Below are 102691 nucleotides of genomic sequence, written 5' to 3' on the forward strand. Positions count from 1 at the left end.
CAATTGGCAAGCTGGTGGTTTGCCAATTGGGTATGGCTGGTGGTTTTCAAAGTGCGGTCCGGGGAGCTAATATTGTATCCATTCCAGTCAGGGGTGTCACACCAAATTCTGGGCCCTGGGTACTTTAACTATTGAAAAATAGCAGATATACAAGCTCACTTGTAGATCTGCTATTTTTGAAAAATCTTTGAAAATTTGTGCAAGTCTTTCAATATTTAAAATCCGTTCTTTTGAAAAACCCATGTTTCTATGTGTCAGTGGTGCTCAAACCTTTTCATGTGAAGGACCTCCAAAATGATATGTATTTGGCCACAGACCTCCATCTCAAAATATTTAGTTCCAGGGAGTCAGGGACCCCCCAGATGCAAAGTTTGAGTCACAAATGTTTGCTTAAAAAATAGGCCTATATTCAAAGATTTGCAAAAATTTTCACGACTTTTCAAAATTAACAGATCTACAAGCTCGCTGTGAGCTTGCTATTTTTCAATAGCTAAAGTAATTAAGGCCCCCTCCACCTTGGGCCCTAGTAACTCAGTCCCCCTCCCTCCCTCCCCCCTTGTGACGCCCAGACGGGTCAGAGGTGGGCAAATCTGATGATGGAGAGGGCATAGGCCACTTGCGAGGTAAAGAGGGCCACATTGCATAATACTCTCAGGCACAAACCTCTTATCTCCGTATTTTATATTTTTCTTCCTTCCAGGGAGGGTGTTTTTTGTGCGTCTTGCCGCATCACCCTTTCTTGTTTATTTTTATTTTCTTTTGCTAGTTGTTTTTATCGCTCTGACCTTTGGACACTGCACTATTAGGTTGTGTTAGTAGTTTATTTTTTTTTGTATTTCTGCTTGTGTTTGACATGATATAGGATGTAGAGATACTTGTTGCACTAACTAGCATTGACTGTTATGGTCACTTTGATTTGGGCACTGTATTATATTGATAGTCGTGCTTTAAGACACTTTATTATTATTCGTTCCCTTTCCTGTTGTACCTTGCTCTTACTGTAGGGCTAACCCTAACCCTCTCTGGAACTCCGATATACCCTCTCACTTTGAGAACTAAAGAAATATGAGTTACGACTATACTATATGGGGCGGAGAGAGTCGCAGCCCCAGCCTGAAGCCTCAAAAGTCTAGTATCTGCCCTTGTTCCATAAGGATATCCCTTTGGAGTAATGGTTAAGATATTGGATTTTCACGCGGGAGACAGACCCGGGTTCGAAGCCGGGTGGGGAGGTTCGGATCACCTCCGTTACATTGGTGCCGTGACTCGGATCCGGCTTCCCCGTGGGAGGAGGTCAAAGGGGGGTGAGTGTGGCGGAGAGAGTCGCAGCCCCAACCTGAAGCCTCAAAAGTCTAGTATCTGCCCTCGTGCCATAGGGATATCCCTTTGGAGTAAAGTAATGGTTAAGATATTGGACTTACACCCGGGAGACCCGGGTTCGAAGCCGGGTGGGGAGGTTCGGATCACCTCCGTTACATATAGTAGACTAATAATGTTTAAAATTCACCACGATTAATGGATATGGTTAAAGTGGTGCAACTGATTGTTATGCTATATTAACACATATAGCTGGGGACCCCCTGGAACCCACTGGACGAGCCCTGAGGGACCCCGGACCACTTTGAGAACCACTGACCTACTACACTGTGAATATACCACATGGCTTCTGTTCTGACAACATGGTTTCATTACAAAGCATACAATAGAATGGATACTTGATGGGGACATACATGCAGTACATACAGCCTATACAGTACGTTATTTGAGTAGCAGCTTATGATGCTAATCAGTAATAAGTTAACAGAGACAGTCGAAGCAGGAATTAAAGGGCAATGCCAAGGGGAAAAGTGGGTCAGTTTACAAGCAGTCTAATCCCAGAGAGCAAAGATACTTATCCTGACTGTTAATGGGATTAGTTATCCACTTTTCTGAAACTCATCTCTTCTCATATCATGCTGTTGGGGAGAAACCTCTTTCTCAACATTCAAACTTTTTGTGTTATTTCGTAAATTAATGCCCAACTTGATCATGCTACAGTGTCACACAAAAGTATCAAAAGCAGCTGATCCGCAAGCTCGAGGTGCAGTGTAAAGATACGCGCTTGGAACTTGTAGATCTGCTACTTTTGCTATTTTTTTATTTGAATCATGACAAGTAACAGTTTTGGACATGATATGAGGTTTCCAACCAACGATATAGCCTACTCGTCTTGAAAGAGGGCCAACTTTGAAAGTAAGATATTTCCTGAGAACCGGGACAGCGAAATTTGATATAACTAAACCAGAGCATCTCAAACCTCAACAAGGAAGGACCCCTATAATTCTGAGAGTCCAATTTGGACACTCTCAGAGTTACATGCCTGTAAGGGTCCCTGGACCCCACCTTGATAACCACTACACTAAACTAAATGTGAATACTACAAACCTCTGTAATAATGGTCTATATTTTCAGCATGCAACCAAGTGTAAAATCAGGCATTGCAATGCCATCAAGGCCCACCAAAATATATATGTTTTGTTGACAAAATAAACCGTAGATTTAGTTGTCTAAAATCTTATGTCGACTAAAACTAAAACATTTCAGATGACTAAAATATGTAGTAATATATGTAAACTACGTGAAATTGTATTCAAAATGACTATGACTAAAATAAATCAACATTTGCTGTCAACATGAACACTGATTGAAACAAATGTAGTGTTTGCATGAGTGTGAGATAACAGTGCAAGTGAAGGCAGCGGCTTGCAAAGCAGATGCGTCTGACTAGTTAAGCCTGCTTAGTTTAATAAGCTACTCCCTGAATGAGAGTGGAAAGGGGGCTCAGGTTAAAGCAGGTTAACAGAGAACAGGTGGCTGTGTGAATGCTTACATGTCATGCCTTGATTCCATGAATCAGAGGTTTTAAAAGGCCTGTAATGCACAATCATAAAATAAGCTTAATCATACTACAGATGGCATCATCAACTCAGTTTCATTATCATATGTAGGCCTACATTTCGAAATAGTTCTGGAGGAGCAGATTCAGGTTGGGGTCAGGGTTAGGATAAGGCCTTTAGAGGTTAGGTTTAGTTAAGGTTAATGCCTCATTTATACTTAATCGTGCGTCATGCACCGACAACAGCAGATCTACAAGCTCACAATGTGCCACGCTGCGACTAAAAATGGCAAATAAATGTGAAAATGGTATTCATAAAATTGGACATCAAAAGATGTCGATGTCCTCACAAGTAATACAAATGTGTATGCAAGCGTGCGCGTTCTTCCATAGTTTCCCAAAGACCAAGTAATGGGGGAGGATTAGCCTACTTCTCTCTCTCCCTCTCGTCTCACCTTCGACCCGTCTCTCCTTCGACACGTCAGTCTCACCCTCTCAGTTTGCTCGACGCCATCTGTTGCTGATGCACTCTGACCCCAGGGGACGACGCTTCACACCTGAGGTCAAAGACTGCCAGGGCCAGGACACCTGCAACCCTAACACAGACATTATGGGACTCTAGTGTAGTCAGGTGAAGAGCAAAGCCCTTCTCCAGAACTACTGTACAGTTAGGCTATATACAGTATAGTATTTCTGGATTGACCTGAAACAATGTGCGTTATGTTCGTGCGTGCGTGCGTGCAAGCTTTCGTGCGTGTGTATCTGTTTGGACACCTTTACAGTACTGACATGGCTTAGAGAGGCACGGTATTTGATGACATATCAAGGTCATAAACAAAATCTCATTACAAGGATGCCTCCTGGGCATGTCCCCTAGGGAGGCTTTCCAGGCATCGCCCAGCTGGGAGGAGACCACAGTTCAGACCAAGCACCAGAGGGGAGGATCATATCTCCATGCTGGCCTTGGAACGCCTCAGGATCCCCCAGTTATAGAGTTAGTTAATGTGGCCTAGGAAAGAGAAATGTGGGATTCTCTGCCTGAACGGTTTCCTCAGTGAGATGATTCCGGATAAGTGGAAGAAGATGGATGGATGGATGGATAGATATTTGGAAACCGAACTACATGTTCTATTGGGGAACATTTTCATTTTAAAACATTACAATATTGGAGAATAAAAACACAACAAATCAACCTTTGAGTGTCCAGATGCTGTGTACCCGTGTCTTAAAAAAGATCTTAAGTTCATTTTCAATGACTTTAAAGAGACAGTCTGTGCCAACCTTTCCTTTCACACATACGCATGCACGCTCTCACACACGCACACGCACATGTGTGTGTGTGTGTGTGTGTGTGTGTGTGTGTGTGTGTGTGTGTGTGTGTGTGTGTGTGTGTGTGTGTGTGTGTGTGTGTGTGTGTTGATTATTTGACCAATGCTGTCGTAGAAAAGAATCATAACTATTGATTTATTGATTGAAACTTTATTAGAAGTTTGCATAGGAAATGGTACATGACGTGACAGTATTGGTAGAAGGTCAACTAAAAGGATAAACACCACAAGAAAGCTTTGGGGCTAGTTTCATCTGGGGTCCCATGTCCCTGTGGTTGGCTGACACCCTGCCATCAGACACCCTGTGTCCTGTTGACAGGGCTCCCTGAACCCAAAGACCAGACAAATTGCCAATTCATATCCGCACAGAGACTTATGCCATATTACTGACTCCCTACTGCCTAATGCAGCCTTATAACATGCCTCCCTATTACCTTATGCAGCATTATTACTAACTCAATTCCACCTTATGCATGCCTTATTACTGACTACTGCCTAATGCAGCCTTATAGTTATAACTGACTCCCTATTGCATTATGCAGCATTATTACTGACTCAATACTGCCTTATGCAGCCTTATTAGTGTGGTTGCCCGACAGGGCAACACACTGTAGTCCTGGGGAAACTTTATTTTCTCCACTAGATAAACTATTTTTTGTGAATCAGATGCCATTGGAAATTGATAGAAATCAGATGCATTTGGAAATTGAAGGAAAAACTTTTGAGGAGTGGTGCTAGCTCGAGTATTGGGGTATTGGAGTTTGAGGTTCAACGGATTCATAGGATTAAAATGAATATCAAATATCTACATATTAAATATAGCAACTTAAAAACTATCTGGGATGGACACAAAAGCCTGAGTAGATGTTTAGATGACCACAGAAATATGTGAAAAGTGAAATATCTCCTTTTGAATGATTACAAAAAGAATAATATCAATAACATAGGCTACTATTAGGCCTACTCTCTATTTTTTATTGTGTTTTACTTGTTTTATATATGCTTTATATGGTATGATATATGTTCTACATTATTGCAATATAACTTTACTATTAGGAGGAAATACAAAAATATGTGATTTAGGATCCTATTATGAGCTTGCAGTAAGAGGTTGAGCGGCAGGACTTTGTCAATATTCCTGGAACGATGACACTAAAATTAGCAACCCAGGTGTGGGACCCTCTGCCATGGTAACGTGGGCTTCGCTGGGCCCTAATTAGCAGAGTGCAAGGACACGAGGGGACCCTCCAACCGCCTAGAGGGGACAGCGAGAGAGAGCTCTGTGGGACATGAGGGAGGCAGGGGAGAGACAGGAGACGAGACTAAATCTGCACAGTAATGGTTCATTAATATCCCGCCATATGTTGTCACTTGTCGAAAACAGGCAATCTACAAGCTAACGACGCTTTGCGTCTTCAGCTTGTAAATCGCCTGTTTTTGGCGCCCGGCACCATCGTACAGCAAAGTATGAACGAGGTCTAATGCCTATTGGTCGCTGATCCAATGTGTAACAAATATCCTCAGTGCTTTTTCCCCACAGGCTGAGAAACAATGACAATTATGAAGGGTGGGGTTCACCACTGTGTTCTGGTTCATTCTAGTTCTGCTTCCCAGGGGTTTGCGGCTGTATAATGTAGACAATTGCTTTACACGCGACATGCAGTTTCAGATTGGATGCAATGACTTGCATTTGTGCATTAAAGGTGCTGTGTGTAAGTGATATTTTGTAAAATAAGTGTAGCCTATATCCCTATATTCCCATAACTATATTGCTATAGCATGTTTGTTCAGTCTCTCCGTCACTCCAGTGATACAAATTTTGTACAATCAGGTGAAAGATATACAAGTGAAACTGTGGCGAAACAAAGAAATGAGCAGACAAAAATTGGAACACAAGCCGAGAAATCATCTTTGTGGGGTACTCTCTCCAGATTGGATGATATTTGTAACCCATCGGCAATGCCTGTTATTTTTTGTTTGCATTGGCTTTGAATGTAATTGTTGGGTTCGTGCTGTTTCCAGAGAACCGTGGATCCAACCAACTTCACATCTGACACTACACTCCCTTCATGGGATGTCAGTGATACAGACACACCAAATGTGAAGGCCACTGGTCGGACGGTTTTGCAGATATGCGAAGGACAGACATACTCCCTCACAACGTTTTGTGGAATTCATAGATAAGATGTGGTTTCTTTCTTCACACTCAAGGTTTCTTCCTGTTAGGGGGGAGCTCTTGGGGACATATTGTGGTCCAAAGTTCCATCAAAACATTCATCAGTCTGAGCAAGTTTACACTCCAACCCCTTGAGTGGTACATCAGCAACTACTGAGCAACATCTAACGTGTACACTGGGTACACAGCGGCCACAGTGTACCTGTATAACCCTTAAATAATGACAAGTTTTATGGTTTAAGAATCTAATTACAGAAGTAGACTAATATCAGTTGGATTACATTGAATCCAACTGGGCGCAACATTGGCTTGCGTCACCCTGGGAAGGCATTTATGGAGGAAGGTGCATGAATGCCAGTGTTTTGTGTTGTCTCAGTCACATAACATGTACTGTATGTAGGTTATTTCTGAAGAAGTGTGTAGTTGAAGTGGCACAAACACCTCCAAAGCCAAATCGCTCACTTTGCACTCGGTCATCCAGCTTGACCCGGAAATCGTTCGCATCCCAATTGCGTTGGCCTTCAGTCCTACCTGCTCAATTCCTCTGGACTCAACTAATCCTCGCCTCCTCGCTTAGAGGTGGGATTACGAGTGACTGTGGAAGTTAGAGTTTTGGAATTTGGCTCATGGTGTCCTAGTAATGTACGAAACACCCATCATCCTATAGCATGCCCCAGTTTGTGATCTCTCCCTGTAACACATTAACCCACTTTTATGCTGGCCTCTACAATGTGAGCCGCATCTAATTGTTACAAGCTTTGTGTGGTGCAACTATATTGTTCCAAGCTTTGCGTTGTTGTGAGTATGACACACACCCAGTGAAACACAGCACTGCGTTGCATAACATTACAGGTTGTTCCCATAGGAGCATCCATAAAGGTTATGAGAGCTCTTTGGATAATGTGGACGGAAGGAAGCACAATGCGACGCACATATCTTCAGATCCTTACAACGTGATGGCATGCCATGGCAGGAGTCTAGACATCTATAACAGAGGTTCTTATACCATGGGCCGGGACCCCCAAATGGGGTCACAGGAAGGTGATGGAGGGGACCAACATTGGCAACTGAAAAAATAAAAAATGGATCCTTCCCATTAAGTCGTTTGATTGGTTTTCGAGATAAAAAAGCATAGCCTGTGACTTCGTTTTAGTTAGTTGGACTCGGGAGCTCGAACCGGTGATCTTCTGGTTACCAGGCGGGACAAAGGGTCTTTTTTTCCCCCATTTCCTGAAAGGTCACGGCTTTGGGTTTCAGCAACCATGCATACGCACTTATAATAACTTAGGACAGCTTTAGTTTTTAAAAGTGTCTGGAGCAGAAGTGGTCAGAAGTGTCAGGATTAGCAGGTGGTGATAATTGCACTGGGAGACACAAATAGCTTCATGGAAGAAGGACATGCTCATTGAAAACAGCTGTGTGTGTGTGTGTGTGTGTGTGTGTATGTGTGTGTGTGTGTGTGTGTGTGTGTGTGTGTGTGTGTGTGTGTGTGTGTGTGTGTGTGTGTGTGTGTGTGTGTGTGTGTGTGTGTGTGTGGTGCAGAGCAGACAGGCCTTGGTTTGCTTCTGTCGCCAGCAGCCCAATAAACACTGTCCACAGGCTGTTAGACACGCTGGTAAAATCTTCACTCTTCATAGTGGAAGAAGTGCAATGACAAGGCCGATGTGGTTTAGCCCTTTGAGTGCCCTGTAACTTTTATTTCATGTATTCCCTTGTACATTCATGTGGCTAATGGCCTCGATCTATACACAGCAGCCATATTGGCCAGAACTTGGGCTTTTCTTACTTCCTTTTTTTTTTTTTTTACAATCATGATACAAGCATCGTTTCTTTGGTTGTTATGTCAATTAGAAGCACTGCATGTGAAAAAGAATATTCTGATGAAATGCTTTAAGGCATATAAACGAGGATTAACTTCATTCAGAGTCTGTGAACAGTTAAAGACGGACTCCACACGAATCATGTTCTTTTTTAGTTTTTAATATGTTTTTGAAGCTTATCTAATCCTGGTGGTTTTAACACTGCTTATCTCTAACTTTAGCATCTAATGGATTTTTACCCCCAAAACAGGCCTTAAGAGCGCCCTTTCTGTGAAAGCAGGTGTGGTCACATGACAAATGACTCAAGTATTTGTTGCATCATCAGGGACAACCAAGGACAGGCCAATCGCGTCCTCTTCAAAGGCTTGAATATACATAGCGTGCCGATAGCGTAAAAGTGGAAGATAGTGGCATTCAGGCAAACGCCGCCCTGCCTGCGTTCTCATTGGCTAAATGCAGGACTGAGAAAACAAGGAAACCGCCATCACTTTTCCAACAACCACGACGGAGGTGCTGAGTAGGCTCAAGCGACCTTCACAGCGTTCGGCACGACAACTCGCTCGCTCGCTTGTGCCTCTCGTGGCTCAAGGTCATGTGAGCCTACTCAGCGCTGTTCGAGTTACGTCCCGATAGGCACAGAAAATCATGTTTTGGGATGAGTGTTTGCCCCAACTGACACTCAAAGTGCCTCAAAGTTTACTACTGCCTGAATGCCGCTATCTTCACTATCACCCGTGTCGATCTGGCTATTCCGCCTCTGATTGGACAACAGACCCAACCACATGACAGGAAGCAAAGCTACTAGTAGGAAGTAAACCATGAAGCAAACAAGCATGTGAAAGAATGTAGAAGTTAGGAAGCGAAGCTACTACTTGGAAGTAAACCATGAAAAGACGTCAAAGAATGTAGTTGGCAGAATGTAGTTGGTATGGTAACTAGATTCTGCCAACCCATCTAGTTGTGTAACAATGTGATGCAAACTCGCTCGCTCACAAGATTTCTGCATATTGGATAGGGGCTGTTAAGTATGACATCATTTTGTAGGCAGAGGAGAATTTCTGCCCCCAGTTTCCGTGAATCTTTTGACTATTTTGACTATTTACACATTTTCTTCTCTTTGTTGTTGAAAGGAAAGTGTTAGAATTATACTTTAGTCGTTATTTTTTAGTCGTTTTTTTAAATAGCGAGGGACAGAAAATGCTCTGGGGGCAGATTCTCCTCTGCCTACAAAATGATGTCACGGCTTAAAAGCCCCAGGTGTGGCATATTTACATATTAATATATCCTGGAATTCTAAATGAGGGTACAGATAGAGCAACTTTTTGAAATGTCGTAATGTTCATTTAGGGGGGGGGGGGACATGATTTTGTGTGATGTGGGACTTTAAATTGAACTCTCTGACCAGATATTATTATTATTAAACCCAGAGTCAGGGTGCTGCACTGGAAATACATAAAATGGAACAGAGTATCATTGGTAACACCTGTGAAGGAACAAGGAAGTAAGAAAGGCCCACTTTCTTGCCAATAAGGATGCTGTGCAGAGCCTGTTGGAAAGGTAAGATGTTGGTTTATTATGGTTTGGCATGTTTTAAAGCAGTGGTCCTCAACCAGTTACATGACAAATACCCTTCTTGAAAATAGTCTAATAGGGTTAAAGTGGTTAAACCGATTTTGAAGCTATTCATTAATTGTGCTGAGACCCACTGGAACATCCCCAAGGACCCCTTGAATTCTGGGCAGTTGGGTAGGCATGCAAACACAGTATTCAGATTTTAAAGGCATTTTGTGGGTCAAAAAAGCACCTGCAGAGACCTAACAGGACTTACAGTTTAAAAGGGACCTATGTTGCAGCCATATGATAATGACCCAGACCACACTTGACCCAGACCCACACTGAGAACCATTGTTTTTAAGAGAGAGTTTTCCAGGATGGAGAATTTGAGTTTCTGTTTGAGAAGTGCATGTCATTCTATAGCAGGGGTGGGCAACTTTGATGATGGAGAGAGCCACTATTTTTTCACACTCACTCCAGAGGGCCACAATGCATATCAAAAATAGCACAAATAGACGATCTACAAGCTCAGGTTTGAGCTTGTAGATCGGCTATTTTTGCTATCTTTGAATTGGAATCCTGAAAAGTAAAAATTGTATTTAATTTCAAATGCATTTATATGTTCTTAACTTTATGAACTAAATACAAACACATTGGACATAAAAAAAAGACCGTAGAATATAGACATGTTTGCATGTTTGGAATTTTACCAGCTGAACAATAATATCTCAACATTCAGATATTAACCTGCTTTAAGTGAAGGTGAGGGCCTTATGTGGCCCCCTGGCCGCCAGTTGCGTTGTGGTTGTTCAGTAACATGGGTCTCCCCAGCTCTCTGGTGTGTTGGGATACCAGTTCGGATCCAATCAGGAGAGAGAACTATTAAAGGATAAAGAATAAACACATGTAATATGTTATTATTATATTATTATTATATTATTTCTTCTCTTACTTAATATTATGTCTTGGATGTTGCACAATCTTTTATCAGTCCCAACAATATTTAGTTGGTTGTACTTATAAGTTAGCGACAAATATAATCTTCCTGAAATAATAATGATAATCTGTTAATAAACAAGGGAGCAAAATGAGACAAACATGTCTTGATCAGCAGAGATCTCTGGTGCCCCCCTGAGGTCGACTGGAGTCACACCTACTTTGAGAGGAGGAGGCTCCGTTGTCATGACGACTCTATAAACAACGCTGTTGTTAACTTCCCCAAGCAAGTCAGGTAATGTTGTTCAAAACCTTATTTGTTCATTCCTTAGTAGGCTATTTAGCTCAACAATAGCGGGGATAATTGTTAGATTTTTCCAGATTAATTACGATTGCTTACAATTAATTAGGTAGGCCTACAATTATCTTTTTTTCACTCAGCTTTCTGTTCTGTTTACTGATGCAGTATAACTAACTACCTACCACAACATTATATAGCGAAAGATGAACATAAAGTCAACATAAATAAATTGATATTTAAAGGACCATACTGGTGTTATTGGATGCTTAGCGCCCATTGAATACTATTTGCAGTGGTCACTATATACAGTAGGCTAAAACTCTGAAATGAATGGGAACCAATGGCTTCTAGGAATGTAAAGAAAACTGTTAATTGTCATAAAGACAAAGGATTAGGCCACTATGACTTCTAGACAGTGAGCTAGTGTAGCCTAGGCCTACATTTAAGGGGAAATTAAGATTGTACTGTAGCCTACTGTAGGGTTCATGGTCTACTTTGAACCCCCATCGCTCTAATACGACCACGTGATCAATACTTGCACATCTCTTCACTGATCAGGCCATCTACGACCTGATAAAAATGTTGATTTGATTTGATTTTATTCAGCACATTTTAAAATACAAAAAATATTCCTCAGAAATAGAAAACAATTAAAGTGCTAGGTGCTTACTCTAGTAGCCTAAAATCGCAGGGCTGATTTAATTGTTTTGGAAAACAGTTCTTATACTATAGGCTACTATTTACTATAAATGTTTTAGTCTGACTATTATCAAAAATATCAAAAGAAATGTATATACAAGCTTGTGGATCAGCTAATGTAAAAAAAATCTAAAAGATAATTATTTAAATTAATGAGTTCCATTAACTGTTTGCACCCATAACGATTGTTATCTCAGTCATGTCCGTTCATGGTCGGGGTGAGGATGATGATGATGATGATGAAGGAAGCTACCTTATGGATCCTGATCAGCTCAGAGATAGGCTGCCCCAGCCATACCGCATGATCAATAAGGTAAACATATACCACATATAACAGATCTATTAGCTCAAAACATGCCGCAATGCGTTTTGAGCTGGTAGATCTGCTATTCTTGCCAAGTTTGAAGTGAGCGGTGTTGTGTGTGAGCTTGTATGTGTGTGTGCGTGCGTGTGTGTGTGCGTGCGTGTGTGTGTGTGTGTGACGCATCAGTGCCACTTTGGTCACCAGCAGCATTGCAGGCTACATGTGCTCATACACACACACATAGTGACTTAGTTACACACATGGACATGCTAAGGAGACGGTGTACCACCGCAAAAAAAAAGTTCCTGAAAATAAACAGTTTTGGTTTTCCATCCGACTGCAACAATATTTAGATGAATATAAGGTAGGTATAAGGTAATGCAAACATACATTAACCAATGAATAGTGACTTTTAAGGTTGTGGACAGACTGCTGGACAGGACCTGGGAGGTCCTCTCCCAGAGGGAAACCAGCCGGAATGCAGAGACGTGCAAGCATACGCCACCTACCATGACGCTGTCTGCTGTCACACAGGTAGGCCTACTTTATAACTACTTCTTTCCTTTTGTGTGAAAATGTTCTTGTTCAATGTTTATATATATTGATCCAGCTGCAACTCGCTCCGCTGAGCGAGCTAGCTCTTTTGGCGTTGCGGGTTGCTTGCCTGGTCTGCTGAGTTGGGGGCCCGGGTTCGTCTCCCGTTTGGAGGGGAACTTCCCCACTCAGTCTGCTAAAAGTTACAATAGGGATTCAAACCTGGGTCTCCCTCATGAAAGTCAAACATCTTAACCATCGGACCAAGGGGCTATCTTTATGGACTGGGGGAGATACTAGACTTTATCAGGCCATCAAGCGGAGGCAGTGAGTTATTGACTCATCCCCCTTTTGACCTCCTCTCATGGGGAAACCCGATTCGGGTCACGTCACCAATGTAACACCCGCGATTCTAACCCAGGTCTCCCTCGTGAAAGTCCAACATCTTAACCATCAGACCAAAGGGATGCGGAAGCAGTGAGTCACTGACTCACTGTGCAACATATACTTTTTTCCAAGCATGTCCTGCTAGAGGCGGAGTTGCAATAATGTATTTCTAAAGTACCGTAGTTCAATGTTCCCCATTGAAAACTGATTATCTGGCGCCATCATCGGCAGCACTGAGAACAAGGAGAGAATGATTCAAAAACAAATATTTCTGGTCTGATGCTTCTGATGATGAAGGTGCTAATGTTGCATCTTAACCACTTAAACTCCAGCATCTGAAGTGTGTTGAAAGCTTTTGCTGGAAAGAACAGATTGACAAGTTCCTTGTGAGTTTGTCGGGGCCTAATACAAACTAGGCTACAGCAGCCTTTCTCTTCCTGGAAAGTCAGCATGCTGAAATAGAAGGCATTGTTCTTGTATTAATAAAAAATATACATGAAATGACCAAACCTGCCTACCAACCAGTAAGACTCCCTAAATCGGGAGATAAGCGACCGTCAGGTCGCATACACAAACTTTAGGAGGGAATATGGGAAATGGGACAGATCCATGTTGTTGACATGACTTTAGAGATATTGTGTACTGCTTTGCGTTATCTTAGGGCAAAATCTGTAGGAGCAGTGTCCAAATATTTGTTTTGCAAAACTCAGCCTGATGGTGGCGCTAGATGGGACAGATGCATGTTGATGACATGACTATAGAGATACCACTTTGCGTGATTTTAGGGCAAAATCTGTAGGAGCAGTGTACAAAAATGTGTTTTGCAAGAACTGGCCTCATGGTGGCACTAGAAGAGGGCCAATGAGGGAACGATGTGGGGTGGAGATTGTGGTTTGGCAGCCAAGGAGTGTTTGTGCAAAGTTTTGCATGGATAGGGCCAACGGTGGCGGAGATATGAGTAGGTCACTGTGTGGAGAGCAAATCAACCATTTGTTTAAGTTGTGTTGTCTCTTCCTGTTCAGCTGCCTGGGAGCACCAGCTGCATGGCGTGTTCGCCGGACGGCGGGTTCATCTTCATGGGTCACGCTCAGGGCCTGTCTGTCACCTCTGTCACCTCCTTCAGCCGTGTGACAGCATGGCTGCAGGACGGCACGGATGTCACCCACATCCACGTCACTTGCATGGGTGACAACACCTATCTGCTGGCCACCATCGATGACATGGGTAGGTGACAGGCTCCTTATTAGGCTACAGCATTCTGCTTTTCATGTTACAGTATGCTGTATGCGCGCAGAGGTGGAGGGTAGCTAGTTATATTTACTCCAAGTGGGGCGCCCGCTGGCCTACTATACTGGTCCAGGCGCATACCACTTAGGCATTGCCACATAGGCATGGATGCCTGCCGGTGTCGCCGGTTGGATTCCCGATCCGGAGGACCCCATCTATCCCCCCATTTCCTGTCAGTCTACTGTCATATCAATAAAGGCAAAAAAGCCCAAAAACTAATCTTTAATAAAAGATTTACTCCTGTTAAGTACTGTTTTGAGGGGTGTTTAGATTTTTCGATACTTCTACTGCATTAGATTTCAGTGGCTAGTATTGAGCATTAATCCACTTCAATTATTTTAAAAGTTTAGGTACAACTGTACAAGTTACTTTGTAGACTTAGATTATTATTACAAAACACACATTAACGCATGGTTATTTGTTGTGATTCCAGATTGTAGCTATACTGTAACAAATAGTGTATAGTGTTTTAACTTTTAACATTATGGCGTCACTCTGAAGCCACACAGCATAATCCTTAGTGTTAATTGAACTCTTTACCATTGCAGGTGTTGCCAGGGTGTTTGCATATCATGCTGAAACCATCCACCTAATCAGAGTTATTAATGAGCTGGTGCGTATCGTTATATTGTTATTGAAAAGTTGTTTGTTCACGATCATAATCATCATATGCAGTAAAGGCTGTAATTTATTCACTTGTAGAGTGTTTAACTGGAACTAAATTAAACTTTATGGGTCTGCGATGGCTGGGATGAATAATCACAGTTTTTGTGCAAATGTGTGCCATGTCATTGTACTGTATTTATTTATGTGTTGTTATATTTCAATATTTAATCAACACGAAAGACTGAAGCAATGATAAAACACTGTCCCTTTTAATTACCAGGAGGATGTTAATAAAAGGAGTATTTGCAGAACGTTTGAACTCTCTAAAGGAGGAGAGTTTGGAGTTGCATCTATGAGCTGTAAGACATGTAATTTATTTCCACTTATCTGCACAAGAGATAGTAGATCGGCTATCTTCACTGGCCTATTATGATATATGCATTTTATCCATGCGGTCAGGTAACGGAGCGGTTTGGCTGCAGGTTTATCAGTTCCCATTAGAAGCATGGATGAAAGATTTACAGCTGATTTCATCGCCAAAACAGGTATGATCATTCAGTCGGTCCGGTGGGTTTGAACCTGAGCTTAAATTAGATACTTCATCGAATTACTATTTTACTTAGGACATTTGAGATCATCTTTCATTAATGGTGCATTTTATATACAGTATATACCTTATATATGTGTGTGTATGGGGTGGTAGTGGCTCAGGGGGTAGAGAGTCCGCTTGGTTTTGATCCCGGGCTCCCCCAGAGTTAGTGTCAAAGTGTCCTTGAGCAAGACACTGAACCCTAAATTGCTCCGATGAGCAGGTTGGTGCCTTGCATGGTTTCCTGAACTTTCCTCTGCCATCGGTGTATGAATGTGAGTGAGTGGGTGAAGGTAATGCACAATCATTGTAAAGTGCCTTGGGTTAAGGCGTTACAGTATATAAATGCACCATTTTGTGTGTGTTAACTAAAACGTGTTGTCTTCAGGCAAATAATCCATCTGGAGGTACAGATGTCAGATGGTCTCCTGTTACTGTCCTAATGAAAATCAAACCTCCAAAAACCCTGGACCCTGGACACCCCCACAGCACCAGCACAGGACAGGATGCTGCGTTCAGGTTTATATTTGTGTACAAACTTGTTGAGGTTCAGCACTCAGCATTACCTCTCTCTTTCTCTCAATTCAATTTTTCAATTCAAAGGGCTTTATTGGCATGAGAAAACATACGTTTACATTGCCAAAGCAGAAGTGTACACAGTACAATACAATCAATCAATATAATACAATCAAAATAAAATAACCTCTCTCTCTCTCACACACACACACACACACACACACACACACACACACACACACACACACACACACACACACACACACACACACACACACACACACACACACACACACACACACACACACACACACACACACACACACATACCTTCAACTTCATTATAGAAGACGTAACCTTTACTTTAATTCCAAGGCCAGTTATGGTGTTTGGACTTTAGGTATTAAAATCACTGTGAGGTCATGTTGGTGCCATATGGTCCAGGTTACAGGTTTCAAGTGTGTTTCTTCCAGAAGCGGCACCATGCACTTCCTGATGCCCTGTGCTGCATTTCCTGGACTTAATGGATCAAAGACTCTTTCAGGTTAATTAGATCTGGCGCGCGTGTGTGTGTGTGTGTGTGTGTGTGTGTGTGTGTGTGTGTGTGTGTGTGTGTGTTTTAGAAGGTTGACTGGTAAACAGGTCAAACTTTGCATTTTGCTAGCCAGATGATCAGAGCTCTCCCACAAAGCTTCCATTGTACCTGGAACAATAGTATACCATCTGAAATATGGTCTTCCCTCAGTTTAGCTGATGTTTTTCTATAGAATTTCTTGCTGGGATATTCAGTTTGCACTAACATTCAGCCCTGTTGATTGAATCTGAATCATATAAATATTAACCACGTAAGGGATAGTTAATACTTAATAGTCAGTTGTTCACCCTTGAAGGTGATTAAACCCCAATGAAATGTGGAGGGGTCTAATAATCACCCTGAAGGGTGAAGCTCACATTATTTATCAACTCAATTATCAGGGCCTTCATATCTAGTCTTACAGGCTATTCTGTATTGCACTGACAAGAGTAGAACAAGGCTCACTGAGTTATGCCATTCGAAGTATTAAACACTGCAATAACACTGCTCTAGCGCCCCATATGTCTTTCGTAGCTCTATTCTTGTGGAAGACCCCTGAAGAGTGTTTGTCCCAGGTTTGGTGCAGATCGTGTGTTCTGCCGTTAGCGTCGGATGTTACGTTTTTCTTTCTTTGTTACGTTTTGCTTTCTTTTTTGTTTTTGTTTTTTGATGACCACCCTGTAGGCATTTTTAATATAGGCTAATGACCAGTTTACCATTCATTGTCACACTTATTACGGGGTTACTACTAAAGAATGAATACATGTCCATATATTGATATGAAACATAACAACAATTATTATTTATTTTAAAGGGATTTCATTGTTTTCATTGCAGGGTCTTCTGTGTCTTTGTGCTTGTGGTGGAGCAGCACTCAGGATCTTCTTCATTACTGGCTCTGCAGATCACCTAAGGACAAACTGGGTAGACCATTTATTTTTCAAAGGATGATATGCAAATTCTCATGGAATATACAATATCAATCTATATAATCTATACCACTGGTTCTCAAAGCGGGTATGGAGACCCCCATGTGTAGCCTACTGGAAGTGGATCCATGTGGTCCCCAGCAAAATGAGGAACAATTGAACCACTTTAACCCTGATTTATACCGCGGCTATTCAGAAATAGCCAATCTACAAGATCACAAGCTATTTTCGACATTCTAAATGAGAAAAGCCTGTACATTGACTATTTTCACAAAAACAAACATTTGTTGAGATTCGTTTTTGCTTTAATCCCTGTTTTCATGTATGTGTGTGTGTGCATGCGTGCGTGCGTGCGTGCGTGTGTGTGTGTGTCAGAGGTGGAACGCGAGGCAGATGTGTTGTGGCAGAACACCCATCAGATCGTGTGTTCTGCCGTTAGCGACTGTAGCCGATATGTGGCTGTGGGCCTGGACAACGCTCTGCTCACTGTCTGGGACAGGCTGTTAGGTATGATGAACACTAGAACACTCCTAACAGTGGTGTAAAGCAGAGGTCTTCAATGTTTTCAGGCCAAGGACCCCTTAGTTGAGAGAGAGATGAAGCAGGGACCCCCAACCTTTTCATAAATTCCATATCGTTTCATTGTTTGACAGCACAATCATCAATCACCACTTGAACCGTCAATACTTAATAAACTTGACCTTTCACTATGTACTTAGTCTGTTCTTTTTCCCATCTACAGCAAAGCTCTTTGCTGAAAATAGCCGATCTACAAATAGATTGTCTATTTTTCAGAATTTGGACACTAGGGTTCAAGTGGTTATTAATATAAAAAAGGAGAAAAAAAGTTTCTATCACACAAACATTTGGAGGCCCCCCTGTAGCGGTCCCGGACCCCCTGTTGAAGACCCTTGGTGTAAAGTGACTTAGTTAGTACATTTGCTTAAGTACAATTTTGAGGTATATGCACTTAACTTGAGTAATTACAATTTCCAATACTTTTACTTCTACTCCACTACATCTTGGATCCAAATATTGTACTTTTACTCCACTACAACTATTTGAAAACTTAAGTTACAATTATTTGAAAACTTTAGTAACTAGTTACTCTGTAGATTTTGATTATTATTACAAGCATACATTAACAACTTCAGCCCTACTTTATAGCCTACATTTCGCCCATTTGAAAATAGCCGATCTACAAGCTCACAATGCGTTGCGATGGGACGCATTGTGAGCTTGTAGATCTGCTATTTTCTAAAGATTTGTATACATTTGAAAACTTGAAATGAGACATTCTGCATAATGAGTACTTTTATTTTTGGTATAGCCTACTTTAAGTACATTTATTACCAAAACCTTTGTACTTTTACTCAAGTACATTTTGAATTCCGGAATTTTACAATAAGTAAAACATGTACTTTTTCCACCACTGGTTCCTAAACTTTGTAGCTCGAGACCCAAAAGAGTAATCTGATGTCTAGTTTTTTGTTTTATTTTCGTTACATATTTTCTTAATGTAGGAATCAAAAGAAAAAAGGGGATATTTACTGGAAACCCATAAAAATGGATCCTCCAAATGGGTCCAAAACCAAACCAGTGTTTGGGAAACACTGCTCTAAAGCAGCAGGTTTTTTGCTTGGGTTGACTGTTGGGGACAGTCAAATACTGCACCTGTGGCTGTACAATGCTGTTTTGGGTGAATTGACAGCTATTTTCACCAAATATTTGCCTATTATGACATGCCCAGCATATGGATGGTAGGGTTCATGTGCTTAATGTTTGGGTTGTTGAATTATTATTTATTATTCTTGTTCTTATTCTTATTAAATATCATGTTTCCTCTTTGTTTCAGGCGCTCCGCTATCTGTTATCTTGGTCTCTGCTGCAGAACAAGATGTGTTCACCAGAATGCTGTTTATGAATTACAACTCAAGGTTATTATAGTTTGTATTCTATTTTTATTTTGACTTTTTGTTTTTAATACTGTAGGTAAAAGTTGATTGTTTAGTTATCTGATGATGCCATGAAATATCGACACAATGGTCATTCAAAACGCAGGCCATCAATCTTCTCTATTTTCAAAAGGGGGTCCGTGGCAAAATACATATTTAGTTTGTGGGTAATTGATATGAAACTGTTTGAGAGAACCACTGGTGTAAATCATATTGTACCGGTATGTAACATTAACTCTTATGGTGTTGCTACAGGCCTGCATCTTGTGAGGATTCCCCGTGCTCCCCCTGGGGGCTGGCGGACACTAAAATGCACCTTCTGGTGGTTTGTAAGAGCGGAGCGACCCATGTCATCACTGTGGGACGAGGGACACAGTCCTGGGATGTTCCTCTCCCTGAAAGGTTATCTGAGTTTGACCCTAGTAGGGCTGGGCAATTCATCAATTCAATCTTTTTTTTCATCTTGATTATTAGTAGCCTATGGTTGCTATAGGCAACACACTATTGTTCTCAGACATAAAGTACCTTTAAATTAATTTGTCAATTTACTGTTATCTCATCTACCAGAATGATTTTGTTGCATTTAGCATTTAGCTACAGGGACACCCGAGAACTCAATTTTGACAGATTATCAATAGTTTTTACCTATAGTACAGTATATACATTCGCTACTTCTACTTCTCCTATACCATTTAGGCCTAAAGACCCTGCAGCTGTGCCGTCTCTCATAGCATCAGTACCATTTCTCCAAGGCCTGGTAAGACTCACTCACTGATGTCATTATCTATATGGCGTCCTTCCTTCCTATTTGTTTATTTGGGTTCTTCCACTTTTTCTTCAGTGACTCGTTGCATCATAAGAGTTTATTTGAAAAAGATTAGCTGATGCCGTAGCATTCAGCTATAGTCTTACTGGTGTCCACACCAGTAAGCGTCAAAACAGACAGAACATACCGTCGTACAGTTTAAAAAAAACTCAAAACAAAAACACAACTAACATAGGTTTATCAACAGCTGCTCTTGGTGCAGAAAAATGGAAGAATTCTCCTTCAAGATGTCATCAACAAAACCTCGGTGTGCTGTTTGATTCCTCCAAAGAGTCATGTGATCGCAAACCTATGGAACCCTGTCATCGCTCTAGATGTCAAACACCAAACTATCTTCATAAGAGGTGCAGTATCCATACTAGGGCTGCACAATATATTGAAAATGTCATCGCAATATCTACATGCGCAATAATACACATACCGCAAAACACTTTTACATATCTCAAAAGAAATGTGTTTTCTGGTACATTTATTCATTTCAACAATCCAGGGATAAAGTATTTGTTTAGTTTAGAAGAGAATGTTTTAAGGGCAGAAGTTAGAATCTGTATTGCTAAATTGGTTCCATATATTTATTGTCAATAGCAGCTGTAGGTGCAATGTTTCAGTTGTTGGAATGGAAATATACGGTTATCCATTGTATCTGGTTGCCCTTGCAGGGATTTTATTCCTTCCATCTTTCTAGATAAACTTTATTTTGCTGCGCTATACTGCTCCCACAGTTTTGGTGGCATGCAGTTGGGCCATATGTGAAGTCAACTGACTTCATCGGGACACGTAGGGGTACATTTTGCTAAGAGATACATTCACTGAAAAATAAACTTTTCACAATTATGGAGATGACTAACATCATAGATGTTTGACATCATAGACCCCATGAGACTGACACAGTATGTCCATATATGGGCTTTCCAAGATATGGGTTTAATATTGATGGCATCAGGGATCTCCATGTATGGGCATTAATTAATTAGTGAATACATTTTCCCCATTGACTTGAGAGGGTAAAATTCAAATAGTAAGACGGAAGCAAGTGTGACTCATGTCACGGCAAACACACTTGCAATTTCCAATTGCATCTTTCTAGTTTCTTAGTGTTTTTTTTTCAGTGTGTGTATATTCATTGTGCGGGTTCTTTGTTAGCAGCAAACCTAAGGAAGAAAAACTACATTGTTTACTTATCACAGGTTATATTTCCATATTCTATACCACATTTTGCCTGATTTCCTAATACCGTGCAGCCCTGGCCCCTAGTCCATACTTCATTCACATTCCACATTCCATTGCTTCTACTAATCAACCTTTCATTTGTCATTTAGGTGAGCAACTTTGCAGCCAAGGTGAGGCTGTCACAGACGACAGCCTCGGCCATCTCCTGGCGTTTCATGTTGGAGAGACAGCCATCTTTGATCCATATAAACTCACACTGCCAAGTTCCCTGAAGGTACAGACTGAGAGCAGCTTTGTTTCCTTGGAGGAAGAATGCAATCTGCACTTTCAGCAAAGGTTGGTGTTCTTAGCCTTCTGGTTTCTGTTTTAACACCAAGAAATGTGATGCGAGAGTGCTGACTAGCCAGCACCAGATCGGTCTAGCATCAGGGTGTGGAACTCTGCAGTGTTGTTAGCTCTGCTGTCATGTCACAATGTGTGGTACACCTCTTTCCGCTCCTAGCTGCACCTTGGGTTGGCTCCCACCGTGCGTGTCCTTTTGCTCTCCACCAGTTAGGGTCCGCTCATAAGTCCTGCTTTGATGAAATGAACTGCTCAAATGCACTGCTCCACTCCATTTTCTCTTTCTTTTCGTGTCTTGTCTTGAAGGTTGCTGTCCAGAGATGAGAGAAATGAAGTTATGACTCGTACATGGAGGCACATGCACGAGCACGTGCATGCCAATGTGCACGTACACGCCATTACACTTCAGGACAGGAGACACACCTAATCGTGGCATGGTTTTGAACAGGATCTAATAGCGGTGTAACCTGACTTTCGCCAGATGGTTTGCAGCATTGCGTATGCCTGCATAACGCTCTGCTTCTACCATCTGGACTCGGTCCAGCACAACCGATGTAAGGGGCGGGCCATTTTTTAAAATTCTAAAGCAGGTGATTGGATATGGCCGTGCCAACTCCAACGACTCATATTGGCCTGTCTGCATGACGTTGCACCCAGAATCCGCCTCCTGGGTTTCCACGTGGTCTGCAATCAGACTCTATTGGCTCAGAGCCGCTCAGAGCCCGCCCATAGCTGCCGCTGATTGGTCCGGCCAGGGACATTCCGAAGGGAACCCCTCCTCCGCAAGTGAACCCAGATGGTAAAGCAATGCATAAGCAATGCTGCCACCATCTGGCGAAAGTCAGGTAAATAGCGGTGTGGATTCCATGTGGATCTTGGATTTCATGTGTCCAGTCTATGATATCAGTCGTCTATAATGTCAATCATGACTCATTTACAGTATGACATACAGTATCTATGATGTATGACTATCCATATTTGTTTGACTTCCATCATACAAATAAAGTTTGTATAAAACATAAAAAACATGAGACACGCATATCTCCTTGTATGGGCCATTCTGTCCGTGCCATCAGCTGTGGTGATGTCGGTCTCTGCGTACTTTCTATGACGTTAGTCTGGTGTGATGTTAGTCTTGTGCTCATATACGGACATAGGGACCTGTTAGCAGTTATATTTTGATTCTGATACTTTTGTACTTCTATTCAAATTACATTTTTAATACAGGACTTTAACTACACCAGGGGCCATCCCTTCATTAAAAGTTAGATTTTTATATTGTATTTTACTTATTTACTTACATCTCAAAATAAATCAAGTCAGACAGAATTGGTTTAAAACCGAGAATTTAGCTGTCCTGCTTGATGGGCAGGTGGCGGGTAACTGGGGGGCGTGGGGGCTGAGGGGTAACTGTGATAGAGGGATCGCACTCAGAAACACTGGTGACGTCACAGCATGCAACAAAATATCTGCATATAAGCGCTCTCCGATGTCAGAGCTGTTTAAATAACAGAAGACGTGAGACGAAGAAAAAAAAAAGTGCAAATGAGAAGAGACTCACTTGACACCAGGATTATGTCTCGTAGGAGTGCTCGTCTGCAAGAACATGGATACTACGACTCCAAGGCCAGCGATGTGACTAACTACAGAGAGACCTCTTCTCCCCCGAAAAGGGCCTCTTCTCCCCCGAAAAGGGCCACTTCTCCCCCCAAAAGGACCGCTTCTCCACCAAGAAGGGGAAGACCAAAAAAGGCCCCTACCTCCAGTGTAACCAACAGCAGTGCCAGTTCAGCCAGCAGTTATGAGGCACTGGCCCCAGCAGAGCAACACCATGGCAGGATAATGCGGACCATGGTAGAAAGAGCGACAGACATAACCACCCAGTGCACTGACCTAAAGGGCCTGCTAAAGGACGGACTCTCTGCAGGTATAGGGCTGTATATGAGCAACAGGCAACGGAGTGGCCAGGAACAGCCGGTAAAGACGGAGATGAGTGAGAACAGCATATTCGGTTCAGGGCGTTCCTCCGTTGAGAGTCACTACCGTACTTCCCCCTTTGCTAAGAGCGAGGATACCAGTGACCCCGGATACAACTATGGTACCAGTAGCCCTGGACACAGCTATGGTACCTATGACACTGGCCACAGCTATGGTACTAGTGACCCTGGATACAGCTACGGTAGCAGTGACATTGGACCCAGCTACGGTAGCAGTGACATTGGACACAGCTACGGTAGCAGTGACATTGGACACACCTATGGTAGCAGTGACATTGGACACACCTATGGTAGCAGTGACATTGGACACACCTATGGTAGCAGCGACATTGGACACACCTATGGTAGCAGTGACATGATTGGACACACCTACGGTAGCAGTGACATTGGACCCAGCTATGGTAGCAGTGACATGATTGGACACAGCTATGGTAGCAGTGACATTGGACCCAGCTATGGTAGCAGTGACATTGGACCCAGCCACGACAACAGTAACAACAACAGCAATACTGGATATCTCAGACGGATTATCTCATCACTGGTTGCTGCAGTATGGATACGAGTTGTGTTACTTATTTCCTTTGTTTCATCACTTGCAAATGTAGCTATTTCGACATTCAAGGCTGCTAATGGTCCACTGAAGCAGGAGACGGATCATAGCGGACTATATCCCTCTGAGGGCTACTTCCAAAAGCGAAGTGAAGCTATTGATAGCGGCAGTGGATACCTCGGTCAGACAGGCTCTGTCTTTTCGTCGCTAAAAATGCGGATTCGCTCTTTGTTACAAAGAGTAAGGTTCCTTTGGGATATAGCTATAGCCTCGTTCAACGCCGGTGCTGCAGGTCTCAGCAGGCCGTTAACGCAAGAGATGATGAGCCATACCAGCCTAGACACTTCTGGGAATCCCTTGAACTGTCTAGGCTGTACTGGTGCAGAGGGCCACTACCGGTTTCCCACCCCCACTAGTAGCCATGGTACCAGAAGCCCTCGACACAGCCATACTGGATCCCCCAGTCAGTCAACAAGCTCCATTAAGGCTGCAGTGCAGACAGGATTACGGTCAGTTGCAGCTGCATTACAGACAGGAGTAAAGTTACTTCTTCATTCCTATCTCCTGCTTGTTGTTGCAGTTCTAAGTATTTGCATCCTCTTCTTTCTCTTCCCCAGCAAACAAACGCAGGTCTCTTTAATTACTTTCAGCCCAAAAAGGCCTCAAATACCTACGGTGGATCCACGAATCGTATCGGCTGTCGTGAAGAAAAAGATGCAGGGCCTCCTGGGGGAGGAGGCGGCTGTGTTGGCGTCGCTTATAGTGACGGAAGCCTTGGAAGCGGAGAATCTGAAGCTGTCGGACATCCGGATGTGGCCTCCGCCTCCGGTCACCCATCCAGACCCCAGCAGGGTCCAAAGCCAGCTCAAGACCCTGGTCATCCACCTCTATCACCCGGTCAGAATCACACACGTCACCCTGGACAGTCGCTCCAGCTGCTACTCAGCACCCAAGGACTTTGAGGTTTACGGGATGATGAACGACTGGGAAGAAGGTGTACTACTTGGGAAGTTTGTTTATAATCGGAATGGCGAGTCGACGCAGACGTTTAAGCTCCCCGACCCGATTAATGTGGTGTATCCATTTGTGAAGTTACATATCCTCAGCAGCTGGGGTCACACGGAGTATACTTGTTTATACCACTTCCGTGTTCATGGAAAGATCGCTGCTATGTAAAAAAGGTATTCCCACGAATAGGCGATCGAGGAACAAGACATTCTAATAACACTGTGCCTCACATGTGGATCTTGGACTTAGTGTGGCAGTCAAGACGGCAGTCATTTCTAACGCTGGTCCTCAACATCGGATCTGGGGACCAACAGCGGTCCGAATGGACCCTTACAGATCTGTATCCCCAATCTACACTCCGCAGTGTTACTGACCTGACCGGTTTGATATGCATCAGGCCACGTACCATCTTAGTTTTTGTTTAGTTTTTTTTAGCTAGTTTTGATTTTAGTTTCACTTAACAAAATACTTTTTCCCCTTTCAGTTTTATTCTTAGTTTTAGTTACTATAATAACCAGAACAACGGTAGAAAGAGGCAGGTGGCCAGTGATACTCAACCTTTTTAAATTCAAGGACCCCGAGTGGGATATGCATTAGGCCACGCACCCCAATGTGAAGCTATTATTCATCTCTGGAACGCTAATCTACAATCTACTGTACGGTAAAATCCTCTGTTCATTTAACTCAGCGAGTGTACAAAACATTTGTGCCCTCTTGAGTTACTATCAGAGTTACTGTTAGGTATTTTGTTGTGGTTTATATCATCTTTTTATCAATTCATATTGATGACCACCTGACCCTTAGGCACAGCTTGTGACTGTGCCATGCTTTAATGTCATGTACCATACCCACAAGGTCTCTGTCTGATAGAAATGAGGCCTTATCTACTGCCATGGAGCCTGTACCTAAAACAATGAGAATTGTTTTGGTTTATAAGGCTCAGCCTGGTGTCATACAGACACCAGCGAAGGACATCTCTTCCCCCAGGAACCTACTGTATATGGACTCCTTGTCTTGTCATTTGTGGACAAGAAACATCCTATGAACTGTTGAAACGTCATCCATTGACTGTCCATATTATACTCATGTCAAAACATCATTTGTCAGAGAGAGCACGAACCATTGAACCATTATTTCTGTACTGTACCTGTCTTGAATTCTCTCTCTCCATAGTAAACATTCCATTCTCACTCTGAACCACTCTCCTGTCTTATTTCTTTGTGATGGATTATTGTATCTCATAGGGGAATAAGAAGGTGTTGTTGTTTACAAATAATATATTTATCAGTTACTATAATTATGCATTTAACTGGGGACCACCTGGAACACTCTGGAACCCCCTCAAGGAGCAGAGCCAGTGATCTAAGCTTTAGACATTTGAACAGTTTGGTCATGAGGGTCCCAGGGATGGCAGAGACAGGCTGGGAACAAGAAGTGGCCATGGATTGTTTGACTGGACTGGGGCACGGATACTTCACCCCATAAAGTCCCCAGGCTTTAACCAGGCTAAATGCCCCCAGCATTCCTATTCTGGCGGCACATTCACCAATAATAGCGACCTTTTGTGAGCTTGCAGATTGGCTATTTTTGGTGAAGAGATTTGATGCACATCAAAAGAAGAGCACATTAAGTATCACTGCAACTCATTCAGGTACATTTTGACTAAGTACAGAGGTTGGTATGTTTTGAAGCCTTGAGTAAAATAGATGTTTGATAGTAAGATGCTTGGATGGATAGTAAGCCTATAGTAAGAATAGTCTATAAGTTTAATCTAGCTCTGAGGAAGGCTGAGTGCCTTGAGAAATTGCATCTGAGACGCTTTTTCCCCACTTTGGTGGTATTTGATTTAAGTTGTATTTATAGCTGAGCAGTGAGCACCCACTGCCTAAACTAAGGGCAGCATCCAGGGCAAGCGCATCTGCTTTTCTTTCTTACCTATAGTAAGTACTCAAGTCTTTAGCTAGAGTCCAAGACAAGTCTTGCAGTTGTAATAAGCGTAATATCATCTGATGCATGCAAACCAGTCTACAGAACACTGCATACAGTAGCTATATAACTATGGCATTGAAAACATTAACTTTTAGCATACAGTATCAACATTGATTAGTTGTTTGGTGTGTGATAACTTTAAACAGGCTATTGCAATGCGATATCCCGCAACACACAAGGAAACCATAGCGTTGCTGTCAGACAGAAACCATGTATCTCCATATTTCAACTTTTTTTAATTCCATTCCCCACTTCATTAAAGAGTGTCGTACTAGAATAGTGAAAATAGATTGCCTTTTTTCACTATTTCATTCCTAAAGGAGGTATTTTGTTTTTGGAAAGAAGCCCATCACAACCATGCCTTTGTCTAATTAAGAATGTTGCCATCAGCAACTAACAACAACTAAACGAATTTATACACATGCTGTTTTCCTTCAAATTATATAATTTTAATATTAATGTCAATTATCAGTAATTTACCTATTGGCTTGGCACTGGACATTTTTTTGATTTGTTGTAGATCAGTAAACCAGTATGAACATGGAAGATTAGATTAGGTTGCTAACATATGTAGCAAACCCCATCTCTAACCACAAGGTTATGAGACGAACTGGTTCCAAGCTATAATATTGCAGGCTATATCACTATTATTTTCTGAGTCTGATGGATGGATACCTCTAACTAGTTGGAAAACGTCTGTCGGGGTACCGCCAGAATCGTTCAAATTCTCTCTCTTGTATGGCTTAAAATATCAAACAGTTTCACCGTACAAGACATTTTGTACCTTTTGTACTTGGGTACAATGATGACATTACCAGGGAACTCCATATTTGGGCATCTTCATACTTGGGCAAGGCTGACATGTAACTCCATTTTTGGGCATGCCATTGGTCTAATCATGGATCGCCTAGGAAATGCATTGCATAATATTAGATAACAGTGCATATATGGGCATGGCTGGTGATGTAGATGTGCATATATGGGCATGGCTGGTGATGTCATGACATGAACGGTATTATAAACTCAGTATTTAAACTCTACCCCCAACCTCAAAGCCTGCAGACGAAAACAGACATTCAACGTAAGACCAGTCAGAATATCATTCTGTAAAGGATTTCAACAGAGCAAAGCGGCATCCCAGGGTTTACAAACTGTGAAACAGCTTGCTGAAACTCACACCTGAATTTAACCTTCCACTTAATAATACATTAATCAGAAGCCAGTCTGTGTTCGCCATGCTGAAGCCATCACCTTCTTTTGATGCCTTAGATTCAACTAAGGATTGTGACTGTGAAACCCCCATGACCCCCTTTGGTGATACTAAAACCAAGGATTATTCATGTGGGACAGAGCACAACACCCCCCAATACACCTCCCTTCACTCCACAATGACCTCCACCCTGGGTGACGCTGGGACAGGGGACAGCAACATCTACATGACCCAACATCAGAACGGAAGGGGCACCTCTAAGCTATTTCCACCTCAAGCAGTAGGGGACTCCACCACTACTACTGCTGCTCGGACATTTCACCCCCAGGCAGTAGGGGGCTCCCCAGCTGGGATGGAGGATAATATCTATCTGACTCAGCAGAAGAATGACAGGAACACTCCCCAACTGCTATTTCCCCCTTATGCAGTAGGGGGCTCCATCCCTAATGCTCAGCTATTTCACTCTCAGACAGTAGGGGGCTCCACCACCACTACTACCGCCGCCGCATTGCCAGGGAACAATACCCATAGGGGTATGAGCTACACTGTGACCCCCATCACACCCGCCACGGCAGTTTCGAAGGGCATCTCTGGATCTGGAATCCGACCAACAGTACAGAACATCGTAGCTACAGTGAACCTAGGCTGCAAGCTGGATCTGAAGCTCATCGTCCAGAAAGCCAGGAACGCCGAGTACAATCCCAAACGATTCGGCGCCGTCATCATGAGAATACGAGAGCCCAGGACCACCGCGCTGATCTTCAGCTCTGGGAAGATGGTGTGCACTGGAGCCACAAGTGAGGAGCAGTCCAGGCTGGCGTCGAGGAAGTTCGCCCGCACTGTGCAAAAGCTGGGGTTCCCCGCCGCTAAGTTCCTGGACTTTAAGATCCAGAACATGGTTGCAAGCTGCGACGTGAGGTTCCCAGTGAGGCTGGAGACACTGTACATCAAGCACCAGCGGTTCAGCCAATACGATCCTGAGTCTTTTCCGGGGCTGGTCTATAAAATGATAAATCCCAGAATTAACCTCCTCATATTTGTGTCTGGAAAGGTTGTGTTGACGGGCGCCAAGGCCAGAGAAGACATCAACCAGGCGTTTGAGAACATCTACCCTATCCTGAAGTCCTTCGAGAAAACCTTGAAGAGAGAGAGTTCAACAGGGTGTGAAACCGGTAAGAAGTAAACCAGTCGGGTCCGTGCTAGTCTAGACAACTATTCCACAATCTCTGAATGCTATAGAGTCTGGAACTTCACCTAAATCCGAGGCGGGAAGCTGGCATCTGTTCGTCATTTCAGCTTATGAAATTTGCACGACTGTAAAGACGAAATGGAAGTGGGGAGGAGGCTTCACATCCGCTTCATCATTTTCAGAGCTTCTGTGCTCCAGACTGTCTGGAAGAATTTGAAAATTGTGGCGGGCAACAGTCTGGCCATGCGAGAGTATGTCTGTGCAGAGGATCCAACCCCAGTCAGCCTGTTTTGTGCTTCAAGTCAACTACAGTATACTGTAGAGGTTGAACCTCAGAGAACACAGCATCCGAGCCTGAGAAGACCGCAGAACACATAATCACCACCTGTATATACATACAGAAATCACTTGTCATACTAAAACGTATCACCTCTTGCCCATACATGGAGATCACCATTTGTTCTTGCCCCTTTTATGCTAATCCACACACCCCCAAAGCTGATTGGTTGAAACAAAATACCCATATATGGAGATCCTAAACCTTCCCAGGTAGGTCGTCATAGTGCATATACTACCTGTTGACAGCAGTGACTGCACGGCTTTGCTGAACACCTTTTGCATACAGTAGTACTGTATGGCAACGCCTGAAGTTGATCCAGGAACCAAAAAAGGTCCAAATAGATCTTTACAAATTCTCAGTATTCTGAACTGGTCCTCACTAATAATGGGCTCTTCTGAAATATGAGACCAGTATGTTTTACCAGAACTGTATAGGTCAAGTTTATTCTTCTAGGCCCTGCCTTTGTACTGACAGTCAATGAGGAGCAGCGTTCTTGGTGACATCACCACCTACAAGTGCGACCTGATATAAATAACAAGATGTTATATGAGACCAGTATGTCATACCAAAACGTTATAGGAAGGTTATTATTCTCCTCAAAGACATTACCAACAGTAAAAGGCAGGGCCTTTAGCCAATGAGGGAGCAGCGTCCTTGATCACCACCACTACGCTGACCAGTATGTTATGCCGAAACTTAATAGGTCAAGTTTATTCTCCTCAAAACAATGACCGACAAAGGCAGGGCCCTTAGCCAATGAGGAGCAGCCAAAGGGTAGATCTTTGTGCCCATACATGGCGTTCCATGCGAGCCCACACTGTTTTGTAGTAGGAACAGTATTTCTAGTGCTCATTATAAGATTGACAGTTCACACATTATGTGTGTTCTGAACTGGTCCTCACTATAACCTTACTCTAATGATATCATTGTTATATCATTTCACATCGGTAAATTGTCTTCCATTTTAGCAGAACTAACCCTAACCTCTGATGAGAATTAGCAGGAAAAAAAAAGATGATAAATGATATCCACTGCACAGATAATGCAGTTTACCAAAGCCCTGTTAGTCAGCATGAGCTGCTACCACCTCTCACGACGAGGACGTAGGGTTGGACTTTGAGAGGCAACATTTTATTTGTATTTTATCTTTGTTTTAGTTTTTGTTGCTAACCCACTGTTAAGTCAACAGATATGGGACTAACAGTTCACATGGAGCTCAAATCTCCTGCCCAGTTGGCTAGCTGCTTTTATTGATTATTTAGCCAATTTATTGTACCAAATGCACGTTCTCATTTATTTTCAATCCTTTCAGTAGTCATTGTACAGGATTTTTCAAGTTGGTCCTCCTGGCATCTTAGCCACCTAGCAAAAAATAATGTGCCTAATGGCACCAGCAACAACAAGCAACAAAAATAACACAAAAATAAAAAATCGCACCTGTGCAAAGCAAGCGGTGCAAACAGGACATATATCCCTTGGATGGGCCGTTTTGTCCGTGACATCAGTTACTTTATGTGTATGAGCATGGATCTCCATATATGGAGATAAATAAAAATAAGTAAGCGGTGAAAACACAACACACGTGGTGCATATCTCCCTGTATGGGCCGTTCTGTCCGTGACTTCAGTTACTTTATGTGTATGAGCATGGATCCGTACTAAAACATGGAAATGTATGAGCGGTTTTCACCTCTCAAAAAGGTCCATTTTCAAATGGCTTTTAAACGTAAACCTGTACACTCATTTAATTAACTCTGAGGAAGGAAGTTTACTGCATAGATTGGGGTCTGTGGGTTGATGCACTTGATGTCCAAAGGGACCTGTAACATTTGGTTCCATTTGAAATTTGGGGACATAGGGGAGGGACTGAGTAGTGTACATTTGAGTCCCAAAGATATTTGTTCACTTTCTTAGTTACAAATTGTACCCGTTGTGAGAGAAAGGTGACATGGAAGCAGTGAGACGTCTCACATGACAGGATAGCACTGACAGTACCACTTACAACACCTAAATAATGTAAACTTTCTCTTTCTCTTCAAAGAGTGCATAATAACACATTGCCAGGTGTGTTTGTAATTACCCTGCACCACACCTGCAACCCACAACTTCATGTCAGTAGCATGGTGGTGTGTGTTTATTATCCTTGGGTTGAGGGGGAAAAAAAAAAGTTTGGTGAGGATTGAGGAAGTTTGCTTACTTGGGACTGTCCTGAGTAGGACTCCTTCTGAATATTGTAGTCCTTCGTTGTTGTAGTCATAGAGGGTGCGGCTTATCTTCCAGATGTGTTGCGGCAAAGATGCTGGTCAGGGGTTATAACCGTCTGTAGATCTTTTTCATTTCTGGGACCACAATCTACACTACAGTGAGTGATCATTTTTTTTAGTGCTAACCGCTCCTACAACTGGCTTTGTCTGTATGTACGTACAGTATGTACCTCCCGCCCCATCGCACATGGCCAAGCTTCACGGGACGCTTAATGAACTTAACCCATAAATAGTACAGCTCACTTCACACTGGGTGTGATTTCTTTTACCCACAAGGCAATTTCAATATTTTCAAGCTGCTTTGTGGCCTGAAAATCTCAATTTATGGGCATGTTACAGTTATGAACTCCAATGCACACCCACAAGCCAATTTTAATCTTCTTTCGTGTATCATCGTCCTTGATGTTTGGTTGGCGACGTTTTATTTCACAAGATTTCTTGTTACTTAGGGGAGGCCATGGGGCTGGCTGTCGTCTTCTCACCCTTGCTGTCGGCCAATTCTTTAAAAAAAGATAGGAAGAAATTACTTGCCAATGGTGGGTAACATCTTAGAAGAGGTCATTATCCTCTTCGTCTGGGAGCGCCGTTTCTGATGCAAGTTTGAGTTCCTGCTCGCACCGCGCCATGTCGTTGGGATCCATTTCGAACTCTGGGGGGGCCAGGGCAGGCATCTCCACAAACTCCAGGTTTGGGTCACCCGCCAACTTCCTCACCAGCCACAGGAACGGCTTCTCAAAGTTGTAGTTGCTCTTGGCCGAGATGTCGTAGTACTGCAGGTTCTTCTTGCGGTGGAAGATGATGCTCTTAGCTTTGACCTTCCTGTCTTTGATGTCCACTTTGTTGCCACAGAGGACGATGGGAATGTTCTCACAAACGCGCACCAGATCACGGTGCCAATTGGGAACATTCTTGTAGGTGACTCGAGATGTGACATCGAACATGATGATGGCACACTGGGCTTGAATGTAGTAGCCATCCCTGAGGCCTCCATACTTCTCCTGACCAGCAGTGTCCCAACAGTTGAACGTGATGACTCCTCTGTTGGTGTGGAATTTCAGTGGATGCACCTCCACTCCGAGCGTGGCTATGTACTTCTTCTCAAACTCTCCGGTCAAGTGCCTCTTTACAAAAGTGGTCTTTCCCGTACCACCATCTCCCACCAACACAAGCTTGAACTGGACTGTAGCCATTGCCGTCTTTGTCACTGATAACTGGTCGTTGCACACAATTGCTAAATGCACCAATACTCAAAGATTTTTATATTAGAGCTTAGCGGTGATGTCGCAGTTGGTTCAGACCTTGACTTGTGATTGGCTGAGAGGCGCTGTCATTGTCTCCAAATATAGAAATGCAGAATTCAGAGTGCAGAAAAAACGTGCATCAGCCAATCACAAGTCCACAATCTACACTGTGAAATTCAGTCTTCATTTTTTGAGCGCTCTGGCTTTGTCCCACCCCATTCCACATGGCCAAGCATTGCAGGATGCTTAATGAAATTAGCTCATAAATAGCACCGCTGACTTCACACTAGGTGTGATTTTTTTTACCCATAAGGCAATTTCAATATGTTCAGGCTGCTTTACGGCCTGAGAATCTTCATATATGGGCATGTTACTCTTGTTGTGGGCTCGCCTGAAAGGCGAGAACACTGTTATCTTCATTATTTATATAGTGAGTTCCATCGCAGACAGAACAAAGGCAGGGCCCTTAGCCAATGAGGTGCAATTGAGTTGCGGAAAAAGAAAATCTGGGGGTGGGGCCTCTGTCAGTTGGAGTATTGGTTGAGCTTCACATGACAGTAAGCACGCTGCAGAATATAGTCACAAGCGAGCCCACACTGTTTCGTATTTCTAGTTTTAATTAGGCTATAAATATTTCTTTTGCCCACAAGGCAATTTCAATATTTTCAGGCTGCTTCGCGGCCTGAAAATCTCCATTTATGGGCTAGTTACGCTTAAGAATTCCAATGTCCACCCATAAGCCAGTTCTAATGAAGAAATGGGGGGGAAACTTCAACACAGAAGGCACATTGGGTAACAACTCAGAGGTCATTGTCCTCTTCTTCGTCTGGGAGCGCTGTTTCAGCTGCAAGTTTGAGTTCCTGCTCGTTCCGCGCTGCGTCGTTGGGATCCATTTTGATCTCTGGGGGGGCCAGGGCAGGCATCTCCACAAAGTCCAGGTTTGGATCACCCGCCAACTTCCTTACCAGGCACAGGAACGGCTTCTCAAAGTTGTAGTTGCTCTTGGCCGAGATGTCGTAGTACGGCAGGTTCTTCTTGCGGTGGAAGGTGATGGTCTTAGCTTTGACCTTCCTGTCTTTGATGTCCACTTTGTTGCCACAGAGGACGATGGGAATGTTCTCACAAACGCGCACCAGATCACGGTGCCAGTTGGGAACATTTTTGTAGGTGACTCGAGATGTGACATCGAACATAATGATGGCACACTGGGCTTGAATGTAGTAGCCATCCCTGAGGCCTCCATACTTCTCCTGACCAGCCGTGTCCCAAACGTTGAACGTGATGACTCCTCTGTTGGTGTGGAATTTCAGTGGATGCACCTCCACTCCAATTGTGGCTAAGTACTTCTTCTCAAACTCTCCGGTCAAGTGCCTCTTTACAAAAGTGGTCTTTCCCGTACCACCATCTCCCACCAACACAAGCTTGAACTGGGCTGCTGGTTCACCGTACATTGTAGCCATTGCTGTCTTTATCGTTGTCGCACACAAACGCTAAATGCGTCAATACTCAATGCCTTTTATATTAGAGCTTAGCGGTGATGTCAGACCTTGACTAGGGATAGGCTGAGAGGCATTGGCATTGTCTCCTAATATAGAAATGCAGAATTCAGAGTGCAGAAAAACGTGCATTAGCCAATTCCAAGTCAAGGTCTGAACTAAATGTGACATCACTGCTAAGCTCTAATGATGTCGCAGTTACTTCAGACCTTGACTTGGGATTGGCTGAGAGGCGTTGTCATTTTCTCAAAATATAGAAATGCAGAATTCAGGGTGTGGAAAAACATGCACCAGTAAAAACTTGGTGAAAGCTACAATGAGCAGCCTGCCCGAAACTCATAAACGAGCCTTTTCTGGTATAGAACAAACCAGGACTCAACTGTGTGAAGAGTTTGCTACTGTAACAGGTTCTGACGGCGCTGTGGCTCAATGCTATCTGGCTGAAAATGATTGGGAGATGGAGAGAGCATTGAACTCGTTCTATGAGGCTGACCTGGAGACAGTATTTGCCATAGAAGAGTCCCCAGAGAGAAGAGACCCCGGCCACCAAAACAAAAGGAGGAAAACTGACACCAGTGCTAAGGCGAACTTAGTTGATCCAACGGAGGAACCAACTTGCTCCAGCAAAACAGAAGCTAACCAGCAGTCCCCAGAGAAAGATGACAAACTGTCCCTAATCTCCTGGAATGTGGATGGACTTGACACAGATCTACACGACCGCGCCAGAGGCTTGTGTTCATATTTAGTTTTGTACACCCCAGATGTGGTGTTTTTGCAAGAGCTCGTTCCACCCTACGTCCAGTACCTGAAGAAACGAGCCGTCGGCTACTTGCTCATCGAAGGCGGTGAGGAGGGTTACTTCACTGGGATGATGCTGAAGAAATCCCGCGTCAAACTGCTGCAGAGCACTGTCGTCCCTTACCCGACCACCCAGATGATGAGGAACCTGCTGGTGGCTCGGGTGACGTTCAGAGGGCTGGACCTGTGTCTGATGACATCCCACTTTGAGAGCTGCAAGGCCCATGCGGAGGAGAGGATGAAACAGTTGCAGCTGGTTCTGCGGAGGATGGCCGAGGTGCCCGATAACATCACAGTGCTGTTCGGCGGGGACACCAACCTGAGAGACACAGAGGTGCGCAAGGTGGGACTGCCACACGGCGTGTGCGACATATGGGAGCAGTTAGGCAGGCAGGAGCACTGCCGTTACACCTGGGACACCCAGGCCAACAGCAACCTGGCCGCACCGTACAGCTGTCGCTGCCGATTTGACCGTGTATACCTGAGGGCGGCTACTGGGGGGGACGTGGCCCCCTTCAACATGGCTTTGATTGGCCTAGAGAAGCTGGACTGTGGTCGTTACACTAGTGATCATTGGGGAATATACGTTCAGTTCACCATTAGCATTGGTGGACAGTAACAAAACATTTACTTGAGTAATGTATTTAATGCAATTTTGTTGAGTATCTGTACTTTACTCCCCAGAGGACCCCATTGCACAGAAATAATGAATGAAAACTTGAGCTATATTTCAAAAATAGTGAAAATAGCTGATCTATCGCATTGCGACTGGTTGTGATTGGTTTGTGCTCTGTATACTGTAGGTGGAACATAGACAAAAAAAATCACACCTAGTGTGATGTGAGCGGTGCTATTTATGATTTGATTTCATTAAGTGTCCAGCAAAGCTTGGCCAATGTGACCCTGGCAAGGTGTATAACAAACTTTGAGCACTTTGTGCCAAGATGTAGATCAGATGTAGGACACGCTTCAGAGCCCGGACAACAAACTTTGAGAGCTTTGTGCCAAGATGTAGGCCAGATGTAGGCGATGCTTCAGAGCCAGACAAAGCCAGATGTTGGAGCTTAACTCCTTCCAGGAGGACCGCTAGAAAATATGGAATAAGGGAACGTCACGTGACCCATTGGTTTCTACAGACCCGTTTTGAAGCCACATTTTTGATAGCCTCGGAAACCCAGGCTTATTTATTTGGCGATCGGAAGAAAAATAAGCCTGGGGGATCGCGTTAAAATCACTGTTGGAGGAAGTGTAGAATTTCCCTAAACAAAGAATGCAGAGGGGCGTCGCACCGAATTCGTTGACGTCATGACGCAGCAGGGTTCTCTGCGCTGGTGCACCGATGATAAACTTAAGTGAAACATTGTTTTCTCACCCAACAGTATACAAACCAACATAACGTTTATATATCTGCACATTTCTAAAGTGACAATTTAAGAACTTTTTAATACATCTAAAATACCTCTTTTAATACCCGACAAATTAAACATTGGACAAATTGTCAAATATTAGAGGCAGACATTTTTAAAATAGCCGATCTGCTATTTTCACAATAGAACTGTTATACAAAATGTAACGCCTCAACTCTTAGTGCTCGTCAGGGTGGGGGTCCCCAGTTAAAATATGATTATTTTGGGGGTTGCAGTCTGAAAAGGTTGAGAACCACTGGGTTACAAAGGAAGTAAACGGAGCAGGAAGTGGTCACAGAGAAATGGGTTGTTCCAGCCAAAAAAAATGCTGATCCGGGATCCCGGTTCCTAGGCTCTAGGTAGGAAAACAGTCTCCACTGCCGGGTCTCTTGGAACTATAAATAGACGATTCATAAAGAAAAAAAGTAACTTTGGAGCGGACGAAATAAGCACTTTTGGGAGACTAGCACAAGCCCCATTTTAGCTGTGAGGGGGGGTCGGGCGGGAGATCTCAGAAAAAAGGCAACAATGACAGAAATCCACCAAACCAGGTAGGAAGATACAGTATATGAAAAAAGGCACATTTAGGGGGGGAAATGTTTTGGTCTGAACGCCTCCTTTAATGCCGCCGACCATATGACTGGATTTGATAACATTTACGTATTTGTTTTTTTCACCTCCTCCAGGCCGGAGGTTATGTTTTTTTGTCTGTTGTGATGAACAATGTGAAGTGTTTCGAATTTGTAGATCTGCACTTTTTCCTATTGGTTGTATGACAAAGTATAATAGGTAATAATACTAGTAAGACGCCTGAGGGCGACATGCGACCTCGCCGCACCAATTCTTGGCTATCTGGCCAGTGATGTATATCAGACCAGTTACCCAATCTCAACAGTGCCTGTTGAGATTGGCAGAACATGCCCATATATGGGCATTACCAAATATGGGCATTCCCAGATATGCCCTTAATATTGATGACATAGGGACAGGGATCTCCATATATGGGCATAGAACGGACAAGGACGTAATTAATTTGCAAGTGGGATCTGGGAATGGCCATATATGGGCATGTCAGAACATGCCCATATATGGGCACTCCCAGATATGCCCTTAATATTGATGACACCGGGACAGGGATCTACATATGGGCATAAAATGGACAAGGATGTAATTAATTTGCAAGCGTGATCTGGGAATGCCGCTATATGGGCATGTTTTGACATCACATTGTCGACTATATATGGGCATAACATATATGGGCATAAAAGGGACATGAAGCCAGAGTGTGATGTCAGAGCAGCAAACCCATTCTGTTAAGAGTGGTACCCCTACATCAGTGACATCAGAGCATGATGTCAGAGTGATGTCACAGTGACAAGGGAACCAATAGACTCAAAATGTGTACTGACTGAAGGAAGGACTGACACAGACGGAGACAAACTGCGACATTTCTCATGGTATACTGCGACATTTCTCATGGTATACTGCGACATTTCTCATGGTATACTGCGACATTTCTCATGGTATACTGCGACATTTCTCATGGTATTAACAAGAACAGAAATAGCTTTACACTTGGGCAGGCCTTGAGAACACCAACAGATCTTTTCATTTTGAAAGCATTTTATTAGTTTAAAATGATATAGTACAAAATGTATACACCAATACCCTTACGTTTCTCAGTTCCCCTGCATAAAATATTTCGATCTGTTCAGCTCGTGCCACATATTAGTATCTATAAGATACATTAGATTGTAATTTGCTCATACACACTAGTTGATGACAAAGATATGGCAATAGTACCTTTGTAACATTAAAAACTTATCAGCAATTTTTGGGTGGACACATTTCAAGACTTCAATACAATAAAATTATACATTGTACTGTAAAAGTTGCATTGCAATCTGCCCATATTTTACAATATTTTCAAATTCATGTATATCTTTTCATTGAGTATCAACAAAAAAAAAAAAGGTAATGATACATGTTTTTTTTTATACATTTATAAAAATGATGTGTGAATGTCAGCAGGCTTTTCCCTTTTTAGTACCTGCTGTAACAGCGTTGACATACAAACACCGGTTCCCAACGCCTGGTCCGGGGTCCCACTAGGGGTCTAACCGTGTACAAATGGAAATCGTTTTAAATCTTTGGGACCCCAAACTACACAATAAACATTCTCAGTGTTTATTTAACTCTGAGAGTGTACAAATCCACTTGTACACTCTCAAGAGTTACAGACCCCGTAAGGTTCTATTTGGACCCCCTGCTGGTCTGCGGATCCAAGGCTGAAAACCAGTGACACATAGGTTTTTTTTTTTTACTTATTGTATTTTTTTTTACAAGGCAACTTTTCATAAATCAATCCTAATAAATACCAGACCCCTCTCCATAGTGATAGTGTACCTGTTTATAAACATTTCATAGATATATATATTTATATATATAATATACTCATAACATATAAACTTGTAAAAAATATCTTTTAAAACTTCTTTTCCTTCCTAATATGACATATAAAGTGGTGAGGGTAGTTGTGATTTGTGTGATTGACAGCATCTGACCGGACCAATAGCCGATCTACATGCTCACAACGCCTCGCAACGCGAGGCGTTGTGAGCATGTAGATCTGCTATTTTCACAAGAAAAACAAAAGAAAAAAAACAAAAGTAACAATAGGCATGCATCATCCGTTTCCAAGGAAACACAGGGTGTGTGGCTCTTCCAGTTGATTGGCTGTGGCATTTCGCACTTTAGCTACCTCGTCCAATGGGGGCTTTGTGACCAAAACGGTGTCGTGAATAATTAACCTCTTCCCGTCAAGCCCCAACCAATCACAGCATGAGTCTCATTGACTGGCGGGACTCCTTGACCCCGCCCCCAGGGTCATGGGGGGGGTCGTCTTGGGGGAAGGTCACCTTGTCCGGCGTGTATTCGTTCCGCTTCAGATCTAGAACAGCACAGAGGAAGATTGGATGTAGTTAAGATGTAAGGGCTTTGCAAAACTGACGATTCCACTTTTTTTAAAGAAACCAATGATTCTCTATGATGCTCCGAATTTGCTGTGCGGCAAACCCATTGCACACCAAATCCAATGCGTTTTAATCATGCAGCAAACGAATACAAAATTAAAAATAAACACAACAAGCCTGTGTGCAAATCTCTTTAGCTCTCGTTAACACTTTTCAAATGGTTCAATATGTATAAAACCCACTGACAAAGCCAATCTACAAGCTCACAACAGGTGTTGTGAGCTTGCCCTGTGAGCTTGTAGATTGGCTGCGGAAGTTTGGATGCTGTTTTTGCATCCTTACTTGCAATATAGTACTATACTAGAGTGTTTTTTTTTTTTTTTTTTGGCCAGGCGTTTGGCGCCCCCCAGAGCTTGGTGCCCTGGGCTGCAGCCTCTAAAGCAGGGGTTGGCAAACTTTTTGACATGAAGTGCCATGCTTTCATTTTCTTGATAGTCAGTGTGCCATGTCAACGTGAAGTTTCATTTTGACACATATGCTATAGAAATATTATCTTTCACATCAGGATGTAATGATCATTAAGACTCCGAGCAATAACCCACCTATCTCCCAGTTTGAATGAATGTAGAATTATGTGCAGGATGTAATTTGTATATAGATATAAGGATACTAAGCTTTTTTAGAATAATAATAAATAAATAAAAACTCACACTTATGCCAGTGATCACCCTCCCCTGTGCCAATGTTGGCACCCGTGCCAAAGGTTGCCTACCCCTGCTCTAAAGCCTGTGCATTACGCCTGGCCACATTACCACGGGAAGTAGGGGTGCTGGGGGGGTGGGGGGTGCCGTTTTCGGCAAGCGACGCAATCATAATCAAAGTACCGAGTCATGCTTCAGTGTCAGAGTGTAACACGTTACACATGTTTAGAAATCAACATTTCAAACCACCTAGGACAGACGGACACATGGACTTGGATCATGACTCAACTTTAGGCCCTGTTTGTGCTTGGTTACATTTTCTGCCATGTTGTGTTAAAACACACTTTTTGCTACTACTCCTCGAGGTTCTGTCCAAAACTCACAATTGGTCACATATTATCTCGGGGGTCATGTGATCAAGCTGTATGAGTTAAGATATGACCCAACGTTTGAGGGCCCTGGGTAAGCACCCCGGCTGGCGGAGACCTGAACTCCGAGGAGCAGGCTTTTCTAGTTCCATGTTTCTTTTTTTTTTTACTGCTCACACTGAAAAGATTTTGTGACAAGGAATCCATACAATATTTGTAGCCTGGCGTTGCTCAAACTAATTCCTCACTGCGCGTCGGATATTAGTCTGGACTCGCGAGCAGAATTTTCATTTCCAAGGGGTGGGTTAAAAAAATGGCTCTGGACACGATTGGTTAGACCAGACCAATGCTGGGCCCTGATTGGTCCCCCAAATCTTTGTGGGACGGAAATGGATTCACAATTGATTGGTCTCGTTCCAGGCTACAATATTTGTGCTGTTAAAAATGTTTTTTTTTTTTTTTAAGTCCCCGGACCGCACACTGAGAACCCTTGCATTAGACCACGGACCACATCTGAAGGGCTTTGTACACAGGACTGTTGCGTTTCTTTCCGTTTGCTGCATGATTAAAACATTATTTTGGATTTGGTGTGCAAGTCTGTGTGGAATCCACACTGCGGATCCAAAGAGGAGTCATAAAAGGAGTCAATGAGTTTTTACTGCATGCGACAAGACGCACAAATCGAACTGGGTTCAATCGGGAAAAAAATGCACAGCCGCAGCCACCTGCCGCATGGCAAATTCGGAGCCGGTGTGCATGAGGTCATAGAGAATCATTGTTTTCTTTAAAAAAATGGAATCGTCCGTTTTTTCCGTGCGAGTGTGCACTCTCAGAGTTACAGCCCCATAAGCTCACAACACGCCGCTTCGCGCCGCGTTGTGAGACATCGGCTATTTTCACTACTTCTTAAACTAATTTTGTTGTCCAATTTATGGAATTTCTTGGATTATTTATTTATTTATTAATGAAATTACTTAGAACAATCATTGTATTTTTTCTTATTTTGGGGAATGTTTTTTGAAAATGTTTTGAAATAATAATTAAAAGCACAGGTCCTGTAAGAGCCTTAATGGGATAATGTCACGATGACCTTATTTGCCCTTGATCTTAGTCAACTTGACCTGACTTTTCTTTGAAGTTAATTGTATCCAATTATTATGCAGCAGTGTGTAATTTTTTGATGATCATGTGCAGCAGTGTACTGTAATGATTGTTCTGTGTGGATTGGCCTGTCTTTAAGTGAGTGCTTGTGATTGGTGCTCTTTTATTGATGTGTTTGGTGTATGTTCTTTTCTCTGTTAAGTTTGGTCAGAACAGTGAAGCTAAGAGAGAGAGAGAGAGAGCACATATTTCTTTTACCACGTCCACGTGTCCAAGAGACACATGTAAACTGTACTACTTTTCTTGCCTTTATTTCAGTAAAGAGTCTACGTTTACAAAGTGCGTCATTATTTTTGTGCTCAAGAGTTTTGGAAACTTTAGACATTACAGGTCCCATAAAAATGTGTCTGCGACCCACAAATGGGTCCCGACCAAGTGTTCATCTGTTGGGCTTTCAACACTGGAATTAGCTCAGAAGCACATGGAATGCCCCTCACCTGGAAGTTTGAGCTTCCTGCAGCAGGAGTTGCAGTGGTGTTTCGCACGGAAGTTCCTGATGGCGTCGTCTCCCAGATTGGCAGGCCCAAAGATCATGTCATATGACCTGCACAGCATCAATCAACACAACACTACTTTAATAGTAGCAAAACAATCATCGTTAAATAAATTAAATTATACAACAGTTAGTTCTGACGAAGCAATCTGATTGGTTCAAATAGCCATCTACCCGTGGTAATATTGAGCATCATGTGTAGACCCTCCAGAAAAACGCGGGCAAAAATCCTTGATTTTGCGGGCAAAAATCCTTGATTATGCGGTGAATTATGCGGGTTTTTTATGTGAATTTATGCGGTGAAAATGCGGAACTATGCGACATATGCGGGAACTTGTGAACGTTGCGAGAAAATGGGAAATTATGCGAAATATGCAGGAACTTTTTTTAATGTACAGTTTGTTACAGTATTTTATACAGTGTATATATATAGCCTATATCAGACTTCGCGCTAGGATTTTAAACTGCCGGTCACCGTGACCGCCATGATTAAAATTTACCGGACATCTGAAGAAAATACCAGGCATAATCATTTTAATGCATAAATTACAAGCAGGTGCACAAACAGCCAATAGCAACAGTTAAAGTATTAGGCCTACTGCATTGAATGGGACTGAAAACGAATTGAATGAAAAAGTAGGCTAAAAAGAAAAGAAAAAAAAAACACTTCAATCTTGCATAAGGGAATTAATTATATTGGACTAATCGCGCAGGCTGTCTGCATGTGGCACACTGCTTTCACAACAAGGTCTTTCTGTTTCATCAAGTTTCATGCCAACAATACAATACCATGTCTTGACTTCAGAATAATGAAAAATAGCAATTGCTTCATGAGGTTGATAGATTCATCTGGCCAGCAATGAATCCAATACTCACTGTCGAGTGGTGACACAGACAGCGCCTCCATGCGCATGTTATGCAACTTTGGGAGAGTTGAGAAGGCTTTGTTCTTCCTACTGTCTCCACTCCATCTCATAAAGAACTTCAATCAAGTGTATAATGTTTGTTTATATGGCTTGATTGCTGACCGTGCGGGCATGGCTTTACATGCAGTGCGTGCGTCGCAAACTGACACTGAAATGAGCGAGCGACAGAGAGAGAGAGAGAGACAGAGAGAGCGGGGGAGCACCTGAGCGGGCAAGTGAGAGGCAGAGAGAGAGAGAGAGAGAGTGCACCACTGTCTGTTTTGCCTCTGTTCTGTGTCCGAACGGGTGAATCGATGACTTTATAATTTTATGTGAAAAAGTCCGCATATTTCGCATATTTTCCGCGGAAATATGTGATTATTGCGGGGGAATATGCAGGGACTATGAAATCATGCAACCCCCGCATAATCAGCGGCATTTATTGATTATTGCGGGAATTTCTGCGATCGCATAATCACGTTTTTCTGGAGGTTCTAATTATGGAACGGGTCTCATCAAACAAAGAAATCAGCTGTCCGGGTTGCAAAAAAGCTGCTGGCTCGCTATCATTGTTTTCGTAGGCGATGCCTTGTAAGCGGCTACGCTAGCAGTTTCATGTGAAGTTCAGGGACATACAGTAGTAGCTAAATGTGGCATTAAAGAATTACAAATGCCTTTTATTTTAAGCTTAACTGTTGTATAATCGCAATATTACACTTGAGGATTTCTCTTGTGTAATATCGCAATATTACACTTGAGGATTCCTCTTGTGTAATATTGCTAAATTAAATCAGGTGAAAAGGGTTTAATAAGCAGAAATGCTGCAAAGGGTCTGTAAAAGGTAAGTTTGGGAATTTAATCACAATAATACTTGTAAAAAAATAAAAATAAACATTTGTACCTTTTAACAGTGAACGTATTTGTGGGGGAAATACATATAAAATCAATACTAGGTCATATGTTTTGGTTAAAAGCAGGTCAAAAACCAGGCCACGCCCACTGCGTAAAAGCCACACCCCCCCTTAAATGCCATGCGCCCTAAAACAGCATGACATGCCCACACCAAAACCAAACAAGGTTGTTGCACTTTGTAAGTTGCTCTGCTAAAAGCCTAAACAGATGCAACACATTGTAATTGGGCTACTTTCAGTATTTCTATTTTATTTTTTTCAATTTGGGTTTTTGATAAGGTCAACGTTACACCAACATCAGCCGCTTCCAAGTGCAACTGGTCCCTGTTTGGGAGCACTCACACCAAGGTACACAACAGGCTGACCAATGCGAGGGTTCAGAAAGCAGTGGCTGTTGAGGTACACTTGCGGCTTTTTGAGCCTGACTCAGAGCCGTCCTGAATAAGCTGGGATTCTGAAGATGGGGCACAAGCGTCAGACATCCACCGAGTCCGTGGAGGGGAAATGGAGCCCTGAGAGTAGGGGTGCAATAGTTAATCCAACTAGCCATTATGAAGAAATAAGACTAGACCGGTCTAGTCTTGGGACTGGGCCCCACACAAGTCGGGATTACTGTACACGTGCAATACTCAACATGTTGTTTGACATGTTGGGATAATAAAGGTATCTATCTATCTATCTATCTATCTATCTATCTATCTATCTATATATCTATCTATCTGACATGTTAGAGTCTCAGGCTTACTTCATATCTTCTCAGAAGCGGCTATTGGCGAAGCGGCACAAATGTGAAGTGAAGCTCAGCCAATCATTGAAGCCGACGTGTCGGGTTAGCCAATCAGGCAGAGATATGCGCTCCAATGACAACACCTCTGTCATTTTCTCGTAAATTCCCGCTCATTCCACCCTGAATATTGATGTTAAGTTTGCAACCCTAGAGACATCATGCTTATATGTAATGACAGACAACTCACCCCTTCTCACCACTCTTTATGACGGATGGATCAGTGAGAATCTCCCCAACACCTATGAGAACACACACATACACACACACACACACACACACACACACACACACACACACACACACACACACACACACACTATAACCAAGTACTCAGACTCATTGTGAGGTTGTAGATCAGGTATTATCAAGAGAGAGTACCCATTTGTGTATGCGACCTAACGGTCGCTTATCTCCTGATTAGGGAGTCTTAATGGTAGTTCCAGTTCCAATTTTGTCTGCTCATTTCTTTGTGGCATCACTTCACTAATTTCACTTGTTTATCCTTTCTGCCCGTCCGTCTGTCTGTCACGTCACATCACACTTTTGGCCCTATCTCTGCCACTGTTGGCCCTATCGATGCCAAACTTTGCACACATGGCCCTCTTCTAGCGACACCATCAGGCCGACTTTTGCAAAACACATTTTTACTTTAGTTAATCTTTGCTTCCGGGGGGTCCTTCGAACAAAGTATATATACAGTTTGAGCACCACTGATCATAGAAACATAAGTTTTTCAGAAAACCGTTAGGATTTAGAAGACATTTTTAGGTATTTCTCAGGCCTAAATGGGTTGAATGAAAGACAGCTGTCACAATTGTTACATAATCGTCTAATCTAAATTATTTGACATAATCTCAATTATTTTGTGATAATCGTCATAATCGTTTACATGTTGAAATATGTTTATATGTTCAAACATTAAAAAATAGTGGAAATAGCAGATCTACAAGCTCACAGAGCTTGTAGATCGGCTATTTCCACTATCAATGTTTTTTTTTAAGAGTAAAGTTGTCAAATATGTCCTTAATTTCTTTGTATATTTAGATGTGTCATATCTGCCATGTGCAACTTCAAAGCCTACAAGCCAAACAGAAATGTAATTGTCAACGACAAAAACACAATTAAAGGGATATTCCACTTTCAACAGGGAGCAGTGGAAGGGCCTCTCTCCACACACACACCCATTGTAACTGGTGACTCATACTACTCCTAATACGTGAGCAGGCTGTGTTTTTTCCACAACTTTTTTCATTTATTTTTAATAATTATTTGGGAAAATGGAAAAAATGAAATACAAAAAAATAATTATTAAAAATAAATGAAAAAAGTTATCGAAAAAACACGGCCTGCTCACGTATTAGGGGGGTAGTATGAGTCACCAGAAAAGATAATGGGTGTTTTTAATGAATCTATCATGGTTTAAATGAAGTTTGAAGTTACAATGGGTGTGTGTGGGGAGAGGCCCTGGGCCTGGAGGGCCTGATAACATTTACATCAAATATCTAAATATTGAATGAAGCAAATTAAAAACTGTTCAGGGTGTTCATAAAAGCCTGATTAGACGATAAAATGACCAAAATATTTTTGAAAGTGGAATATCCCTTTAAATCGTTAATCGCAATTATTTGAGTGACAATTAATGGTCATGTAAAATGTCATAATGGTGACAGCCCTGTGTGGGGGGTGGTGTCACCTTGCAGGTCCAGCACCAGCAGCTCTCCTCTGGTGTACTCGTAGGTCCAGTGGCTGAAGGCCAGCATGGTCTCCTCCAGGAGGTTGGTGGGGACGATCTCATCACCGTTGTTATTGTTGAACTTCCTGAACTCTCCGGTGATGCACTCCTCGATGGCGAACCACTGGCCGGCCGAGTGACAGTACAACAGAAACACCTCCAGGAACCTGTGTGTGTGTGTGTGTGTGGACGCAAGAACAACATCGGCCTTCAAAAGAGGAAACAAACTCACCAAAAGCTGAAGATGTTAAATTGGCCATTATTCTTTTTTAGAAACATTTTAGATACCACTTCCCGTGCCTGGACTTTTATGATTTTGGTATAAAACTTCTGCTTCTGTCTAAGGCAGATCATTCGATCGAGCCTCGGTTCTTAATAGTTGCTAGGAGACTAAATAACCCGGAAACAAAACATCGATTCCCCATCCGGTTCCATTTAACTGCAGAAGAAGAAATGCGCTTTCTGCGGGTTCTAAGATTCCACAGCCTCAAATGGCCCTGCCAGCATGAATCTGAGAGCAGCCCAAGCCGAGCAGAATCAACACGGAAGCCATTTCACTGCTCGTTCACACACAGTGCAGAATGCTCCGCAACGAATCTGAGCACACGCACGGCAGTCCTCCAAAAACACTAAAACGCTGGCACAGAAGTGGATAACTCACTGGATGCTGTCGACGCATTTGGCGAGTGACTCTTTGATGTCCCTTGTGCCGTCGGTGCGTTTGACGAGTGTGATAGGTTTTTATATTAAACCGTAGCTTTCGGTCTGTAGCTGGCGCGGCTGAAGAGAAAAACTCAAATTCCCACAATGCAACGGGAGATAACTCAATCAGGAAATCTGGTTTTCCATACAGGCCAATGTTATGAGATTCACAAAAGTGGATTTATCTCGTAATCTAACTCCAGATCACGTTCATGTTTAATACAAGCTCTTCTCTACCGACCGTTACCAAAGCATGCGATTGTAATTTTTCTGGGTGAAAGAAAATACAATCATGACGAAAAATCAGAAATACTCGGATTACGTTTACTCGGATTATGTTTACGCAGAGCCTCCGAAAAAAGGAAAAAACATTAAAAGACACTGGCACTTTTGTTTTGGTGCTCACTCCACCACTGACAGCTCCATGTACCTGGGAGAGTAAGGGATGGTCTTGGGTCTGACTTGGTTGAAGGCAAAGGTCAGCTTCTGAGCAGCGCGCTGCTGTTGAATTTCCTGTAATGACAAGGTCACATCAAATTAAGTGTGTGTGTATGTGTGTACTCTTAGGAGTACGATTAGATATTTAGAGGATATGTTTAGGAGTTAGGATTGGAGTCACGCCTGATGTATACTTCGCTGTGGGTCGGCACAGATCTGCCATTTTTGGCTTTATGGTGTGTGTGTGTGTGTGTGTGTGTGTGTGTGTGTGTGTGTGTGTGTGTGTGTGTGTGTGTGGGGCCCCCCCTGAGACCCCCCCATGAAGTTAATACAAGTTCTAATCTACACAGGCCCTCACCCTGAGACAAAGGTGCAGCACGGTGTCATCCTTGTAGATGCTCTGCCAGGTCTGGACCACCTCCGGCAGGAAGGACTTGACGATGTAGAGGTGTCCGGGCTTCAGGATGTCGTACTCGGACCAGGTGCAGAGCACCTTGAGGGCCCGCCGCAGCCCGCCGCCCATCTCCTCCTTGCTGAGGAACTCGATCTTGGCACAGAGGCCCCGCTGGGCCCAGGAGGACATGCTGTTGTTGATGGTGTTGGGAGAGCTCTCCTCCAGGCGGTACACGGTCACTGGCTCACCTGGAGGGACGCAAAGCAGCCACAGGGTTGGTTACAGCCGTGGTTCTCAACCTGTGGTTCTGGTCCCCAGATGATTAGCTTAACACATGGGAAGCCAAGGTTTCTAACATTTCTAGCTGTTGCTGCTGCCGTCGTTCACTTACGCTTTAATTTTGAAGAGCCTCGGAAGCTTCGTGCGTGTGCACGTGAGTGTCCACTGACGATTGAGGAGGATAATCCATTTGTTTACAAACGCTCGCGAAACTAAAATCCAAACCGGGGCCGACCATCGCGGTAAAGTGTCGCCATGAAAACAGGCAGATCTCTGCTTTTCCGTTCTTTGCACCTTATTCATAGATAAAGCTGTTTTTATGTTTCAGCCTAGAATGGAAGTCAATGCAGCCTAGACCATCCATGTTGTTTCTCTGCGAGCCACGGTATGAAGTATGGACCAGGGTCTTTCACAGACAACACAACATGCGCGCAGCTGCACGCTGCACAGTTAACTCGTTTCTCAACGAGACAAGGAGTTTTGGCACAGAGACCTCCAGTGGCCTTATCTCGTTACTGAACGAGTTTGGCCCCTTGTGTTATAGTGCAACATTGTTTTCTCACTCAACAGTAAACAAACCAACATAACGTTTAAGTGTATAGAGGGTATATGCACATTTCCAAAGTAACAATTTAAGGACTTTTTAATACCTCTAAAATGATAAAACAAACATTGGCCAAAATGTCAAATATTAGAGGCAGAAATTGTGAAAATTTGCGAGGCGTTGTGAGCATGTAGACCTGCTATTTTCACAATATAACCGTGTTATACAAAATGTAATTCATCAACTCTTAGTGCTCGTCAGGGTGGGGGGGGTCCCCAGTTAAAATATGATTATTTTTTTATGATTCTTCAAAGCCAGGACAACATTATACTGCAAGGGTCTTCAACAGGGGGTCCGGGACCCCTAGGGGGTCCTCAGAGTTACTACAAGGGGTCCTCCAAATCTTTGTGTGATAGAAACTTTTTTCCGCTTTCTAATCACTTGAACCCTAGCGTCCACTTTTAGCCAAAAATAGCCGATCTACAAGCTCACAGCGCCTCGCAGCTGTAGATCGGCTATTTTTGGCAAAGAGGTTTTGGTGTAGAGGGGAAAAAGAGCAGACTAAGTACAGAGTGAAAGGTCAAGTTTATTAAGTATTGATGGCTCAAGTGGTTAAATATCTGAAAACACACATTGACATGAATCCAGAATACACTGATTAGTGTGCTCTCAAACAATGAAACTATATGGAATCATGAAAAGGTTGTGGGGGTCCCTGCTTCATCTCTCTCTCACCTAAGGGCTCCTTGGCCTGAACATGTTGAAGACCCCTGTTATACTGCATGTCGACTGAAGCAGGAGGTTGCTCCACAATTACCATCATAATAACTTGCTAAATTCAAGCCGTTTGGTTTGTTACAAAAGTCTCACGTTTAACATATAGCAGGGTCTTACCTCTAGGGGGCACCGGAGTAAAGGGGATGCTCTGAGAAAGCCTCATGAGGTTATTACGCTCCACGGCTGGAATAATAAAACACACAACACGCATATCAGGAGAAGAACACACACACACACACACACAAACATTATTTATATGGAGAGTGCATTACAGTAAGGAGATGGCTGCTAAGTGGCCAAAGGTGGCCAGTAAGGTAAATAAACTAGCCATCGATTGTTGAAATACACCAGCATGTGCATATGTGTTACTGTAATTTCCAACCTTCAATTTACACATAATCACGTATAAATATATTTTTAAGTGATTAAACCCTACATACTTCAATAAATCAAGAGATTACGGTATACTCTGACTCACCTGAGTACTGGTAACTCTCCATGGGCTTAAAGGGGGAGCCGATAGCTGCAGTGGAAAAAAGAGATTACATACAGTACATTAAATGGATGTTCAAGCAATAAGCCACAAGAGGCCACGGTTTACCACATCTACAGTAAGAGGAGTCGGAAGCCTGAGGTGGAGTGCTACTTACTGTAGCAGTTATAAACTCAAGGTAAACCACAGAATCGTGTGGTTTATTGCTTCTCTAAAACATCCAATACCCAGAGTTGGTCAGGTGCAGGGCAAAGAACAATAAATATGTCTATAATACAATTAAAAATCGCTTGCACACTGATGGGCTCCATTGCAGTGCAATAAAACCTGTCTGAATTGGAGCCCAGCAGTGTGTGTAATGCAAAACTCATAGACATACTGTAGACATGATCTTTTCCAGCTGATTTGTAATAAGAAAAGTCAAGTCAGGATGTGCTCAGATGAGCACATCCTCAACATTACAACCAACCCAGGGCTTCTTAGGCTGCTTTATATTTCACACAATTCTTTGCAATGAATGAGCATGTCAACCAACGTTAGTCGGTGATCAGTAGCATCAAATGCCTCAGTCCACTTGAGGGACCAACCCCTGAGCCGTTACAGCACCTGCCAGTAGATGGCACTATTCCACTCCTTTACAACTAGACCAGCACAACACTTTGCAAGTGTGCCAGTGTTATGCACCGGAAATAGCCAATCTAGGAGCTCACAACGTGCCGCGCTCTCTGCCCAGTCAGCTATGGCCGCCCAAAAAAAACAGACTGTGGCTGACTGCTAGGTGACAGCTGGGCCTGATTTATACTCTGTCATTCGATGGTCAATTATAATAGTGTGAGGCGTTGTGAGCTTGTAGGCGGGTATTTTGGGGCGAGCAGCTCTTTTATATATTTATAGCGACAGCTGAGAGAGACAGGAAATGCAGAGAGAAAAGGGGAATGACGTTCACAATGGCTGGTTGGGATGGGAATGGAACTTGGTGCATTATGTGCCCATGTAGTATCTAGTATGCACCCTAACCACTTGTCTATCAGGACAACCAGACCTTCTTTTAATAGAACACAAATATCATTTCAGACTACAGAGCTTAACAACATAAGGTTCTTAAATGAAGGATTACTCACAGTCCTTCCTGGATCCCAAGTGGCCATGTCGGGACGTGTAGAGACACACTGCAGCTGGAAGCACACACAAACATTAACATTATCATGATTGTAGATCAGCTATTTTCGGCTTCATGGTTAAGAGTTAAAAATGACAATAAAACGCTGTCCTAAAATGCCGATGTCCTCATAAGTATACGATAGTAATACAAATGTGTGTGTGTTTGCAGTGACAGTGTTTCTCTTACCATTCAGGGCTTCTTCCCCAGGGGCTCTTCTGAGACACACAGGGACACAGAACAAAAACAAACATGCACTTTAAGAACCAACTAAACACAGGATTCATAATAAACCACTCTATTTTCTGTTTCTTCTTTAGAGCTTGAACAAAGTTTTACGACATGCGTGTTGTATATTTTAACTGTGTGTGTGTGTGTGTGTGTGTGTGTGTGTGTGTGTGTGTGTGTGTGTGTGTATGTGTGTGTGTGAGAGAGAAGTTTGGCTGCCGTGTTACAGTAACAGATGGGTGGTCCGTGTGCATTTTAAGAGCATGTTTATTTCAATGATCAATCAATACTGTGTTCCAGCTTGAATGAATGGAACTAATGTAGTAATAATGTGTATAAGCTTTTCAAGGTTTTAAATTAAAGTAGTGGTCCACAGGTTGGGAATGTGTATGTTGTATAAGAGTCAGTTCCAGTTCAAACTTGCAGCTGAGCCAATTAAAAGGAAGCTATGGTGAAATTAATAGGAACATAAAATGGGTACTAGTCTGGGACTACAGTTATGCACTGAGCCTGATATGTGGGGCGTGGTTTGTTGATATGCGCGCATGTGTAGGTGCGTGTCATGTTCGTGTGTGAATAGCAGAACACTCACAAGCTGCTGGCTTGGGCCGACTTCACCTGAACTCTTTCCTGCTGTAGAATAAGAGAATACACACGTGTACACAGTGGGGTAAAGTAACTTAGTACATTTACTTAAGTAATGTACTTAAGTACAATTTTGAGGTATTTGTACTTTACTTGAGTATTTCCGATTTCCAATACTTTTACTTCTACTCCACTACATCTAGGATCCAAATATTGTACTTTTACTCCACTACAATTATTTGAAAACTATAGTTACTAGTTACTTTGCAGATATAAAGTATAATATTATAAAACATACATACTGTAAACCACTTTAGCCCTATTTTATACATGCAAGGTCAAGATATGCAACTTTGCCCCCTAGTTCTCCGGGTCGGGGGGTCCCCGACCACCGGCCACGATCCCCGTGGACTCCCGGGGGGAACCATTTCTGGCCGTAAGCGAGAACCATGTGTAGGCTACCCGCAGTACCCGGTGTTTCCCCTCTCCTCCCGGGGTTGACAGACATCGAAAATAGCCGATCTACTGTACAAGCTCACAACGCGTTGCGTGAGCTTGCAGATCTGCTATTTTCTGTCACCACACATACGCTCACCCACACACACAAACTGTGTTTGTATATGAGCGGGGGGAGAAGTCAACATTAGCCTACTACCAGCACTCTGGTGCTTCCAGTCGATTACATAACAGCTAAAGCACGGGGGGAGATAGTTAAACACCTGGATTCTAATCTCTGGCAGCTTTTTTTAAAACGTGTACATTTTTAGAGGTAAATATGGCATGAAGTTGCGGAATATTTACAATGTTTATGCCTGCAACTTCTAGTTTTATTTTTTATTATATTTTTATTTATTATATTACATTTCCACTCCGGCCAGCTTTCTGTGTCGTAGTGTCGCAGGTACATAATGAAATGCACGCCAAACTCCGCCCCCTCGCATAGCCATGGCTTACTCATCTATCTGCCCCTCGCCCCCCAACAACAGATGACCATTAGTACAGTAAGTACAGTAAATTAATTTGATTGGCTTATTGTCTTCCCACAATGACATCATAACAATATTAGCAAATAAAATACAATTTTTTCCCCTTTTTTTTTAAAATGTCAATGGCCGTTTAAGTAAAAGTAGCAATACCACAATGAAGAAATACTCTAAGCAAAAAGGCCTTTATGGAAAATCAGTATTCTGACCAGGACTGCAGCTCTGGGGTCGTCATGAACAAGGATGTCCTCAGCCGAAACTCGGCTCCTCTCTCTTTTTTTCAGAGCTACAGAGAAAGAAAATAATAATCACATTCACAATCACAAGATATTAAAGCTGAAATCCATAATCTTTTGTGTGTAAATAAAACCATATTTTCTATTGTAGGATCTACTGCTTGCAGAGCTTGTAGATTGTCAATTTCACAATGTTTGCCTCTTTCTTATATTATTTGACAATTCATCTTAATGCATATAAACTCAGGGACCTTGAAATTAAAACGTTGAGAACCACTGCCCTATAGGCTCAGTGGGGGATTTCCCCCAACCAAAAAAGTAGAAAGATTACCAGATGACAGTTGCAGGCCCCTTATTGAGTGTTTACTTACAAGAGTCGGGGTGGAGGAGGGCAGGACTTCTGTCAAACTCAGTGAAGCCAGCATACGAGTTGACCACCCTGATATGACCCTGACCTTCAGAATTACCCTGAGAAAGACACATGCACGTTAAGGGGAATAGGATGTTCTTCCAACTGTTGTGTGCGACACATTTCTTGTAGCAGTTATAATGTTAATGAAATATAAACCAATTTCACAGGTGAAATGAGGGAAAAGGTGTGGATTACTCACTTGAAATTCAGTGTACCAAGAAAATATATACATGTGTGTCTTTAAGACTTACTGTACATGTGATATTTCACAAATGTAATATTTTCATCCAAGACCTGCAGGTCCTGTTAAATGGCAAATAACTGCAGGACTCAAGGAAAAAGGCCTTGATGACAGAGCACACAGTGGTATAGGCACAAAGTCTGAATAGATTCATGCACGCACACAAACAGTACCTGTTGTCTGGGGCGTATGACTGGGCTGTGTTGTCTGCTGGAGGTGGACACGTCTTTAGGAGATGAATGCTGGAGCTCCATACTGTCTCTATGTCCTGAAGAAAATTCAAAGAATACTGAGCTCCATATTGTCTCTATGGCAGGAATACATATCATTGTGTGCACCTCAGTGGTAAATTGGCATCCATGAAATTTGGAAAATGGTCTCGCGTCTTGTAAAGCAGTGGTTCCCAAACCTTTTAGCTTGTGACCCAAAAGAGAGATTTAGACGTTTGCACGGGACCCAAACTAGTGAAAACAGCAGATCTACAAGCTCACAACGTGGCGCAAAGCAACGCGTTGTGGGCTTGTGGGCCACAAATGGGTCCCGACTCCCGACCTAGTGTTTGGTAAGCAGTGGTGTGAAGTATTCAGGATTTGAACATGCTTTAACATTTTACATTTAAGACAAGTGAAGTCTTTAGGAGATGCATGCTGGAGCTCCATACTGTCTCTATGTCTTGAAGAAAAATGTAATAACACGGAGGAGATAAAGTATACACGATTTGAACAAGCGTGAACATTTTACAATTAAGGCCTTATATTTCTTCAATTGATACAAATTACTGCAAAACCTGTGGCCAATCTTTATGGGCATAAACAAGAAGTTGAAGAGTCTGATAATTATGTACCGTGTTCAAATCATGTATATTTTACATTATTTCAGACCTTTTTCTTTTTATACAATGTTTAGGTGGCCACTCTCTCTGTATCCGCTATGTATTATCTGGTTAAACATTTACTGCTTTCAATTAAATGTCAGACAATGTGTGGTTTGATGTTTGCCACCATGCTTATAGCTAGAATTCACAAATACAAAGATATACATTTCCAAAAGTTTGTTTTAGTCTATTTAGAGTACTGCAGTTGTACCACATTAACCCTGGCATACTCTGTGTGTGTGTGTGTGTGTGTGTGTGTAGAAACTTTATTATTTTCAGAAAATAGATGAAATATCTGATCTACAACGCATTGTGATGTGATGTGATGCATGTGACGTGATGCATTGTGAACTATAATGTCATATGACAAAGTATATATGGATTTGTGGTTAAGTTGCATAGAAAAACAAAATACAACTACATGAGTTTTCTTTTCCTTTTTTCAAATCGATTTCTATAAGGCAAAATGCCACCCATGTGGTACAATCGGTACTCCAAGTAGATAAAAGAACACACTCATCATGAAGAACTCATCTCTACATCTTCACACATATCAAGACAAATCCACTGATCACATTTATAGGGTAACAAATGTACAAACAAACGATCACTCATGCTCCGGTCAGATCACAGCCCTTCAGAAACACCCGACAGAGGAACAGAACACACAATGCCCAGACAAAGACAGACAGAAGCCTGAGAAAAGTTAAAAGGAAAAGGTCCCCTGGGACCCTGATGATCTAGGGGTCCCATGAGGCCCCAGCACCCAGCATACGCAGACCCAGCGCTTCATCGTCTCAAACCTCTGGTCCTGTTTGGCTCTCTGGCCATCGGCATCTTGGTAAGCAGGTCATCTGACCTGCTCTGCCACTGTCGGGAGGCCGTTGGTGCTTCGGACGCACAGCCCTGTTTGTTCTGCCGCCGTCCGCGGGGTCTCCTGGGCACCGCAGCAGGGGCTAGGGCACAAGCCTGGGCCGATGACGAGCTCATTGGACAGACGGCCCCGGGAGCCAATGGGGCGTCAGCGACTGATCTGCCCTCGTCGTCACAGAACGCTTCGTTTACAAACCCCCCTCCCCCCTTCCTCACCAGGGTTTCTGCAAGTTACATTTAAGACCTTTTAAGACTTCTCAATGCCACTCAGACTTAACTTGCAGGAATTCGGGCATTCGCTGTTCTACAAACACACAACTTGTTGTGAGCTTGTGCATCATCCATTTTCAGGGAACAGATTTAGTGTAGAAATTATAAATTCATAAAAAATAACATAGCTGTCGTTCATGGATTTGAACTAATATAAAATGGTTAGATCTATAACCAAAAAAGTACAAAATACAATAAATACAAAATCTTATTTTACCTGTCTGTGGCATTTAAAGCATCTATTTACCTTATTTTTACATGGATTCATTTTAACTTCACTTTTTAGTGGGTCTGCAGAAACCCTGCTCGCTCCCCTGTCTGTCCTGGCAAGGTTGTCAGTGCAGCAAGCAAGCAGAGAGGTAGCAGACACAATGACAACAGTAGAACAGTGGCTCCCAGCCTCACGCACTCTTGTTATCTTTGACCCAAGGGGGGCCCAGACCCCAGGTTGGGAACCACTGCAGTAGATGCACGCACGCACACACACAGTGTTAATCCTTCCACCGCTTCTCTCCACTTCCACATCATGCTCAGCTTCACTTGCATACTCACCGACAAAAGCCCCGAATTCTACCGTGGTGCTGTCTGGCTGGATGGGATGCTGGTACAGCCCAGCGAGGGCCAGTTCTGGGTGGCTGGAGCCGCTGGGCTGGGATGGGGTGCTGCTGACATAAAAATGAGCCCCGGGGGAGGAGGGCACGTTGGGCAGGCTGGAGGGGGAGTCGGAGAGGCCCGGCTCCTGTGGACGGGTCAACTGCCTCTGGGTGAACGAGTGGCCTCTGAGACGCAGCTCTGGAGGGGTCAAACCAGCCACTGTGGCACTGTGGGCAAAGGCACTGGCACTGGCGCTGCCCGAGGAGCCAGCCTCTGCAGCCGTGTACCCCGGCCCCTGCCCGGCCAGGCCCCTCCTCTCTGGGCTAAGCGTGGGGTTCAGGTTGAGGTCCAGCCCCAGTCCTGCTCTCCGGCTACTGCTCCCCACAACCATCCCTCTCACTGCGTTCCCACTCCCGAACAGAGACTCTGCAATGCTGCCTCCTGCCTGCGGGAAGGAGGAGGCAAAGGAAGAGCCAAAGTAGGCCCCTACGCTACGTTTGCCCCCTAGCAGAGAGGTCTTATTGAGAGGCCCAGCATCTGTGCTGGCAGCCTGGACCAGGCTGGGGCCCACATTCTTGGAGAGACTGAGTTCCCTGGTGATCTGGTTATGGACGTGGCTGGCCTCAGAGGCTCTCTGTGCTGTTAGGGCCTTCAGAGTGTCCACAGTAAGAGCGGACAGGTCCTGGAGGTGTCCGATCTGAGAGTCCAGTGTTTGCAAAGAGCGTTTGATGAAGTTAACTCTGTTTCCAACCTCTTTTAGCTGGATGCACATTGTCTCAACCCTGAGAGGAGAGAAAGGACGTGGATCAGATTTCCACACCACAGAACACAGAGGAACAAAAGAAAATTTGAAATAAGTCATGACAGAATGATTTAGCAGATTTCATGTTTTAATCTCATGTTTTATTTATGTGACATCAATGTCATGGACTCACTGAAGAGTCCAGGCTCACAAGTTAATCTTGGTGTAGTACCTCTTTGATCGTGTTTGTTTAAAAATAATGTAAACTCTCCAATGTGTTTGTTTAAAAATAATGTAAACTCTCAAAGTGGGGTCTGGGGACCCCCCAGGGTCCTTGAGCAGCAAAATGAGTCAATATAGCATCAAACATATACATCGGCTAATAGCAAATGCTGATCTATAAAGCTCACACCGTGTTGTAGATCTGGTATAAGAAATGATTTAACAACAAATCTTGTATGAGGGTCTCTGGCACCAAATAGCGGCCAGTTACAAATGTTTGGAGGTCCTTGACATTAAACTGTTTGAGAAGCACTGCTGTAACGTGTTCTTGTGGGAAAGGGCAGCAGGGAAGGTGGCACCTGTCTGAAGTGAGGCGTATGCGCTCGTCGCTCCCCGAGTGGAACTGATCATCTTTCTCGTGGAAGTAGGTCTCCACACACTGCTCCTCAAAGTCATGCAACTTCTTCTGGTCCTCCTCTGTCAGAAACAGCTCTGTAGGGCAGAGGAACACACCCTTTTACTATTATTTTACTTTGTGTGAGAGCAAACAAGTGGCATGAGCCTGCAGAGAACAAGGGCATACAAACAGCCGATTTGAATCTGAATGTGAAACCTCTGTGTCAAGTCCAATCTTATCACAGAAAGATATTTCTGGTTACAACTCAACTAAAAGTGATAGTTGCTCTGTCAGATTTGTACTGGAGCAAGTACTGGAGTACTTGCTTTTAAGAATGCCTAAGTACAAATGACTTAAGTATATTTTATTTTTAACGTCATCAATGTATTGCTGTATGGAAATGTAGGATTTCACCAAAACATTAATACATATATACCGTATATATATATATTTTTTTTAATTTCCCCAAAATAATAATACTGAAATTAGCAGACCTACAAGCTCACCACACGGTGCAATGCGTTGTGAGCTTGTAGATCTGTTAACTTCCCTATGTTTGAAGCTACCTTACGTACGTACCCACCAAACTCACGTGTCATTTGGCTTGGATGAGAGGGGGAAAAAGCTTTCTGATGGTTTGTTATTTGTACAAGACATGCTAGTTATTAGTATCATAACCAGTAAGACACCTAAGGGCGAAAAGTGCCATCTGTCTGTCTTGGCCATATATGGATTCTGTTAGTGTGGTTCTCCTAACAGGGCATCATCTGGGATACAATCCCTTTTATGCCCATATATGGAGATCCCTGCTCTGAGTATCTGACATCACTAATCCCTTTTATGGCCATATATGGAGATCTTTAACAGAATCCATTTTATGCCCATATATAGAGATCCCTGCTCTGAGTATCTGACATCACTGTGATGTCACTGTTTATGCCTATATATGGAGATCCCTGCTCTGAGTATCTGACATCACTGCGATGTCACCTGTGATGTCACAGTGACACATCACCACAGTATCAGGCGTTACACGTATACATATATACATACGGACAAGCTGTGCCGGTTCTGACAGTAAACTGCGACCTACGGTCGCAATAAACCCATCCAGGAGAGTTATAGCGGTATTGAGAAATCACCAGACTGTGGTGGACCGCTTATAACACAGTGACAGACTACTAGGGATTCAACCTAAAAATGCAAGATACATAGAAAAAACGAAAAAAGAAATGACGAAAATCTGTAGGACACAACCATTCATTTCCCATTCACATGTCATAATAATGTGTAGCTCTGAGTAGTCGGACCTTCTTAGGTTAATAAGATGCATTCTGCTTATTGGAGGCTCTGTGTCACTCAATCTCTTGGTTCAGAGTTCATAGCACTGATGACTAAAACATGTCTGAAATTCAGTGTTTGTTTTCTGTGAAAGATCGCTACATGGTAATGGTGGACTTTAAACTTGTGACAAGTTGTGCTATGTTCAGTTTAATATTGAATAGACATGCATAGAGGCTGGAGTTAGCCTACCCTAGAAGCAAGTGTGATCCAGGTAATCCAAAAACTTAGCATCAGTCTAAACAATAATACTAATCAAAATAACAACCTACACCTAAGCTGTTGTTCGTAGGAATAAACACAGGAGCACCTGGATGTTGAAAAGGGGAGCAGTGGCAGCAGCCTAACCCGAGTTCCTATTTAACATTTAAACTTTTTTTTACTTTCTTTTACAGAATGCTTCCCAGATTGACCAACCGCTAGCATCAATAATGTCAGCAGGTTGCAGGAAAGGGTACGGGGAGAGTGAAGCGCTACCAAACTGGGGGTCCTTGAAATAAAAAAGAATCACTGTACATACTTGGTCCGTAGGTCCTCTCCTTCTTCCTCTTCCGACACATGCAGTAGAAGAGAGAGTAGACGTGGCACAGCAGGATGAAGGGGGGAGGGAGGACAGGCTTCTCATGGTAGGCCATGATGAAATGGTAGCGCTGGTACTTCCACACCAGGTTAGAGATGGACTTCACTTGCAGATACACATTACTGGAACCAACAAACAGAGGATAACATCATGACCACAACACAGGAGAGAACACACTTCATTCAATCAGCACGGGACAGAACAAATAGTCAGAACTAGAAAGTCAGTCAGTAGTAGGGTGATTGCATTGCCATTATTAATTCAGAAATAGACAGTCATCGTTGACCGATATGAAATATATTCAGGAATCGAGGTCCATGGCCTGCGGGCAGCATGCACAAGAAATATGATGCTGATGATCGCCTACAGTAGTAGTAAAAGTATTTAATAGTCTTCCTAGGCGATCAGGGGAAACTAGGCCCTAGTGGTTTGGAAGATGATCTGCAGACACACAGACAGGAGGACAGACAGGACTGAATGCAATTATTATGCCTGGTCTAGATATTTAAGCACTTTTAAATGTTAGCGATTCGTAAATTTACAAACTACAGTACAAGCTCGTGATCAGGCATGTGGTCATTGTTAGCTTACTGGTCCATTTGGTTGCATTATTACACTCTCTGAGTTATGGGGTCCGTGGTATCTAAGGCACAGCAAACTTAGTGCTCATGAAAATAAACACACTTGAGAACCAATGTCTGTCAGTCGAGTGGTCTTTGCGTACACGCCAGGGTCTTACTTGAAGAAGGCGATGAGCAGGTTGACCATTAGAATATACTGTACAAAGAGGTAGACTGCTTGTAGCAGAGGGGTCAGCCACACTCCTGCCGTGCACAGAGGCTTGACATATTGCTCACTGTTATTGGCACACACTGTGGAGAGAGGGCACATTATATACATTCAGAAAGATACACACAATCATTGATTTGGAGGTGTGAGCACACACTGATTTCAAAACAGAAGCTCCATCAGGAGCGGTGCACAGGCAAACAATCGCATGGCTTGACAAAACAAGTTTCTGCCATTTGGTTTTGAGAATAAGGGCCGGTGATACGGTCAAAAATTAAATATTTAGTTTTTTCTTTTTTTTTTTACAAATACCCTGACATACGTAGATAATATGGCGATATTGTGGGTTTGATCATTGGTGCTTTCACACAATTTTTTTTATAATCATCAGTAATGGCTCTATGATAACTAAAATGGGTCAAGGGATAAAGTTCAGAAAACTATATAACTTTACTATAATACAGCCTTTAATAATCAGGAAAATAAAACACACATCATAAGTCTGTCTGCTAATCTCTAGTCTAGTCACGATCAGGGTTTCCGCTATAGGCAATGTTTTGGCTGGCCACCGTGACAGGCAAGATTCAAGATTTTTCCGGGCAAAGGATAAACGAATCGTCCGTAAGTAATATAATAAACGCAAATATGGGCATGTGCAGTGAACCACCCAAATGAACACCTTGTTGCACCTTAGCGCAGCGCTTCTTTCCACTTTATCACAGATGCAATTGGTCTTGTATTTATAGTGTCTAAAGCATATCTACTCCATCATGTAGAGCAGGGGTTCCCAAACCTTTTTGTCTCAGGGCACCCCATAAATATTGTTTTAATCCGAGGCACCCCTACATTATAATGTTCACTCACTTTACTACATCTAGTAAATATTTAATATTGCAAACAGACAGTGACTTGTCTACTGCCCGAATGTTACTTGGTTTCATGCTGTGTCTTGTACAGAAAATAGCAGTTTTACAAGCTGACGAATGGTAGCTTCTTCATTTCTGAACTAAGCTTATAATGCCTGCGGTGCTGTGCTGAGTGTGAGTGTGTGTGTGTGTGTGTGTGTGTGTGTGTGTGTGTGTGTGTGTGTGTGTGTGAGTGTGTGTGTGTGTGTGTAACCTCAGGTTGCCAACTCGGGTCATGGAGCAAAGCCAGGTGTTTTGTTCTAGCCTTAGCTTCAAACGCTCCAGATTCAACTGGTGATCACTTAATCGCAGCCTTTTATCCAGATCACTTAACAGTTGAGTCAAGTCCGTTGAATGCTGCGGTGAAGCAACAGGCCCTCTGATGGCCCCCTCCCACCATACCCGAGAGACCAGAGTTGCTCTCTCTTCACTGTGCAAACCTTGCTTTGTGAGACAGAAAGAGACCAATGTTGTCTTGTCTCTCTCTGTGTGTGTGAACCTTCTGAGAGAGAGAGAGAGAGAGAGGTTCTCTCTGTGTGAACCTTGTTCTGTGAGACAGAGACCAGAGGTGACCGCCACTCTCTCTGTGCAAACCTTGTTTTGTGAGACAGAGACAGAGGCAGAAGGAGTAGTGCGGGGGACGCGATGATGATTAGGTCGTCGTGGGTTTGATTTGATAGTGGGGGTATTTTCAGTGACAATCAGCTGCCATGCTGTGGTGAGAGTCTTTAAATAAAAGCGTCCTTACCATCATAATCTCCCCTACCATCCTCATCCTCCTTACCATCGATTTCATAGGCATACACTTCCCCGTACATCATCCAGTACGGTTGGAAGACCACGTCTTTGGCCAGTGTCCAGCTGGGCTCCTCGTTTGGGTACAGAATGGCTTTCCTTGGCACGCCATAGCTCAGCAGGACTATGGCCATTATTACTACAATATAAAACATGTTGGCCACCTGTAACACATGTTGTCTGTTATTTCCAGTATGTCAAAGTGTTAGTGTAAAGTGTTTGAAGTGTTAGTGTAAAGCGTTATCACTTGAGTAGAACATTTCTGTTTTCAATATAGTTCACATACCTCATATAGGACTTCAACTGTTACCACAAATATGGCTGAGCTAGGGACCCATAATCAGGACTGAATTCTTAAGATTTGTTTAGAAAACCTCCGGAAAGAAAAAACATATTGTGTAACCAACACACGGATGGTGTATGGTTGATTCTGGGGAAATATTAGACTCAGATATTGTTTCATTGTTGTTTCGTCTTAGGTGCTAGTATTTTGAGTTGTTTCTCATTTTTTATTTGATCTGTTACCTTATTATCAATATTAAGGAGCTTTACTTTTCTTTTCTTTATTGCCAGTAATGACCCTGGATCCCAGCCTTCTAATCATTAGAATCTAATGGAATGAAACCTCACCAAATGAAAAAGAAAATGGAGCCTAAATCAGAATCCACAAGTCAATGATCTGTTCATTAACATTTCAACCAGTGGCACTGAACATGGATGTGTGAATTCTGTCTTGGTTCAACTGAAGCTTATGATGATGTCTGTACAAAACCCACAAGACGGAGGGGATTAGAAACCTGAGAATTAGTGGTCAGTGACTGATAGCGGCTCGACTGGTGGTTAAGTCTGGTAGTCCGGGTTAGGAAAACACAATGCTTACAGTACCTGGTCACAGAATGTGCACGAACAATGCTGTCTGAGTGCAAACGGCCAGATTAAGATGATCAACCATTTTGTGAACGCACAAACATAGCGACAACGACAGTAAAAGTAATTCTCTATTTTGTCAGATAAGCTTAGAACATTCAATGGCATTTTGAAGAATTACACTGAAAGTGGGGCTGGGCAATTAACCGAAAATATATCGACAATGATATTTAGAACTGTTAATCGAGAAGCAGTTTTTTTCCATTTTTTTTGTCCTTCTTATCCTTAAAAAGCAGAATGAAAAGCTTTTTTACAATCAAATAATTTGATGAGTCTGATTAGCCACTTAACCTTATATTATCATGTTGTACAATGTAGTAAAAATGATTGTGACATTGAATTTAAGTCATATCGCCCAGCCCTATAAGAAATTCTACACATGTACATGTATTGTACATGGCTGATGTAACTCACCATTTTGGCAATCATCATAACGTATGGTCCTGCTTGCTGGTTGACAGCCAGGATGTCAAGGAGACGCACGTACCAGAAGATGATATTAAGACAATAAACGGTCCTCCCCCCGACAAAAGTGTCCTCTCCACCCAACCTCAGGCCAAAGCCCAAGAAGAATGTCACAATGGCCAGAAAGTCAGAAATGTTGAAATAGTCACTGAACCACACTTTGATCTTCTGACTTATCTTTCCCGCTTCTGACATGAACATCTGGAAACAAAAGAGAAGAGAAAATAAGAATCAGTTTATTGGCTTTCTGTTTAATCTGTTGATCTTCCTCGGTATGAGGAAGAGCTACTACAGTAGGTTCGAAACATCACCGGTGCAGTGGTAACCAAAAATAATGACCCACCTCTCTGATCTTCTCCACGGCAGAGCTGAAGATGTAGAGGATAACGACCCACTCCTGAGCAGAAGGCCACTCTGGTGGCATCCTCACCAGAATCACATAGGAGTAGAACATCAGGAAACCCAGGTAGAAGAGCTGCTCAGAGGAGACACGACCAGAAGGAGAAAAAACAAGAAGAATTAGTCAGATTATATACAATTGGGGTGGTTGTAAATGGTCTCCCTGCTCTTCTATTGAGACATTTACATCCTGTGTCTGGTTTGACAAGGCTGGTTTGACAAGGCTGGTAGACACGTGGTACTGCCTGAAGGTCAAGATTCAACACCCCTGAGCAAGCAGTCAGGCATCATTATGTCAGCGGTTAAAATGTCAGCACTTGCGCAGGCGAATGGCAAATGGTGCATTTATATAGCTCCTTTATCCAAGGCATTTTACAATGATTGTGCATTACATTCACCCATTCACACACATTCATAGCAATTAGGGGTTCAACGTCTTGCTCAAGGACACTTCGACTTTAGACCCGGGTTTGATTCCAGGAAAGTTACAGACATTTTTACTTTAGTCAAAGTTTTTTTCTTTCTTCTTTATTGATCATGAAAAACACACATGCCATGTGTTTTGCCTATTATTTGGGGCCCACTTGCAATATCCTCACGGCCCACCAGTGGGCCCCAGCCTACAGGTTGGGGAATTGCTGTGCTAAACAAGCCAGAGAGAGAGAGCGAGATGGTCCTTTAACACACTACCAGACCTCATGGAAATAAAAAAAACATACAGACTTGTTGTTGAGAAGTGTATCATCATAAGCTAGTCCAAAATGTTGACACATTGGGCTCAAATAAATCAACAAACACTGTTGCTCTCGGGTGGAAAACTTGAGTGCCTATTCTGCCCAATACAGTTACTTTTCAGGAAGGAAAAAAAAAAAAGAAAACAAATAAAAACAACCTTTATTCCAATGAATCCGAGGTAGTTATTATTTAGCCACAAGCCCTTGTTAATGATTTTCATTGGTTAAATATTTATAAAACCCAGACAGATTTCTTTTAACCATGTTTAACTGGTGTCCCTATTTTGGCAATGTCAAAATCCACTTAATCCTCCACTTAATGTGGATTTAGTCTAGAACAGGGGGGAAATGCCTGTTGCTGTGATGATATAAAACAAAACTGAGTTTGACGCAATCCCAGAGAGGGGGCCTCCCTCTCTGGGATATTTATAGAAGAGGTCAACAGAGCCGGTCTCCAAAGGGATGGGATCCCATCAAGGCACTGTGAGGCCAGTGTGTGTGTGTGTGTGTGTGTGTGTGTGTGTGTGTGTGTGTGTGTGTGTGTGTGTGTGTGTGTGTGTGTGTGTGTGTGTGTGTGTGTGTGTGTGTGTGTGTGTGTGTGTGTGTGTGTGTGTGTGTGTGTGCGTGCGTGCGTGCGTGCGTGCGTGCGTGCGTGTAATGTGGTTGTGTGAACAGAGCTGTGTGGGAGAGACATTTTTCTCTGCTTTCTTCCAAGCCAGATTCACATTTCTCTACTAAACATATTTTATCAGTGGAGAGAGGAGGAACACTCACCTTGTTGTTTTATTTTATTTTCCAAAATTGTGAACTTAACAATTAGTTATACATCTGCGTATCTATTGATTTGTTTGATTGATTTTGCAGGCTGCCATGTCAGTCCGTCAGTCCTCGTCTCCAAGTGTATAGTGTTTATACTGATATGCTGTATGCTGTATGCTGATTTTGTCAGTGACAGAATGCACGTTAACTTTGCTTCTATATGCACCTACTGTATACACTATGCACACCTGAGCAGCCCATGAGCAGAACGCCAGATATTAAGAGATTGGATATTAAAGGTAGGGTAATTGATTTCATTGAATTCAAATAATATCCAAATGGGTCTATGTTCTGATAGTACTAGTTACTATAGAGTGTTTGGTCCATATTTGGACTTCAGCCTTATCCCCTGTGAGGAGAAAATAGCAGTTTTAGTTTTGGTGGAGGAGAGTGGTTTTCCTCTAATCAGGATAGAGTGGGGCCTTCCTCCAATCTCCTCCTCCTTATGCACACCAAGGCCCGCCCTCACTTGATCATGATTGGAGGAAGGCCCCCACCTGTCATCTACATGAAAACTGAAACAGAAACTTAAAGCTATACTGTGTAAGTTGCTAAACTAGTGGTCAGTAGCGGTATTGCTTTTTTCGTCCGTTTTTCACCCGGTGTCGCTGCGGACCACCGGAGCGGGGCCGCAAACCACCGCGACCGATACGAATCCATAGAGGGGTAGAACGTAATTTTCTGACCAGCATTTGGGGAGTAAGAGGCAAGAATCCATCACCATCGTAAACACTGTTGCTGAGGGAGGCTACTTCCTGAAGAGACGGCAAGACACGCTGTGATTGGCCGGTAGTGTATCATGTGTGTATGATCCGCGATGTGATTGGCCAACGTATACACAACGTATACAGATGATGCAGATGACGTAATTTTGACGCGAAATCCGGACCCCGGCCAGGATCATAGAAAACATATTTACAGAAGGCTTTAGGGGCTGAAATTAACGGAGTGGGTGTTCTAAAACTTTAGCGATTTAATAGTTAGGATAACTTTAAGATTTGTTTGATAAAAAAAGTTACATAGTATAACTTTAAGTGAAATCACTTACCCTACCTTTACTCATATTTATATGATACCAGTGGTGGAAAAAGTACTCAAATGTTTTACTTAATAGCAATACTGCAATCTAGAAATACTCTGTTACATGTAAAAGGCCTGTGTTCAAAATGGTACTTGAGTAAAAGTACAAAAGTATTGGCATCAACATGTACTTAACTCATCCAGTGCCAGGAATCTCCACTAGAGGGCGCCCAATGGCCAGAGAATCCACCATAGACATACGCTGTATATGCACAAGCCGTGCGCAGCCATGACGCGCCTGAACACTTTCCTTTGTGTCATGAACAGGACCAGGATGAAGTTAGCTTGAAGTTAGCTATTGGCTACCAAGCATTTTAGAAGCCCTATTTTCGGCGATTTAGCCGTGATTAAACCTTGCGCACCTCATGGATATGCATGGAACAGAGAAAATGAGCTCTAAAGATCCTGGATTGCATTAGAGTGGACGGCAAATATCGGCGGCGCGACGCTCTCGCGGGCCGATGTAAACAGATCGCGGCCGGCGGCCGGCTTGAAAATTTAGCCTGGTGCTTCGGTAAGGCCTCTGGATGTTTTTTTTTTTTTAAATAAAAAGCCGAACTAGTTCGGGATAGGCACCCCGGACGATAAAAAGGCCGAAATAAAGCCGAACTAGTTCGGGATAGGCACAGTAAGAGTTAAAGTACAACAGTAAAGGTACAAAAATGATTGAAAATAGCAGATCTATAAGCTCACAAAGCATCACAATGTATCTTTGTTTCCTCTCTCTCTCTCTCTCTCTCTCTGTGTGCATGGACACCAACTTGACAAGTCCAGTTCCTTGGCGCTAAAGTCATAAGGTCAAACTACAGGGGAAAATTGCCGAAGCTTGACGTGCGAGCTCTGAGATATAGGGGGAAACAGATTCAGGCACTGACGCTATCTCTATACATGGTAAGTCATTGATTGAGCGCTGCCTGGAGGACCGGCTCATCAGCACTGAGATCAGGGCTGAGGCAGGCATAGTGCGTGGAGATAAGCCCTGAGCGGGGCTTCATTATGTGGATGAGTGCTTTTCACAGATGCTATCGATACAGCCACAACATTGAACGGTGCAGCAAAAACAACCGTGTCTGCCCGTTATTTCTAAACTATGATCCCTGGGTCCCTGGGAACCGGCCTCAGGCCTACATACAGGTGTGAGAGAGAGAGAGAGAGAGAGAGAGAGAGAGAGAGAGAGAGCGAGAGAGAGACTAAAGCCCCTATCCCAACAGCAAAGCGGCCAAATACACAAATACAGCATTTCGTGAAAATGTCGAGGACCGACTCCACACGTTGCTATGCAATCTACCGCCTCGTACATTATGCTGTACATAATATCCTGTGTCGTCTACTCCAAGGGTTCCCACACTTTTCAGCGGTGCGATCCCCCAAAATAATCATATCTGAACTGGGGACCCCCCACCCTGACAAGCACTTGGAATTTTAGGTATTACATTTAGTTTGACTCTGTTCCGCAGATAAACATTGTGAAAATAGACGATCTGCAAGCTCTACAACGACGAGGCGTTGTGAGCTTGTAGATTGGCTATTCTCACAATGTTTTTCTCTTTCTTACGGAATATTTTTGAATTGTAACTTAACCCATTTAGTGCTCCAGACATGAACAGGTTAAAATGTCCATGCTGCCGTTCGCTTGCTCTGTCCACGGCCAGTCTCTTATTTTGAAGGCCGGAAGTAGATTGCGCAAACAATTCCTACTTGACGACATTTACTTGACGACCCGGAAGTGATCGTCGTCCCATGCGGGAGCAGTAATGGCAGATCGATGCCTTTCAGCTTGTACTATTTTAGCGAGAATCCAATGCCATCCTTGGCATCAAAAGTGTTTTTTGGAGAAAATGGACATCAAAGATGAGAATGACCGTTGGCTTCCATGTTAAGGGATCACTATTTTGTGCACGTGGATGCGCGATGATGAATCGGCGAGTACATCCGTGCCAGCACTTTCCAACGGACGGTACGGTAAGATTGCCAGCTTTACTGTATATACAGTATATAGTGCGAGTATACTCGGGATCGGCACTCTAAATACTCAAGTATTTTTCACGAGTATACTCGGGATCGGCTACAAATGAGTTAAGAAATGTGCAGATACCCTGTATACACTTATACCGTATGTTTGTTTGTTTTCTGTTCAGTGAGAAAACAATTTTGCACCTTTCGCAACCACCAAAATAATTGGGGAACCCCCTGGGGGGGAACCACCAACAGATACCCCTCACGTGACGTAAGCAGTATGCACTAATTTATATACGTAGTCATCTAATGTGGGATGCATGATTATAGTCATCTCACTATAGACAATATCGTTCTTAAAAATGCAATATCGGTATCGAACCGATATCAATATAAAATCCAGAGTCAGACAGAGAGCGAGGTGCGATTTACGTACCGTGTTGGACCAGAACTTGACGATGGGGGCGTGGTAGAAGGCATAGATCTTTCGGGTCAACGGTAGCTTCCTGGAGCGAACGTGGGTCTCCGTTTCATGCTTGAGCTCAACGTGGTCGTGGTCCCTGGTTTCCTTAAATACATCCTGCAACAACACATCAACACAACATGAGGAACCTATGCAGAGAGAGGGAGCGACACGGAAAGAATGCGAGAGTTACGGATAAAGAGGGAAACTACTATCACTAAAACAACAGAGTGAACTAGCCACCTAACATATTTCACAGGTTCTGGATTTGTTTATATCCGCTACGGCTGTGTTTCACATAGGGTTCTCAGAACCTAATTTGGACCATGCTCAGGAGGTGGTACTAATCCCAGGTTCTGTGAACCCAGAACTTTCCAAAATGTTCTAAAACAGCCAATAGCTCAAGAAAAGGTAAGAGGGGGGAGGAGAGAGAGAGATCAAAAGGGAGAGATTGAGAAACAGAGATGATAGAGTGTGTAGGCAGGGAGAGAGGGGAAAAAAAGCAGAGAAATTTGAAAGCAAGTCTGTGTGAATAACACAAGAGAGCGAAATAACAGGAATAATATAGAACAAGAAAATGAAAAGAAAAAGTGAATTGACTTAGTTACTTTACACCACTGAGAGGAAGCATGTTGTTTCAATACCAGTAAGACTCCGTAATCGGGAGATAAGTGACCGTCAGGTCGCATACACAAACTTTAGAAGGCAATCGTAGCCAATCAGGAGGGAATATGGGAAATGGGACAGATCCATGTTGATGACATGACTTGACTAGAGATACTGTATGTAGATAGATATAATGTGTAGGAGTAGTGTCCAAAAATGTGTTTTGCTCAAATCGGCCTGATGGTAGCACTAGAAGAGGGCCATGTGAGAAATCAGGGGCGGAGGTTGTGATTTGCCAGCCAAGGAGTGTGTGTGCAAAAGAGATAAGAGTAGGGCAAAAGTGTGGCGTGACAGACAGACAACCACTGGAGCTTTTCATAGTAACTTGCGATGGTAGCAATCATGGCATAGGACCAACCAGTCTCAACACCAACCAGCAGGGGTCAGCAAGTGTGGGAAATTCAGGAATTGGTATCATAACAACTACATTGGCAAAAGTGGGGAAATTGCTAACCCTAACCCAAAAATCTAATAAAATATAGATAATCATAAAGCGTAGCCGGACCATTTGTATGTCGTCCGGGACATGGTGGAAGTTGTGCTCGCTGTCCTCCATGGTCATCTGGTGGTCATCCTGGTTCTGAGGGATGTGAGCCATCTCTGCTTTGGTCTTATACTCCAACAGGAGGATGGCAGGAGGCACCAAGATGCTGAGGATCACCTGCACACAGACACATGCGCTCTAATGATTCTAATAATAGAACATCAAAATAAATTTGTTAAAAAAATAGGAACTTAAAACGTTGGTTCCATTCATCCAAGCAGGAACACAATTCACCCTTTGTCAAGTCCCGCCCGTTGTCCCGCCCCTATTTGCACCCATTGGTTGCTGTGTCTTGGTGGGACAAAAGTGCTTTCTCTCCATCCACTACCATTGAAATTCAGTTGCTTCTTATTGTTATTTTGTGTATTCAATTCTCATTTTAAACTTGGTTTCTCCAAAAAATTCAACATAAAAAAGGCGGAACCAGGGCGGGACAAGGCAGAAAGAGCATGCTGGTTGGTCGGTCAGGGACCAATCAGAAGAAATTGATTGATCATTAAAATAAACATGCTCTGAAAATGCACGTGGCCCACCCATCTGAACACTGGCACACATATCTGGCTTCTGTGTTAAGTGGTCAGCCGGGTGGGCCTTGAACGCTTTATTCGAGATTTTCAAGTGGGCCCTGAAAACAAAAAAACTAAAAAAAGTTGGGAACCCAGTGCTCTACATCAGTGGTTCTCAACCTTTTCAGGCCTCGACCCCCCAAATTATCATATTTTAACCGGGGACGCCCCTCACCCTGGCGAGAACTAAGAGTCGAGGAATTACATAACATGGTTCTTTTTTTCCACTTACATGGTTCTATTGTGAAAATAGCAGATCTACATGCTCACAACGCCTCGCAACAGCTATTTTCAAAATGTTCTGCATATTTGACAATTTGGCCCATGTTTGTCATTTTAGAAGTATTAAAAAAGTCATTAAATTGTCACTTTAGAAATGTGCAGATACCGTCTATACACTTAAAACTTTATGCTTGTTTGTTTACTTTGTTTAGGAAACAATGTTTCACATTAAGTTAATCATCTGGGGACCCCCCAAAATAATTTGTAGACCCCCTCCCTGGGGGTCCAGACCCTCAGGTTGAGAACCAGTGCGCTACATAAGCTTCCACTTTGACGTCACGCAGACTGCACCTTGTACCAGGAGTTCTTGCGCATGTTGAGGCGTCCCATCCACATGTCAGAGAGCAGCAGCTGGGTGCAGGTGTGAGCCACGAAGGGCCTGAGGTGTGACGACACGGCCAGCTTCAGACACGTGCTGTTGCTCCAGTTCTTCAGCTCGTAGGTCAGCAGCTTCATGGCCATGGTCTCGTCCTGTCTGAAAGACTGCTCCAGCAGGTCCACCGCCAACGTCCCAAACTCACTGCAGTGGAGAGAGGAGGAACAAACAACAAACCAGGTGTCAGGCGCAAACTTTGTACGAAATGTCCAAAAACCTGTTATTTAACCTGTGTTACAATGGATGGAGCCAATGTACTTATTTAGTCACAATATCTTGTTAAAGGTAGGGTGAGTGAAATCAGTTTCAGTTTTCATGTAGGTGACAGGCAGGAGCCTTCCTCCAGTCATGATCAAGTGGGGGCGGGCCTTGCTGCACATAAGGCCCGCCCCCACTCGACCATGATTGGAGGAAGGCCCCACGCTATCCTGATTGGAGGAAAACCAGTCTCCTCCACCAAAACTGAAACTTGCTTTTTTCCCCCTCATAGGGGATAAGGCTGAAGTCCAAATATGGACCAAACACACTATACAGTAACTAGTAATATCAGAACATAGACCCATTGTTATTATTTGAATTAAAATAAATCACTTACCCTACCTTTAATGCTTTTCATTAGACCAATATTTATAAAACCCACATACAGAATTTATTTTAAATAGTGGAAACAGCAGATGTATAAGCTCATGTGTAGATCTGCTATTGACGATATACCTTGGCACGTCAATCTTGTATGACCAAGTGTGGCATTCATTTCATTTATGAAAAAAATAAACATGAAATATGTAGATACAAGGTTTCTGGCTGACAGCAACTTTATAAAACTTTAATCCCTATTTAGTTCATTTTACAGACTTTAGAACGCTTGCGTTACCTTAGTGCACACAGTGTGCTTGTTCGAAGACATTCAATGTGAGTGAAAAGGTTTGGAGGCTACAGGAAGTTGTCTCCAATTACCAAGCTACACTGATACTCTAAAATCATTCGCAACATGCTTCATATTTCAAATCAATACTGTGTCCCTGTCTTCTGTTTGTATGTGAATATCATTTTGTCTTGAGAGCATTATGAACCAACTGTGTGCTATGTTCATTGTCACATCAAGCAGGTAACCAACAAACAAAATACTCCCGTATTAAAGCGCAAGGACACTTTTGTGTCGCCACAATTGTACAATGAAATAATATTACATGGTTAAGTGGTTAAACTAATCGATTTAGTAAAGTAAAAAACTATCCAAAATATTTTCAAGCTCGATTAGTTCAGTGGTTCTCAACCTATGGGTCGGGACTCCCAGGTGGGTCCCCAAATTATTTTGGGGGGTCCCCAGATGATTGGCTTAATGTGCAACATTGTTTTCTCACAAACCAACATAACGTTTAAGTGTAGAGAGAGTATCTAACATTTCTAAAGTGACAATTTAAGGACTTAAATGACTAATTAAACATTGGCCAAATAGAACCGTGTTATACAAAATGTAATGCCTCAACTCTTGCTCGTCAGGATTAAATATGATTATTTTGGGGGGTTGCGGCCTGATAAGGTTGAGAACCAGTGGATTAGTTGATATACAAGACATATATTGATTATTCGATTAACCAAGATGAAGTAGGTTTTGGATTATTGCCCAGTACTTTGAGTACTCCTTCAGCTCCTCAGAGGTGTCGTCTACAACGTCGCTCTTCTTGGCCTCGTAGCCCATGGATCGGCACAGCTTGCAGGCCACCAGGGCCTTGGCCATGTTCTCCTCTCCATGCTGCCAGAAGAACAGCGACATCTTCTGCCTCTTCATCAGCACGGCCCACACCAGCAGCTCGTTGAACGGGTAGGGGAACCGCCGCGTCTCTGGGTCGTCGATGTCCACGATCTCCTCCTTGCTCCTCTTCTTGTTCTGCTCCACGTGAGATTCCAACTGAGAGATAGGGAGGGAGCGAAGGAGTTGAAAGGGGTAGGGGTAGAATTTGAACTTCAGTAAAAGTAGCAATACCAGTAAGACTCCTTAATCGGGAGATAAGCGACCGTCACGTCGCATACACAAACTTTAGAAGGCAATTGTAGCCAATCAGGAGGGAGTAAGGGAAATGTGAGAGATACTGTGTACTGCTTTGCGTGATTTTAGGCCAAAATCTGTAGGAACAGTGTCCAAAAATGTGTTTTGCAAGAATCGGCCTCATGGTGTCACCAGAAGAGGGCCATGTGAGAAATGAGGGGTGGAGGTTGTGGTTTGCCAGCCAAGGAGTGCGTTTGCAAAGTCTGACATGGATAGGGGCAACGGTGGCGGAGATACGAGTAGGGGAAAGGTGTGATGTGACGGACAGACAGACTGACTGACAGACTGACAGACAGACATACAGCCGGTGGAGGTTTTGAAAGTAACTGCGACCTGACGGTCGCAACGACAGTGTACATTTTTTTGACAGTTTTTAAGTTATAGTCCCACATTCAAAATTCAAAGTACAAAAGTATTATCATCAAAATAGCAACGATATGGCGAGCCTATTGTCCAGCTTGTTCCAGAATGAGATTACCTTGGGTTTGTAAGGCTGTGCGGTCTTGATGAAGTGATTGTGTCTGGTCTTCTCTTTCTTATCGGCCTGGATGCTGAAAGACTCGTGACTTTTCCTCAGATGAGAGCCTGGACTAATATGACGACCTGATCTCTGTGAACGACACATAAAACGGTGTTCATTTGCACATTTAAAACCAAATAGGGTGTGTTTGGTTACACTTAACACTGAGGATATTTGCTCTGCACACTAACTTCAACTAATTAATTTACTTCCATCAGGATTATTTGGATTGTTTGCAAAGATGAGTATTAAGAAACATAAAAAGTATTTATTAATAATGTTCTTAAAGGGCCTACACCATGCTTTTAAAACTATATTTTTTGTATAAATATATGCTCAAAGTTTAGTCTTAGACAGGTTTTAACCCTCAACAAACACTCTGACCATTCTTTTTGTTTGTTCTAGCTCTACTATAATGAGGCTCTCCAGCTGCAATACCAAAACGGCCTCTGTTTGCTCAGGGGCACATCTAGTGGGGTTTTTCCACCCCTCCCCCCTCCCCTCCTCTTCACTCCTCCCCGGACCCCACGTTGACAACAAATAATGTTAATATTGGGCCAATACAAAAATAGGATAATGTTGCAGCTCTGATTATAGCCTACTGTAGGCCTATGTTGTATGTTATAGGCCTACTGTCAAATGACACAGGGCGACCGTTGCTAGACCAGACATTACAGAAAGTTAATCTACATTAGACAATCAACCCCACCTGCATTGTATTTATGTATTAAAAAAAAAGTTAAAAAAAAAAAAAAATGTTTTGAAAAAAAATGTTTGAGAAAAAAAAAGAAAAGTTTTTTGAAAAAAAAAGTTTTTTGAAAAAAAGTTTTTTGGAAAAAAGTTTTTGAAAAAAAAAAGTTTTTTGAAAAAAAAAAATGTTTTTGGAAAAAAAATGTCTTGAAAAAAAAAAGATTTTTGAAAAAAAAAAGAATTTTTTGAAAGAAAAAAAATTTGAAAAAAAAAATTTTTGAAAACAAATTTTGTTTTGACTCTGAAAAAAAAAATCCGTCACACGGATCAACTCTCAGAACAGCACTGTTCTGAGAACCCGTGGAAAGCTTTTCATCTCTGTCTTCCCAAAACCAGAGAAAGACACAATGTTCAGAAATAGGACTTTGTGAGGATAGAAGGTGCCAGTGGGACCCCAAAAAAAGGTTTTAAAATAGAAAAAGTGAAAATTCATGGTGTAGGTCCTTTAAAATATAAAGATAGGCATGAAGATAGCAGCTGTGCATATGTAGGCAACACGGGTAGAAAGAATTAAACATTATCTCCTGGTGCTTCTGTTAAGCTCTTGTATCTCATTATATCAATAAAGAAGCAATATGTGTCCAGACAGGAGTTATCATGTAAAGATTAGATTGTCAGGAATTACACGCTAAGGATCATTCCTTTGAACAGTTTTCTCCTCTAGCAGGCTTTAAGTACCTGGTAAAATGGCTAGAAGCAAACCCAGCAGTACTCTGGCTTAGCAGTGCAGTACATTATGTAAAACTCATTGGCTTAGCAGTGCAGTACATTATGTAACTCATTGTCTAGCACTTAGACTAGGATATGGGTTTAAAACCACAATGGTACACGCATGCAATTCTCTTCATTATATGCTGAGTCACTGAAGCTGAAAGGGTCTTTCACGTGACAAGAATTGAGCGCTGTGTTCAGTGCCAAGTGAAGCAGTGACTACATGACAATAACTGAGTGCTGCCAGCCACTGAAAAGGTGTTGCAACATTAGTTGGTTTTGCAGTTAATACAGAACAGCGTTTCCTGCAGGAAAACCGTAATCTAGATGCTAGTGGAAGCTACTGGAAGGGGGTGCACGTGCCTGTGCACACTGGGGCTGCACAATATGGACACAATTTCATACCTCAATAGTTGTCAAATATGTCAATAGCGATACAATATCCAATATGACTACCGGTACTGTATGTGTGTTGTGTCGCAACAATACAACAACAAATAATTTAGACATGTTTATGAAACTCACCCTGCTGTTGCCATGGAGATTGTTGTAAATGATGCGGAAGCGTTTCCTGGTGTAGTTACACCTGTAAGTCCCGCCCATCAGATACTCGATGACAAGGCCCACATCAATCAAGGTGATCTTGTAGTTTGGAGGAAGGTTACCCTACAGAAACAATGGAAGAACAATGATTGTGGTTAACACCAGGGTTATTGTAGATAACTAAACTAACAAAATAAAACTGTATAGTGTGTTTACAAAACTATTTAAAACTAACTAAGCTCATAGAGTAAATGTCCTTATTTAAACAAGTAGGTCGGGAGTGGCTTGTTGTCGGTATCAGCCGGTAACACGCGGGAGTCTGTCCCCGTTACAATGCGCTAGACCCCTGGGAGATGGACTGCTGAGGTGGAGCGCCACACCTACCATCAGCTCCCAGTACTTGCCGCATGACTTGCCAAGCCGTGCTACTCATACGCTGAGTTGGCGGTGCCCGGAATCGAACCCATGACCTTGCGGTACAAAGGCGAGAGCTCTACCGACTACACAATGTGTAGTGAGATTGAGATCTGCTATGTTACAATGTTTCTGACCCTGTTGAATCTTGCCCCTGACTAAAACGAGACCCCTGGGGGTCCCCGTACCCTACTTTGAGAACTGCACAATGAAATTAATTCCAAATCAACTATAAGTTGGTTGTTAATACATGATTGAATAGTGAATATTAATTACATGTTAATGATTTTACAACAGAACTCAATGGGAGTGTTGTCATCTCTTTCAAAAGCTCTGGTTAACACCTGAAATCAACCAATGCAACGTTGACTCTCTGCTGAACTTCTCCTCAAACCAGCCGATAATGTTTGATTAACAGTTTGTTTCGGGCTGTGTCCTGCACCAAAAACCACAATCTACAAGGCAAGCTCACAAAGCGTCACAGTGTGACAGGTTGTGAGCTTGTAAATCTGTTATCTTTCGGAGTGCAACACCAACGCACAACTAAGTATAGCTCTACGTTAAACTTGAGAGCTGATATCTTACCTGTTTAACATCCCTGACCAGATGAAGAAGAGTTGGATTGTTGGGAGTTTGTTTCTGTAAGAGAAGACATGCAAACAAACAGGAAGAAAGAGCTACAGTATGATAAACTGATTGTGTATCCTTGTTCATCATGTATTTTAGTGTTTTGAACTTCAATAAAATACCTTGAAAAATATAGATATTCTATGCCACTGGGGGAAAACACAGTGAACATGCCATTTCAAGGCATAAAGATGTTTTATTAATGTTTTATAGCAAAATAACTATCTCAAAAGCATTCATTTGTTAATTTGTGTTAACTCTCTACCTAATACTGTACATCTGCCATGTTAACTCATTTTTCCTACTGCCTATGACTAGTATGACGAGTTATATAAATGCGTCCGTTGCGCCTATGAGGAGTATGACGAGTTGTCAATATGCTGTAATCGCTATAAAATCGCTATAATCGCCGATCCGCCATTATTTTTTCTCTATAGATCCACACTATCCACAGAAACCGGATACGGATGTTCCCAGACAAAAAAGAACAGGGGGCGGGACAACCAACCCCCTGTATCTTGTCTCCGAAAGCCATTCACTTCCTCGTTACGCAACATACACGAGGCATGCACACACTGTCGCTATGGACTATAAAGGTAAACAAAATCAGTTTGTCGCGAAAGAAGGGGGATCAAAATCGCAGTCAATGAGTTAACTCTCCTACTGCCAGATTATTTATTTATTTATTGGGTCTGGTGCCATCAAAAAGCGGCTTACCATTGCGACGTTATAGTAGATAGACAGACAGACATTTATTTATTTATTTTTATTTTTTTGGGTTGTGCAATAGTGCACTTTGGTCTGCCAGGCAGCAGAGGGCGGCGTCATGCGAGAATGAATGTGAATTTGCCTGTTATGTGTTGAAGAAGAAGAAGACCAGTCACTGGCCACAGAGCCTTACAGCCAGAGGAAATCAACAAGGAAGTGAATTGTTCTCCGTTGATGTTAACGCATAATGGATTTTTTACACCATCACCGCGGAAAATGTGTTTACAGTAGACGGCCGCGCGACCCCTCATCAGCTTACAGTCATCAGACGAACGAACCGAACGAGCGCCGTATTGGCGGAGAGATCTTGCGAATTGGGGCGAACGTGAACGTTCAAAGCGTGGTAAGAGTTAAGTGGTCAGATAGGTGGAGTACTGCGTGCATTTCCAGAGCATGTCTGATTGATCATCAAAATGGATTGTTCATCTATGTGTTACCGGGGTGTGTGTGTATGAGTGCATGCAGTGTGTTACCGTGTTATAGAGTTCCTCCAGGCGGTTGATGGTCAGAAAGCGGTGCATGCTTACACCGTTTTCTATCAGCAGCTTGACAAAATCCACCCTGTCCATTACCAGAGCATCTAGCATGGCCTGTTCCAAAGATCCCACCTACACGCACACGCACACACACACACACACACAGCATTGCATTCCGTTTCATTATTACTGACCTATGAACCACTTAAACCCCAACATTCATATTCTTGGGGGGGGGGGGCACTAGCCAAAAAATAGACGATCTACAAGCTCACAATACACCACGCTGCAAAGCATTGTGAACTTGTAGAAGTAGATCAGCTATTTTTGGCAAAAAGTTTGTGTAAGCACTAAGCAGACCATGTACAAAGCCTACTCAAGACCAGTTTACAAGTCTTGCGCAGTGCTTCTCAACCTTTTCAGGCCGCGACCCCCAAAATAATCATATTTTAACAGGGGACCCTCCCACCCTGACGAGCACATATAACACGGTTATATTGTGAAAATAGCAGATCTACATGCTCACAACGCCTGAGCTTGTAGATCGGCTATTACCAGTAAGACTCCCTAATCGGGAGATAAGCGACCGTCAGGTCGCAGCGTGATTTTAGGCCAAAATGTGTAGGAGCAGTGTCCAAAAATGTGTTAGAAAAAATCGGCCTGATGGTGGCGCTATATGGGACAGATGCATGTTGATGAGATGAGTGTAGACATACTGTGTAGCGATTTGCGTGATTTTAGGGCAAAATCTGTAGGAGCAGTGTCCAAAAATGTGTTTGAAAAAATCGGCCTGATGGTGCCGCTATATGGGACAGATCCATGTTGATGACATGAGTGTAAAAGAACAAGATGATGCGCACATCCTTTCCAAGTGCTGGTGCTGGGCTCAGGTTGACATGAGATTAAAGAATGGAGGTCCGCACACAGCTCAATGCTCCACAGTGTTTATTTAAAACATAAAGTTAGACGACGTTTCGGCCATCAGCTGGCCTTCATCAGATGAAGGCCAGCTGATGGCCGAAACGTCGTCTAACTTTATGTTTTAAATAAACACTGTGGAGCATTGAGCTGTGTGCGGCGGACCTCCATTCTTTAATCTGATGACATGAGTGTAGACATACTGTGTACCGATTTGCATGATTTTAGGGCCAAATCTGTAGGAGTAGTGTCCAAAAATGTGTTTTTAAGAATCAGCCTGAAGGTGGCACTAAATGGGAGAGATCCATGTTGATGACATGAGCGTAGAGCAAGTGTGTACCGATTTGCGTGATTTTAGGGCATAATTTGTAGGAGCAGTGTCCAAAAATGTGTTTTGCAAGAATCGGCATGGTGGCGCTAGAAGAGGGCCATGTGAGAATTGATGGGTGGAGGTTGTGGTTTGGCAGGCAAGGAGTGTGTGTGGAAGATTTCACATGGATAGGGGCAACGGTGGCGGAGATATGAGCAGGGCAAAAGTGTGACGTGACAGACAGACTGACTGACTGACGGACTGACTGACAAGACAGCCGGTGGAGGTTTTGATAGTAAATGTGACCTGACGGTCACAATCACAATTTCTGCCTCTATACAATTTGGCCAAGGTTTAATTTGTCATTTTAGATTTCTTTTAGTTTTGTATTACTTTTTTATTAAAAAAAAGTCCTTAAATTGTCACTTTAGAAATGTGCATAAACTCTATACACTTAAAACTTTATGCTGGTTTATGACAAAACAATTTTGCACATTAAGTTAATCATCTTGGCACACCCCAAAATAATTTGGCGACCCCCCTGGGGGTCCCGACCCACAGGTTGAGAACCACTGGTCTAGAGGGTGGGGAAGTGAATATAGGTGGGAATTCAAAATATAGTTTTTCATAGATAACCTACAAGCTTTAAATAGACAATCTACAAGCTCCCAACGCGTTGTGGCGTGAGTTAAATTTTCTATACTTTTTAAATAGGGCTCAAGTGGTTAAATCGATGCATTTGGAAAGAATAAGGAGAAAACAAAAAACAAAGCCATAATGACAGAACATGAATATAATTCTGTGCGTCAATGCTAACCTCAGGGATTCCAAATTTTACATCAGCACAGCTATCAGGAGCTTCTTATAAAAGATTAATCTAATGGGGTTAATGTTACGTCATGTTAAGTCGAGACAAATGGTTTGATGGCAGACTGCCAGAGTTGAATCCCTGGCTCCTCTGAGCTCAGAGGCTGGCGGTCCTCGGGCCTTCTGGACCATTTGAAAAGGTTTTGTGTGAATGTCAAAGCAAGCAAATATCACTACAAAGCATCTGGCCACTCAAACAAGCAGATGCAAGGCAGTTGTTCTGAACATTTTCATGCCAAAGAACCCCCACGGATTTTATGCCAGGGATCTCCAGAATAGAACATTTTGTCCAAATTATTCACAAATATAATATATTCCAAAATTCAAAAACAGCAGAGACTACAGGCTTACAACGCATCACATCGCTGGGTGGGGACCCACTGGAACCCCAACAAGGACCCCATTTTTGAGAACTCCTGATGTAGGAGACGTACCAGGAGCTGCTGGCCGTACACAAACACGTGGTTCTTGGCGATGTCGACACGGTCCCACGCCAAGGTCAGGACCAGCTGATCGAAGGCAGACGCATTTGTGCCTAAAGAAAGAAGGTGGGCGATGAATACACTCACACATACGTATACAGTATATGAAAATATGATACATGTGCGACATTAATTCCCTCTTTTGATACATGATGTATTTCTCTCCCAATTTAGTTGTTATTCCAATTCCCCTTGAATAAGCTAACTTGATTTCTGTTTTTGGTATTTTAAACTCTGCTTGGAAAGGGTGTAGACATCCATGTCACCTTTGATAGTCACTTCTTTCCAACTGACTGAAAGTTCACCTAGAGAACATAATGTGTGAGGAGGAACATGCTATCTTTCCCAGTTCAGCTCCCTGCTGAACAGTGGGGTTGTGATTTTGAATAAAGAAAATCCATATTCAAGTACATATTTGAATGTTGTATTAAAAATAAACTAAAGTTCAACCCTGGGTCACAGCATTATTTTTTCTCCTGAAAATCCCATAGATACATCTCAGATTGCGTCAGAAATAAACAGCCGGGCGATTTTATTCATATGGATATGAAGCATCAACTGACAATGAAAAAGTACTAATCTATCCAAAGGGTAAAAAAATAAAAATAAATCTCCAAACAGACATTATCAAATGCAACTCAATATCATAAACCACACAGAGTCACATACCTGACAAAATCGTGTGGTTTGTTTATTATTATCACGGTTCCAAAAATAAATCTCTATGGGAGAACTACTTGAAGCAGTTTCAAGTAGTTGGCTATTTTCCACGGTGTAGAGGGAAAGCACAGAGCCATGGGGGAACCCGGTCTATGTAGAAGTATATAGGGTTTAAGTGAACTAACTTGGTGCACCTGAGTGACTAGGGTCTGTGGTGTCAGGACTAGTTGAAGCACTTGAGTAAGATGAGTTGTCAAGAACAAAAAAAGGTAGCTTGCAACTCACTTTTGGTAGCTCCAATATTAATTTGTGACAAGCAGCAGTGATAAACGTTTCAACCGTTCTTCAGTATGGTATTATATTATTATATATATTATAGTATTATAAGATGAGTTGTCAATCACAGAAAAGTACATTGAATTGACTTGACAGCACGTTGACAGCACCTTCAAATCCATGTTAAGTTAAATCTTAACTCACCTTTTCAAGTTGTGTTCCACTTTTTATATACTAAATATAATACTGAGAAAATTATTCGAACACTACACACAACAACTTCCTTAGCCAACAAAACATACTACATACAACTATAACCAACTAAACATACTACATACAACACTCTTAACCAACTGTGATAAATTGATTATGTATGAGTGGGTACAATTGTCTTTGAACAACGTGAGAGGTTTGGTTCCCACCGGGGTGAGTTACTGTTTCACCCTGAAGAATGTGGCTCTGCCGGCCAAATATTTGCCCATGCGGGCCTTCTTCAGGGTGTTTTGTTCTGTCACAATCCTCAATGAGTCTTTTGAGTATCAGAACTAGTTTCTCCACAACTCTAATCAGTCTGAAAAGGGCACGATGCGAGTGGGGTTGAACACACACCCCACACACACGCATTCCTTCCTTTTGTCTCCAATTAGAGTAATGGGAATGAATGCAATTTAGATAGTATATAATATGGGTTTAGACAGATGCCAGGTTCTTGGATTACCTGGGATCCTAGTTTCTTGAGGCACTACACCGTTCTCTCTACATTCTATGTATGTGATTACCTTGCTTATTGTAAGTCGCTCTGGCTAAATGTCTGCTAAATGCCTAAATTGTAAATGTAACTGTTAAAACTCTAGTCCTATAATAAGAAAGAAAGAAAGAAAGAAAGAAAGAAAGAAAGAAAGAAAGAAAGAAAGAAAGAAAGAAAGAACGAACGAACAGCACAGATGTGGAACATTGCAGACACATGGGAAACAGGCCAATGATGGCTAAATGCAGGACAAGTGGTTCCAAACCTGTGCGAAAGGGGCCCACAGCACTGCTGTGGTGGGCTGTGAGTACATTGTAAGGGGACCCCCAAATAATTAGCAACCCGGAACACGACTGATTGATTCATCATTAAAATGCTCATAAAATGCATGCGGCCCACCGATCTGACCACATCTGAATAGCGGTCGGATGGGTGGGCCAGGAACGCTTTTGAGATTTTCATGTGGGCCCTGATCCAGAAAAGGTTGGGAACCACTGATAGGTGAATACCTAGCAACCTTGCTCTCCCCTCAGGAGTGTGTCTCTCCCTGTCTCAGACAGACTGCAGAGAAAGAGGCAACAGCATGGAGGCATGCAGGGAAGAAGAGGAATGACGCTGTTGAAAGAACGCTGGCTGGCAACACGATCTCTTCACACACACAAACACACACACACACACACACACACACACACACACACACACACACACGCATGTGTGCACACACACACACGCGCGCGCACACAGTCCGCACACACGCACACGCAGAAAGGAATGAGAGAGTGAAAGAGAGAGAGCACATGTCTGTCTGTTTGTGTGTGAGTGCGTGTGAGAATGTGTGCGTGTGTGTGTGTGTGTGTGTGTGTGTGTGTGTGTGTGTGTGTGTGTGTGTGTGTGTGTGTGTGTGGGATGGTTTCTCAAAGCATATCTATATCGATATGAAAACACGACAAGGTCAAGCCAAAGTCAAGATGTTAATCTATAAAGTACAGAAGCATGTGCTGCCAGGGTACAATCCCAGGATGATGAAGAAGAGGCTAAATTCTTGTCATTACCACTTCTCGTGTTGGCAATGAGACAAACATAGTGATAGGCACAAAGAGAAGGGAAGACGGGAATCACAGAAAACAGAAGGATGAGAAGCATGATAAAGAGGAGAAAAGCTGAAAGAAACAGGATTGAGAAGGAGAGAGAGACAAACGAAGAAACAGAGATAAGAGTAACAGGGAGGAGGACAGGAGACACACAATAGACAGAGAGAGAGGAGAGTGGTACTTGACCAACCTTTGAGTAGAGCCCTCAGAATGGCCACATCTATGTCCTGGTGATCCTCTGAGCTGATGTGGAACACAGTGATCTGTTTACAAAGGAGATTCAAAGCACCTGCATTAGGGGTGTAACTGTCCGCTTTAAAAGCGCCAATGGATATTTGCCAATCCATTGTAGTAAATGGCATAAATGGACTGTGAAGTCCAAGATGGCTGCAACAGTTAACCACTTTTCAACTTTCCCAGTGAACTGGAGTGATTCAAAACTATACTATGCACATCCAAATGGATGTGGAGTGGAGTGTCTTAACCCATATAACCAAAACAAATACTCTGGATGAATAATTATGTTGTTGATTTTCTTTTTACCAGTTCTTTGCTCTTCATGCACTCCATGAGTGTCTGGAAGAGATGAAAGGCATCGGCATGGCTGAAGTTGAAGGTTTTCTTGATGGTTGCGATGATGTCTGCCTCCACACCGTCAGGTAGACCCCTGCATGGGAACAATTGTGACAATAAGGGTGAAACTTGGTAATAATTAATTCTATTTCATCCCTCCTGACCGCCAGAGGCGGTGCTTTAAGCACTGAATATTTCCCCTCGCGCATGCGTAGTTTGAGTGTTTATACCAAAAAAGTCACCTGTGACCCCCGTATGAACCGGTAGTGGTCCATATGTACCGGGGATCATCAGGGAATCAGTCCCTTTTCTTTTCTCGCATGCGAAGTTGCAACTTTGCGTTATGCTTATGCTTAAATGATTAAGCTGCATTGCTATGTAAAAAAATAAATCTACTTATTGAAAGTTAAGTTGCTAGTAGTTCCGCGGCCATATACATTGGCCGGAGTAGCGAAGTGTTCGCCCTCCGGGGACTGCAACTTTATCAACAACAAACAAAGCGTCCACGCTATGGCGTTCTCAACTCCTCTCGCTGGTAAGGAAGGGTCTTCTTCTCCGGTCAGAAGGTAGGGTTATTAGCGTTGCTATCCGCATTTAAGACGACGCTCGGTTGAGTTCAGTCTGACTTTGATAGTTGTCCACCTATGTTGGCAAAAGCTGCGTCCACACCGCTTCCCTCCAATGTAAGGTTGTTTGGTCCATAGTAGACGGTTCCGTTAGCGTTGGCGTTACTATTATCATTAAGGATAAAAGTGCATTTTCCTTCTTTTTTCTGATACACGCTGTTTATAGCGATTGATTTTCGTTGTTTTTTGGTCCCCGCTGGTGACAACGGCAAGCGTTAACGCTCCCCGCTCCCAGTGTGAGGGTTTAGTCTAGAGGCTTGTGCCTAATAGCTATTATTATAGCAGCTTGCGTTTGTTATTTCCCCTGCTGGGTTGGCAGCTGAGGGCGTTTAGGGTTAGCTAATAAACAGCTACTAGTAGCGTGGTGAATCTTTTCTTTTTTCTAATCTAGTTTCTTTTTTTTTTTTGTTAACCTTGCGTGGGCATAGGCAGCTAGGCGCTAGTTTACAGCTAGGCCCTAGTTTACAGCTGCTACTGTGTAACTAATTTTCTGTAGTTTATAGTTTAATTCAGAATATATATTTTTATAATCTTTTTTGATAATTTTGTGTTAACTTTCTAACAACGACAGCCTCTGTTGGTGTAGGCAGTGTAAGCGCTCCCTCCCACCAGCTTATGGCATCGGCTGTAGCTAGCCTACTTACGTATGACAGCCCGTCCGTCCCCCCGCCGGGTGGACGACATTCTGGAACTTCTGCCCATTTTTTGGAGAGGCAGGCGTCTGCCGTATCTCTCTGGAGTGGCGCCTCCATTCGGAGGTGGTGCAGTCCATCTGGGACTTCGGCAGGGCGGACCTGTTTGCCTCGGAGGCGTCAGCCCACTGCCCATTGTGGTTCTCTCTAGCGGAGACAACCAGTCCTCTGGGCCAGGACGCACTGGCTCACCCTTGGCCAGATGCGCTTCTTTACGCACCTCTTCCTCTGATACAATTAGTTCTCCAGAGGGTTCTTCAGGAAGGTCACAAAGTTCTTTTGATAGCACTTTTCTGGCCGGGGAGGACTTGGTTTCCCCTGCTCCACAAGCTCAGCCGTGAGATGCCATGGTGCCTCCCCGACAGGCGAGACCTACTATCGCAGCTGGGGGGTCAGATCTGGCACCCCGACCCTCAACGCCTCAAGCTTTGTGCTTGGCTGCTACAGGGCCCGAACCACTCCTGAGCAGCTGTATGGGCTCCGTTCAAGAAACAATCTTGAACGCAAGAGCCACTTCCACTAGATTACAGTACAGCAATCGCTGGAAGCTCTTTTCCAACTGGTGTAAGGTCCACAGCAAGGATCCGGTACACTGCTCTATTCCGATAGTCTTGCGCTTTCTACAATCGCTTCTTGGTAAAGGCCGGTGCCCGTCTACCTTAAGAGTCTATGTAGCGGCCATATCTCATCATCATGTGAGAGTCGATAATGGCACAGTAGGGAGCTAGTGGATGGTGTCTGAGTTTCTCGGGGGCTCGGAGGCTGAACCCCCCAAGAGCTCCAGCATGGGACCTTAATTTGGTATTGGATGCCTTATGCGGGCCTCCATTTGAGCCCTTGGCGCGGGCAGCATTGAAGTGGCTGTCTTGCAAGACGGCCTTCCTCCTGGCCATAACGTCAGCGAAGCGTGTCGGGGAGCTCCATGCCCTCTCCGCGATGAGTCATGTCTGAGGTGGAACGCAGACGGCTCAGGCGTCACCCTTTGACCAAATATTGCGTTCATGGCCAAATATTGCGTTCATCCCCAAGGTGCTATCAACTGCACACTTTAACCAGCCTATACGGCTGGCTCAGTTTATCCCTCCACCAGGAGAACGTACAGGCAGCACTCAACACTAGGAAATAACATTACAAAAAAAGAAAACGTTTCCTAATGAAAAATAACTTTTAATAATAAAAAGTTATTAAAGCGAGGGATCCCCCCTGAGGAGCGGCGGTCCACGAGAGACACCCCGGTGGAGGGTTGACGTGAGGCAGCCACCCTGCGGGGGTCTCGCGCCGCCGACCACGGGGTGACCGCAGCGGAGGTCCGTGAGAGGTGCCGTGGGACCCGGGTGGAGGGTCGCCAGCGACGGGCCACCGCGACTCACGGCCATGCGAGCCATGAGTCATGCGATACTACAAGGTTAACGTTGCCACCCCACATCCATTGGGTGTGGTCCTTCGCCCGGAGTCCTCCCATTCTACCCACTGAGGTTTGTATTGGAGATTCCTCGTGACTTTGTTGGTATACGTCATTCAGTGCTTAAAGCACCGCCTCTGGCGGTCAGGAGGGATGAAATAGAATGAAATCCTCGCATTCTTGCGAGAGAATTCTGTAGGGACTGATTCCCTGATGATCCTCGGTACATATGGACCACTACCGGGTCATACGGGGGTCACAGGTGACTTTTTTGGTATAAACACTCGAACTACGCATGCGCGAGGGGGAATATTCGGTGCTTAAAGCACTGGCGGTCATTCGGGATTCATAGAACCGTAGTTACATACGTAACTTTCATTTTATTTGGTAAGTTGTTGCAAGTTGCACCTTGTTACCGCAACATTAAACAACGTTTTTAACACCTGAAACTCTATACGTAGTTTACCTGAGTCCCCCAGGGCTCTTTGCTGAAAAATGCAGATATTTAACAAAGATTTTGAGCTTACATACAACCCATCTCCCAACTAATCAGGCTCACAGAGATATTAACATCACAGGCCATTTAATTTATTCATCTATTTGAACAAAAATGTTGTTCTAATGAACAATAAAGGCATTTAGAATACGATAAAACACACTTAATCTACAGTTCTACACCAATCAGCATTATTAATACCGGTAATAAACATGATTACAATATTGAGCAAAATAATCGTGATCATTGTAAAGCCTCTTGTGCTGTCAATGAAAGCCTCTGCTCCACACTCAGCCTGCCCTTATTTACAGTACGTAGTTGGGAGATCAAAATGTTCCGATGCTGACAGCCAGATAACACACAACCTGACAAACAACTGTAGGTGACAAAAAATAGACTGCATTCTGTCGAGGTGCCAACTTGCGTCTCGTGCACGCATAGTCACTTTCCGTAGAAAACGACAAGTGCGACCAGCAGAGCACGCAAGTAGAGTGATGAGTGCTCAGTGCTGTATGTGGGTGGGCAAGTCGAGGTGCCAACTTGCGCTTTGTTATTTATATCAGGTCGCTCTGTTGGCTAAAGCAGTGGTTCTCAACCCTTTCAGGCCGCGACCCCCAAAAAATATTTTAACTGGGGACCCCCCCCCCCCCCCCTGACGAGTAGGGTTGGGTATCGTCGACGATACTTTTAATGGTATCGATTCACTGACTTCGATACTATCGGTATCGGTTCACGTAAAAACGAACGATACCTTGTTTCGATACTTTTGAATGCACCCCTTGCCGGTAGCATCTGTAACAGTTGGGCCACTGAAAATGTAATGACTGCTTTAGTAGGCTATACTCGTTAGTGTGAAAATAGCAGAGAATAGCCTATAATGTTAATTATTATGATAATGATCCAACGTCTATAAAATAGCCCATAGAAAAAGGAAAATAATAATTATAATAATAATAATAAATAAAAAGTATCGAAAATGGTATCGAAAAAGGTATCGTATCGATTCCCAGGTATCGAAAAAGGTATCGTATCGATTAAAAGGTGAACGATACCCATCCCTACTGACGAGCACTAAGAGTTGAGGCTTTACATTTTGTATAACACGGTTCTATTGTGAGCTAAAGTACTGTTGGACGGAAACAGACGGCACCGAAAGTAGTACTTGGATGCTCTGCTGGCGCAAGTAAAAAACAAAAAGACAAGGTTAACTATAACTGTGTGTGTGTGTGTGTGTGTGTGTGTGTGTGTGTGTGTGTGTGTGTGTGTGTGTGTGTGTGTGTGTGTGTGCGCTTGCATGCCCTACCCTCCCTCCTCGGTCTGTTTGTGTATGTAGGCCAGTATGTCAGCAGCGCGGCCTGTGCCCTCACACACCACCACCGGCACTGGGGGGCTCTCCTGGAGGTACTCCAACACCGTGGGGATCACATTGGGACCCCCTTCAAAGATGAGGGCCACCACAGGTACACCCTGACCAATACCTACAGTACACACACACACACACACACACACACACACACACACACACACACACACACACACACACACACACACACACACACACACACACACACACACACACACACACACACACACACACACACACACACACACACACACACACACACACACACATGAAAGAAACAAGAGCATCAAGTTCAGATCCATGTTATTTCAATATAAACAGAAATCGTGCTACAGTGCTACATAAATGCAATGCAGTCTATTCATCATTTTCCAGGGGCTACGTGTAAAATGCCATGCATTTAATAATGTTATACTTAAAAAAATTAAATAAATAGTGAAAATAGCCCATCTACAAGCTCTTTTCAACAGATGAATTCATACAGATTATGCTAAATAATGTCAATTATCTCATATAATTGCGATCAGGTGATCCCAGTGACAGGCATGGGGGTAGCTCCCACACTGTGCCTTGGCAACGGGGCAAAGTGTAAGTGGATGGCTGTGATTGGTGAGGGTTCCCTGGGGTGGACATGGCCTCAAGGACATTCCTCCCTCTGAACATCACTGGCATGTGACCAACAGCAGACAAGCAGAGAGTTTCTCCAGTCAGTTAAAAGGAAATGCTGACCACAAATAACCTTGTATTGAGTCAGTATCGCTGCTCAATGCGAATTACAAATCCCATCTGTGGTTTAATTTAACTTGATGTGATGTCAATTGAGAGGCTTGGTGCAGTGGTTTCCCCAACCTTTTCTGGATCAGGGCCCACTTGAGAATCTTGAAAGCGCTTGCATCCAGCCCAGCCACCTAACCACTTAACATGGCAGCCGAATTCTCTACAGCAGGGGTCTTCAAACAAGGGGGTCCGGGAGTTAATACAGGGGGTCCTCCAAATGACTAGAAAAGTGACAGCTGACTAGAATGTTTTTTTCTCCTTTTTTATATTAACCACCTGGTGTCGATATTCTGAGAACTTTAGCCAAAAATAGCAGATCTACAAGCTCACAACGCCGCGATGAAGGTTGTGGGGGGGGGGGGTCCCTGCTTCATCTCTCTCCCAACTAAGGGGTCCTTGGCCTGAAAACGTTGCCTGCAGGTTTGGGGTGAGTGTGCTCTTACGTGCGTGTATCCTCTGCAGGTTGACGTGCTTCTCCAGCTCGCGGCGCAATTTGACCTCGGAGCCGTACTTCCCCACGGTGCCGTCGTCCACCAGGAGGAAGTGGGAGTGCAGGTTGTTGAGAACGTTCAGCTTACTGAGAGGGTTCAGCAGGGTCTGGTACGGAGCCGTTACCTACAGCACAGCAGGGGGAGTACACTGTCAGACAATAAAGTCATAAACACTTGGTAATAAACGTCTGGCTTATTGTACTTCCTGTCTAAAATCTCTAAATACTACGTTAACGCTTCTAAACAACCAGTAAGACTCTCTAATCGGGAGATACGCGACCGCCAGCTCGCATACACAAACTTTAGAAGGCAATGGTAGCCAATCAGGAGGGAATAGGGGAAATGGGACAGATCCATGTTGATGACATGACTTTAGAGATACTGTGTACCGCTTTGCGGGATTTTAGGGCAAAATCTGTAAGCACAGTGTCCAAAAATGTGTTTTGCAAGAATCTGCCTCATGGTGGCGCTAGAAGAGGAGCATGTGAGAAATGAGGGGTGGAGGTTGTGGTTTGGCAGCCAAGGAGTGTGTGTGCAACGTTTGGCATGGATAGGAGAAAAAAGGTGCTGTGTTATTGCAGTTTATTTGTTGTTTATTCTTTATTTTTTTTATTACATCCAGTATTATCAATTACTATTATATTGTTTGCTTGTATATTGTTTGTATTAAATTGTATAGCTGTGCAAGTTCCCATCCATCAGAGCCTATGCATTGTGGGCTGTGTGAATGACCTAGATTGAGGTGTGTTCTGGAGAGACTGAAAAGCCTTGCAAGGCTGTTTACGCAGAATGAAGTTTTACACAAACAGACAATTCTATAACCTGTATACCCAAAGCCGGTGGGCTGCAGAACCACTATTTCATTTCATAGCTATGATTCTCTACTTCAGTGGTGCTCAAACTTTTTCAATGTCAAGGACCCCCAAAATGATATTTGGCCACAGACCCCCATCTCAAAATATGTCGTTCCAGGGACCCCCCAGAAGCAAAGATACGAGTTAAAAATAATATATATTCAAAGATTTGCACATTTTCAAGAATATTCAAAAATAGCAGATCTACAAGCTCATAGCTTGTATATCTACTATTTTTCAATAGCTAAAGTCTACTTTAATATGAAATAAAAATACATAACAAAATACATTTTTTAAAGACCTAGTCTTTGTCAAATCTAGACACATATTGTAGTGCTGTTAGCAGCCTTGAGGAACATGTCACACCAACATTTCACTGCTTGTTTCGCCTATAATGACATGCCTAAAATAGGGACTCCAGGCTGAAAGTGGTTAAATTAAACTACTAACAAATAATATAGTGTAATTGTAAGGAGGATAAACCTTACATCTCTCCCGATGAGATCGTTCCTGTTCTCGATGACCCCCCAGGGAGCGATGCCGATAGTGCAAATTTTCTTGGAGGACCTGGAACAGTGCTCTCTCAAAGCATCGCCCACATGCTTTGCCACACCTTGGGTAGAGAGAGAGGGTACAGCCATCAATAAGGCTTTGTTCACATCAAGCAGGCAAATATGATTTGTTTCTCAAATCTGATCTTTAGGACTAACTACCCAGTTTGCACGTCCAAAGTGGTTTAAATCTTCTGAAATATCCAGTAAATGTCTGATCTACAAATGTCAATGTCATGCATTTTTTCCCACCCAACAAACGTCCATACATGGGGTTTTATAGTACCTAAAACCTGTCTATCTTTGCCCTCATTTAGGATTCCAGGATCTATTAATTATGCCAAAATGCCATGGCTGTAGAAACAACCCATCATTAAAATATCAATTATGACAAATCCTGCTGGAACCAACACGTAGAAATCCTTGAAAACATTTCTAATTATGCCAAAAGAATACACCAAAATGTGAAAGCTTATCCTTGGGCCATAATATAAAACGAAAACGTATTTTTTAATGGCTGGGTAAACAGTAAGTATTTTCATTCATGATTCAGATTTCACATTCACATAAAGGGTTACATTTGTTATAAAAATCATTCTACTTAGGCCATGGCTATACGGAGCTGGATTTTTCATATATCCCGGTTTTTCAGATATCCACATAGAAAAATATCTAGGTCCACACGAGAAAGATATCTAGGTCTAAAATAATCTGAGTCCCCAGACCTCCACTGGGGGACAAGCACACACACAGTAAAGTCTTAAGAGATATCCGGGTACCGTGTCTACACGGATCCAGTGAATAGGATATATTTCAATGTCTTCACTTATTTATCCAGTTTAAAAAATATCCAGCTTCGAGACCGAAATATCCAGCTTCATGTAGCCATGGCCTGAATTACATTGTTTTACCATAAAAATAAAATAAAAAACATTTTGAGATAATTATTAGTTGGCACTGCAGCCCTGCATGTAGTTCAACTCCACCTCTTGTCTGAACCACTGAAGCCCTATATACTTTGTCGACGACAAATATAGAAAATTGTTGATTTGCGCTTTATTTTGGGAATGTTTTCCCAAAATAGAGATGCCAGGACTCATGTGTTTAAAAGATTCACTTACAAGGTGCAGGATCAGCATGAGTCAACCAAGGCGTGTTAAGTAGAACGCTAAGAGACAATTATGAAGTGCTATAAATTAACTGGAATAGCTGGCAGACCTCAAACCTAGCATCCGTCTAAATAACATACTTGGCATCTGTGGACAGACAATAATTTCCAAGCAGATTTATTTGTTTGAAAGCTATGAACAGCGTGCACACACGTGGTGCATGATCTATGCATGGGCGTGCATGATCCGTGCACTATAAATTACATGGAAGTCTATGGCATCCTGGAACTTGCAGCGAATTAGTTAAAATATGGAGATACATTTCTGCCCGAAAGTGAAGCTATATCTAAATTTGCAACAAGCTCAGATGGACAGTAAGGAGTGCTAGAACAGGGGCTCTCAATGTAGGGTCCATGGAACCATGAATTGTTAACTCATATGCTGCCATTTAACAATACCTTCGTACTCTTTAACTGCCATTCGTCTCCATAGACTTCCATGTAATTCATAGTGCACGGATCATGCACACCCATGCCTAGATAATGCACCACGTGTGTCCACATTGCTCACAGCTTTCAAACAAAGAAATCCGAATGGAAATCCGTTCAGGCATTCATGAGATAGCAGCCATTATGTTTTACACTGTTGTGAGCTTGGAGGTCTGCTACCTGAGTTGTATGGGGGTTGTATGGGGGTTAAACAAGCAATTTCGCGATCGCTATCATTTTTTTTCAAAATGGCGGAAATTCTCGGGTTCCTCGGGCGTGGCAGGGAGGGACATCGCGAAATTCTCGGGTTCCTCGGGTTTGGCAGGGTATGAGTTAACACCTTCTAAGCCAAGGGGGGCCCCTTAATGTTAAAACCGTACTATATCGCACATCCCCCCAGGGACTCTCAGCCAGGCCGTCTATTCCCGGACTTTGTCTTTAAAACCGGAATAAAAGCTTTTGATCCGAAAATCGGCGATCGTCTAACCTTCCCTAGTCACCACTCGTGCACTGATGGCTCATGCAGACCGTGCATGAAGCAGAGGTGACGTCAGCGCCTCTCCTTCTCCAAGGCACCTTCCACCCATCCGTTTACTGTCTACACACTCGAGCTCCTCCTGCAGCCATGCTTGGGGCTATGCTAGCGAAACTTTTCAGTTCTGTTCTTCAGTCACACATGGACTATTTGCGGGGACATTTACGTGAAAGGATCGCGCACGCGAAACGCACGGGGACATCGACGATCGGCCAAAACCCCCATTCTATCCCAACGGAGATCGAGAAAATCATGGTGAGTTACTGGCCTGGGGGGAAAAAAAAAAGAAAAAACAGCGGCGCTGTTCAAGATGGAGGGGCTGCGGGGTCATGTTTATAAACATAATATTATGTCTCAGATCACAATACAATAATAGAAATTTCACGGCTAATCTACCAACCACCATTCTATTTCGGACTGCAACGTGTTAAAAGTAATTAAATTGTCACTTAAAGGAGTAGTTCACTCCCAAAATGACTTTTTTTCTATCGATTACTCAACCCCATATTTTTTAGTTTTTATCACATACCCTAAGACAATAATTTGAGGAGACTCTTTGTAGGCCCATTGATTCCGGATAGAGACCCAAATGCATTTAGTTCTCCATCCGGAATCGATGGGGGTAAATTCATTATAATCAAATTATTGGCTTAGGAATGCAACAAAAACAAAACATTATTAAACTCAAGTCTCCATGGGGTGAGTAATCAATAGAAAAAAAGTCATTTTGGGGGTGAACTATTCCTTTAACCGTCATCTGTGGACCCACCCAAGTCATGTGGGGACCTGACTTACATGTTGAGAACCAGAGCACTAGAGGATGATTTGAATCTCATTACTCTCCTGTAGTATGTGACGCTACCAAATTTCCAAATCGTTAAAGATTTTAAAGATCCAGAGTCCAGCTGTCGCTAGGGCCACCCTAAAACGGCGGGCACTCTCTTGGCCAAGTCAGAGTTAGATATTATATTAATCTAGGGCGTAAGCAAATAAGCATGCCTAACCCTCAACTTAACGACCAGCAGAGAATGGTACCAGACTAATTAGTGCATGGGGAGTGTGTCCCAGCTTGGCCAGGGGTAATGCTGAAGAGGCAGCATTAGCAGTATAATCACTGCTGTGGGTAATTGACCCTGTGTGAGTAAATGAATTTAAACACTATGATCGCACCGCAATACCTGCACACTGATGCACCGAGGCAGCAGACAACGCCTCGACCAGCACAGTACACGCACACGCACACGCACGCAATGACACACTGACTCAGCAGTGTTGGGAAGTAACTAAGTGCATTTACTCCAGTACAGCATTTAAGTACAATTAAGGTATTTTTACTTTACCCAGGCCCATTTTACGATTCTTTAAACCTCTACTCCACTACATTTCAGAGGCAAATATTGTACTTTTTATTAATTTTCTTTTTTTCATTAGTGGCCAAGCCCTGTAAGGGGCTTGTAAGCCACTATTGAGATTGGTGTTTCTATTATTCTTCCGCCACTTTTTCTGTCCTGGCTTGACCGTGCAGTTGCTTTTTACGAAACTCAGCAATATGGCAGAGGACTATGCCAAATGGCGAAAACACAAAGCTCGCAACAATTGGTCAAAGGGTGGCGCTGTAGGAAGCCTTTGAAAGTGCAAACTTTGAACAGGTATAGCTCATATTCTGTTTGACCCACAGCCATGAAACCTACACAATACACACATATGCGTCTCCTCATGCCGAACAACTTTGACACGCTGACTTTTGACCTCTGACCTTTAGATCTCCCACCATTTTGAATTATATGAAACACAGTTAAAATCTATCTCCTCCTGGGATTTTCGCGTCACGTGCACAGAACCTTTTTTACATGAACTTTGGACCAATATCTAATTTTTTTTTAAAACATTATTTTTTAATAATTCAATTAATATTGCAGTTTTTCGAGTACTTCTTCCACTACTGGCAGACACACACACACACACACACACACACACACACACACACACACACACACACACACACACACACACACACACACACACACACACACACACACACACACACACACACACACACACACACACACACACACACACACACACACACACACACACACACACACACACACACGCAGGTGTGACAGCATGTGCTTACATCAGCACAACAAGAAGAGAAAGGATCCATGTCTACATACAGGTGGTGCTTATGTGACCGAGGGTGAAATCCACAGTCAATCTATAGTGTTTATATGTATTTAGATTGTAAAGGGAGTGGGGATGAAATGCTTGGCCACGTGGAGACCACTTCCATCACACTCCTTTGTTGCATTCACAAACACAACATCAACTTCAATGTCGTCGCGGCCTCCTTTTAAGCTAACTGTAGCCCGAGAAACACTAGCCAGTAGCCTAGGGATGGGACGATATTAAGATTTCATGTCACGATTATCGTGACAAAAAATACATATATACGATTTACGATATTATCGTGATAATCAAAATATCCGTATATGCAGCTCGGCAAATAAAAGATGAATTGATCCCAGTGCATGACAGAGGATAATTTCACGATAAATTTAAATCTCCACGATACTTTTTTATTAATTATTAATGTGAGTCGTTTTTATTACGATAAACGTTACTAACGATTATCGTCCCATCCCTAGAGTAGCCACAGTCTGGTGAGCAGGCACCACCGAGGGTGCTGGATGTACGTCATTGTGTGTGTGTTTGTGTGCGTGTGTGTGTGTGTGTGTGTGTGTGTGTGTGTGGGCTCTTCAACACAGTGCATATGGTCACTGTCAGGCGGAAACCTTAAACCTGTATGACCAAAACCATTAATTTTTATTTTATTTTTTTAAGATTTGTTTCTGGGCCCCCCATGCCTCCATTTGACAGGACAGTAGACTGACAGGAAACGGGGAGAGAGATGGGGAATGACATGCGGCAAAGGTCATCTGGATCGGGAATCGAACCGGAGACGCCAGCAGGCATCCTAGTATGTGGTTAGCGCCTTGACCACAAAGCCAGCGGGCGCCCCGATCTCGTGGACTTTTAAAGATATATTGAAGCTCTAATAGTTTCAGTGGTTAACCACTTTCAACCTGGCATAGATATTTGGGGCATTCCATTACAGACGGAGGGACAAAGTGTGACCAATAGCATTGATCTATGATATGATATCATGTACTGTATATACAGTACCTGCTTTCACATCGGTGTATACTGAGTGTTCTTTATGTGTTTTATTAACCTGCTTTCCATCCCTTTCCTCTCACTCTACCCTACCTCTATCTCACGGATTACAACAAAACAATGGAGCACATCACCCACCGCTTTACACCTGTAAACTGTGATAGGGTGACAAATAAAACTGATTCTGATTCAATAAAAATACAATATTTAACTAAATGAGGAGATACAAGGTTTCCACCCGACTGACGATATCCATTCTGTCGTGAACAAAGGGAAAGAACATAAGGGTTTTCACGACATGTCATGTCAGCATCACTCTCTTTGGCCTCCATTCAAACTCTGGCCCCCCTTTCTGAAAGGGGTGTGTGCCAGGCTCATTATAGTTAACTAAAACTAACCAAATAATGACAACTAGAACTAAAAACTGAAAAGTATCTTCCAATATGTTTAGCTTTAGTGGTTTTAAGCCCCTTTAGCCTCATGTTGTGAAGCATTTTCAAAAAATGTCTTAAAAAAATGCTGAAATACCACGTGCCATACGTTGTGAGCTCTTGGACCAATTATTTTCTCTATTCTGTCTAAGCTTGCTGAATCCTCCTGAATACCCCATATTAATAAAACAAATCTAAAACTAACAATCAAAACTCAACTAAATGTAAGCCTTTTCAAAAAATCTAAAAATAACAAAACAACCAAACTATTCAAACCCAAAATGAAATGTAAAACATTTAAAAAAGAAAAACAATGAAAAACGCTTACTATGATAGCCTTGGCGTGTGCATGTGCGTACCTGTGTTGACCCCTCCGGTGAGTATCCATGCCCCCGTGGTGACAGCAGCTTTGATGAGGCCTTTGCCCACTACCTGCTTGATGCGTGGGTGCATCTCAAAGTTCTGGATACCTCCATGGACCGAGATGAGGATCTTTGGAAGCTCCATCTGCCATTCCTTCAACATCAGCCTCAGGACACTCTCCGGCCGCGAGTCGTAGGACAAACGTAGATACTGCAGGGGAAATTACAAATGTCCAAACAACATACACATGCGAGGAATACATGGGGTTAGAAGGAGTCGGAAGAAACAACTTAATGATGCTATGTTGTTATGTTTACAAACAGTAAAACATGATTTGTTTTTTGTTGCCGCTTACATGGCACGGTGTAACATTAGTTAACTTTTGAGAGATCTATATTCATTATTGTAGAGCAGTATCATTGGCCCTGTTCCTTGGTCCTGCCCTAGGATCTGTGCAAACCAATTTTCAACAATCTATCTCTGCAATGAAAAAAATTGTAAAAAAAAAAAAAAAAAAAGAAGTGGTGCAGCTTTTTTTTCCTCCGAGAAAAAAAGAATAAGAGAAGTGTGCAACCAGATGCCCGAAAATAGTTGATTTACAAGCTCTAAATGCATCACAACACAATACTTGCATACTTGTAGAGCGAAGTGTAAAACGGTCCTAACTAACCTTGGCTCTGTACGAGTGTGAGCCCCCTTGGAAGTTGATGACTCCGTAGGCATCTGTGGGGCTCTCCTCTGTGTGTCTGTCCACGGTCCACCGTGGATCCACCTCTGGCAGGGACAGGTTGGCATTGTCACCCGGCTTCACGTCCGAGTACTTCACCGCCAGGCTGGCCGTGAAGCCCACGTGCTGCCGCACCAGACGACCGCAGCAGCAGCTGGACGGGGAAGAGAACAAAGTCCAAATCACACTGACCACTCAATCAGTGGTGGAAGAAGTACTCAGATGTTTTACTTGAGTAAATGTATCCTGACTTTTGACAAATACAATGTGATAGATTGCGAGCCTTAATAGATCTGCAACACATGAATGGTAACTTTACACAAATATCTCAAAACTATTTTAACATACAGTACAAGACATTATTCCTGCAAATATTTTCATGATAGATCTGGATCTGGGCCCACTTGAAACTCTCGAAAGCGTTTAGTGTTATATTGATCAATAAAATCTTAAGTGTTATTGGCAATTATTTAGGAGCCCACTTGCAATATCCTCACTGCCCACAGGCTGGGAATTGCTCTTCTAGACGTACGGCTCAAGCATACTTTTCGGGAAGCAATCTTTCCTTGGCGTTATGTCAAATTTGGGACCACCCAAGTTTCTCCCCCCTCACGTGGGTTCCGTTACCGTAGAGGCGAGAATGTTTACCCTGACGCACAAAGCCTGGAAGCTAATTATTTCCTGAGAGGGGTGTTGTACACTGTACTGTAAGTAGTACACTGTCAAGGAATGTGCATTCACAGGTTTCATTGCAGGCCAACGCATCCACTAAAGGCCAATTTATGCTTGGAGGGACAAGTGTCGATCGACGCTTCTCGCACTACGTGTGAGAATTGAACATTCGTGCAGTCTGCGACTCACCGACAGCCTTGCCAGAAAATGTAAACCAAGGAAGTGAATATGGTCCCGTGCATCTCCGTGGCAGCGGAGCTTACCTCTTCTTCAGCAAAACAGAGTATGCAACATTTTATGAAGCATCTGACTGCAACATTTCATTTTTCCAGAGGTACAGGACACCATCGGTGAACATCCTCCGTTGCCACATTTTTTTGTTGAGACACGTCACTTTGCTCCTAGCATAAATTGGCCTTAAGACTCGTAGGGTGATAAAGGGGTACAAAATCGGATGGGAATCTAAGAAACACTCACCGCACCAACTGCTGGCAGATCTGGCATCCTGGAAGGCATCTGGAGGGGGGAAATGCAACAGGAATACATTTTGTTCAAATGCACAAATCAATGACTACAACTGTAAAAATAAACACCCCTTCACTTTAAAACCAAATAGGAGAGTGAATGTTTAACTACACTGCGAGGCCCCAGTCACAGGCCTCTATTATGGGCAGATCTTCTCCAGAAGGAAATGGTGATTTGTTTGAGGACTCCAAGGAAGGTAATCTGTCAACTGTGCTGCTTTCCGGTACAGATTGGCTTTTAACCAAAGATAAGAGTAATGAAAGTCTGCCCACTGGACTCTCACTTTGATCACTCTCATATGGACACTTCCTTAGCCGTCACTGTACACAGTAAAATCCTCAGTGTTTTAAATGTGCAGTAAGTGATACGTCTGTGTTAAATAACTCAAGATTCATAAATCAATCATTGCTACAGACTAATTGTTCAGTAACAGGGGTCTTCCTGTCTATCTCTTTGGTAAATAGCAAATACATTTTGAGGTCAGAATACCAATTGTATCCAATGCCCAACCATAACCACTGACACACACAGTGAAACTGGATGACACAAAGAAATAAGCAGACAACTTTTGAACTGTAACATTCTAACTGTAACATTGAAGCTGATGAATGGTTGATTTAAAAGGTTGTACATTCTCAGAGTTACAACTAGATGTGTACAGGTGTAGTTGTGGGATTGTTGCTTTAGTAGGAGAGAAACAGTCAGAAGCAAATCATTGATGTATTGTACCCAATCAAGTAACTGAGTGACAATTTGGCTTTATAGTTATACTCCAACAAAGTATAACTAACAGCAGATATGACTAACCCACGGAGCTCTGGAACCTTCCATGGCTGCCTTCATGCCTTGTGACATGATTACATCAAACTAAGCATGGGATATCATATAGTTATCGTTTATCATGATTAAATATATCTGCTATAGAATTATTGTGAGCGTATCGTGAAATTGTCCTCCATCCTACAATGGGATCAGTTAGCTTTTGCCAAGCTGCATATCCACTATAGCCGGGGACCCAGTCATCCAAAATGTGAGATGACTGTGATGTCATGCCATACTTTTTATTTCTGTTTCATCTATTAGTTTGGTCATTAAGGTCCACAGAGTGAGAGGTCTGCTCTGCTGGAAACATCGCGAAAAAAAAAAGTTATAGCCATTTGTATATTCACTGTCCCATCGACTTCGCTATACAGGAAAAGAAAAATATTAAAAAAAGAAAATGTCTGCTTAGTAGCATGTGAGGGGTCAAACTAACGGTTCTTCAGGATTCGGAATCCATTGCAAGCATTTGTTTTGCATGAAAAACATTCCTTGGGCTAAATTCCGGCCCCACAAAGCTGAAAAGTGATGAGTCATCACTTGAGCTTTTGGGCCTGTGGCACTACCACGTACACCCTGTATACCTGTGTCTACAAGCAACACATTGCGTTGCGATGCGTTGTGTTGTGATTAATTGCAATCAGTTTGGCCACAAGAATTGCCCTCCGAAACTACATCAAACCCGGTTGGATTTTTACAAACACAACATTTACTTCTTGCTGCTCTCCCTCTTAATTCAAAAATAGACGTATAGTGTATTATGTAAGCTGCTGTGAGTGTGAGTCCAATGTGTCTGTCCAATGTACACATGGTGGTTCATTGGCCTGCAAATACACTCAGTAAGGGTCTCCCATATTTCTAACACAGGTATGACAAATTCCCCAGAGTTCACATAACTTGGAGAAGAATACTTCACAAAAGTACTTTACTATAACTATCTTCTATACTAGTAAGACGCCTCAGGGTGACATGCTGGCCATCTGGCCAGTGATGTACAGTATATCAGACCAGTTACCCATATATGGAGACCCCTGCATGATGGTTAACAATGTGATGTCAGAACATGCCCCATTACCAAATATGGCCATTCCCAGATATGAGCTTAATATTGAAGATATCGGGACAGGGATCTCCATATATAAGCATAAAACGGACAAGGACCTAATTAATTTGTAAGTGTGACTCGTTGATGATATCAGCGCTCTCCATATATGGACATAAAAGGGACATCAAGCCAGAGCGTGATGTCAGAGCGGCAAAACCATTCTGTTAAGAGTGGTTCCGTTGACATCATAGTGACATCAGAGCATGATGTCAGAGCGACAAACCCATAGAACCTCAGAAAAACCCAAAGATCCACAGTGTCAGGCTTGACAGACAGAGATACACCACAGACAAGCTGTGACCGTTTTCATAGTAAACTTGCGACCTATACGGTCGCAATAATCCACAGC

General features: G+C 43.0%; 5 protein-coding genes across 12 annotated transcripts; 2 read left to right on the forward strand and 3 right to left on the reverse strand.

Annotated features, from left to right (window-relative positions):
• Positions 1 to 28640: 28640 nt before the first annotated feature.
• Positions 28641 to 29645, forward strand: LOC308288836 (uncharacterized protein; the record flags this gene model as incomplete). The annotated part of the gene is made up of 1 exon (XM_080730313.1): positions 28641 to 29645. One exon carries the CDS (start codon positions 28641 to 28643, stop codon positions 29643 to 29645), a length of 1005 nt encoding a protein of 334 aa, XP_080586439.1.
• Positions 29646 to 32802: 3157 nt separating this feature from the next.
• On the reverse strand, positions 32803 to 33444 carry LOC308288837 (GTP-binding nuclear protein Ran-like; the record flags this gene model as incomplete). The annotated part of the gene is made up of 1 exon (XM_080730314.1): positions 32803 to 33444. The coding sequence occupies one exon, from the start codon at positions 33442 to 33444 to the stop codon at positions 32803 to 32805; it is 642 nt and encodes a 213-aa protein (XP_080586440.1).
• An 851-nt stretch (positions 33445 to 34295) lies between these two features.
• LOC308288838 (GTP-binding nuclear protein Ran-like) lies at positions 34296 to 34955 on the reverse strand (the record flags this gene model as incomplete). The annotated part of the gene is made up of 1 exon (XM_080730315.1): positions 34296 to 34955. One exon carries the CDS (start codon positions 34953 to 34955, stop codon positions 34296 to 34298), a length of 660 nt encoding a protein of 219 aa, XP_080586441.1.
• Positions 34956 to 35307: 352 nt separating this feature from the next.
• On the forward strand, positions 35308 to 36408 carry LOC308288839 (tyrosyl-DNA phosphodiesterase 2-like; the record flags this gene model as incomplete). The annotated part of the gene is made up of 1 exon (XM_080730316.1): positions 35308 to 36408. One exon carries the CDS (start codon positions 35308 to 35310, stop codon positions 36406 to 36408), a length of 1101 nt encoding a protein of 366 aa, XP_080586442.1.
• Positions 36409 to 38859: 2451 nt separating this feature from the next.
• trpm7 (transient receptor potential cation channel, subfamily M, member 7) lies at positions 38860 to 99299 on the reverse strand (the record flags this gene model as incomplete). Of its 8 annotated transcripts, none has more annotated exons than XM_080730729.1 (37): positions 99165 to 99299; positions 98491 to 98704; positions 92329 to 92453; positions 90939 to 91110; positions 89659 to 89833; positions 85110 to 85233; positions 84757 to 84829; positions 81744 to 81844; positions 79212 to 79346; positions 77929 to 77982; positions 76912 to 77052; positions 74884 to 75015; positions 73990 to 74267; positions 72271 to 72499; positions 71093 to 71248; positions 69895 to 70038; positions 64814 to 64945; positions 64420 to 64671; positions 63068 to 63242; positions 61329 to 61461; positions 60530 to 60711; positions 58631 to 58763; positions 57266 to 58089; positions 54870 to 54964; positions 54415 to 54511; positions 54017 to 54093; positions 52832 to 52869; positions 52201 to 52226; positions 51974 to 52027; positions 50838 to 50882; positions 50477 to 50542; positions 48724 to 49007; positions 48358 to 48440; positions 47187 to 47392; positions 45681 to 45732; positions 42835 to 42941; positions 38860 to 40145 (listed from the first exon to the last, which is right to left on the reverse strand). In XM_080730729.1, the coding sequence occupies exons 2-37, from the start codon at positions 98654 to 98656 to the stop codon at positions 40030 to 40032; spliced, it is 5382 nt and encodes a 1793-aa protein (XP_080586855.1). In that variant the 5' UTR covers positions 98657 to 98704; positions 99165 to 99299. The 8 variants fall into 8 exon arrangements, with proteins under 8 accessions (XP_080586855.1, XP_080586853.1, XP_080586854.1 ...); XM_080730727.1 differs by having other exon boundaries at positions 52201 to 52229; XM_080730728.1 differs by having other exon boundaries at positions 52832 to 52872.
• Positions 99300 to 102691: the final 3392 nt, after the last annotated feature.

This window comes from Nannobrachium achirus (assembly GCF_963921795.1).
Source record: "Nannobrachium achirus genome assembly, chromosome: 7".
Taxonomy (NCBI): domain Eukaryota; kingdom Metazoa; phylum Chordata; class Actinopteri; order Myctophiformes; family Myctophidae; genus Nannobrachium; species Nannobrachium achirus.